The 144,179-nt window shown below is 32.1% G+C and overlaps 4 protein-coding genes across 5 annotated transcripts; 3 read left to right on the top strand and 1 right to left on the bottom strand.

The window, feature by feature from the left end:
* Nucleotides 1-6,836: 6,836 nt before the first annotated feature.
* Nucleotides 6,837-8,177, top strand: LOC134692310 (serine/threonine-protein phosphatase 6 regulatory ankyrin repeat subunit B-like). The gene has a single exon (XM_063552761.1). It carries the CDS (start codon nt 6,837-6,839, stop codon nt 8,175-8,177), a length of 1,341 nt encoding a protein of 446 aa, XP_063408831.1.
* A 21,325-nt stretch (nt 8,178-29,502) lies between these two features.
* Nucleotides 29,503-41,063, top strand: LOC134693246 (alkaline phosphatase-like). Its single transcript, XM_063553990.1, has 10 exons — nt 29,503-29,638; nt 31,408-31,643; nt 33,602-33,779; nt 34,577-34,752; nt 35,519-35,620; nt 36,730-36,832; nt 37,653-37,793; nt 38,543-38,734; nt 39,192-39,320; nt 40,657-41,063. The coding sequence occupies exons 1-10, from the start codon at nt 29,578-29,580 to the stop codon at nt 40,953-40,955; spliced, it is 1,617 nt and encodes a 538-aa protein (XP_063410060.1). The 5' UTR covers nt 29,503-29,577; the 3' UTR covers nt 40,956-41,063.
* A 12,309-nt stretch (nt 41,064-53,372) lies between these two features.
* On the bottom strand, nt 53,373-105,305 carry LOC134693245 (dynamin-like 120 kDa protein, mitochondrial). Of its 2 annotated transcripts, XM_063553988.1 has the most exons (30): nt 105,192-105,305; nt 101,845-102,226; nt 101,178-101,309; nt 99,675-99,750; nt 96,903-96,944; nt 94,844-94,914; nt 88,994-89,047; nt 85,098-85,202; nt 83,319-83,405; nt 81,895-81,971; nt 79,238-79,355; nt 78,030-78,104; nt 76,466-76,537; nt 75,782-75,881; nt 74,886-75,016; nt 74,092-74,164; nt 69,215-69,287; nt 66,855-66,970; nt 66,470-66,534; nt 65,739-65,815; nt 64,759-64,851; nt 64,003-64,075; nt 63,340-63,495; nt 62,566-62,674; nt 61,374-61,507; nt 59,752-59,838; nt 57,573-57,689; nt 56,641-56,734; nt 54,927-55,037; nt 53,373-53,610 (listed from the first exon to the last, which is right to left on the bottom strand). In XM_063553988.1, exons 1-30 carry the CDS (start codon nt 105,221-105,223, stop codon nt 53,546-53,548), a joined length of 2,997 nt encoding a protein of 998 aa, XP_063410058.1. In that variant the 5' UTR covers nt 105,224-105,305; the 3' UTR covers nt 53,373-53,545. The 2 variants fall into 2 exon arrangements, with proteins under 2 accessions (XP_063410058.1, XP_063410059.1); XM_063553989.1 differs by lacking the exon at nt 96,903-96,944.
* A 186-nt stretch (nt 105,306-105,491) lies between these two features.
* On the top strand, nt 105,492-132,380 carry LOC134693241 (general transcription factor IIH subunit 2-like). Its single transcript, XM_063553985.1, has 14 exons — nt 105,492-105,664; nt 112,877-112,991; nt 114,124-114,210; nt 114,916-115,021; nt 116,068-116,173; nt 118,702-118,792; nt 121,399-121,486; nt 122,865-122,941; nt 123,531-123,561; nt 127,250-127,313; nt 128,833-128,936; nt 129,831-129,939; nt 130,746-130,785; nt 131,718-132,380. Exons 1-14 carry the CDS (start codon nt 105,609-105,611, stop codon nt 131,844-131,846), a joined length of 1,203 nt encoding a protein of 400 aa, XP_063410055.1. The 5' UTR covers nt 105,492-105,608; the 3' UTR covers nt 131,847-132,380.
* Nucleotides 132,381-144,179: the final 11,799 nt, after the last annotated feature.

The following is a 144,179-nucleotide window of genomic DNA, read 5'->3' as shown; positions in this document are numbered from 1 at the left end:
AGTTAAACGTGGTTTTTACCGAAAATGTACCTGCTGTATTCGCACTTTGTATTATACACTGTGATTGGAAACACCCGATTAATCGAAGTCTTCTTGTTTTTTAACATAAGATAAATATATGACAAATAGATCTTTAAGATGGTTGGTGAGATGTATGTCATTACAGGGGTGACGGGGAAATCTCGTTGAATTTTTTTTATAAAGACGTCGATGTTTGCGGATTATCTCCATACTAAGGAAACTGGCAAACCCATGTTTCTCTGAACAAAGAGTTGTCTTCCATAAAAACACTGCTCAATGAATATATCTGGCAGTCAAACTATCCTTATAATATGCTATTGAATATTTAGAACTTACAACCAGAATTCATAATATAAAATTTTCTCAAATTAACAAATGCTTATGATGCAAGAGAGCAGATTTTAAGTACTATGTATTATTAACAAATAAAAACTCAATAGAATATGATTTCTGATGAAACGAAAGTAATAGCTACCAAAATGTATGTGTTTATTACCTTCAGTTTTACTATATTATATTCTGTAAATTACGTTTTTTTGGTGAAAGATGTCGGTCTTTGTAGTTTTGATTCGCCTGAAGTCCAATAAACTTGAAACTAAGTTCACATGTCCCCGATGATATGATCTCTTTAATCTTAATGCAAAATTTGAGTTTTTACCCTTATTTCGGGGTCCACTTTGTCTTTACTACAACTTTTAATAAGTTTATAAGGTGTTCAAAAAAATAGTTTTCAAAGTATAATTTGGGAATGCTTTGAATATGAGAAAGAAGAATCGGCAAAACATTAATATTAATGGATGTCTTCCTTTGTGAGTTTGTTTAACTGAGAGACACCATGACTGATTTTTTTTTCAAAATCTTACACACGAATATGTTAAATCTGGATTTTTTATACGAAAGTCTACATTAAAATTCATCTGACATGTGCTATAATGTTTCTTTATTGTAGCGATAATATCAGATTATTACATGGCAAAGTTTAATATCAGCCAAACAGCCGCATGGCTCGAGGGCTGACCTCGACTGAGTGCTGATAATACATGCGACATGAAAAATGACATGTTATGATCTTTTTATCATTTTCAACAATTGAGAAAAAAAAGATTCATATATTGATCCTTTTACGTGGTTCCAAGATAGAAGTTCCAAGATTGAAAAGTTCACTGACGTCGGACCTCAAATTTAGTACATTCGATATGAAATCTTTCTATCATATGCCTCAGCAGAGAAGAAATATATTTTGATATAGACGAATCGACAAAAGTATACATAATGGACACTGTTTGGAAAAGTCAACTTTTTTAAAGTAACTTTCTAAATTATGTTAAACTTTTAAAACTGCATTTTTTTAATAATTCGTGTGTTATTTTTTTTGTTTTGTTTTGTTTTCTATTTTTTTACACAATATATTTTCAATTATCAAAATAATTGTTTTGTGCACTACTTTGTAATGTTTTTCATAGAAAACGTAGCATTGAGGTGTATTTTACGAAATTTGCCGAGTATCACCGGAATGCCACGTGCGATAACGTTACGGAAAGGCATGTGATAACAATCGAAGCATGTGATAAACTTTTCATACCAGCCCGCTAAGCACAAATTCGAAAAAAAAAAATGGAATTTACGTTAATCTAACGCTTTTGTCATACGGTAAAAATCATATGTTATTAAGTCTAAGTATATGATAAATTAACAAAACTTCACGTTATTTGTTTCTAAAATTTAAATGCGGGATTACCATGGCGGTTTCTTTTACACCTGTCATCGATTGAACTTTAAAAAATAAATTTCCAAATCGGAAACAAAAAAACTATTAGACGAATAAAGTTTTGAAGAAAATCATAGAATGCATGTTTTTCAGGGAAAATAATGAACTCATACAGGTCATTATTTTATGCCTTTGCGCATATATCATTGAAACATGGTATCGTCTAGGTTGATTCTGAAAAAGAATAACCTGTCTTTCTGAAAGAAAATAACTCCATATAGGTATATAATTAATGCAAATCGAATTTGAATTACGTGTGAACTCAACATAAATATATCAATTCAGAGTACGTGATGGAACAAAGACTTGATTCCAAGATTGATATGAATAATGAAATCATACAAGCTGTGCCTAGCTTAAAGCGTAAAAAAGCTGTTGGCCCAAATGCAATATCGACAGAAATCCTAAAAGTCCCAAGTTTACTTAACTTTTGACACAAACTGTTCAACAAGTGTTTTTTCAACTGGTCTTATTACGACAACGCAGTCAAACGGAATTATAAACCCGATCCCGAAATCTTCAACATCAAACCCAAAATATCCCATGAGTGTCAAGGTATAGAGTTGGTGAACCAGTGTGCTTTAAACTGTACTGTCACATTCTTAATAATAGTGTAGTTAAATTAGAAAACAACAAGAATGTGTCCATAGTACACGGATGCCCCACTCGCACTATCATTTTACATGTTCACTAGACCGTGAAATCGGGGCCAATACTTTAATTTGGCATTAAAATTTGAAAAGATCATATCATAGTTAACATGTGTACTAAGTTTCAAGTTGATTGGACTTCAACTTTATCAAAAATTACCTTGACCAAAAACTTTAACCTGAGCTTCACACTATCTTTTTCGTTGTTCAGTGGACCATGAAATTAGGGTCAATACTTTAATTTGACATTAAAATTAGAAAAATCATATCATAGGGAACATGTGTACTAAGTTTCAAATTGATTAGACTTCAACTTCATCAAAAACTACCTCGACCAAAAACTTTAACCTGAAGCGGAACGAACGAACGGAAACACAGACCAGAAAACATAATGCCCCTCTACTATCGTAGGTGGGGCATAAAAATGACATTTTTCATGACAGTCAAAATAGTTTATTGAAAGGGTACAATAGTACATTATATCATGTTAATTTGTTAACGTCGATAATCGAGACAAGAAAATTGAAACGTTTATCGACTTTCGTGGCCTTTATTGAATTTCGTAAGGTGTATGACGGGATTAATCGACCGATGTTATTCTAGAAGCTGTTGGACAATAGCGGGAATAGTTATAACGCTATAATGTCTCTGTATAAATCCGTGGCGAGTTTGAATTAATGGATATAAGACAGACTGGTTTAGCGTTCAATGTGGTCTTAATCAATAGATATAGGAAGATGTGGTGTGAGTGCCAATGAGACAACTCTCCATTCTTATAACAATTTAAAAAGTAAACCATTATAGGTTTAAGTACGGCCTTCAACATGGAGCCTTGGCTCACACCGAACAACAAGCTGTAAAGGGACCCAAAATTACTAGTGTAAAACCATTCAAACGGGAAACCCAACGGTCTAATCTATATAAACAAAACGAGAAACGAGAAACACGTATATATTGCATAAACAAACGACGACTACTGTACATCAGATTCCTGACTTAGGACAGGTGCAAACATTTGCATTTAATCATGTTTATTTTCGCATTTTCCTTTTAACTTATATTTAAACGGATAAGTTTCATATATTGGTTCACTAGATATTGGCATTGACATCGACGTGGAGAAAGTCTCAATGATAATTTATTCACAGAAACAGAACTAAAAACATTAATTGATGCATATGATAAATGGTATAGCAAGATTACAATAATCGACAATAAATAAAATATAGTCCATTTTTTAACTTATTCGTACCCTAGAAGCCCTAGAAGAAAGAAAATACGCTGCAGCAGCAGCAGCTAGTCCAGCACTTGGACTTGTGATATAGAAATACATGGGACTAGGAGGTTTAACTATCAGAACTTTTACAAAGCTGTATGACTCTATAGTATGGAGTACTTCCACCTGCTGGTGGAGATTAATTTCCCCGAGGGTATCACAACTCAAGTAGTCAGCACTTTTTGTGCTGACATGAATTGTCATTGATATTGTTATATTTATAAATTTACTGTTTACAATTTTTTTAATTTTTGTAAATACTAAGGCGTTTCTACCTCAGGCATACATTACCTTAGCTGTATTTGGCAAAACTTTTAGGATTTTTAGTCCTTTATGCTCTTCAACTTCGTACTAATTTGGGCTTTTTAACTTTTTTGGATTCCAGCATCACTGATGAGTCTTTTGTAGACGAAACGCGCCTGTCGTATACTAAATTCAGTCCTTGTATCTATCAGGAGTTTATTTACAACCACTGGGTCGATGCCATTGCTGGTGGAGATTAATTTCCCCGAGGGTATCACAACCCCAGTAGTCAGCATTTTTTGTTCTGACATGAATTGTCATTGATATTGTTATATTTATAAATTTACTGTTTACAAATTTTTAATTTTTATAAATACTAAGGTTTTTCTACCTCATGCATAAATTACCTTAGCTGTATGTGGCAAAACTTTTAGGAATTTTGGTCCTCAATGCTCTTCAACTTCGTACTTTATTTAGGCTTTTTAACTTTGTTGGATTCGAGCGTCACTGATGAGTCTTTTGTAGACGAAACGCGCGTCTGGCGTATACTAAATTTAGTCCTGGTATCTATGATGAGTTTATTTACTTACGGTTCGACAGTATTTGGAGATAAATCATTATTGTGGATGACAGTAGACTTAATAAAGAAATTAACAACTAGGCAGAGAAAAAATTTAGACGACATAGAGATGGTAAAAATTCAAATTATAGAATCTATAGTCAATTCAAATCAAACGAAATTGATAAGGAGGTAACTAACTATGTACATATAAAACATTTAAACAAGATGTATACAGTACTGTACTTTGATGAATTATTTATTCCATTACACCGCAGAGCTTACTCTCAGTTTCGCTGCGGTGTTGAAACAATATGATGGAGACAGGACGCTACGAGAGTCATACAATAGATCAAAGAACTTGTTTTGTTAATGATAAAATTAAAACGGAGGAGAGCATGTATTGACTGAATGTCCGTTGTTCGGCGATCTTAGAGACAACAACATAGAATTTAATATTTTGAAAACAAAAATGTTTGTCTTTGGTCGAATTTCTTGAAACTCTTATATATTATAGTAAAATGGCAATTGTTTTATAATAGCTTTTTGAAAATGTGTAAACTAGTTCCTTTTTAGTCCGTCTCTCATAATTCTTTTAAGAAAGGCATTTATATTTTAAAGAGTTTAATTTTACAATGCTAAATGTCTATAATGTATTATTGAAGGTGAGCTGTTAATGGATTATTATTGTATTGTATAATAGTGTTGTGTTGAATGTTTTTAATTTACGTGTAAGAGAAGAAGGATATTACGATAAAAATATCTAATATATATTTTTACCCGTGTCTGTAATTTTATTTTATGAAGGCAATTCGCAGTTTCTCAGAAGAGTTATACGAAGAATGTATTCGCCTAGATAACACCGTTCTGAATCTTCGCAACACAGATATAATTTTCAACCTCAACAGAGCGTTTAAAGACATAGCAGACTGTAAACAGACATTAAAAAAATTAAAAAAACAATTGAAGCAGCAAAAAAAAAGGAAAAGTAATCCAATTCCTCCGACGATAAGGGGTAAGTGTACTAGTGATCTAAATACAATTTGTTTATACAACATAATGAAAATGTAAGATTCGTCTTTATTTTTATAGTTAAATTAAAATAAATATATGTGGTTTTCTCATAATGCGAAAGGACTTTTCCCCTTTACCATCGAAATATTAATCATCAACTATTTACATAGAGTAGGTCACGTATAATTTATTTGTAGTACATTAAAGTGCATAGGCAGCGCACAGCTTTTTAATGCAACACGTGCATAATAAATCATTATTCCTTTTTCTTAAGTTAAACATGTTAAATTTTAAAATAAAGTTGTTTATATATAGTTCTGTTATAATGACAAAATCATGTGAGCAACCAAAACAGATATAATAAGTGAATATGGATATAATAGGGACCCATCAGCCAAACAAAACTATGTTAGCATATAAAGTTTAAGACCCATTGATGGCTTTCGGCTTTTATCTGCTATGTTGGTCATGTACTTCTCCCTTTGACATAGTACTCCCAATTTCATTCTCTATTAAATGACAGACATACAACATAACGGACTAAAATAGCAGCAGAGGTAAAATAAGTGTACCAAGTTTTTGGAACTTGTAAGAAAATACAATAATAATAAGTACAATAATCATAATAAATACAATATTAAAAATGAAACAAGTGTGCAAAATTCTTCGAATGTATCTCCTACCGCCATGATTGATTATTTTACTACTAGATAACCAGTAAAATCGTATATGTGAACGGAACAAGCAGTCACCAAAAATGGCAACCTTCAATTTTAATCTATCTAATGCAAAAGGTTTTTGGTTTTTTTTTAAATATGTTACAAAGTGAACTAGTTAAAAAAAATAAGATTATTTGTTTCAGTTAAAACTGCAAAGCAGTTACAAAAATGGAGGGGAGACGATAACCATTTCGTACGTACTAAAGGGTCAGAGGCAGTTCTTGATGCTATAACAAAACGGTCATGTGTAGCTGTCATCGGAAGTTTCGGAATAGGAAAGACAGCAGTCCTCCATAACGTAGCCTTACGGATGAGTTTTGACGGTTTTATTGTCGTTCCTATAAGTTATCCGTGGGAAATAGAAATGTATAACCAATCAGTGGAGAAGTATTTATTTGTTGTAGATAACTTTTGCGGCGACACCGTTTTAAACGAGGAAAAATTTGAAGCTTGGAAAACCTGCTATGTTGCGTTTAATGAAAGATGTAAATTACTTGTATCGTGCAAATTGCATGTTTACAAAGCACTTCAACATGAAAAATTGAATAACATAGTTTTTCATGAATGCAATTTACTTTCAAACAATATGTGCCTGTTACTTTATGAAAGGCAACTTATCGCAGAAGAATATGACATTACGATTTCTGAAATTAGAGATTGTATTGAATGTTATAACTGTTTCCCTCTTTTGTGTAAATCTTTTGAAAATGAAGATACTACGGATACAAAAGCTTTCTTTAACCACCCATTCAAAGTGTTTGAGAAGCAGTTAAAAATGTTGGACACTGGTCAATTATGTGCATTATTGACCTTATTAATGTTTAATGGTGAAGTACAGGAAGTAATGATCACAGGAGATATACAACCGGCTGTAAAAGATGTAATAGAAAACACATGCAATGCCTGTAATTTGAATGCGCAAAATTCATTCATGACTATACACAAAGAACTTGAAAACTTTATTGATACATATGTCGTGAAAACGGGAGGTGTTTACCATGTCCTAAATGAGAGCATATTCAATGTCTTACTGCATTACTTTGGTCAGTTAATGACAGAACTATTAATAATGTACGCGTGTACCTCGTTTGTAAAAGAAAGGTTTCAGTTGTCAGTTCCGTCAACAAATAAGGACGATTATCAGGTGGGCTTATATGTAAATAGTGAACAAAAAACAAATACGCTACTTTCACATGTGTTATGGGATAAAATTGGTTTCAATGCAGTTATCTTGCGTAGTGACGAGTATCGCAAAAAATATATCAAGCGAATGGTAGATGACTGGTCGAAAGGATATGTGAAGGATGTTTTTGAAAATCCAAATATATATCACTTTTGTTTCTTTAAATACATTGATTCTATTGTTGGAAATGACCTCGGACATCTAATGAAAAAAACAGACATTGTTAATGGCTCGACACCTATGATTGTACACTGTAATTTTTTTTATTTTGTGAATTCTCCAAACTGTTACGACGCTGTTTTGCTTTGGCTAATTAACAATGGATGTCCAATAAATGGAGCCAATAATAATGGTGAGACGGCTGTTTTTTGTGCTGCACGCAATGGGAACTTTCATATGATACAAGTTTTGGTCGATAATAAAGCGGATTGTAATATTTGCGAAATTAAAAATGGACATTCGCCATTATTCGTAGCCTGTGTGAAAGGTTACAAAGGAATAGCAAAACTTTTGCTTCAATCTGGAGCTAACTGTAATGTGATTTCAATGGAAGGAAATACTCCATTGCATGCTGCATGCTGTAATGGACATACTTCTATTGTGACCGAACTACTTACACGCGATGCAGATTTAGGTAAAACAAATAACAACGGAGAGACACCACTCGATATGGCTCGTCTTTATGGACGTCGTCATACTCTATCAACAATAATAGGCAGCCATATCGAAATTGAATTGGATTAAAGAATAGTTTCAAATTTTGACACCACCAAGTAAAATCACGATGATTTACGTTATAATGATGTGGTCACTCAAAAGGTACTGAAAATATTTCGTGAAATGTGCATTCTTTAACTTAAAATTCATTCTTGACTTTAAATCACCTGTACACGAGATGTGTTCATACGTGAAAAATACATGTAAAAAAATGTCGGTTAGTATATAAAACTATATGTACCATGAAGTTTAGAGCGAGGAGCTTTTCAGAGCCATTTATTTAATAGCATATACCTCTTCGTCTAGTAATCTTTGAATTAGTCTTATGATAGTTTATGTTGGCTAACTTCTTTTATCACATGTGTTTGTAAAATAGAGTTGTTTAACTAAGTTTTATATTTTGTATATTTACTCACTATCATAGCAATAATATTTGTATGAACATACGACAGTTTTTTATCAATGAAAAGTGCAAATCAAGTAAAAACGCTTCTTATGGTGAGACGCGATATTTTCTAATAAGAAATTGTAATTATGCAGTACTTCATGAGGCAAAAGGTATTTTCATTCAACAAGAAAACTATCGCGTAACTACGAGATAATTATCGCGTTATTACGAGAAAACTAACGCGTAATTACGATATAAGATTTATTTCTCGTAATAAAACTATCGCGTAATTAGGAGATAAGAAGTTTTTATCTCGTAATTACTAGACAAGTATTGCATAATTACGCGATAATCATTGTTTCATCGCGTAATTACGAGATAAAAAAAAAACACTTCATATCTCGTAAAATGTTACGCGATAGGCTTTCGTACGAAGCTATTACCCTTTTAACCTATTATTAAGAAATAAGCAAAAATTAAGTTTTTTAAACTTGGTCAACTTCAAAGTAAAAGCAAAAGTTTATTTCAGTGTTATAATTGTACAGCTATGTTTTTCTTTTGTAAATATATAATTATTTGTTATATTGTAGATGCAATGTGTTTTCGTGCAGTTGCGTTTTATTTTGGCCTTTTTAACTTTTTGTATTCGAGTGCATTGATGAGTCCTTTGTAGACGAAATGTGCTTCTGGTCCAAAAAAAATATTTCAATCCTGGTTTCTCGTTTTAGTTTATTTGTTTTTATGTTACAAGTTTGATCGTTTATATCAATATACAATGTTATTTCCATTGTTTTATGCAATGAAGGTCTACATATAATAGTAATGCTGCAGTTGTTTTTATAAGTTTATGTAAATAAATTGAAAAAAAAACTTCGGTTTCTTTATAGTACAATCTGAATAAAATTTGGATCTATCATAATTTTCATTCGTATAGTTCTGGACAAAATATTCAATTTCATGATGTTTGATGTATAGGGAAAACGGTAGTATTACATTTTCCCAGCATTAGGTTGGCCTTTTGTGTACCCAAGACAGGGCGTAGGAAGTCAACTTAAGAACGCTGTGATTGGATGTATTAAAGGGTACAAGTTATTTTTTTATTTATCTATTAATAACTGCAGTATGTATATTTACAATATAAATTTTAGAACCTATTGAAATATTTTCTAGAGAATTATTCGAAAATGTTGCATAATTAGTAAAGGTTGAATCAAGTGCATTTGGTTACTATGCAATTATTCTAAAAATAGTAAAATCACGTGAAGGCCGCGTGGAGTCTGCATGCACAAAGCGTGATAGATATTGTTCGGAACCAAATTGCGTTCTGAAATTCTCTTGACTTTTTATTACTTTAGCGTATTCTCAATCATTTATTTATTTAGTATATTGATATATAATTATACGTTTCATGTTATACGAATAAGTAAATTTAAGCTAATTGCTTAACGTAAAAAATAAATTGAAATTCTTAATTGTTCTTCTAACATATTCGTATCAGATAAAAATCAGATGACATATTTTGTTTTTCATCTGTTCCGTTCATTGATAGCGGTTGATTTTGTCAGTTTGTATCGACTTTTCCTTTTTTCATTTGCTTAAGAGTTCGATATTTTTATAATATTTTTCATAAGAATAAAATCAGTTCAAATTGTATGGACCGACCCGTACGTTTCGTTCAAATTGGTGCGACGACATAACATCTATTAAATTCCTTTATATACACCTTAAAAAAAAAAGTTCTTGAATCCTGACTAAATGTTAAGTGTACATGTATAAATGCTGTTTAAATCCAAAAAATAATTCCTTAATATATTATAAAATAGGGAGATGATATATGCTTTCCAATGAGTCAACAACCCTACAAATTAAAATAAAGTGGATGTAAGCAATTATAGACAACCGTTTGTCCTTTCATAATAAGAAAAACACATACTAGTACTTTTTAATCAGGTATAAAAGGCTCAGGCACAAAAAAGAGAATAAATTCAATTGAGAAAAATTAAGGGCCTAATTCATAACAAAACAATTTACGAACACTAAACATGACAACCATGAATCAACGACAACAACTGGAAAACAGGTTCTTGACTAAGGATAAATACATAAAGAATGTGGCGGAATTAGATATAGTTCTAATTAACTTATAAAATATCAAAACAAAACATATCCAAATATCAAATTAGAGTGGTGAATTGAAACCTTCCTAGGATATTAAAATATGTGTTCTTAAAGGATTGATAAGTGTTTCCTTATCGTATATAAATTTCCGGGCTCTGTAAAAATCATCACCGTAAATATTTGGATTTGCTATTTCGTCTGAAAATTTTTTTACAGCCAAACTTGCAAACTAAATATTTTTATCTATGAACAATATCAGTCAAGATACATAGGCAATTGTCTCTTTTCTATATACCGTAATATTACATTAAGGTATAAAGATGGAAATCAGAGACAAGTGCCTGTGTCAAGGTAGCGACATCCATGACATAATAGATTACCTTAGCTGTATTTGGCAAAACTTTTAGGAATTTTGGTTCTCAATACACTTCAACTTCGTACTTTATTTGGCCTTTTTAAACTTTTTTGGATTCGAGCGTCACTGATGAGTCTTTTGTAGACGAAACGCGCGTCTGGCGTATGTACTAAATTTAGTCCTGGTATCTATGATGTCTTTGAGTTTATTTACCAGTAATACATATATTATAAAAAAAAAAAAAAATCAAATGTCAAATTATAAACAATATTTCGTTTTTTGAAAGAAAACAATGTACTTAAATGAAAATTATTTTAAAAGCGTATTTAAGGATGCTTCAAGCTTATTGTATTGGTTTTCTATACAAGTGTTCACATATTTAAAAAAAATATTTTCGGTGTTCAGTTATACATGTTATAGTTCATTGGTCAAAAGAAACAAAATTTTACAAAAATCTGTGACATAGCCCCTATGTTGTTCCATGACGTTAATAAACTGGGTATTTTAAAAAAAATCTCGTGAAAGTTTTATTGTATATTCTACGAAGTTTATCATGTTTTATTAACTTTTAAAGAACATTAGTTTATCTATCATAAACGGTCAAATTTAACCATGTAGGCAATGTCAAAAACATCTGATATACTTTGACATACATTGCACGATTGTATGGAGAAAAATACCACATTATTTTGGAACTCGTCAAATTCATTTAAATGTAACGTTCTTTTGTGTAATTCTAAAAGATGATATATTTGTTACATTTTAGAGCAAAATGTTGCTAAAATCTTTAATCGGGAAATTAAAAATAACCGTTCTCATGCGGTTCGATAATGAAAATATCAAGAAAGTCACCCTTAGTTTTTTGGTGGGGTTCCTGTTGTTTAGTCGTTAGTTCTCAATGTTTTTTGTCTTGTGTACTTTTATTTTTCTGCTTTTATTTAAGAATTGAATGCTTCTTTTTGTAAATTTATTGGGGTGTAAAAGCGTTGACTGAAGTACATTTTGTATGAAGCGCGGAAGCGCTTCATTCTGAAAATGTGCGCACGGTGATCATAAAAACACGAATTTTATGTATTTTTTTATTTAACTCACCTGTGCACTTTATTGTAACAAGCATTGTATTGAGCAATGCAATTGCTTACGGAATAACGCGTGATGTGCAGTTAGCAAATCAGAATAAAGTATTATAATGAAACATACATCTAATGTAATTATATATATATATACAACTCGTCTAAACATCAACCAAACAATGTTAAATCTGTAAATTTATATAATTATTATATATATATAGGAAGATGTGGTATGAGTGCCAATGAGACACTCTCGTGTTGTCTTTTTTTCTTTTTTAGCCATGGCGTTGTCAGCTTATTTTCAATCTATGAGTTTGACTGTCCCTCTGGTATCTTTCGCCCGTCCTCTTTTACACTTTAACATACATGTATGTTGTTTATATATATCTTCACTACGGGAAAACTGTACGGAAGGTCTTAATAATAGTATTATGTTTATTCTATCCCTTGCTGTCAACGATGAGGTAAATCGTCTATTCAGCTACCACAATAAGTCTAAATAAGTCACTGCAATATATTCATTTGAATTATTTCTAGTACAGTAGAGATCACTTCTGACATCTCATTCGTACTGTTAGAATAATATGTCATAGAACTGTTCTATACTGTTCTAGAACACTTCTACCTAGAACGGTTCTACCCTAGAACTGTAGAATCAATTCTAGGTCAAACTGACCAAATCAGTTCTAGTTAGAACTCTTCTAGTCGTAGAACTGTTCTAGTCGTGGAGCTGATCAAATATTTGGTCAATTCTAGGTAGAACTTTTAAAACTGTTCTCGGTGAGACCTGTCAGGATCATTTCTAGGTGAAACTGTCTATTCAGTTCTAGGTAGAAACGACCAAATCAGTTCTAGGTTAGAAAAGTCTAAAAGGTGTAAAGATGACAGTTCTACATACTATCCTAGAACCAGTTCAGACAGATTCTGACAGATTTGAATAGAGGTTAAAAGTGATCTCCTATGTATGTGATCATGTACACATCTATAATACTAAAAGTACGAGGTCCAATTTGTCAGTCGTCATCACGCAAAAACGACGAATCAAAGAATTCAACTTTATAAATAACTAATATAGTAGAAAGGTGTAGCTTAAAAATTACACCACTCCAGGCCCTTTTGTTTTTCACGTAATTAATATTGCCAATAATTAGGAAGTTCCGAGTCGAGTCCGATACCGATACCAATTATAGTATATTCACCTGTTACCTATTACCTTATCTGTACGTTCTGCATCTGACAGGCGCACTACCAAACGGTGTATTCAGGAGTAATACACGGGTCAAGTTCCGAGTCGAGTCCGATACCGATACCAATTATAGTATATTCACCTGTTCCCTATTACCTTATCTGTACGTTCCGCATCTGACAGACGCACCACCAAACGGTGTATTCAGGATTAATACACGGGTCATAAGCACAGGGTTGACACTACTAAATTGTCAAATTATTACCTATTGTAGTATTTTAATCAGTAAGACTTTATAAGATAACAATACGAATACTAAAAATCTGGACTAAAAATAAGGCGAATAGGCACAGTTTTCAATTTGTTAACGGGCATTACGTAAAACAGCGTATCAAAGGATTCAACTGTATTTATAACTCATAAAGGACAATGCTGTTGATTAAAAAGTACTCAATCCCAGGACCTTTTGTTTTCCAAATAATTAATATTACCAATGATTGTTAAGTTCCAGTTCGACGGGTTCAAAGAGGAAGATTTGAAAGCAGAGAAAACTAGGTATCTTATAATCAGCATGACTTTATCAGATGACAATACTTATACTAAAATAAGGCTTGCGCATAGTTACGTACTTTAATTCAGTCACGGACCCGCGATATCACGGGTGTGTTCTAGTAACAGTAAATATAGATGTGTGATAGTCATAAATATATTAGGAAAAACAAATCCGGGTCACAAATCAAAACCGAGGGAACACACATCAACTATGAGAGGACCACAATGGAACAACTGAAGCACATAACTACTACAAATCAAAATGTCAACGTACAAAGAAACGGACCATTTGATAACCACTGTCTGACTTGGTATAAGACATTTTAAGAAATGGTTGGTTTAACCTGGCTTTATGGTTCAAACTGTTGTACAGATGAAAAAAATTTAATGTGAAACGAGGTTTACAGTATGTTGATGTGAACTATCGACTGCATGCAATCAAACAAACAAAAAAGTCATATTTTAACACTTTGGTTTACGTGGAATTATACTGAGCTTGGCTGATAGCGAAAACGGCCATAGTGTTTGATTGATTATATACATGTACCAACTTAATTGATTATTTGTGTTTTATTGCAAAGACAGACGACTATTTGAAATCATTGAAGAAGGTAATGATACAAATGATAAAATATGTTACATTTGCTGACGTCAGACAGGTGAAGCAATGCATATTTTTTTTTAATTTGATAGATGCCTTTGTGCTTTTTTGTAAATGATTGTTTGCTTTTAGATGCATGTAACTCAGTGATGACTGCTGTAATTCTATAGTTTGACTACTTTGCCTATTATATCTGTTTTGATTACGCATCGATGTAAATATAACGGAATGTGATGCGACTGTCATACAAGTGAGAGGTTTAGTGCTATAAAACCAAGATCAATCCACCAGTTTCTACATTTGAAAATGTCTGTACCAAGTTAGGTATATGACAGTTGTTGTCCAGTCGTTTGATGTGTTTTGTCATTTGATTTTGCCATTTGATAAGGGACTTTTTGATTGAATTTTCCTCGGAGTTCATTAATTTTGTGATTTTACTTTTTGAATATATTTCTGTAGCATTTATTTATATAGCTAAGAAAGTAACTCCGACTTTTTGAATAAGTATTTGATCATGGAACTGAGTACTACGACTTCAGATTGTAATAGTAGATAGCTTATAATTGAAAAAACGTAGAAATCATACTTTTTCTTTATAATACAAATTCTAACATGACGTCCTTCAAACGCTTTGAGAACACACCCGTGGTAAAATATGAATATATTGTCAGGCTGTTCCAATCCTTCTCCCACGTCATATGCTTTTTTATGAATGAGATATTAAACTTCATAGAACGATGACGTAGGAATTAAGAATATGAGCATTTTACGGGAAAATACACGCTTGCCAAAACAAAAATCATCACAAGGAAACGTAAATAAACGAGGCTAAATGTGGTATAAGCCGATTTGTTTTATACATATAAGACATTATAAGTAAACTTTAATTTAAATTCACCCAAAACTATCTAAATATGTTTTTGTAAAAACTTTAAGCATGTCACTCCTTCACTTTGTCCCGTCCTTTTACGCCAATTTAAAAGTGCGTTTATTTATTACCTAGAGCGCTTCGATCCAAAACAATAGCCTTATGTGTCCTATTAGAATCGAAATAATTCATGGGGGCTTGAATATATCGTGATTTGACCACGGGTTGTCCCTTTATGCCGATATTTTACCCCTCGCTATCGCTCAGGGTAAAATATTTGTCATAAAGGGCCAACCCGTGGTAAAATCACGATATATTCCATCCCCCTAGAATTATTTCTTAAATATAGATCCACGATGATTTAAAAAAGATATTTTAATACCAAAAAATGGCATTTTCACCCCAGAGTGAGATAATTTTGAGCTTTTTCAATGATAATACATTTTAAAAGTCATATGGGGCCAACACGAATTGATTTATTTGTCTTTTTTGAATGATTTTTGTACTATTTGATAATGTAACAACAGTAAAGGTAATAAATAAAATGTGTAATGATAAATAAATGTTCAATTTTTTTCTGAAATTTTTATACCATCGAGCCTCCTTGCGTGTAACTAGGCTATCATGTGTAAAATTTTACCAGTGTTTGGTAAGCGCATCACACGGTAAATCTGACGTATAAAAACCCTGAAACAAAATTTCAGAAATCCTTGTATTGTTATTCCTAAGAAAAATGTGACGAACATTTTCAACTCGGTTATCATTATGGGCTGGCACTAAACCGATAAGTGATTTTCAAACCTCTCAAATATCCTGTTGGTGTTGTTAACATAATTTTACTGCATCAAAAATGAAACTGTGACCTTTTGTTAAGGATTTCTGCGATGAGAATAATTTGCTATACTGTATGAAGCTTTCTGATTTTAGTTGTACATGTAGTATGTAAGCAGTGTCTACTTGTATTTTTGTCCATCTGATGAGTTAAGCCTTTTTCAACTGAATTGTATAGTTCATTCTTATGTTGTACTGTTATACCACTGTCCAGGGTTAGAGGAGGGTTGGGATCCCGTTAATATGTTTAAACCCGTCACATTATTTACGTATGTGCCAGTCCTAAGTCAGGAGCCTATATTTCAGTGGTTGTCGTTTGTTTATGTATTACATATTTGTTGTTTGTTCATTTATTTTATCTAAATAAGGCCGTTAGTTTTCTCGTTTGAATTGTTTTATATTGTCATATCAGGGCCTTTTATGGTTGACTATGCGGTATGGGCTTTGCTCATTGTTGAATGCCGTACGGTGACCTATAGTTGTTAATTTCTGTATCATTTTGGTTTCTTGTGGACAATTGTCTCATTGACAATCATACCACATATTCCTTTTTATATCTTAGTCTTTCGTATAACTAGTATCAAATGTCCTACCTTGTCTCAAAATCAAAAAATGGTTATTGCTAAAAGCTTTCTCAGAAACTATTTATGACTATTGCATAAAGAGGGGCCCAAAACTATTTCATCTTATCATAAAATTCATGGATGTGAAAATAAGGAAAAAGGCTGCGTTAAAGTATTTATCGGATATCAGGAGTACGAATATTTTGTCAGTACTTTTATAGTCACGAGTTTAAATGATATAAATGATATTACGTTTCATGAACTGCACAATAATTTAAAATTAAATGTTATAGCACTTAACAGTTCAGGCAATTAAGGATTTTTAAAAGTCAACTTAATATACGATCATATACAGATTGTTTATATATATTATTTGCACTTGTTTACACAAAAAAAAATATATTTCCGGCCCAAAAATTTGGTGCATGCACCAATTAACTCATGGTACAAGACTTATTTACTTGTTGTATGGGTCTAGCCAGATGTCTATGAAATTTACATCAAAAACCCCTTGCAAATAGTTTGAAATTTGTATGAAAACATGCATGCAAGGCATGCAAGGCATTGTTAACACTTTTTCGCTCACGTGCACAATTGATTTAAGATTTTAATCAAATTTATATCAAAGGATTATATATAAGCAATTGTTTGAACAAGTGCAGATTAATTATTTCAAAAGAGAAATGCCACTAGGAAATATTGAATATATGGAAAATTGCATTATTATCGCTCTCGTTTTGGATGTTCCTCGAAGTTCGGTATTTTTTGTTATTTTACCCTCTTGTGTTCAATTCTCGAGAGATTTTATCAAAAAAAATATCAAAGTTTTATATTAGCAGCTTATTGAAAAAATTTGGAAATCCATGCTATTTTTCTTTTTTCAAAACAGTAATGTCCTTTGCCAATGATATTAATTTATAGTGAAATTGCATTGCAAGTACTCTAAAGCCTACATTTTTTGAGTGAATTCTAAAGAGTTTTAAAGAACCACAAAAATAATTGTTTAGTTTTAACCCTTGTATAAACAAAATGTGTTCAATGCGAGGACATTTAAAATATAAATATAACAATATTTCAAGTATTTGTTTTCATTTGATTTTGCTTTCATTCTTACCTTAAATTTAGCATTATAACTAATCGAATGTTGACAGCTGATATAGGATATAGGATTGAAATTGTCCTGTTTGTCAGTTAGCTTTCATGTCTTAGTAACCTCAAGAAAATTATAAGGTGCATGTATGGGAACTTCTGTATTGAATCCAAGTAAAGTGTGATGCAAACGGGAGTATAAGAAAATTACTTAATTTCACATGATGTTTTGTTATCGAATATGAAACTGTCATCTCTTGTATATTGTAAAATATATCTTATGTCGAAATGTTATCTGCTTTATTTGTTTATTTCATATATCAAAATAGTGTATAGACGGTAGACCGGTTCATGTGGACCCTTTGGCTAAAATTGTCGTATTTTCACCCCAAAATTTACTGTGAGTACAGGCAAACCTGCGCACCTGTAAAATTTTTCAGGCAATTTGAAATTAGTATGACGTTCATTATCACTGAACTAGTATATATTTGTTTAGGGGCCAGCTGAAGGACGCCTCCAGGTGAAGGAATTTCTCGCTACGTTGAAGACCTGTTAGTGACCTTCTGCTGGGTTTTTTTCTATAGTCGGGTTATTGTCTCTTTGACACATTCCCCATTTCCATTCTCAATTTTATAATAGGTAATAATGACCAAAACAATGAATACAGCAATTAGCATTGTGTTATGATCTTAATCACAAAAACTGTTTCAACAAAAAATTATGCAAGTATGTGATGGCCACAAGTACCGTAATTCTTTACTAAATTCTTACTTGGTTACAAAGATTTGATTTGATCTGGATTCTGGAACTTTGACTGGTTCTGTAGAAAATGATTTAGTAAAAGATATATCACTTCCTTATGTTAAGGTATATTGTGTATCGTGTGCGTACATTTAGATACAATCTTGATAAACGTGTATATCCTATATTTTACTTAATTTTACATCATACGTTGATCTTTCAATATTATTTTATCGTTATGAATTTTGAATTGGTTATCAGTAAACTAAAACTTAAATAATTATAATGGTTCTAACCTATGAACATTCATGAACACACTTTCTGCTTTTTCATATTTTTAACACTGCAAAAGATCGTAGTTTACTTTTTTTCTGTGACTGTTAATGACGTCTCTACAATCAATCCATCGGATGCTTGGTGTGTACTCATTGATATTTTAGTCTTTGACACAAGTTGGTTTTTTTTTGGCATAAGTTTCTATTAGCTTATAACCAATTTTCATTAACTGCCAGTACTCTTGTGATCTTTACTCAGTGTCTATAGCAATTCTAAAGTTGCTTTTGTGTTTGCTGTCAATCTGATGAGTAGTGTCCCTACTCTCTTCAATAGATTTTAAAAGTTTATTCTGCTTTTTTAAGGAATTTCATTATCTTTATTCTAATTCACCATTCTCAAAAATGTGATATATAAATAGACTGAGATAAATGGGTTTTGTAAGACTTTAGTTTAAGTTTGGTCAGTTTTTCGTCTGATTGCTGTCTCGTCTAAATGTACGCTACACATTTTTGAAGACAAATAAACAAATGAAATTGACAAACCGACAAATAACAATCCACAAAACACTACACAGAAAATAAAAGTTCCTTGTTAAACTCGGCAAGTAATTTTCCCGTTTCCTATAGTGGCAACCATCGTGTTACCATCAAAGACACTTTACCGAATGAAATTTCAGCTATTAAGCTTCTAATGAATAGTAATTCAATGCAAAAGTCGCTTGTTTAAAGCATATCATGGCGCAGAGAAGAAACAGATGATTAAAAGAATCAGCAGTCCACAGAACACTAACGATGATGGTGACTACTCATACTTGAACTACACTTCATATTTTTAAAATAATACGAATTGAATCTTAAAGGGAAATCACACTATTTAAACTACTAAATAGACATTTGCGGAAACTGTCATACACCTACGATTAGGATGGCAATTATACTTACAGGTAGCATTTAAATCTTGGGCGTTCTCAAAGTAAAAAAATAAACCGTCAATCCAAAACAGTGTAACGACAGAGCATTTGCATTATTCACGTATCTATATACGTGCACGGATCGACGTATACGCATCGGGCAAATTTGTATAAAATAATATTTTAGTCCCGACCACAATTACAACTAAACAGATGTAAAATATGAATCAAATATTGATGATTTATAGTTAAAACACTAAATAGTCATTACTTTTATAAGATCAAGAACATACACACATCGTATTTAAGAACTGTGTGTGATAAGTGTATCTTTTTCATATACAAATATTTTATAATATCAAATCGAACACACCTTGTCTACGAAAATTAACGGGAAAATTATGTACTAATACAAGTGTGTTTATTGCCCGGGTAATTGTACTTTAGGCGTGTCAAGAGGGAGAATAAGGGAAACTAATCTAGAATTTATTTTAAAATTATCATTGAATTTTGGCAGAATATGGTCCCAGTCCCATTATCAAACTGCTTATAAACCCGTTAAATTAAGAGGGACTATCCCCATCTCCATCTCACTTTAAAAAAAATCTGGATCCACCACTGATTGCTACACAAGTTATGTTTGTTGATTTACTACCATAGGGGCGGATCCAACCATTTAAAAAAGGGGGGCCTAACCCAGGACAAAAAAGTAACACCCCTAGATTTGCCAATGTACCACAGTTTATATCTAAATTTGTTCCTGTATGTATTTCCCCTATATCCCAGCTTTTTAAGATTATTACGACACAACGGTATTGATTTGGGTATGTGGGGCTGCATTTTTGTATGCTTTGTCTTTAAAAAAAAGGCTATTGTATAACATCATTTGTGTATTCTACACATTTTTTTCGGAATAAAGTATACTTTTATCAAATTCTTAATATTTTGCAGCCATTGGGTATAAAAAGGAAAAATATTTAATAATATTATTTAATTGAGGTCTGGAACAGGAATCTCAGTAACTGCTACATGTAGTAGTCCTTTGTGAATATATGTATCATTGTCATTTTGTTTAGATTCTTTTGTTGCCTGTTCTGACATCGGATTCGGAAATCTTTAACACTGAGTTTTATTGTGCTTATTTTTGTGTGTTTCTTTATACCACACAGGCTTTACGTATAAGGGGGCGTTGATGACAATTTCGCCGTGTCCAAATAATGAGATCGTCCGTTTTATTGCTGTAACTGCATGGCACATGTTGCTTAGATAGTTCAATTTTCCTGTCACTACATCCCTTTCAATCACAAAATTAAATCTTCAAGAAATATTTATTTTCATCTATTTTATGTAATTTCAATCGTAACAGTGTGAAAAAATTAAACTACTTTTGTGGATACCAAGAAGAGAGCATTGAGGGCGTATGCCATCCGCTTAGAACGCATTTGATTATTATTTTTTGGTTGTTTTTTTTTATTTGGTTTTATTAATTTCCTAATTTGTTTAATCCTATATTTTTTCATAAACGCGCACCTCTAGATAGCAAATCATACATCCGCCCTTTGTATGCTGTTTCGAGGATCAGGGTTTTCTGAAAAATGCAACCAACCCCCGTTAGAATGATATGACTAATAACAAATGATTTATTTGTGGAATCGTTTTTAGTTCCTCGATAATGAGAGACGCTAGAGACAGTAGATGTTTTTTTATTGTGTTTTAGAAAATAAAAATAAAACATGAAATACATGTTGCCGATAAAAAGGGTTAGGATTAGACAAATGCTTCGGACTGATAGTATCAATCAAATCCAGCACACCTTTTCTTCACTGGAAACTGTATTTAGCATCAATTATGGTATATGCTATTTATATTTATATTGTCAAGTATAATACATCTAAAATTCGCAAATAAATAACGGTAAACACATAAAATACATACTCATAGCTTTATTCGACATGTTTTCAAGTTGTCTACATCTGTAGTAAGGTGCACTCGTGCTAACGATTTGTGATACGTACGCGGATACGTGTAAAATGGGCGCACGAGGATTGTTTGTTTCTTTAGTCAAACATTATTTTAACTCAAGGATCTTTTAGTTAGAGTTTATATCTCAATTGAAATAATATTTTTGATATAAAGTCGGATATTATAACTTCTTTGATATAAATTGATAAACTCAAACAATTAGACACAATAAACATTCAGAGCCTCATATATCTGATTTAAGAATGAGGGGTGTACTCGATTCAAAAAACGTATCCAAAACGTTTAATTAAAATGACCCATTTTTTTTTTACAACAATCACCTTTGTGAGTTTAAATATATATTTTTATATATTTTATTTAGTAAACTACCCCTTTACATCGGGACACCAGTCATCAGGGTAGAAGTGATGGTGCGTCTATACTATATATTATTTACAATTATATACATTATAGTTAATGGTTTCATTAGAAAATGTCTTTGAAACAATAACATACATGGCACATTACTAAGACAAAAATAGAGATTTCTAAAATACATTATCATAATAAAAAAAAGACAATTTATAGAATGTTAAAATATACATGTAATTTAAAACACTCATAGACAAATATGACCATGCAGCATGTATAAAGCATAAAAAACTAAGATCAATCAATATATAATAGTACATACGAGTAAGTAACTCAAAAGGTTATTTTGGTTCAACCATAGTTTGACGTAATCTAAATAATTCTGAGAAATACATTCTTCCATAAACATCATAAAATGAACCAATTTCACCGTTAAAAGCATAACCAATATCGCCAATTAAAAATAATACTTGTGCACGTGGCGACAGTTCCAGAAAACTTACATTTCTATTATTAAAAGAGGCAAATAAGTTGAAAAATTTAGACCTGGTTTGTTCAAGAGGTGTACACCCGAGCAGAAAATGTTCTAAATCTTCTGACTCCCTTGAATCACAAATAGATCATATGTTGACTTCGGACATATGCACTCTAAAAAGAAACTGCTTTAATGGCAAATAATTTTTCTTGCGAGCAGTTTTAGACGAGATGGATTAAAATCGCTTATGTCCTCTAAGTATAACTGGCTACCTGTCTTAATATAAATTAAGTAGGCGAAGTTTAATACATTTTACCGTGTTGTGAGAAGGTATCGTGTCTATGTAGAGCATGTTAAATGGATACTCAAACTTTTTAGAGTTGTTGGAACTCTATACATACATCATAGTGCTTGTTGCCCGAAGAACCTATTTGTCTATTTAATTTTATATTGGGTTTATAAGTATTATCGGTATATGAGTTTTTATATATGATTAACTATTCTTATTGTAATGTTTTGCATTAAAAATATCTTTATCGGGACCAACCTGGCTTAATTTATCCTTTCCTCATATACGTGTTATAGGATACGTCGATACGGATACGCCAGCAAATACTTGATTAATGCAAATGCTCTAGAGGTCGGTCATTTAAGATTGAAATAAACAATTAATTTCCCCATAGGCGACAATGGTAGCCTTTTTCGAGATACAGACTTTAGAAAGTTGATTTTCTTAACGAAACCTTGCTAGAATCAAAGAAAAGTTATTAGGACAGAAATATAGGGTCGCGTTGCTTTTCTTGGCGTATTTTGTACTTATCTCCCATGCCTATCAATTTTGCCCTTAAAATACGGGTCTTGTCCTAGCGTTGAAAAGTCATCTCAGTGCCTTTAGGGCTACGGAATAATTTTTATTTTGCCTTTTGTATAAAGCAGAGTGCACGAAGTCTCTAAAAATAAAAAATAACGGGAGCACATATCGACTAATCAGGATTCGCCATACTCTTAATTCTGAATACCATGTTATGCTCATAAAATGGCTGCGCCCATAAAATCTAATGGTGTATTGTAACCTTATCATATACGTTGACGTATCCGCATCTGCAGATATACCAAAAAACAGTACATGATCCCGAGCTTTAATTTTATGTACTTTCAATAATGCAAATGGGCGACTGATTAATTTCTAATACAGAAATTTACAAAAAAATAAGGAAATATCGAGTTTTAGTGGAATATGTAACCCTACTTTTAAAGATATTCCGGATAGTTGGAACAGTTTACAGGCATGATAGGAGTGAATACGGTAAACTCGTTTGTTTGTGTATGAATTTGTGCTCACGTAGAACCAAACTGTTAATTGACAAATAGAGTGAGTACTTTCTATTACCTTTTATGATAAAATCGCAAATGAACAATATTCAAAGTTGCTTACATGTATATATGTAGTACATTTGATATTTTTTGTGTTTATTCATATAAGATCTTGAAACATTTTTAAACTAGATTATTTAAGGATTGTGTACGATATTCGTGTACCTGCCCTGGCTCCTTTTTAAGGGCATGTTAAAGTAGTTGATGAACCCCCCCCCCCCCCTTTTTTTTTAAAAAACACCTCTATCACAAATATTGAAAGTGTATGTTTGATTGTTTCGAAGAGATTCCTATTGGTTTTTTTTTTAATGAAGTATGGTCTTATTAATAAGCTCGGGATCACATAATAGTTTTTGATATATCTGCAGATGCGGATACGTCAACGTATACGATACGGTTGATACGTTTGTAAATGACCGACCTCTATTCGTAGGTGTATGACAGTTTCCGAAAATGTCTATTACTCTATTGTTTATCCTATCATCATTACTTGACACCCACATATTGTCGCCGACATTCATTTGATGTATAAGTGTTAAACTCCCTCGTCCATAACCATTCGCATTATGAATATCGGCTATGAGAGTAACCACACCTTTTCCATTGTAGATAAGGTTAACATGTGTATTAAACATATGACTGGTAATTGTTAAAGAAAACAGATAATATCCTAAAATAGGAGCTGTGAATATTCCACTTCTGGTGTTGTAAACGTTGTTGGTGTTAGTCCATGTTTTGTCAAATGTAATAGTTTGATAAAAATGTAGATTATTAATAGTTGTAGAAAGATAGGCCGAAAACATAACAGTTCCTGAAATATTCAAAACATTGATATCCACTTTTACAGAATATATTTAAGGTATCTAACATATTAATGCAGTATGTCGTACACAGACATACATTGATATTTGTCAGTGTTATCTATTTTATGTTGTGATGTTACACTATTGTGTCGGGTAAGATTGGAAGTTGGTACACATTATGAAATTACTTTAAACCCGCATGTGTTTTTTTTTGCAACTGTCATAAGTAAGGAAACTGGTGTTCAGCGGTTGCCTGGGTTTATTTTCCCTATTGTAAGCTCAAATCGGAAATTTCACAGGTGAAGGGAGTTTAGTTATCACAAGAGAAACTGCATAGAAATACAGTCCCATTGAACAGCACTGAAGATTTGAACTGGTATGTTACAAACTTTTCAAATTTGCTGAAGGTTCAGTAATTACAACAGAGGCTGCGAATAACACATTCCAAAATGAATAGCACTGTTAGAATTAAATAAGTTTTTCTCATTTTAAATTTTGACTAAGATTAAGTAATTAACATCGTGGCTGCGTACTTTTATTTCCCAGATGAATAGCACCTTGCGATTTATACTGGTACATAAAACACTTATAGTTAGTAATTTCATCAGAGATTGAATGGCATTACAACCCAAAATAAAAGCTCTGGGCTGCACTTTCGCATCGTTCTCATGAGGTGCCAACGTTTTGATTGTGGTCTATGATTGTAATGATAAGTCGACTGAGATCTGCCTTAGTGTGACCATGGTATCTCGAATGTCGAATGAAAGGAAGGTCTGGCTTGCATTCATACTTTTTTTTTATTCCTCACGGTGACTTTGAGATAAAAAAAAAACAGCAATATGAATGGATTTTTTTATCTCTTTAATGTCTAAACTGTAGTCTAAGACATGTAGCTATAAGATAAAACGAGAGAAAATTATAAGCGAAAAAAATTAAACAATTATACAAATTCAAACCTGTAAAATGGTTCATCGTGGACATATTCCGTAATAAGGCACTATTTTCAAGTTTTAATCTTGACACATCATGTTGAACACTGGAAAGATTTTCTTTTATGATATTGTTTTCAGTTTTCATTGCCAGAAATTCTTGCTGGAAACTGTATACGCTAGACTGCAGACTGGTTATTTGTTTTTCAAGTTCCATTTTAAATGCAGATTCCTGGTTTATAATCTGATGTAAATAGGCTGCTTCATCAGCTGGCAACTTAGGTGTCGAGGGAATCCCTTGATCTAGTAAAGCTCGAGAATGCCCATGCCATATGGACAGTATTGTAAGTACTATAAGAACGGACATGTTCATTATAGGAAAAGTTTACTCTTATGAATTTGTAGATATATATATATATATATATAGGTGATAAGAAAGGGATCCAGGTGTACTATGATACGTAGCTTAATTTTCGAATTATAGCGGAGTTTTGTTTTTATTTAAGAGGAGAAGGATAACTTTTGTTCTCGTTGATCACATTTTTTATAGAAAAGATTTTTTAATGGATATTTGTTCCATCTCATTGTTTTCTTTAGGGTCAATGCATCATCTCTTATCAGTTTATACATTTTATTTTCTTATCACAGGCATAGATTACCTTAGCCGTATTTGGCACAACTTTTTGGAATTTTGGATCCTCAATGCTCTTAAACTTTGTACTTGCTTGCCTTTATAAATATTTTGATTTGAGCATCACTGATGAGTCTAATGTAGACGAAACGCACGTCTGGCGTACTAAATTATAATCCTGTAAACTATTTAACCAAAACGCTGACATGAGAGAATTGACGAACTTATAAGCATGACATGGTCTAACGAGTAACTCAATTCAGTGTATTTGTCTTCAAGGTACTTTCGTTGATATATAAAAAGAAAAATATTCAAAATGGAAATTATAAATTATAAGTCACTTATTCTATTTGAGAGTTATTTGACCCTAGTGTCTCTCTTTTTTATCTGAGTTCTTCAACAGAATAATATTCTGTTATGTTATGAAAATACTGCAATATTAATCCATAAAATACAAGAAAGCAGTGGTATATTGATGCACTATAATTTACAACACAAAGACAAATAGACACGAAATAAAGACAGATCACTACGTACGGTTATGTTTCAGTTATAGTAATAGATATTGAAAACGGTTTCAACTGAAATACTGGATATTGAAGATAGCAGTGTATGGGAAGCATGTATGTAATTTTTCTGTCGTACATTGCATTTTTTTGTACATTTTTGCTAACTGGTATTTAAAATGGATGTTAATCTTTTGAGAATCACGAAAAGCCTTGAAAATGACGAATTCCGCTGTCAAATTATATTTTGGGTTTTAGCATAATTATCAACAAATTGGCTTCTGGAAAAAAGTGGCTTGTATCTTGATTGACAACTAAAAGTGGCTGCCAGCTTAAGTATGGTAATTTGAAATAAGTATTTTTACGGACATGGATTCTTTATAATCTTTCTAATTGTATATGGACACTAATACAAATGACGAAACTTTATTATCCCAACAAAATGTTTTTCAAGGTGACAAAAACATTAAACCATCAAAATGATATTTTTAGATTATAAAATGATGTGATAGATTTCATACATAGATAAATGATGTCACTGAATACTGTTATTTATCATACATTAACCGATTTGATAAATGTACTTTTCCAGAAATCTTTGTACAACAAAACTATGCTTAAGTTTAATAAGAAAATATATTAGAAAATTTGTTTACGTATATTATATGTTTTCCTTTTATTGTATGATGACAGTACAATATTATAATCTAAATCTGGTCACGATGTTCGAATGTAAACAATAAAAAAATTAATATTGTTCTTTCAAAAGGGAAAAGTAACCCAAAACTTTATATTTACTTTAGCTTGACGTGGATTGAAACTTTCAAAAGCTACAATCCGAAATTCAACTATTTTTTATTCATTACTTGAGAGATCGCTGGAAATCGGGAAATATAGTTATAAATGATTGTGACCGCTATATGACGGTGTCTTACTGAAGAAAATAGGCGATAGAACCAAAGGGATATTAGAACTCATTTTTTCAAACTGACAATGCTATTGCAAAAAAGACAAATAGACAACAGTACATAATAAACATAAAGCTAAAGACTATGCAACACGAACCCTCCAGAAACCGAGGATGAACTCGTTTGCTTCGGAAGCGTTAGTATAGTCAGATCCAACTGATTGGTATTCTAATATACAAGACCGGAAAAAAGCATGTTGTTTTCCTTCATACGATAATACTTCGGAAATAAACTCGTATGATTTTAAAAAGTTTTTTAGTGTCATGTTGGATCGCAAAATAGCAAACCAAAGTTGCCAAATTGGTCTAGTTGTTAAATCGAGTCAGCAAAGTTCTATTCAACAAAATTTACCAGATTTACATTTAAACTCATAAATTGGAATAAACTGACAACGCTGTGGTTAAAAAAGAAAAAAGAAAAAACAATCGACAAACAATCGTACACAAATCACAACATAGAAAACTAAAGAATGAGCAACACGAACCCCACCAAAAGCTTGGGGTGTTCTCGTGTGCTGTGTTTTACAAGCAGGAAAAGGCGTTCGTACTGTGACCCATATTTCAGTTGAAACAAATAAAAACTTACTGCTCAATCTATCACTGTACTTACTTAGGGGATGGTTAGACGCTCACAAACATGTTTAACGCAATCACATTTTCCATGTTCCTGTGCAAAAATAGTAATTTATTGGTTGTTGTTGGTTGCCTCTTGAGTTAATTTTGCGTTGATCTATTTTTGCCGTTGGTCGTTAGTTTTCATCTTTAACTGTTTCACATTTCGTGATGTCTTGGTCTTTGTTAACTTACTGTACATGTACAGCATTAGATTGTGATCATGGTTAAAACGACGGGTGACAAATGTAGACGCGGCAGGATCTGGTATCCCTTCCAAAGCATCTGAGATCACCCCCATTTTTATTGGGATTCGAGGTGCTTAGTTTTGAGTTTTCTATGTTGTGTTTTGTGAACTCTTGTTTGTCTTTTTGTCCTCTTCTTTTAGCCAAGGCATTGACAGTTTATTTTCGATCCACGATTTTGAATGTGTCTGGTATCTTTCGACCCTCTTTAAAATGTCGAACTTTGACTTATAGTTGCTATGACGGTGGTGACACACTTTTGAATGTTGGAAAAAGGGGATAAAAAGTGCATTGGATGTGGGATGTGAGGTTTGAAAAAAGAGGAGATATTGGACCTTGTCGTACAAATGGGATGCGAGGGGGAATACCAACAAAAGCGGGATTTGAGAAATGCGCACCCGCTGTCATCCCTCTCTTTTTGGTTTTGCCTGATAGCTGTCTAAGTTGCTATCAATTCATATTGTTATGCGTATTTTTATGCGTTTACTTTTCTATATTGGCAAGAGGTATAGAGGGAGGGTTGAGATCTCATAAATATGTTTAACCCCGCCGCATTTTTTTTTGCGCCTGTCCTAAGTCAGAAGCCTCTGGTCTTTGTAAGTCTTGTATTATTTTAATTTTAGTTTATTGTGTACAATTTGGAAATTAGTATGGCGTTCATTATCACTGAACTATCATATATTTGTTTAGGGGCCAGCTGAAGGACGCCTCCGGGTGCGGGAATTTCTTGCTGCATTGAAGACCTGTTGGTGACCTTCTGCTGTTGTTTTTTCTATGGTCGGGTTGTTGTTTCTTTGACACATTCCCTATTTCCATACTCAATTTTATAGTTTCCTTATTTTTCATTTTTTTCATATAAGTGCAGGTGGTCTATAACCGTTGAACCATGACTATTTTAAAGTAAAACGTAAACTGTTTACAATAACACATTTTTTTCTTTATACAATCTGTGTTGTCCATCCCGAGTTATCTCTGATAATTTACATGCACCTGGAGAGCAATGGCGTATAGAACTTTGACATCGTTTCTACTTGTCTGTGTTTCCTATTCATTATGCCAAGGTGAGTGATCTTTCATATATATGGATGTAAATATGTGTCATTTTTACAAATAATTCACAATTTTACATCTTACTAAATTCTAATGACTTGTTGCATTGAGAAAACTATAAAGTTTTTATCATAAGTCTATTCTATGATGTTATAGTTCAAATTATCTGTGCATTGAGGGTTATATTAAAAAAGAATAAGCCATTGACTATGCTATAATTTTTTTTGATTCTTTTCAAAACACTGTTTTTCCCCCTTATATATATATAGATGAATCATGTTATGAATTCAACACGTTCGTGAGGGAAAAAAACTCTGTCAATATCAAACAGGAGCATTTCTGTTTAAAACTTTAATAAATCGTTGAAGACCTAGATAATTTATGAACAATGTATGTGTTAATACTCTTCTGGAGGTATTTTAGTTATTTGCGTCGTTTGGTTACCGGTTTATTCCCAAAACTATGTATAGGAAATGTTATATTTTTTGTCATGGGTAATACCTATATGTGCATTTTAAGTATGGTAAGTATACCTGATTGCCATACAACATAATGTTCGAGAACTGTAGTTAATATAACAATTAAATAATATTAAAATTGATGCCCCCCCCCCCCCCCCCTTTTCCACCTTTTCCGCCTTTTTAGTTTTTGAAAGCTATCATTTTGTATTAATCATAATATCAAGGTGTAAATAAAATTCACCCAATACTGCTAACGCGCTTTGTTTGTGTATACATCTTTTACATATTTTAAAACAAAATTTAGTACTATAAACGTTGATTTGTAGTGTTAACTTGGAAAGGACATATATAACATTACTTCATAATGTCTTAACGAATACATTCTTGATCGAAATCTTGTAAGAAAGGTAATACATGTACATAAAATTATCACGTTGTAGTAGGTTGAATAATCTGTCAGTAAATGTGTTCTGAATAAAACCTGGCCAGATTATGTTTATTCCTGATTATCAATTTATAAACAATATATAATAAATGTTATTCAGATACTTTGTAGGATGTGCGAAAAACGACACGGAAAGTAAATAAATAAATTCTATCGCATAGCTTGCCTCGTCAAAAAGCAATTAAGTGTTCAACTGTAAAAAATGTTTGAGATTGTAGACATCTTATATCGTTGACCACGTGATTAGAATGGCGAAGAACAAATTTAAAAGCAAATAAACATGCATGATTAGATAATAAAGTTTGATCATTAATTTATCAAAATATGTTTATAATCATCAAAGCAAAGCTACCCAAGTACCCTTCAATAATGGATGGTCCATTCAATCAAAGATGGGATCATACTGTTACACAATAACTTTGAAACAATACCGCTGTCCAAACCAGTGTCCGAACTATTTACACCAAATTTTAGTTTTCCTTCAAACAGACAGGAAGGTTACCATTATTTGTTTTTGATTTATATTTGGTCAAGGGGGGATGGAATAGGTGTCTCAAATATTTGAACAATATGTATAAACGTCCAAAATAAGCCTTCTTAAAAAAATATCGGACGGTGTAATCAGTTTATATGTAATAGTAGCAAACTGTGCTAAACATCAAATGTTGTATGTGGCAGCAATTGGGACTTTCAAAGAAATTTATTCATATTTAAATTGAACTTCCTATATGTTTCTAGTTCATTCCCATACCAAAATTCTCAAAAAAACATAGAATGTAAAAAAAAATGTTTGATAAGCAATCATATTAAATATTACTATAAAAGAAGTAGAATTAGCGTGTTTCAATCAGCAAATGTCTTTCGTTATGTATAGGACGGATAGAGCCTCCCGAGACAGACTGGGACAAACTAGCAACGGACAGTTTGCAAAAGGCACTCAAACAAACATACAATACAAATTTGGCAAAAAACATTATCTTATTCATCGGAGATGGAATGGGCGTGTCCACTGTAACTGCAGGCAGAATATATAAAGGTCAAAAACAAGGCCATCCTGGCGAAGAGACGATTCTGAAATTTGAAGAATTTCCTCATGTAGCCTTGTCAAAGGTAAGAACCAATAATGTAGTCTTGGTCATACAGATCAACATTCTTTCCCTTTAAAAGAAAGATGAAAATAGTTTTGTTAAGGAGGTACCCAACACTTTCACTAAAATTAATTTGGCTCATTGAATTAAAAATTTTGACAAAGTAATTACTAAAAAGATGAGATCTATGTAGCGGGAGCCTTTTTGGCTGGTGTCTTTATGTAAAAGAAGTAATTATTCTTTACATTCTCAAAATATTCTTTAACAAATGAATTCACCATGACCTTGAATGTTAACATTTTTTTTGCACTTTTATACGCAATACCAAACGTAACGAAAACAATTTGCTCACCCAATTCTATTCAATATATGTGACCCGCCATGACATTTACAGGCTTATGGAGGTAGAACGTCATTGTTGATTTTTTTTTAACTACATAATAATTTTATTCATCAAATATTGCTTGTCATTGTTAGAAAATTATAAACATGATAAATATCGAGATTCAATGAAAACGTATTTGTGAAGAAAAGATAAACACATTCCTTGGCTTCTTTTTTGCGGACGCCGAACTATACATCATATATACGTTTTGAAGTTTGACTTTATCGTTTTAAGTGAAAAATATTTGAATCTACATTTTAAATTAATATACAAAAAATCAAATTTCTGCTCTATATATTTCCTTTCATTCCATAAATGAAGTCTGAAATTTATCCATGATAAATGTACCGCATCGAATGCTTATAAGAGAACACCTACTTATAAACTGTTACGCGTCGCATACTATGTTTAGAGACATGCATAATAAATCTAAATTAAAAAAGGAATTCTTAAAGCTTAGTTGGACAACTTTTAAACTAACTTCATCTCAACAAGTTTAAATAACATGTTTTAAATTGAGCTACAAACAAAACAAAAATGCTCTAAAGATTTTCTTTCATAAATGAAGTCTGAAAAATATCCATAATAAATGCACCGTATCATTACCATTGAAGATATTCACCTTGTATTATATCGGGTTTTAGTTCATATTGCCGACGCTTTTATTTATTAAAGCATTTAACTCTTTTTCTTCGTGTACGATTTTTTTTTATTGAAATATGAATTACTGATAGAAACAAATTGTGATGATTATCAAGATATTTATTTAAACATCAGTAAAAATATTTTTGATTATACATACGTTAAAATTTTGTAAATCCACACAATGTTTTTTTTTTTTTTTTGCATATCATTGACATAGAAAAAATATTTATCAATTATGGACTTTTACGAGGTCAATACGTTATATACTAGTATTGACCACTTCAGTTTATTAGACGCAGTCGAGTGCTAATATAATCTTACAGGTCCATATATAACGTATTGACTGATGTAGTTTAAAATATATGTATGAAAATAATACAACGGTGCCTAGCTAATAAGCTGTTTAAATAATGAAAAAATGCTTTAAAAGACGGGCGAAAGTTACCAAAAGGAGATCAGAAGGACATTTAAACTCAAAGATAGAAAACAAACTGAGAACGCCATGGTTAATAAAAGAGAAAGACAAACAGCCTTTGTTAGTCTTGTATTATTTTAATTTTAGTTTCTTGTGTACAATTTGGAAATTAGTATGGCGTTCATTATCACTGAACTAGTATATATTTGTTAAGTGGCCAGCTGAAGGACGCCTCCGGGTGCAGGAATTTCTCACTGTATTGAAGACCTATTGGTGACCTTCTGCTGTTGTTTTTTCTATGGTCGGGTTGTTGTTTCTGTGAAACATTCCTCATTTCCATTCTCAATTTTAAACACATAAAAGTACACAAAACACACACACCATACATGTAGAAAACTAAAGACTAACACGAAACACACCAAAAACTGGGGATGAACGCTCTGGAGGGTAATTAAATCCTGCTCAACATGAGGCACCCGTCGCGTATTTTTACTATTGTTTTTATTTCTTTCTCAACAATCTTTTATGTTTAAAGACATACGGAAATGATAGGCAGGTTCCAGACTCTGCGCAAACAGCCACGGCGCTGATGAGCGGTTATAAAACAAATTTCTACATAGTTGGCTTCAATGACAAGGTTACAGAGGGGGATTGTTCTGCTGAAACTGAAGAGAACAAACTTAAATCTATTCTTCATCACTTTAATGATGCCGGTAAGTTATAAATCTATTCTTCATCACTTTAATGATGCCGGTAAGTTATAAATCTATTCTTCATCACTTTAACGATGCCGGTAAGTTATAAATCTATTCTTCATCACTTTAACGATGCCGATAAGTTATAAATCTATTCTTCGTCACTTTAATGATGCCGGCAAGTTATTTGTTCATGTAAATGTTCAATCTCTAAACGGTTCATCTCTAATTATAATAGATTTATAGATAACATTACTTACTTCTTAAAAATAATATATCTGAATTTTCGTGAACCAAAATTCTTCGTACAGAAATATCATAAACATAAACAAAAAGCCTGTAACGGTATTTCAATGTGTCGTTTATTGCTGTTTATCATATTTATTTTTCGTTCATTGCTTTGTATATTATGTAGGCCTTTTTTTTTTACTTGTTTGAATTGTTAAACTTTAAAAAAAAATTGTTTGTCATTTCTGACTATGCGATATCAATTTTAAATGACTATGCGATATTAATTTTCCTCATTGATGAAGACCGTCCAATCACATGTAGTAAGACTTTGCTTTTTGCGGGCCTTGTAAACGAGTACGTTAAGAATTCGGCTTGAAAGTGTCAATCAGGTACAAAGTATATTTATATTAATTTTCAAACGAGTATTAGTTATACGATGTCAATACTGCATCATTTTAATAGTACATTGGAATAATTATAATGTTAACTATGGATGTCTTATACTTTTTTTCCCTTCATTTCCTTATAATCCAGACTAAATTATAAGCTTGACAGTTTTCACAATTTATTGTATTTCGTTTCAGGTAGATCTACAGGTGTGGTAACGACTGCACGACTGACCCACGCGACACCTGCCTCGTCCTATGCCAACAGTGCTAACAGAGACTGGGAGTACGATGCTATACTCAAAAAAACAAACGTTACAGGAAACTGTAAAGATATTGCTTACCAACTTGTTTATGACAATTCGTATATACAGGTACACTACCATCGTCCATAGATAATATATAATATTATAATCTTGGAATTGATAAAAAATATCAAATACCAGTTGTTTTAGTATATTTTTGTTCATATCATACAGTATACCTGGCGAAATAACTGAAGCTAGTAATATAAAAGGAAAAAAATGCGGAAAAAAGGGAAAGGGCTTAAAAAAAACTATCCTGTCTCCAGTATACATGCCTTCATCATGGAGTTCCTCTATTACATTAAGTGTGAATTTGTTCTCGTCTTGAAAATGCATGAAACATTTGCCAATGAAAGTTATGCTGTCTAGTGAGTTCACACGTAATTCGATTTCGTAACGTTTTACGTCCTAACGTCAATTCTAATTCGAATTCAAATATGTGTGAACGCGATCAGCGAATTCGATTCGCATTCGATTCGAATTCAATTCGAATTAAAAGTCCGTGTGAACGAGGCATTAAAAGTAAACAGCATTCAATATATGTCATAGTGGTCGGAATTGATAGTTGACTGCATGAATATTCATAATACCATTTTATTTTTATTTTAAAAGAATTCAAAACACATTGATGTTATAAAACAAAAGCAAAAAAAAATAATTATAAAAGCTTTATCTAGTACTTCATAATTTTCAAACTGAATCTTTGGTTGTGCATGTGTGTATTTTTATTCATTGCAAATAGTTAAGATCTTGACACCAAATAACTGCAGTGATAATATTATACTTTTTGAAAGTGATATCTACTCCATTATTAAATTGCGATGCATTGTTTAAGGTTGCCATGGGCGGCGGAAGAACGAGGTTTTTACCTAATACCACTACTGATACAGAGGATGGCAGCAAGGGTAAAAGAACTGATGGCTTGAATTTAGTATCTGTAAGTAATGCTCTTTTTCATAATATTATTTTTATGCCCTATTTATGGGCATGATAATTTCTGGTCTGTGCGTCCGTTCGTTCTTTCGTTCGTTCGTTATTCCGTCTGTTCGTTATTCCGTCTGTCCCGCTCCAGGTTACAGTTTTTGGACTAGGTTGTTTTTTATGAAGTTGTAGTCCAATCAACTTGAAACTTAGTAAACATGTTCCCTATGCTATGATCTATCTAATTTTAATGCCAAATTAGAGATTTTACCCCCATTTTCGCGGTCCACTGAACATAGAAATTGATAGTGCGGATGGGGCATCCGTGTATTTAAGACACATTCTTGTTAGATATATTGTTTCCTCGACTGCTTGATTATTTTGCCGATTGCGGTCGATTTCATTTTCAGGGAAATAAATTTGGAATCATAAGATTGCCAATAAACAGCACATATAAAAGAGGGACGAAAGATACCAAAGGGACAGTCAAACTCATAAATCTAAAACAAACTGACAACGACATATAAATTATAATATGTAACATTTATACAAGGTTTTTTCTAAACAGGTCCTTTTTGTGTGTGTACATTTTGTTGTTTGTGTTATTGGCTTGGTTCCTGGTCGCACATGTGTTGTTTGTGTTATTGGCTTGGTCCCAGGTCGCACATGTGTTGTTTGTGTTATTGGCTTGGTCCCTGGTCGCACATGTGTTGTTTGTGTTATTGGCTTGGTCCCTGGTCGCACATGTGTTGTTTGTGTTATTGGCTTGGTCCCTGGTCGCACATGTGTTGTTTGCATATATTTGCACATGAAGTGTCTCTATCTGAAACCACAATATAATAATCAGACTTTATACTGCTGATGTAAATCAGTAGATAGATGAAGTCGTAAAGGCTACGGTAACCTATAGTTGTCAATGTATGTGTCATTTTGGTCTTTTGTGGATAGTTGTCTCATTGGCAATTATACGATATCTTCCTTTTTTATATATCAATGATGTGTTTTGGAGGCGTGTACACACAACTTCGACAAATACTATAGGGACAAAATATATATTGATAGACTTGGACAAGAAAATTTGCTTATATAGGGCAATTAAGCTTGAAAGCCTTTTTGATTTTTTAGGAATGGCAAAAGAAGCAAAATGAAAAGGGAAGGCGTAATCAATATGTAACTAATAAACTGGAATTTGATAGGATAGATCCAGCTACCACAGACTCTGTACTAGGTATGTTTTCATGGAAACCAAGTAATTATAGTTATCAAAGGTACCAGGATTATAATTGAGTACGCCAGACGCGCGTTTCGTCTACATAAGACTCATCAGTGACGCTCATATCAAAACATTTATCAAGCCAAACAAGTACAAAGTTGAAGAGCATTAATGATCCAAAATTCCAAAAAGTTGTGCCAAATACGGCTAAGATAATCTATGCCTGGGATAAGAAAATCCTTAGTTTTTTTTATAAATTCAAAGTTTTGTAAACAGGAAATTACATTTTTTGGATACAAAACTCCATTATTGATGTAAAACAAAAAATTTAAATATGATACGCCATTATTCCAAAATAGACATATGTCTTTCAGAAATCAAAGTAAGATGGTGTAAACAACAATAAGTGCATTCAACAATGAGCAAAACTTATATACCGTATAGTATTAGTAAATAACTAATCATCAAAAGATACTGTCATGTCAACATACAAAACAACTCAAAAAGGGAAAAATAAAAGCGTGGTATATGTACAAGAAAGGAGAAATAAATATGGCAGATATAGTTCATTGTTTTGAATAATAAATAGAAAAGTTCAAAGCTCAGTATTATAAATTGCAATAGAAAAAAAAAGTCTATGCAAATGAGATGCAATAAATTTTATAGACAACAAATATAAAGAATACATTTGAATTCAGAAACCTATTATAGCCATATGTTGTTGGGTTAATTTTTTATGTTTAGTGTGTTTTTTGTGTGTGTTTTTTCCAATATACGTTAACTTTATGTATGTGTGTTAAATAAAAAGATTAATATTACGTTTTCATATAACAAGGCCTTTTTGAGTCATCACATATGCAGTATGAAGTTGATAGAAATAAAGCAAACGACGGAGAACCAAGCTTAGAAGAAATGACAGAAAAAGCAATAAAAATTCTTAAAAAGAACACTAAAGGATTTTTCTTATTGGTTGAAGGTATGAATGGTTTTTAAATTCGTTACTTTATTTGAAATATACATCTTAGAAAAACACTGATTGAATGGAATGTAAGCGGATTTTTAATTATTCCAACAACGGAAAACAGATAAGACGAAGCCGTTTATTTGAATATCAAACGCAGTTAAAAAAAAAAAAACAGGTTTCCTATTATTTGAAAATATGACTCTTTCGTACTTTTGGTAGCATTTATTCTTATTGAATATATATGTATCGTACAGTGTATCATTTCCATGTTTTGATATGTTAAATTAGTATTTGAGGGATTGCAGTGACTTGTTGTTGATTGTTTGAAGGACCATCAGTCAATTCAAGGGAGCAATGACGAAAATTTATTGTTGTTTTTTAATGTCCTTTTTCTTTTTTTAGCTAAACACGTTTTTAATTTTTTAAATTAGTGTACTAGTATTAGTATGTAAAGTATGTTATTATGAATCAAGTATGGAAATATTGATTACGCCTCTCCTATGCTGCACTAATGTATCAAAGGACGAGAGGAAGTGTTAATTATTACAATTAGATTCACATTTGTAAAGTAAGAAGAGTTTTTCAGATCTCCGAAAAGAGACCAACGTGATCCAAGTCTGGATTTGTGTCAAATGCGATTTCTCCCAGTTTGCGATTTTTTTCTTCTTTTTTTTTGTGTTGATGTTAGATTTTCCTCAAAAGAATGTTTAAAGGGAAACTGTAAAATTTAAAGATGATTATACGTATTATATACATTTTAGGTGGTCGTATAGACCATGCTCATCATGACAATACTGCAAAGAGAGCATTAGAAGAAGTATTAACATTGGAGAACGCAGTGAGAAAAGCCATCGAACTTACCAATCAGGAAGAGACGTTGATAATAGTAACGGGTGACCATTCACACGTATTCAGTATAGGTGGTTATCCGTACAGAGGAAATGATATTTTAGGTAATGTTCCTTGAAAAAAAACAATGGTCTTTTTCCCTTGTGATTGTTTTGCTCAAAATAACAAAACCAGAAGAGTTGTTGCAACCGACTAAATTTTAATATTAAAGTGATTTAATAATTACAATAAAATTGTACACCCTTGGTGCGATTCGATGCTGATACATAGCTATATTTCCAATGCATTTTGGGTTTAGGTTAATAAGTACTAATTATTCCAATTTATTGTCTGAGCAAATCGTATACAGTTTGTCAATATCTCTTTGATTTAAGATTTTATTTATTTTCTGAAATAACTGATTGTATTAAAAGCTTAACTTTTTAGCTTAGAAATATACCTAAATGATATACTAACACACATTCGTTAATTTTATTTCAAGTCAAAGTACACATATGAAGTAATACTGGATTCCAAATTTTATAAAAAAAAATCACTAGTCTGTAATTTTACGTATTGTAGGTCTTGCCAATCCATTATGGTATGAACCCTCGTTAGATAAGTTACCGTATACAACATTATCTTATGGAAATGGACCGGGTATGAATTATACTATTGTGGGCAGAGAGAATATCACAGGAGTTGATACAAGTAAGGAGAATATGATTGTGTTAATTTCGTTTACGTTTGTTTTCTTTTTATGTCCCATTTATGGGCATTATGTTTTCTGGTCTGTGCGTCCGTTCGTCAGTTCGTTCGTTCATCCGTTCGTCCGTCTGTTCCGTTTCCGGTTAAATTTTTTGGTCGAGGTAGATTTTGATGAATTTGAAGTTCAATCAACTTGAAACGTATTACACATGTTCCCAATGATATGATCTTTCTAATTGTAATGCCTAATTAGAAATGTTACTCCATTTTCACGGCCCACCAACATAGAAAATGATAGTGCAGATTGGGCATCCAAGTACTTGGGACACATTTTGGTTGTTTATCATTTAATTTTGTAATGAAATTTAAGCGGTGTTGAAGTGTTTCAAAGACACTTTGGTTCTCCCAATTATGGATTTACTTCTGATAAGAACACACCAAAAATACCTTAAAAAAGCTTGAAATCAAACCCAAATGTTAGTTTAGTAAAAATGCACTGGGAGAATACATTTTTCGTCCATTAATGAGACAATATGGTATTAGCAAACTGAAACAATCGAACAAAACACACACAAAAGTAAGATAAAATTACCAATAGCAATCAACATCAAAACAGATAATACCATGAAAAACACATTAAAGACAAACCTCAGTCGACAAAATATTAAGCAGAAAATGGAAGAATCGGTGCTTTAAAAGGGTCATTGCATTTCCTGATCCACTTGTGGCGCACACTGTATAACTTCTGTTGACATAAGAAATATTACCGGTTATAATGCATCATACGATGGTCTCCCACGTCTGACCATAGACAATGCCATATTTATAACCATCTTTGCATTTCAATTCTCTGTTCCTTAATAAACTTGACGACAAAATGAGAAAGTTCAAAAAAATTATCCTAATGAAAGGATACACATTACCGTTACCGATAGCAGTAGAACATTCTTTGATAAATATAAATGCATAAAATAACAAAAATACCGAACTCAAAGGAAAATAAAAAACGGAAAGTGATTTGTCAAATGGCAAAATCAAAAGCTCGATCACACCAAACCAAATGGAAGACAACAGGAGGATTTTTTTTCTTCTGTTTGCACTCCAGCCAAGCGTTTTCTAGAATTTCATGCTACGCAAAAAGAGTGGTTAAAAAATTCAAGATGTCGTTCAGCTACTCATTTATTGATCTGCTGAAAGTGTTTTTTTTTATGTTGAAAAGGTTTTCTGGAATGCTTTTCGAGTACATTGATATTCAATTTTAGATGAATAAAATGATTAGCCTAGGATTAAATGATGATATTTCGTAGTATACAACATCAAAGTGTTTTTATGTTTTCAGCTTCTGATAACTACGTACAACAGAGTGCTGTTCCCGTTGCATCAGAGTCACATGGCGGAGAGGATGTACCCATATTTGCCATTGGACCGATGTCACATCTTATTCACGGTGTTCAAGAACAACATTATGTTGGTCACGTGATGCAATTTGCTGCATGCGTGGGAAAGTATTCCAAAAATTGTGATCGCATAGTAACAAATCCACATTCGGCTTCTAGTGCAAATGAGATACAGTTTTCCTTTTTAAGAGTGATAATGTATGGAATTTTAGGAGTATTACATGTAATGCTTATATTTTAATATCGTACTGTTGTTTTATTTTGTTTCTATTTTGATGCGTCATTATCCAGATCATATTTTTTATCATGTATAAGTGTATAGTTAACAAAAATAAACATATTGTATATATTGCTTTCATTTTTAAACGGGTATTAATGCTTTAAAGTAATATAAAAAATACTAAACTCCGAGGAAAATTCAAAACGGAAAGTCCCTAATCTAATGGCAAAATCAAAGGATAAACACATCAAAGATGCCATAAAGAGACTTATTGGAAACTGTCAAAATGTTTGAGTACATCATTTTTTTTACACGTTTCAGTTTTACATTCTGATCATACAATTTTTAGCAATATAAGAAATACAAACACCCGATGGCTTGATTGTCTGTTGAAATTCGTTTAAATCGAAATTGTAACTCGCCTTGATTTTTCCCCCCATATTTAACAGTACAAAACCAATTTTGAAGCCCTATAGATTGAAGTGATTAAAGCCTCATGTTTGTGCTCAAAACAAGAAGGATTAATACAGATAGAATCCAAGTTTGGTAAACATGACTCTTACTTAAGGGAATTTATCATTAACTTTCCGAATTTTAAAATACTTAATAAACCTTTTTTCAGAGGAATCCATAGACAGTCTACAGACTACATTTTGTATCACCCCCTTTCCTGTCTTATCCCTTAATCAATAATTCACTGCTGTTTAATCTGAAGTCTTTCTCACGATCTAACCCCTCTTAAGATTCTGCATACGAATGCATTATTACAAACTTCTTTACTGTAATTGACACAAATATAGTTTGTTTGAAAACGGGGATATAAGGTATGATTATCTTTTAAGCCTAAAGGAAACAGAAGTGCTCATATTTGAGAAACAAGCTTCATTGGGCGTACGGAATGCTCTCGCTGCTTACATCTTCGTAAATGGTCTCTGGTGGATAGTAGTCTTATTGGAAATCATACACATTCTTATTTTTCTTTTTTCACACTTGTTTTATTTACACTTCCATAAAAAAAATAGCATATGGCTGTTTTGATTTGACCAAATATTTTACATGATTTAAACCATTTCTTTTGTCGATTGCAGATAATTGACGACGGGAAATGGGTTTGACATCTTTATTTTTATTTTATCATATGAAGTTGACCAGACTATATCGCTCCTTTTATTTGATATGTTTGCAGTAGGCTTTGATTATTTCGTTTGCAACATAGTTTTACCTTGTGGGCGCATCTCAACCGACACATTAATTTGCATATATCTAAAGCTTTCAATCACACCTTGTTTGTCTATATGTTCATAATGTACACGCAATAAAAATGTTTTGATACAAACACTGCTTTCACTTTTATATGGGAAGTTGAAGAAACAAGGCAATAGAAGTATAAAGTAAAATCACAAAAAAATGAACTCCGAGGAAAATTCAGAACGGAAAGTCCCTAATCAAATGGCAAAATCAAATGATAAAACACATCAAACGAATGGACACTAACGCTGTAAGGACTCATACGATTTGATGAGTATAACTAGGAGATAAGCTATACACATTAGTAGGCACAAAAGGACACATATTTTATTCCGTTTACTGATCTCTTTAGTTGTCAACAATAAGATGCCCAGTAAAAATAGATATTAGTATACTTCACGTTAAAATGCCATATTTTGATTGGCTAAGACGAGGGTGTCAATTTACTCTATCACATGGCTGAGCTGGTGACAATTTTTTTTTAATGTTACCCTCTCGTCTAGACCAATCAGAAATCGATAATTCAAGGAACAATGAATTGAATTTACATCAAGGAATTAAATACAATGCTTAAGTTCTACGTTTTGACTCAGATTTTATTATCGACTGTTAAAATAAATAAAATAAAACATCTTGATGACTTTTGTTGTTTTTTTCTAATGCCCGTAACGTTGTTATGAACGTGACGTCATAGAAAATACTTTAAAAATAAAAGTAATCTGTAAAAGCCAATAATGATAGGACATTCAGTATAATAAATTAAATAACACATAGCTGAGAGGGTGATAGAGCAGATTGGCCTGGCCATCATGAAAATGATCGGCGTAGAGACGACCAATTATGTTCCCATTGTGAAAAATGTTGGCGTGTGTATTGACAACCTTCCCGCCTATTGTCATTGTAAACTGGTAAACCCCTGCCACTGGTGCTCGGAATATGCCTGTTTGAGTACTGTATCCATTTCCTATATTGACGGACGGTTTGTCAAAGATGATAACTTGACCCTTTGGAACGTTAACCAAGTTGTGTGATAGCAATGCAGAAAACACTACTGCTTTTCCTGAAATGATAGATAGTGGTTTGGGTATTTGCAACACTACAGCTGTTTAAATATTCACCTGTTTTATCAAATTAAAGACTTATCATGGGAAGCTTCTCTGATTAACCTACACGATATGTGTGATTTAGACCTAATTAAGACTAATATAAGTTTATATGTTATGTATTTGTTTTCAGTATATTTGTTGTTTTTATATACAATGATGTAGAATGTAAATCAATGACAATACAACATAAGCTAGCTTTTATATACAATGATGTAGAATGAAAATACAACATAAGCTAGTTTTTAAATTCTAACTTATTCTGTATGCTTGATTGATTAGTGTTTAATGCCAATCAGCACTACTGCCTATTTCAAGGAGATCAGTTTTTAATTGATGGTGTGCCCGAAGAGAACCATGAACTTCTGCAAGAAAGTTAAAAAGACATTCAGTAGATCGAGCCCATCTGCTAAGTTCGGATTTAGAACTCCCTACATCAGTGCTGACAGGCTACTGGTACACTAAATGAACTACTCGGACCACTCTGCCACCGACCCCACTTGTGCTGTAGCACCTCTGCAATATGCTTTAAAGGAAGGAGTGTTCCCAATACGTGTTTTGAGCCAGTCCGAATTGACTACCCTGTAATTCAGTGGTTGTCGTTGCAGTTGTTACTTCATACTGTTTTTCGTTTATCGCTTTGTAAGGAATTAGGTTTTGTTAAGTTTTTCGTTTTAATATGTTTGTTTGTTTGAAAACTAGTAGTTTCAAATTATGTCATGTTTGAGCCTTTTGTTGCTGACTGTATGGTATAGGTTTTTCATATAGATGACTGACGTACATCTTCGTGACCTATAATTACTTTCACCTTGTCAGTAGGACTCTTGTTAATAGTTGGTTGTATCATCAACAATCTGGCACATTTCAATGTTTTATGTATTGTAATTTCTTTTGTGTATTTTTATGCCCCACCTACGATAGTAGAGGGGCATTATGTTTTCTGGTCTGTGCGTCCGTTCGTCCGTTCGTTCGTCCCTCTGTTACACTTCAGGTTGAAGTTTTTGGTCAAGGTAGTTTTTGATGAAGTTGAAGTCCAAACAACTTGAAACTTAGTATACATGTTCCCTTTGATAAGATCATTCTAATTTTAATGCCAAATTAGAGAATTTATTCCAATGTCACGGTCCAGTAAACATAGAAAATGATAGTGCGAGTGGGGCATCCATCTACTGTGGACACATTCTTGTTTTATGTAATTTAACATCTATATTGAACCACACATTTAGTATGAAGACGAAGAGAAATTATTTTCCTCTAAATACTATGATTTTAATTTTAGTTTATTAATATGTTTTGGAGTTAAGTTTGGTGTCCATTTTAACTGAAATATTACACTTTTTTGTTTAGGGGTCAGCTAAAGCCCGTCTTTGGTTGCAGGATTTTCTCGCTGTGCTAAAGATCCAAATAGTGCCATTAAAGTGCGAGGTTTGGCATGCCACACAACCAGGTTCAACCCACCATTTTTATTCCCCTTTAAAAATGTCCTGTACATCAGGAAGATGGCCATTGTTATATTATTGTTCGTTTCTGTGTGTGTTGCATTTTAATGTTGTGTCGTTTGTTTTCTCTTATTTTTGAGATATTAAGATAAGACGTGGCACGGTACTTGTTTATCCAAAATTCATGTATTTGGTTTAGATGTTATATGTGTTATTCTCGTGGGATTTTGTCTGATGCTTGGTCCGTTTCTGTGTGTGTTGCGTTTCGGTGTTGTGTCGTTGTTCTCCTCTTATATTTAATGCGTTTCCCTCGGTTTTAGTTTGTTACCCCGATTTTGTTTTTTGTCCATGGATTTATGAGTTTTGAACAGCGGTATAAAACTGTTGCCTTTATTTAGGACTGGGTTCTGCTTTTAGGTGGGGTTGTTGTCTCTTTGACACATTCTGCATTTCCATTCTCAATTCTGTTGCGTCTCAAAATTATTTTGCTCTCTCTTCAATTTTTGTGTTTAAAGGTTATAAATCAAATATTGAATTAAAATACTTCTACTTGATAATAACCGTTCTTACCTACATTGGATCCCGTATTAGATATATTAAACTGCATGACATTATCTTTTGCCTTCAGGTACGATATCTCCTTGTCCTTTTGAAGATGGTCTTTCTGAATAGTATAATTTTTTTTAAACACTGTTTTGTAGAGCTGTAATTTGTTTTTCTAATTCCATTCCCAAATGCGATTCCTATCATAAAAGAAAAGTAACATATGTATTTTCCGATATATTAAGTTTTTATGGCATATTGAATGAGAAATGTGGTATAAACGTTTGTTCTTTGGATTTCTAAAAGACATATGTTTTTAATGTTTGCCATATTTTAACATGCATAATATATTCTAATGTGTATTCTGCATTTATTTTAATCATTCATCATCCATGTCTTCGTCTGTTATCTGGGCGAAGTGATCAAAATATCCACTCACGATCGTGTTGTTTATATAATTTAACAGCACTTCTTATTAACCATGTACTTAAATAAACCACGCCTACTAACCCCATATCCAATATACTTGGTCCCTACGCAGTCGCTGTTAACCAATGATATTCCTAGAAATGTATAGGTTGTAAGATGGGTAGTTAGTTAGATGACTATTGTGTTTGATCGTACACAATAATATATTAAAATGTAGATACACGGCAGTTTTACAGGTAACATTTATGATAGTATATATAGTGTTTGTCTCTTTAATGGCCCAACAGCTAAGATAATGTGTAATGGAGATTTTCCCCTGAAACTGGTTGGCCCTTCATTCAGAAATTAAGTTCATCCTTGTAGATTACTGTATGGCTCTCTCTGTGTCATGTGCGGTTAAATCTTTATTTCACCCATTTAAAGTATGCAAAAGAGAGAGTAAACAAATAATTGTTACCTGCATGAGTAATTGATGCAGTAGTGCCGTCTCGCTGGAGCTGGCAATTGTTGGAACAGCCGGTTTATTGGTTTCCGGAAGACCTTGATCAAGCAATCCATGGCAGGGGTTTGTTAACCATGTTAACATCAGAAGACTAATTAATGTACTTAGAAATTTAAACATGATATAATTTGCAGAATGTTTCAAAATGAAATGTCCTAAATACTGACATTTCCTTATCTACAAGTATTGTAATTCAGTAAACTTTACAAGTATAATCTTTAATGAATATACATGTATATTTTCAAAGGGGTATAGAAAGTAATGTATCTAGAATCTAAAAGATGAATTATAATATATCTATAAAAAAGAGTGCATTTTATCAAGAATACACCTGTTAAAAGGTTGATACATTATTTACTATTAAAGAATCTATTTACTGCTGTTGTAGAGGTAATCACCCTTACGTGAATCCGTCTTATATTTATGTTATTAGATATAAATTGTTTTCAACATTTAGATTTTTTACCCATATCATTGTGTCCGTCTGTATTGTCAAATCAATGACTTAAGAATTGGAATTTGCTGCTTCTCTGCTAAGCACGCGACATTTTAAAGGAGTTATTAGGTCTTTCCACCTTTCTTGTGGAAAGACCTATTGAATTTGTTCTGATTATTTTTTTTTTCTTCCGCCTAATTTTTTTCTTGCGGTGTAAAAATGTTTCAAAAGATGTCGCTTAGTTTTTTTGTATTTATGATATCATTCAGTCTATACGCTTTTGAAACTGACCCTGTTTAACCGAACACTTTTCTTTGTAAGAGTTATCTCCCCAAACACTGTTTTTCTTGTTATCAGATCTCCTCCACAACCGTAAAAGAAAGCGACAAATTTATTTTTCCAAATTGCTCACTACATCCTCAGGATGTTACGTTTAATTTTCACCGAAGCTTTATGAAGACTCCATATGAGAGTTAATTCCCCTTTTGTACTGAAATAAATGAAATAAATTTGTTACTGGAAAACCATTAGTGATAGAGGCCTATGGTCTTTTGATTTGAGGTCCTTGGTCCAACAAAATGAAAATTAGGTCAAGGTCAAATTCTAAATGTTGATTTTGGCTTATTTTCACTCTTTTTCATTAACCTTATAAGATTTCGACAAAATTATTTTTACTATATTGTTAGTTGCGACATGTCGTAACTTATAAATTTTGATTGGAAGGGTGCGAAGAGAATAAATGGGATTTTTGCCCCTGTTATATTTAGAATTATGCGTAAAGTGATATTACTTATGAACCATACATAATACAGACCTAGGGTCTTTTAATTTGGGATCCTTGGTTTATGACCTTGAAATTGAGGTCAAGGTCATAGGTTAATTGGACGTTCTAGATTTTGATCTTTGCTTGAAATTCATATTCATATATCATTTAGCCATAGGAACTGACATTTTCAACTGAATTTTAATATTTTCATATCAAAATAGATCCTTATTGGTGGAAAGACCTTCAATTGTTCTTTGAACAATTGGTTTTTAATTATAGTTTATAATTGCTTAGTCTTTAGTATTCTATGTTGTGTCTTCTGTACTATTATTAGTCTGTTTGTCTTTTTATTCTAAGCCATGGCGTTGTCAATCTATGAGTTTGACTGTCGCTCTAGTATCTTTTATCCCTTTTTATAGTTGTAGGCTTAGTGTACTAATCATGTTAGTATGTATACAACATTAACATTATCGTCGTCAAAGTAATTTTGGTCCAGCTTAACCTTTTTTCTATCTTTAATATAAACTGCAGTAACTTGAAAAAAAAATATAGAGAGGGTCACAACAATCGTAATTAAGTCAATAAACTAGTATATTATTCAACGATACTGTTTTAACAATAATGAAAAAAAACTAAATGAGATAGTTCACAATGAACTGAATTTAAACCAGTTTGAAAAACAGAAAAATAAGAAACTAACAGCTTAATTATTTGTAATTACTAGTTCAGTTCATAAAAAGATAAGAAAATTTCTAAACTTTAAAGAAAATCACAGAAGAAAAATGCTATCGCCATTTGGCATTATTCTAAAATAAACTGTCAAGAAGCTGCTGCTTAATAAAATGAAAAGCTACAACTCTATCTAGCTAATGAGAAGTGATACAATGTTTATATATAAGCAGCACAAGAAAGGTTGTTAACTTGTGAACTTTTAGATGGCAGCAATTTCAATATTTAAACTTATCGGATTGATGAAGAAAACAGACACTAATTGAGACAAAACAGAAACGAAACTGTACTTCCATCAGACCTTTACATCCTACCCTTACTATGAAATCACATTCTCTCACAGATTCCCTCTCTCTCTAAATTCAACTCACAATCATATACCCTCATCCTCTCCATCATTTGATTTTTCTCCCTCCCTTTCTCGCACTTTAACCTTTTCGTAACACCCATAACCACCTACTACCTATACTCTGCTTTGTGTGACGTCCCTATGAGAAAATTGGGGTAGTAGATGAATACGATATTATGAGAATATTCCAGATATGGAAGAATTTACATTTTAGAAATAAGAAGGAAATATAGAAATAATTGATATCAAACATAAATATATGATACTGAGCCAATTTTAGAAATGTTGTCTTTTTTCTACAAAATGGTCATCATAGCATTTGTAAAAAAGATTAACAGCCAAAGTTACAAAAAGTCAAATTGTGTAATGTAAATTTGAAAATAGAATGCTATTTTGATTGATAAAATTATGAATGACAAAGGTGTATATTAAACTCTCATTTTTAAAGTGTTTTGGGTGTGTTGATGAAAAAGTATGTTGCAAAAAATGGAGAAAAAGAACATATTAAATGAAAAAGGTCAAATGGTATAAAAATCTCAATAGTAAAACAACTTGTAAAAGCAAAAAGACAAAATTAAAGAATTCCAAAGTTGAAAAATGTTAAATGGTATTTAAAATACCTGTCTACTAATGTACTAGCCAGCCGGCCTGTGGACTAGCTGGACTTTAAGGTGCTAGTTCACCAAGACAAATGCCCGCATTGGGTCACCTATCTTTTCCATTTGGAGAACCAGTTTTTAGTCTCCGATTTGACGTGGAGGGTTTTAAAATTAGCTGTGATAAAATTGGAATGATTAAATGTAGCTACAAGTTTTGATGGTAAACAGATTCATGCAGATTTCAGTTACACCTATTCAGAAATACTACTTGGAAGAACAGAAACTGCAAAATATTACACTGTCAGAAAGAAGCAGAACTTAACATGTATCCTTAAATATATCTGACGCGTAATTTAATTTAAATATTTGGTGGGAACAGGGGCAATTCCAGATATATTGAAAAGGGGGAATTCCACCTTTAATCATTAGGCAGCAACCATTTGATTTTCTGAGGGAGGGAGGCTATGGATTTTTTGGGGAAAAAAAGTTTGTTTCCAGTTTGTGATGTTTTTGACCCTGAGAAGAAAAATGTTTGTTTTACCCTCAGCTGCTAAACGTAAAAGAAAAAATGTTTTTCACCGAAGGCAAAAAAAAAAATTAGTCTGGAAAAATATCCATAACCACAATTCTTGCTGTAATAAATTGATATTATTATAATAAATTACTACATGTAATGTAACTAAGTGTATTGAATAATTATAAGGTGTACACATATGTCTTGTTTGTTTTAAAAGACCATAATAAAATTGAGAAAGGGAATGACCTCATTTTCTTGGATCATGTTAAGTTTATGTGATAGTTGTAGTAAAGCTTTCTATTTAGGACTATCAACAAATATCAATGATTATTAAAAAAAATAAGGCAAGACATTTCAGCGTGTGCACTCTTTTTACCTTTTTTAAAATATAAAATAACGAGCTCATGATATGCATTTAGGAGACTATTTTGTTTTAATTGTATATTATAGATACAGTATTTCCTGAAAAGTTTTTTTTAACATATCTCTCAATGTCAAGGCCATAACTACCATTGACTATGTGCCCCATGGTGGTCTGTATGTGTGTATTGTTTTTGCAGGTATGGTGGGTTTTCAGCTTATTCAGAAACTATTGCAAAGTTTTTATTTATACGACTAATGCAACTAGGTGAGTTTTGCCATTATAAGAACTCTCATTTTGATATCTGAAACATAAATCTGTATGGAGATTTTCCTCAAACCCCAATAATTAATCTTGCATTTTTGTCCATTCTTGAAAAATTGCAATAATAAATGCACCCAATAATTTCTGGATTAGCAGTATATGATAGTCATTTTTTTTTTATTTTACTCCATCACTTGGTTTACAGTTGTGGCATGATCCCCAGTTTTCAGAGAATGCAGCTCAAAACTGTGCTAGAGACTGATTTAAATTTATATTGGGGTGATATTTTTTGCTCACTGTTGAAGGACTCACTATGTCTTTGAGATGAAGCACAGACATAAAAGCACATTTCCTTTGCGTTTTGGTGTGCATAGTTTTTGCTCATATGATTACCAATGAGACACTCTCCACCAGAGACCAATTGATGTTAAAAGTAATAAATCAATTTGAAAAGAGCATTCCTATTTAAACTGTAGGATTCTAGACAAATACACACTAAGTTGACAGTAAGAAGATAAAGCAGGTTATAATTACTTGTTTATTATGTTTTTTATATATGTCTGCAAATGAAAGACAGAATGCACCACAATTACCAGTAAATAAACAGTTAACATTGATCATACATAAACAAAATACATTTGGCAATAATTATCTGAACAAATCAGTTACATTTCTGTTGCAATTACTGTTGATTCATTAATATTCATTGGATATCAATTTTCATGGATTTCATGGGTAAAGGAGAACCAGGAAATTAAATACTCGACGAATTATAAATTGTTTATGGTCTTCGCATGCAGAGATTTGCATAACCATGAAATCAATTTTCCACAAAAATATAAGCTTTCCTTAACCCTTTAACCCCCAATCCCGCCTGTAGGCGTGATGGCGACAACCATTCTTTGATGGTCCGTATGACCCTCCATACATTTTTTGAACGGCACCACTTGTACTGTCATGATAGCAGAGACTTCAACAAAGCAGTTTATGGTCCATAAACTCTTGTCAGAGGTCTGTTTATGAAAATATGGCACTTTTAAAGCCGTTTAAAAGTTAAAAATCGGAAAAACGTGAAAAGTAGCCAAAATCAGGTGGGGGTGGGCATCTTTTGATTGCCACTACGTAACTGGTAGTCACTGTAGGTATAAACCCTTATCGTAAATGCATGCATGCATAGGTGGTATAGGAACACAAAGAGGCATAATATGGCCAAAAGGGAACTAGTCTGTAAAATCTAGGTCACCGTTTTGTAAAAAATCCGTAAAAACACACATTTAGGCAGACCTGACTTGACAATAATAGTTCGCCAGCAAGACAATTAAGTCCCATATACTACCAGTCAGCATGAATGGACTGCAGCAACTGTAGGGTAAGACTTAAATGACAGAGAAACACAGTCTGGTCAATGTTCACCTCTCAAGGTCGTTTTCAAATCAGAAAATAGACGGAAAATGACAATTTTTCAGTGGGGGTGGGTGCAAACCCTTGAGAAAATCTTCCAGCTCCCACCCCACCCCCCACCATGCCGTCAGCCCCCAAATCTCAATATATAGTTTAATAGATGAGCATCAGTTACAGCATCAAGAGTCTGCTCATTTGCATATAATTTGCATATGTTTGCAAATTTTCGAAAATGCCTGATTTTCCAAAAATCTCTTGGGGTCGAATGAGTTAATCCATGAAAATTGGTACCCATGAAAATAAATGAACCCACACTTAGTTAAGTGTTTTTTTTAGCACTATTTTGCTAGAAACAAATTCTTTTAATACTCAGCATGAATAATTCAAAGTCAAAATAATATAATTTTCCAAAATCAACAGAATATGCAGCAAGCACACATCTCATTTCCCAAAATATGTTAATTAAATGATATTTGTTTGTGAACATATGGTTTAAAAATCAAAAATAAAAATGCATTTTTATTTAAATAAACCATGAACATGTATATCTTCTTCTATAAAAACACTTAGTACATATTATCAATGTTTCACAGAGATTAGCATTGTTAAAGCTAAATCTTGGGCCAAAATGCTAATGGAATTTGTGAAAATCCTTTATTAAACTGAAATATTGATATACATCCCTATCTCACAATACAAAAAATCTTGTGCAAAAATCCTCATGTAACAATTAAAAAAAAAAGACACAAAAAAAATTTCACAGGATGAATTTTAGTTTCAATTTATCACTGTTGACATGTCACTTCCTTTCATTTCATTATTTTAATTTACACTTCAGAGAAAAATCTGACAATTAATATTTCAAAAGCACTTAGCAGTACATGTATTCTATAATTTCCACAATTCTATTTTTAGAATAAATGTTGAATGTCTAAGCAAACACATGAACGTTTTGGAAACTGTTGAGAAATAGGTTCTTTTACATACAAAACAGTTGAAAATGTTCAGTAATGATTCAATTTATGAACTTTTGTTTTCTAACTTCAATGCAGGGATTGAAAAAGTTTCAAAGGACATCCTCATCATGTAAAGTAATGTCATACATATTATATTATTAAAATAAAACTTCTTTTGTTGGAATCTTAACAGTTGTGAGAATTTATTATTACCTTTGTTGAACAATTAACACAAATTCAAAATCTATCATTGTTATTACAGGAAATGTCAATAGTGCTACAGAAATTTAAAATGCAGTTTTTTTTTTTGCAACATTCATACTATCACAATTCATGCCGTAATATAAAACATATCGTAAATATTTTTTAATTGTATAGTAACCAACTGATGAAATTGGTATTTCCATTGTTGTTCCTCATCTAGATTAAGCCTTAAAAATTAATTTAATCTCAATAAAGATATACTCTGGACTTTTTATCCTACAGGAGTTGAATTCACAAAAAGACTTACAACTAAAATTGATTGTAAGTCATGAACAATTCAGTATGTTAACAATCAATCTGAGTTTTAAGTTTTTTTTGAGAAATTGATCAGATTAAGTTATCACATATGAATCATATGTCGGAAAATGGTTGAAAAACACCAAAATAACAAAAATGCACTTAGTTTTACCATATTATGTACAAGTGTTATAATTTACATCAAAAATTATGTATTGAATGGTAGAGGACCAAACAAACAACTGCAGATTTATTAGAGATGTTACATTTATGGCATGGACTAGTTATACCAGTTATAATATGATCACACATTAAAATTGATACCAAAATTTATCTGGTAAGTAAATATCATGCATCCATTGGTGGAAAATCAAACAAACTTCACATTTATTCCAGTTGTTATATCAACAGCATGGGCTAGTTATACCAGTTATATGATCACAGATATTTTAATGTTTTCTTATGGTTTTATTTTTCTTTATTTAGAGCTTGAATGAATTCTTCTAACTTGTCTTGAATCTGTCTGACTGTTTCTGAAAGCAAAAATACAAATACAGGAATGTCGTGCAAAATATTTACACCATTTTATCATATACTGTAATGAATCATTTCAACACTCAAATTCATTTCCGCGGAACCCAGTGTCTCACCTACTTTTGCTGTAAATCGCAGACAACAAAAATGAGGAAAAAACTCAAAAAAAATATTCGTCTTGATACATTCTTCTGATTGTAAGGAGCTTCTGTCCAAGTTTGGTTAAAATCGAGGATAGTTCATGAATCTAATAAATGTTTAAAAAACAACTGCAGAATGAACATGTATGTATGGTTAACTGGAAGAAAATCTAAGTTGATTTAAAAGTAAAATACGGAAAATATGGAATATTTTTTTTACAAACTTTACTTCTGGATACTATCTTATGATCATAAACAAGCTTCTGTCCAAGTTTGGTAGAAATCCAGTATAGTTTAAGAAAGTTATTAACATTTCAAAAACTTTTAACCACAGAGTGAATATTTGTGGACATGACCACAGACGACGACAACAACGGAATGTAGGATCGCTTAGTCTTGCTTTTTCAACTTTAGTCGAAGACTCGACAATGAAGAGTAAGTTTTTGTATCTGTGAAAAGTTGTCCAGTTACATTCCTTATTTTCTATTCTAACGCAACTGGCTTATACTAGTATTGCTGCTTATTAACATTTAAACTACAATACATTTCTGATCCTGCATATATAACAGAAATCAACACCAGTTTGACAAGTGACATTACAAAGGTGATAAACTAATGGGAGATAACTTACTGAATAAATAAATTAATTACTTTTCATGATTTCAAGTAGGTTTAAGAGCTGGTGTCATGTTTTTTTGGTTGTTCCACTCCAGACTTGCAAAAATTACTATTCTTGAAGTTAACCTTGATTAAATGATTAATTATTGCTTGCTTAAGGTGTTAGACTTTGGTTCAGGGAGATAACTCTTTAAATCAGTTATGTGTTTTTAAAAGTCAAGTTTCATCAACGTATTTTAAGCATTTACCTGAAACAGATTGAAAATAATCTATGTAACATAGAAGCTTGGAATATATTTATGAAAATGGTAAAACAAACTTACTGATGATTTTGAGAGTTATTTCCCTTAACCTAGGTCTACCTCCTTAATGTCCAGTGTAAAATAATTCAGGACAACAGCCTGAACAAAAGTGTAAGCTTTTGGATAGAATCAGACATTTACATTGCAAAAAGTCGCATACCAAATTTGATCTTGGATAATAAATCAAGTAGAACTGCCATGAATTTAAACAGTATATAAAAAATTATATAAAAATCCACAACATAAACAACTTACTTAATTCTTCAGCAAGTGTAACTCTCCTTCCAGTTAACAATGTCTTTAAAGTGTTTTTATTTTCACTATATTCTTCTAATACTTCTTTAATTATTCGTTCCAATCTTCTAGCTATAATATATACAATGTATAAAGATAAAGACATAAAAAAATAAATGAGGAATGTGTCCATGGGACAAAGATGATCACCCGAACTGCATATTACATTATAAAGGGACATTACTCAAGAACATTAAAAGTAACACTATCCAAATTTTTACTTGATCTGAGTTTTTGTGTTTATAAGCATAATGTTCAAATTTCATAACATTCCGTTTAGGTAATCTTAAATCAGAGAATGGAGACAAAAAATCAGCATTTTTTCCCATTTGTTAAGGGGCATAATTCTAAAACAGTTAAACTGAAGCCACCAATTTAAAATTTTCTCTTGTGTTTTATGTGTTTTGTGGTAATAAGCATTGTGTATAACTTTAATAACATTTGATTGAGGTAAACTAAAGAAAGAGAACAGAAACAAAAAATTCAGCATTTTTTCCATTTGTAAAGGGACATAGATGAAAGTGACACCATCAAAATTAAAACTTGATTTGAGTTTTGTGGTAATTAGCATTGTGTATAAGTTTCATAACATTTGGTCAATGTAAAGTAAAGTTATAGATAGAACAAGAATGTGTCCCAAGTACATGGATGCCCCACTCGCACTATCATTTTCTATGTTCAGTGGACCATGAAATTGGAGTCAGAACTCTAATTTGACATTAAAATTAGAAGATCATATCATAAGGAACATATATACTAAGTTTCAGGTTGATTGGACTTCAACTTCATCAATACTACCTTGACCAAAAACTTAAGCCTGAAACTGGACAGACAAATGAACAAACGGACGAACAGACGAACGAACACACAGACCAGAAAACATAATGCACCTTCTATTGTAGGTGGGGCATAAAAACCAATTTCAGGACATAAGGACAGATACAAGTATAAAGACGTAAAGGGTAAAACTTAATGTCCCCTTCCCTATGGCGGTGGCAAAAATTCCAAACGTAGAATGATGTAAGTAATTGATTGATTAAACTACAGCATGCATTCACAGAACACATTACATCTGTATATCATTTCCATTTTTTGTGAACTACGAAATCTGGCTCAAAACCATTATAGGAGATAGGGGATGAAAAACACCTGAGTTAGGGTATGTGCAGCTTTTTCTGTTCAAGAATAGTCAGGCTGAATTCAGACTTTACTATTGATAGCTCCTTAATAATCAGCACTTTAAACATGATTTCTATTTCAAGATTTTATAATGCTTATTCTGAAGAAAATGATTTCTAAGATATAGATTTCAACAGCAATGAACAAAAACAAATGACAGGTTTCTTATGTTTAAATGATCACATCATTCTAGTTTCAACTCTGAACTGCAGAACTGTATTGATTTTGAATCAATGACAACTTAAAAGAAATCAAATAGGAAACTAGTTGTCCTTTATGAACCCTTTTTCAGGATTGGCACACTGCCCTTTTGAAATCCTAGTTTGAACACTTCAGAAGTGTAATAAAATTAGCAAATATTCTATCATCTATATAGAATTACTGTCAATGTTCACAGCTGTCAGATTAAAACAACAAGTATCTTAAATTATAGTATGCTTGACAGTATAGTTAGAAATGTTTCTCATCTCCTACAGATCGTTGTATGTTTACCAACCTTCATTATTTACAACCTGTTGTCTTAAAGCATTGCTTGTTACTTGTAACATCCTATGTAATCTCCAAAATAATACAACATCACTACAATCCAACTGTAAGAAAAAAACAAACATGTAGAAATACACTTCATGGTACTCTCTCTAATGCCCTATATGTCTAAATTGAAAAAAGTTATTACGGCAAATTAAGAAATTATTTTGCCCATTTACTATTGCGATTGTTGAACAATGGACAAACATTGTGAAATAAACCATTTCAGAAAATCAGGAATACTTTAAAACTATTGTAATTCAAACATTTTAGCTTTTATTTTTGGAAATTTCATCTATACACCATTTTGTGCATTAATAAATTTTTATTTTTTTTTCTTCAAAATTGCAATAACCAAGAAAACTCAGCTGACTGTATAGAACTCCTATAACATCTTCTGATTTTTTATATTACATAAACTATGGTTGATTTCTTAAAGATCTGAATCTTGACGAATTATCTCCCCTTTACATTAAAGTCTATATGCAAAATTAGAAATGTAAACTTGCTAACTTTGAACATAGATTGATCTTTGTAATGCATCATAGGAAATAATGTTTGCATAATAAATACAAGGAGATTTTTTTGAGGCAGCAACTGAACAACACATAGAACCAAACTAGCCATCATTTGTCTCCACTTACTATAGGAACATTGCACATGTATGCACAATAATTTGTAATGTGTAGTGTTATAAAGTAACTGATGTTGATAGTAAACATAGTTCTGTTTCATTTCTATCCATGAAACTGTGTGTTTCCAATGATCAGAAGGAAACTGTCATTGAAAAAAAACATTTCCTTCTCAATTTCTAAATTAATGTTTTGGCTATTGTTTCACCTCTTTGAAATTTTCTTATTTCCACAATTCATACAGTATTTCTAATTATGTATTACTCACTCCAGAATCTGAGAATCCTTCTTTGTAATAATAAAAGCCTTTTCTACATTCTTGAGCCTGTGACAATGACTTCTTTACAAAATGTTGCCTGTATACATGGTGCCATGTTTCTTTAATCTATAAACATATATTTATCTCAATAATCTATAGAAAGTATAGACTTTATGCATACCTGCCAACTTTTGAAAATGCCTATGGGGGTTTTAGCGCGCTACAACAATTTCAAAGTTTAAAATTCTTTGTGACGACTATTTTGAGCGTGCTGTTTTGTAGTCTAGAAAAAGTGTCATATTTGTATGATTTGTAAGATGAGCTTACATCCCTTTTTTTTAAAGTTTATTTGCATGATTCTAGTCACATATCAGCCATGTCAGCAGAAAATATGAACATGAAGCTGTAAGACCAGGAATTATTTTCCTGTATGAGGATACTAAATAGTTGTTGACTTTTCCAATTTAAAATTATACACAAAGAAGGACCTTTATCAGGTTAGGAACAACACATAGGGACCCCCCTCAATGTTAGGACATTAAAAACCACTTTTTGTACAAATGAGCACACATTAATATTATTTGAAGAAACTTTTCCCAAAGAACTATACATCTTATGATCTATCTGGTATTATATGGTCAACACATGTCCAAGAATTTTGATATGTTCTTGGCCTTATATCTTCTTTATTATTCAAAATAATAGTACTCTTCATTCAGAAAAGCAGTTCCAAATATAATGTCAGAATTTGCCATTTTTAAGTTAATAAATCTACATTTTTTCTATTTTATTTTTTAAGAGATTCCTCATGTTGATGTGGGTGGGGGTGGGGTCCATGTGAAAAATAATAAATAGACTAGTACATTATACTTGAAATGATTGAATACATAAATGAAATTCTGTTACAGCAAGTGTACATGTAATGTCAATAAATTAGTGAATAAACTACTATTTATTATATTCATGGTAGTACTGCATCATTGAAATTTGTCAATCAGTTAGCTTTTATTCTTATTCTGTGTAAGAACCTCCTTGCAGTTGAAAAATCATTTGCCATGTTCACGTTTTTACAATTCTGACCAACAAACAGAAGAATAAAACACAAGTTCAATATCTAGCATGTTAAAATAATCTTGAGAGAAAACGTTTTTGATTGGCTGATTAATTTGATCATGAGAAACACACAATTTGATTGGCTGAACCGATTTTCCTCCATTGACATAGTTCAAAATCGGGAACAACAATATTTTTCGTGTAGATTTTCACCAAATCGTGTTTTAGAGGGTTTTTCAGGAACACGATCGTGCAATCGTGACCAAGGGTCAAAATCGTGTAGTACACGCCTAAATCGTGAAAGTTGGCAGGTATGTTTATGTGTTCTCTAACGGCATATGAAATGAGTTTCTTGTGATTATACTGTTATATGGTTATGCATATGGAAACAAGAATGTGTCCCCAGTACACGAATGCCCCACTCACACTATCATTTTCTATGTTCAGTGGACCATGAAATTGGGGTAAACCCTCTAATTTGGCATTACAATTTAAAAGATCATAGCATAGCTATATATATATATATATAGGGAACATATATACTAAGTTTGAAGTTGATTGGACTTTAACCTGAAGCGGGACAGACGGACGGACGAACGGACGAACGAACAGACGGACGAACAGACGAAAAAACATAATGCCCCTCTACTATCATAGGTGGGGCATAAAAAGTTTGGCATATTAAAGTACAAGTAGACAAAAATTCAAAAGCGGTAGATTTCTGAATATTTTAATAAGATAAAGGATTTATCTTTACAAGAAATTCAACTTACACTTGTTTTATTGTAAAACTTAGTTATTCAAAGGAATTTATTTAAAACAGAATTACATTTTATAATAAACTTTTATATTTATACTTGATTAGACCATCCAAAGCATAGATTATCATCTTGGCATAATTCAAAAGTGCAAATTTCAATAAAAAAAATAAAATAAAAATAAAGCCTACTGCTTTACCTATCTTCCATAAAGTAGAGACTTGTGACTGACTGGTGTTAATTGATATTCGATGATAATTGATATTCAATGAATACAAATGTTCATAGGTAAATCTATGCAGTTTGACTCTTCACAAGAATATAATGAAAACTTGAATGAAACAACAAAGCTATAGTACAAATCTAAGTGTACTTACGAATTCCTGGTCAACTTCTACACCTTGTGAGTGCAAATTTTTTTTGACTGTTGTGAGTTCATCTGCTGCAAGTTGTGACTTGTGACTCTGTAATAAAGGCATATATGTTTATAAATAATAGAAAAAATACAAAAGCTCATACATCACTAGACGTTTCATGTCAGAATATTTTTTTCTCATTTTTATAAAACTGGCAGTTTATTTATCAGGGGTTCCAGGCTTCTAGGAAAAAGACATTATTGTCAAATAAAATGTGTAAGGGTTCCGCGGAACCCAGTGTCTCGCCAACTTTTGCTGTAACTCCCAGGCTCAACAAAAATTAGGAAAACAATCGATACAAATATTCCTTTTGATTGTAAGAAGCTTCTGCCCAAGTTTGGTAAAAATTTCAGGATAGTTTATGAATTGAATAAATGTTTTAAAAACTTTAACTGCAGACTGTATGTAATGTTAACTGGAAGAAAAACTAAGTCCATTTATAAGTAAACTACAGATACAAAGGTACCAAATATTAACAAATTTCCTTTCTAAATACTAGCTTTTGATCATAAACAAGCTTCTGTCCAAGTTTGTTACAAATTTAAAATAGTATAAGAAAGTTATTTCTTTTTTTTCCAATTTAGCCACAGAGTGAATGTGTTGTTTCCTGGCAGAAAAACTAAGTCCATTTAAAAGTAAAATACAGAAAAAACAGATTTATTTTTTTACAAAATTTACTTCTGGATACTATCTTAAGATCATAAACTAGCTTCTGTCCAAGTTTGGTACAAACCCAGGATAGTTAAAGAAAGTTATTCAAATTTTAAAAACTTAAACCACAGAGTGAATGTGTTGTTTCCTGGCAAAAAAACTAAGTCCATTCAAAAGTAAAAAACAGAAAAAATGGAATTTTATTTTTGCAAACTTCACTTCTGGATACTATCTTATGATCATAAACAAGCTTCTGTCCAAGTTTGGTAGAAATCCAGTATAGTTTATAAGAAAGTTATTCAAATTTTAAAAACTTTAACCACAGAGTGAATGTAATGTTTCCCCGCAGAAAAACTAAGTCCATTTATAAATAAAATACAGAAAAAATGGAATTTTATTTTTACAAAATTTACTTCTGGATACTATCTTATGATCATAAACAAGCTTCCGCCTAAGTTTGGTAGAAATCCAGTTTAATTTAAGAAAGTTATTAAATTTTCAAAAACTTTAACCACAGAGTGAATATTTGTTGACGCCGCCGACGACACCGACGACGACGGAATGTAGGATAGCTTAGTCTCGCTTTTTCGACTAAAGTCGAAGGCTCGACAAAAATGGAAAAGCTTTGTTGAACGTATGCTTGTTTTCTCCTTAATAAATCATATGTTCTAAACTAAGAATCATCTCTAATCATGTGTGTCTGCGTAGTGTGTAATTCAATTTGTTTGTTTTCTACCCTCCCCCTTGCTCATTAATGAACAAGTTAAGTTGCATAGTAGCAACTCTTTTGAGATCATAATTCATTGTTTGTTTTAAATTTTCTGCATGCTGCTTGTGTCATAATAAATCATAAGTGGTTTTGATTCTAAATATAACTTTTATGTTTTGTTATAAGGATTTCTTGAGTGATATGAATGCCTATATCAACTTACAGGTTCTCTACTAAGAATTTTATCCAGTTCAGACTTAGCTTGATCTCTCTGTTTATGTTGTTCTGTTTTATACTGCCAACTTAACCATTGTTCACTCGTGCTTGGTCCTGTCAACTCTTTCAATTTACTTTCAGCTGAAAAATATCAGAAAATAAAATAAAACATTTGTTTGAAAAATTCATCAAAAAACTTATTCAGACAGAGACATACTCTTAATTGTTTTAAGAAACATGTTTTATATCATTGTATAGTATACAGAATAGTTTTGAAGGTATATACTAAAAGGGTCTGAAGCAAACAAATGTGTTATTAGAGTCAATTAAATCTTCACAAATTGACCTTTACATATAAAAATCCATTTGTGCAATAGTAAACCTACTTTTCATCTTGTGATTGATCATTCTATATTGCTATTCGAGATGAATGTCTAGTGATGAAGATTGTCGATTTTTTGTACCAGTGGTGTTTAGTTTTCTGTTGCTTCTAAGCCAAATATTATCAATGTCAGATTTTAAAACAATTTTGCTACAGAAAAGCTATGGCATCACAGGTAGCAGACAGGGGAGATAAGCTATGACATCACAGGTAGCAGAGAAGGGAGATAAGCTATGACATCACAGGTAGCAGAGAAGGGAGATAAGCTATGACATCACAGGTAGCAGACAAGGGAGATAAGCTATGACATCACAGGTAGCAGACAGGGGAGATAAGCTATGACATCACAGGTAGCAGACAGGGGAGATAAGCTATGACATCACAGGTAGCAGACAGGGAAGATAAGCTATGATATCACAGGTAACAGACAGGGGAGATAAGCTATGATATCACAGGTAACAGACGGGGAGATAAGCTATGATATCACAGGTAGCAGACAGGGGAGATAAGCTATGATATCACAGGTAACAGACAGGGGCGATAAGCTATGCTATGATATCACAGGTAACAGACAGGGGAGATAAGCTATGATATCACAGGTAACAGACAGGGGAGATAAGCTATGATATCACAGGTAACAGACAGGGGAGATAAGCTATGATATCACAGGTAGCAGACAGGGTAGATAAGCCATGATATCACAGGTAACAGACAGGGGAGATAAGCTATGGTATCACAGGTAGCAGACAGGGGAGATAAGCTATATCACAGGTAACAGACAGGGGAGATAAGCAGACTATAATTGTTTGATCCTTACTCTGTTGTAATTTTTCTCTGAGAGTTTCCTCCATAAATTTGACAGCCATATCCCAATGTTGTTTGTCTGGTATTGTTTTATCATCTAATGTATTCTTCTGCATAACTCTCTGAAATAAAATTTCAGAAGTGAATTTGCAGTCGTATGACAATGTATGAAAAAAGAGTTTGAATTACCTATAGGAATTATGAAATTAAAAAAATAGATTATTTTTTTCAAATGACAAATGATTTCATGTCTTTTTTCCCCAGTTATGATACATGTTCACTATTTTGAAACTAAAAATAGATATCACTTAATATATATATATAGCTAAAATTGAGAATGGAAATGGGGAATGTGTCAAAGAGACAATAACCCGACCAAATAAAAAAAACAACAGCAGAAGGTCACCAACAGGTCTTCAATGTAGCGAGAAATTCCCGCACCTGGAGGCGTCCTTCAGCTGGCCCCTTAACAAATATTTACTAGTTCAGTGATAATGAACGCCATACTAATTTCCAAATTGTACACAAGAAACTAAAATTAAAATAATACAAGACTAACAAAGCCCAGACCTAGTTATTGAGCTAGCTTAAAACGTGTTTTTCCTCTGTGTTTAGAAGTACTGCTATTAACAGTAGTAGAAACTTCCAGCAGTGTGACAGGTGTAATACCACCAAATCATGGTACGTCACATCCAGTTGTATACGAAAGTAGGTATATAAGAATATTCCCTTGAATGAGCGCCCTGGACACCTTAAATCTGCCTCTGATCATTTCCCATAAACTTACCAAACTATCCTCAGCTTTGCTCTCCCATTGATGTTTTGCTTTACTGGTAGCTACCACTGCCACCTTCAACTGGTCAAATATTTCATCATGATCTTTACGCTTCTTGTCTTCTTCAACAATCCTCTGGAACTCGTCATGGAGGGTATCCCATCCAACCTTAAAACAAAAAACATATACATATAAAATTAACTTTTTTTTTTATTTACATATTTCATTAATTTGCTGGAGACAAAAAACAATAGCTTATAATTCATTCACCTATTGAATTATTTTTCGTATTTATGTTGTATCCTTTTAAATAACACCTTGATGGTCGAGTTATATTATTAGTGATTGTGAATTTGAATTCCACGGTAGCCTGGCTACAATTGACTGGAATTGTCAGTTTCTCTACTAAAGGTTTGTGGTTCATTTCAACATCCGGCATACTCCACCTATAAAAACTGACGACCAAAAAAATTTACAATAATGCTGAAAGTAGCTTTAAAATACCAATATATCCTTAAATGTTGTACATGTAAGGAAAACTGAACAATTTGTCAATATGTAAATTGGTATACTAGTATTCTAAAATTTGTTTTGAAATGGTAAGCAGGCGTATTCTGAAATGATAACATTAATTAAATAACATCAACTACATCATAGATGAAATGAAATATTTACCTCAACACATTTCTTGGGTAGTACATTAGATGCCCATTTTGCTAATTTTACATCAATATTGGTATTTAATTCTCTGAAATAAAAAATAAATCTTTATACTGTGTTGGTAAAATAATATGGATTATATTGATAAATAAACTTTCAAACAAAGAGTGCACACACTAAAATGTCTCCCCAGCTTTTAATTATTATAATTGTTGATTTTATGTTTAAACAGAAAGGTTTAACTAAAAGTACCACATAAACTTAAAATCATCAATGATCAATGCAAACAGACAATGACAAATGAACTCTGTCAGACATCTTTACCATACTATCATTCCATTATTCAAATTAACATGTAGTGCAATTCTTGTTACTATTACCTCTGTCTAGAGTTTATACATTTCAAATGCTATTACTATCTGTTATTTAGCTGCAGTGGACTACTGTAAATTCAGAAATTATAGCGAGGTTTTTTATTAATTGCAAAAAATACAACAGGGTTATAATTGCAATAATTTAAAAGTAAAATCACAAAAATACTGAACTCAGAGGAAAATCAATACGGAAAGTCCATAATCACATGGCAAAATCAAATAACAAAACGCATTAAACATTTTGACTTTTTTTTATATAAATTAAACAGGTTTTTCTCAATATTGCAAAAATTAAATTCACATAATGACAAAATTGCAAAAATTAATGCTCGCAATAATTTCTGAATTAACAGTAATTCTTTTTATTTAATTAGCCTTAAGCTAAATCCAGTATTACCCTAAGTTTTGTGCCTGTGCAGCAGGTAGATAAATATTCTCAAATATGTAGGGTGCATTCTTATCCCAAATCTTCTTAGAAAATGCATCCTCCCTGCAAAAACAAAACAATATTAATTTATATGATAAATTAAAAAGGACTTATTTTGCAAATTATTTAGTTTGTATGATAGCAACTATACCCAATGTACTCAAGCAATAGATCTTAACAATCAATCAATATACTCATATTACTATTACACTAGTCATTTTTGGGGCTCTTTATAGCTTGCTGTTCAGTGTAAGTCAAGGCTCTGTGTTGTACTAAAACCTGTTTGGGTTTACTTTTATAAATTGCGACTTGGATAGAGAGTTGTCTCATTGGCACTTATACCACATCTTCTTATATCTATTTGATCAAATATTCGGGAAAATTACCACATGTGTACCTTTCTATAATATAATTGTAAAGATTTCAATACTTTGTACATTTAATAGTGAAAATTCTTATAAGTGTGGTGACTAAGGTAGACAGTTTTTGAAAATTTCTTATAATGATGATTAAGGCAGTACATAACACTTCAGGGAGATAACTCTGTAAAATCGCACTCTATTGTACAGAGTGGGTGTCATTGGGTTCTAAGCATGACGCATGATTGTCGATTTTTTGTAAGTGTGACACGTGAAAGTCATGATATTGTGTCGTGAAAACGGGAAATGAGGTCTTGCAGGACCTGAGAAATGACCAAAAAATGAGAATTGCTTATGTATATAGTGTAAGCAGGATACAGGAATCTGACAAAACAGTAAGGGGGATCCTGGATCGGAACCCCCCAATGGGACAACCTTCAGAAATATGAAGCCTCTCAATGATCAAAATTAGTACTGGCCAAACTGCTATATATCTTGATATAAAATCAATAATTATTTTTGGCTTCATAATTTAAAGATTTCTCCTTCGAACTTAAGAATGAAAGAATTAGACGTGAATATAGTATTTACCATTCTTTAGCTGTAACTTGACTTAAGTTGATTATTTCATCTAAAATCTCCCCTTTAGCTTTTTCAAATAGCTCCATCTGTAATGAAAAATAGTTAGTGATGACCAAGAAAGATGTTATAGTACAAAAATATATAAATACATCTAGTGTCACTTGTGAAATAGTTACTACAAATCATTGGCATGTGTTGGTTGGTTGGTGTTTAATGCCACTTCTAGCACAATTATACTTTCTTCATGGCAATAATTAGTTATTAGAGGAGAAAGCCAAAGTGCAAGGAGAGTGCCACACCCCTTGGTTAGGGTAACTAAAAATCCTACTCGATTAAGATTATAGTTGAAGGCACTACCTCAGTGTTGACAAGGCTAGAAACACAGTATTTCAACTCCTTAGACTGAACAGCTACAAATATGTGCTTAAAGATATATATATAATTCAAAGGATTTGATTTGTCTAATACTGTAAACAAGAAAAATTTCATCACATAGGTTTTCAACAATGTATTTATTTAGTCAACATTAAGTAAATTTACACAAGTACATTTACAGAATTGTTTTTATAGCTACTTAAGTGCAATTGATAACCATAATATCTGATTCAAGTTTTTTATTTCATTTTGTGTGGTTGTGTAATTTTTTTGTCTTGATTTACTTTTTTTCTTAGTAATAACATGAGACATCTTTATCTGTAATCTAAGTCAATTTCAGTTTTTCCTTAAGTGATTATACTAACCCTATCTAATTCCCGTAACCTAGGGAATGTATTCTTCCATTCTGTTTCTAAATTAAATCTTTGAGCTGCAATTCAAAGTACACTCATGAAATTTTTATAAATGACATTTATTAATCAATCAGCATTTCACCCTTGATGTATTAGTATTAGTTCAGAGAATGGAATCACACTATTTTTTTTGTTATAAATATCTTTGTGACTTTTGTTTTTATTCATCTTTGTCTTTAAGTTTGTTTTTTTATATGTATCAAGTCTAAAAGAAAATCAGAGAAAGAAGAAATAAAATAAAAGAAATTTTTTAGTGAAAGTTTTTTTCAACTTATTTCATAATTGAGATAAAATAGCAGAAATGTTTCATTCCTATCGTTTAACAGTAAAATCTTACCTTTAAAAGCATCAGCTTGCTGTTCAACAGTCTCCTTGACCATTTTCCAGAATAACTCTGACACAGACATACTAAGGTTTTGTGTATTTGTCGTACTTGGTTTAAGCACACCATCTCTGAAAAAAATCAAGGTGCTGATTATTATCTTTTTCAGGTTGAAAAATTGTATGTGCAAATTCTGAAAAAAATCATATTTATGTACGTTTACAGACAAGACATTTAACATGCACATTCAGAATAACAAATAGAAAAAAATTATATGACATAATCATCTTATTATGTCACCCGATCGACAATGTCGGGTGACATATTGCTTTTCCTCTGTTTCTTTTTCTGTATTATTATTATTCTTCCACCTATTTTGTCCGGCAGTTTTCTCGGAGCCAATGGAACCAATCGTAATGATAGTTCACTATAATGAGGAACACCAAATTTCGGGTTGCAGTAGGGTCTAAGACCATAAAAAATGGCTGCCGTTACCATGGAAACGGAACAATTGTGAAAAATTCCAGTTTTTGGTTATAATGTATTATTTGGAGTTGCTTTAACTTAGAATCATAATATTTTGATACAATGTAGGTGGCGGGCATATACTGGTTTTGGATGATTTTGGCAATCATTGGAACTATCATGTTGCCATGGAAACTACACCAAAATTTTCCAAAATATCAAAATGCTCCAAATTTAATAAAACTCCACAGTAACGATGAGCAACATTGGTAGATGTGGAATTTGGCGTTGGAATTTCGAAATGTCTGCCGTTACCATGGAAACAAGTCAAAAATGGTCAAAATGCTTCATAAACCTTAAAGTGGCATTTAGTTTCATAAAATGGTAGGTCAAATCCATTGAAACTTTGATGGTATGTTCCTTCCCATATACCAATGTGGTATCTGCCATTAGATATTTGGAATGGTATCTGTTACCATAGTAACCAGCCAAAATGTCAAAAATTTCAAAATGCTCCAAAATTGATGAAACTTAATATATTTGTTAACTGTCAAGTCTGCATCAGACTTTTGAAGTTGGAATTTTCAAAATGGCTGCTGTTGCCATGGAAACAGCAAAAATGTGAAATCTTCTAAAATGCTCTGAATATCCTGAAAATTTACAGAAAGATATATCGCAATGCGTTGATCTGCATTCACTGTTAAATTGTTTTCAAATGGCTGCCGCTTAGTGGCAATAGGGGAAGGGTGACATCCGCTATTGCTTGCAATGGCAATTCTAGTTTACATTGATTTGTGACTTGGACATTATCACATGAAATGTCCATCTTTTTCAAGTTGGATATACCATACCCGTAGTCAGGGGGGTTCTTCCGAATCCCCCCTTGAAACCAAATAAGCACTCTTAAAGTCAACGGTCTGTTCAAATTGTGACTGTTAAAGTCTAGTTTATGAGTCCAAATACCCCCCCCCCCCCTTGGAAATTCCTGGCTACAGGCCTGATATACAGTTCTAAAACAAAGTGACATAAAAGCCAAGAGAAAATTGACATTATAATAGAGGTGACAAATCAATGTAAATAAAGATGATTATGTCTCAATCTGGATGTGTGTTTACTAAACCCCTAACGGGAAGGATTGTGCCTGATATTCATATGATGAAATCATAATCTTTCAATCAGTTTAATTGAAGTTTGGAGCTGGCATGTCAGTTAACTGATAGTAGTCTTTTGTTATTTATGTTTTATTGTCATTTTGTTTATTTTCTTTGGTTACATCTTCTGTCAGACATCAGACTCGGACTTCTCTTGAATTGAATTTTAAATGTGCGTATTGTTATGCATTTACTTTTCTACATTGGCTAGAGGTATAGGCGGAGGATTGAGATCTCATAAACATGTTTAACCCTGCCGCATTTTTGCGCCTGTCCCAAGTCAGGAGCCTCTGGTGTTTGTTAGTCTTGTATTTTTTTAATTTTAGTTTCTTGTGTACAATTTGGAAATTAGTATGGCATTCATTATCACTGAACTAGTATATATTATTTTAGGGGCCAGTTGAAGGACGCCTCTGGGTGAGGGAATTTCTCGCTACATTGAAGACCTGTTGGTGACCTTTTGCTGTTATTTTTTTCTATGGTCAGGTTGTTGTCTCTTTGACACATTCCCCATTTCTTTAAATAAAATTGAGAACGGAAATGGGAAATATGTCAGGGACGACAACCTGACCGAAGCACAGACAACAACCAAAGGCCACCAATGGTCTTCAACGCACCAAGAAAATCCTGCACCCTGAAATGTCTGTATACTCAAAATGAATATTTTCTATCCTACTTTATGACCCTTATCCTAACTGATGCAAATCATAAAGTATCTTTTAAAAATAAATATTTTGGAAAGCCCTTTCTTGTACTTACTTGAATAATTTAGATTTTTGGAAGAACTGTTTCTCGTATTCCTTTATAGTCTGTATACTGTCATTACTGTTTCCTATAAGACAAAGAACCAAACATTAACATAAATACTGTGAAATCAGAAACTATAAAAGAGGTGTTTATTCATGCAACTCAGTGAGTTTCTCAATAATAAGAACTTGCACTTTGATATACAATACACTATAAGTTATATGGTTCGCTACTGAACCCATACGGATCCATAGAGGGTTAGTAAAATCCATAGGGGGTGAGGCAGGAGGCAGAGTCCCCTATGAATTTTATTCACCTTCTATGGACCCGTAGGGGGTCAGTAGTTAACTGTATAACGAATTTATCGGACGCTGGACTTTTTCTGCGGCGTTTTGTTGAAAAATAAACAATGAAACACAACAACATTAATAGATGACGTCACCATTAACGTGTTATGAACCCCATATGAAACTTACTAACCCCATATGGTCTCATAGGGGGTCACCATGTGACGGCGTTTAACCAATCACAACGTGATGATTCATCTGTGGTCCGATAACAGGATATATTGATCAAAAGAAGTAAATTGACCTCAGGCTTTTGTCTTCAGTCAATATACTTTCTTCAGGTACAAGTGCCCTTGTATCAACCTCATACAAAGCTATAATTATTTATCGGACCACAGATGAATTATCACGTTGTGATTGGTTAAACGCCGTCACGTGGTGACCCCCTATGAGACCGTATGGGGTTAGTAAGTTTCATATGGGGTTCATGACGCGTTAATGGCGACGTCATCCATTAATGTTCAGTGTTCTCCCCAGGATTTTTTGAAGGCGCAAAATTCAAGGGCGCGTAACTCTTTTTTTTTAGATTGAACTTGTGTGATCTGAAGCAATCAGTTATAAATCATGACATGCTATACGAGTAATAATGTTTTGTGTTATGTCTTTAATAATGCAGAGTATAAAGTACAAGAATGTATATGAAATAAAATGATTTTAAACACAAAAGTTATTCATGTTCAGTCAATTATAAAAGAAGTCAAAATATAAATATTCATCTCTATACTCTCTGCTCCTTCTAGGGATTATATTGTTTCAAGATAGTGTTATTTTGTTGTACAGTCTGTTCCTCAATTTTGCCTTTATCCTCTTTTAATAGGGTTGAAAACCCCCTCTTACAACAAATGTACAATAACTTTTGCTTATACCCCCTTTAACATATATAAGCTATGAGAGACGGGTGCTTGCTGTTATCACTTGCTAAAACTTTAGCTCGGTTGGTAGGAGAAGCAATAACATCTGCTTAACGTAAGGGTACCCAAATTGCACCGAGTACCCAAATTGCACCTATTTAGAAAAAAATAGCAATAAAAATCTTACAAGATTTCCTAGAGACTAAACAAGTTGTATTTTTATGATTTGATACTATGCCCGTCTTTCAACATAGGTAAACATATTTAGTTATACACAAAACGTTCACAGTATTTATCAACAGATGGACTGTTTACTGAAAAAAACAAAATGTACGAAAACGTCACCATGCGACGTCATCAAAACGTCATCTTTTTAAAATTGGCAAATACAATATATTATAAGTATCCATTTCGTAAACAATGAATATCAAGCATGGACAAATATCCAATTGTTCAAAATATTTGAAGAAATTAAACAAAAGCTCGGTTATTAGACTTTTGATGATGTAAATTTAAGCATGGATGCAATCTGGGTACTCCTCATTACAGAATCATGGATAGTTTGGAGGTTGATTCAAACCCATTTTTTAATGACTCAATATGGACTAAAAATTAAATTGGTGTACGTATATGACAAAGAAGGATAGGGCTACAAAATAAACACAGTATGGACATTTTTTTCCTGATCATAAAAAAACGTAGGTGAAAAAACTGTCAAAATAGGTGCAATTTGGGTACCGTCACGTTATACTGTCAGTGTAGAGGAAGGTGTATTCTCCCTTTTATTAGAAGTCATTTGGTTGAGAAAAAAAACCTACTTCCATCATCTGCCTTTAGCTTAGAAGTCAACCCTTTGTTATAAGCAGAGAACATGTTCATTCAGAATTAATAAAATTGTTTACGGTTAAGATACTTGGTATACAACTTTTTAAAACAAAAATGTTTTAATGAACAGCCGACTAGTTTCCGTAGTTTGACATTACTCCTTCCGTGTGTTTTATTCTTAAAACCTATCTTTGGCAGGTAAATATAAACGAAACTTTACAAATTCGTTTAAGTTAAAAGCATTGAAATTATTTACTAGTGACATTATACAGAAGCTGCAGCAAATCCGTACTCGGTCGTGTTGATTCACATATTTCCCGACGCACGAATTTACAATCGATGTTCAATGATCATTTTATTTTTAAAAACACGAGTTGAAGACGAATTTACCTTGGAAGCAACTTTTTCTCACTTTCTATTTAAATAAAAAACTCCTAGTTATCTTAAATCGAAGTTTATTTATTTTTTTTCATCTACAAATACTCTCATTCATAATTTTCATCGTAAATATCTTTATCCATGTGTATTCAAATTTATCACGTGTAATCAGCGCGTTCATTGGTCGTGTTAAAATAGATTCTTCTTCTCGACCAATGAAAAGATCCGTTATTTAAATAGTCAAGTGATCACATTCACGATGCGAAAATACAATGTATTTGCGATCTATTTTTTTAATTTCTGCACTGCAGTTTTTATTTGTTTTAATTTTATTCTACACATGTCTATCTTTTTAATAATCATTTACGCTATTACATGATAACATAGTCCGATAAGGCTAATTTAGCGTGGCTCAGGTAAAACTTGTTCAGACTTCAGTATCAGTTATTGCGTAACACTGACTGACCTCTCAAGGGTGATCAGCAACTTGTCAATTTTAACCAATTATTATAATGAAAATGTGAAAATTAACACGCTGCGGGATCAAGTATTAAGGGACAACGGCCAGTTAAGACGCTGCGGGATCTACGAATATATTATGAAGGCGCTGCGGCACCGCAGCGTCATATCGGCCTGGGGAGAACACTGATGTTGTTGTGTTTCATTGTTTATTTTTCAACAAAACGCCGCAGAAAACCTACAGCGTCCGATAAATTTGTTATACGGTTAACTACTGACCCCCTATGGATCCATAGAGGGTGAATAAAATTCAAAGGGGACTCGGCCTCCGGCCTCACCCCCTATGGATTTTACTAACCCTCTATGGATCCGTATGGGGTCAGTAGCGAACCATATAACTTATAATATTGTTGCATATTTATTAAAATTTGGTATTCAAAAGACCATATCCGCGGAACCCAGTGTCTCGCCTACTTTTGCTGTGAATTGCAGGCTCAACAAAAATGAGGGGAAAAATCAATAAAAATATTCCTCTTGATACTATCTTTTAATTGTAGAAGCTTCTGTCCAAGTTTAAACATCCAGGATAGTTTATGAATCTAATAAATGTTTTAAAAACTTTAACTGCAGACTGTATGTAATGTTAACTGGAAGAAAAACTAAGTCCATCTATAAGTAAAAAACAGATAAACAGGTACAAAATTTGAATAAAAATTTGATCTAGTTACTAGCTTTTGATCATAAACAAGCTTCTGTCAAAGTTTGGTACAAACCCAGGATAGTTTAAAAGTTATTAAAATTTCAAAAACTTTGACCACAGAGTGAATGTAATGTTTCCCCGCAGAAAAACAAAGTCCATTTATAAGTAAACTACCGAAAAAATGGAATTTTATTTTTGCAAAATTTACTTCTGGATACTATCTTATGATCATAAACAAGCTTCTGTCCAAGTTTGGTAAAAATCCAGTATGGTTTAAGAAAGTTATTAAAATTTCAAAAACTTTAACCACAGAGTGAATGTAATGTTTCCACGCAGAAAAACTAAGTCCATTTATAAGTAAAATATGGAGAAAATGGAATTTAATATTTACAAAATTTACTTCTAGATACTATTTTATGATCATAAACAAGCTTCTGTCCAAGTTTGGTAAAAATCCAGTATGGTTTAAGAAAGTTATTAAAATTTCAAAAACTTTAACCACAGAGTGAATGTAATGTTTCCACACAGAAAAACTAAGTCCATTTATAAGTAAAATATGGAGAAAATGGAATTTCATTTTTACAAAATTAACTTCTGGATACTATCTTGTGATCATAAACAAGCTTCTGTCCACGTTTGGAAGTAATCCAGTATATTTTAAGAAAGTTATTAAAATTTCAAAAACTTTAACCACAGAGTGAATATTTGTGGCCGCCGCTGCCGCCGCCACCCACGGAATGTAGGATCGCTTAGTCTCGCTTTTTCGACAAAAGTCGAAGGCTCAACAATAAAAAATTGTTAGTTATTGTTTATCATATTTTTTTTTTCGTTTTTCTTTTGTACATTAATCAGGAAGTTGAGTTTTTCAATTGAATCTCCTTTCATTTTGTCCTGTCAGGTCTTTTTTTTAGCTTGCATCAATGAATTTAAGGTTTTGCTTTTTGTATAAGGGAATACACATGAACCGTGTTCTATAGCTGCTAACATCTGCATACCTGCCAACTTTCCAAAATGCCCATGGGGATTTTGCGTGCAAGATGGCCGTCATGGTCCTAAAAAACCTTCAAGGGGGCCTTCAAATACATTCTAATGTTGTATTTTGGCTTCTTCATACTTGTATAAGCCTCATGTCATTGTAAAATTAATTGTTATGTTTAAAATAGAGCCTCCATGGTGGAAACCCCCCGCAAATAGTGACAGTTGGCAGGCTAACACCTGCATCAGTTGGTCACTGATAATTCTGATGAATGATTGCTTTTCTATTTTTATATGGCTTTATTAGATACATCAAAGCTTTGATATAAATTCAATATCACCAAATGAACATACCTTTTCCAGTAACTACTGCAAAATAAGCCAATGCATTCATAGGGAACAATTGTCCTGCCAGTATTTGTTTAATCTGCAAAAAAAAACCAACACTGAATTAATAATCAATCTAATATTTCACTGTTATTATTCATTGAATACTAATTTTTATTGAGTTGACAGGCAAAATCAAAAATCAATCCATGATTTCAAATCCATGTTTAACAAATGCAAATTTTCAATATAAAAGCTAATACGCACTATTTTTAAATTTTTTTACATAAATAAGGCCGTTAGTTTTCTCGTTTGAATTGTTTTACATGGTCTTATCTGGGCCTTTTATAGCTGACTATGCGGTATGGGCTTTGCTCATTGTTGAAGGCCGTACAATGACCTGTAGATGTTAATGTCTGTGTCATTTTGGTCTTTTGTGGATAGTTGTCTCATTGGCAATCCTACCACATCTTCTTTTTTACATAATAAAGAATTCAAGAAAATGATATTTCTTCTCAATCCACAAAAATTGGTAATCATGAAGAAAAGATTTGCATTTTATATTGTGGCTCCTCAAATAATATTCAATGGTTCAAAACAGTTTTTGAACAAAATATGTACAACTGATGGAAATAAACTCATCATAGATACCAGGACTAAATTTAGTATATACGCCAGACGCGTGTTTCGTCTACAAAAGACTCATCAGTGACGCTCGAATCCAAAAAAGAAAGTACCTTTATATAAATACAAAGAATAGAATTTTTGTATTATGTTTGATACTTGAACAAAGCTGTCGTTCAGCTAGTCTTATGTCTTACCCTTTCTGGCTTTACTAAGTTATTTTCAACCATGTCAGCCTTGGTAAGAACAAATATTGTACGTTTTCCTTGTGGATCTGTCTCTCTAACAATGTCCGTAACATTACTTCTCTCTGCATCTAAAGACCCATCTTGAAATGAAACAAAAATCCTGCAATATCTTGTTACTTTTGATTACTGTAAATTCAGAAATTATTGTGAGGTTTTTATTATTGCAAAAAATGCAACAGAGTAGTAAACACAATAATTTTAACTCACATTTTGAAATGTTTTATAGGAATTTAACAGGGTTTTACTCAAAATCGTGAAAATTAAAATCAGATTTTAAGTCTAAAATGACAAAATCGCAATAATGAATTAAATGCACACAATAATGTCTGAATTTACAGTAATCACCTGCAGTGGCAAATAAGTTTGAAAATCAAATACTTAACTGTCTCAGTTGTGGTTTTAGTGGAGAAGTACAGTGCATTCAGCAAAATAGATATTTGTTGTCATCAAATCCTTAACTGATGCTGGTAATTTTTTGAAATGTGTTTTGTGTACAGTTCTTTGTGTTTTGGTCCCTTTTTTTTTTGCAATGGCATGGCTAGTTTATTGTTGAGTTTTGAGCTTCAATGTCCCTTTGATATCTTTCACATTTCTTTTTAAGAAGATCTAATAACTTTTAAACATTGAAATGATTTTTTATTTTTAACAAATAGCAGTTCAAACATTTTATAACTATTCCTGAAAAATTGCATTATATATGATTTAATAACTAGAATTTTACCAAATGAAAAAATAAAATAAAAATGAAATAATATTTTCAGTGACTATGAAAAACTTGTATTGATTGTTGAGATTTTTATAAAATCACTAAAACTGCTAGTTTTTAATATATTTTACGACTATACCTTGTATACATAGAATGATGGCATTAGGATTTTCCATATATGTCCTGACCATGTCTTTTATATCTTCTCTTGTGTCTTTTGCCATAACAGAAGTCTCAGTCTGAAGTAAAACAACCAAACAAATTAAAAAATAATTCAATATGCAAATGATTTTCTAACACACACAAGAGGTTTCAAATAGGCACCAACAAAATAATATTTACATCATTATCATGGCTGCCAGTTTTTATTGGTATGAGGAATGAGCAAACAATCCTTGTCTGGAATATTCTATGTTATTAATCATGTTGCTTCCCTCTCTGAATCTCAAAATCTTTCATTCTATCTTATACTGTCATAATTTTACAATGGACTTAATGAATCGACCAAACCTAACAAGTTTAACAAATAACTTTATTTTATCTTTTGAACAACCAATCACACTGATGTTTCGTTATTGTATGTTGGAAACCAATTTTGCGGAATGTTTGGATACACTAAAACACAAAATTAACAGTTCAACGAAAAAACAAATTTTATCTAAATTTGTATATCATGTATATAGACTTTGGAAAAAACACAAAAATTAATTATCCAAGAGCATTCAAGTTTCTTCATCCATGAAAACTGGTAGCCACAAAAAATAAATGAATCTACAGTAATTAAAATAGCTTACTACGGTAAACGACATTAATATCTACTTACAGAGATAATTCCAGGTAAGTCTACCAGTACCATTCTCTGTATACCTGGACCTTTCACTGTCATTGATATACACTGAAAGATAATGATAAGGTTATTTAAATCAAGAATGTGTCCAAAGTACACAGATGCCCCCCTTGCACTATCATTTTCCATGTTCAATGGACCATGAAATTGGATAAAAAATATAATTAGGCATTAGAATTAGAAAGATGATATCCAAAGGAACATGTGTATGAAGTTACAAGTTGATTGGACTTCAACTTCATCAAAAACTTCCTTGACCAAAAACTTAAACCTGAAACATGCAAATCCATTTTCTATGTTCAGTGCACGTGGACCTTGAAATTGGGGTCAAAAGTTTAATTTGGTTTAAAAATTAGAAAGATCATATCATAAGAAACATGTGTATTAAGTTTGAAGTTGATTGGACTTCAACTTCATCAAAAACTACATTGACCAAAAACTTTAACCTGAAGTGGGACAGACGGACGAACGAATGAACGAACGGACAGACAGATGGACGAACGAACGGACAGACGGACAAACGGACGCACAGACCAGAAAACATAATGCCCCTCTACTATCGTAGGTGGGGCATAAAAATTAAAGTGGATTCTCATTCAACGGTTATTGGGATTCGCACATATTGTATTTTTATGTTTTGTCCCCTTTTAAGAAAACTTTTAGTAAGAAAAAAATCCAAATTATTTTTTTCTTTGTGCTCATAAAAAAATCAGGGTGGGATATTAACTTCAAAAAATTTCTAGACTTTAATAACACCAATACTCTAATGTGATGTACATTGTGACTTTGAGGTTTATTTAATGTTGAAATACTTAACAAACCCCAAAAATGTTTTGTGATAAAAAAAAAAAAATATCAAAAAATCATTTATCAGCATGTTGTAACACAATACAATTTCAAGTGTAAATGATTTAGTTGCACATTTTTCTATAGGAATTACAAGGACAGCAATAACTGTCTATGCTTTATCTAACCTATCATTTATTTCCCTCATTTTTACACTTAAAACATTAAAACGGCACAATATTTTTTTGATATAAAAAATACCATATGCTGCTAATTTCACCGTGTGCCACTTAAGGAAAAATTTAAGTTTGTATTATCAAATGTTGGATTGAATTCTTAAGCTTATTGTTTGAGGAATTTCCAATGGCAGTAAAAACAAAGAACAGCAGTACAAAGTCTGTTTATCAAGGTATATTACAAAATATTATCAATCTAGTCCCTCATAGACGATGAATTTACTACATTTTTTTTAAATACAAAACTAATCAAATAAACAACTACAGTATCCTGTCTAAAGAGGAATCAGTGTCAGATCCAGGGGTAGGGGGTTCGGGGGGTTGGAACCCCCTCCCTTTTGGGACGATCAAGGCAATTGTATTGGGACATATAGAAGGAACCCCCCATTTTTTGGGAGGATCAAGGCAATTGAATGGGGACATATAGCTGGAACCCAACCCCCTTTAAAATGGCTGGATCAGCCCCTGGGAATGATCACTAACTGAAGGGCCGGACATAAGAAAAACATTTAACCTACTTCCTTGCTGACAGTCTGTCCTTCCCGAACACTTTTTTTCATTCTCATTTCTACTTCACTGCGTAAATCTGCTAACTGTCAAAGAAAAAATAAACTATTCAATGATTGCGTAAAACGTTTTTTACATGTCTTGTCATGCTCGGCATATATATAGCCAACTTGAAATTCAAGGTATAGGCAAACAGAGAGTTAGCTTCTTATAGATCCCCAATATAAAGTACTAATTACTGTCAAGAAGCTGACCAAATAAAATGTCATTCTGATGTGTAGGTCCTGAGAAAAGTGTGAACAAAATCAACATATTTTTTTGTGGATAGTTGTCTCATTGGCAATCATACCACATCTTCTTTTTTATATTAAAAATTTTAAAGTAAACACTAAGTAGGTGGTTACTTATCCTTCTCCTGTATCTGTCATCATGGTTCAAACAAATTAAAAAATTTACACATTAAAATTTATCACCGTCAACCCTACATAATAAGAACCAACTTTTTTCATGCATGCTTCATTACACATTAAATTCTTATTAGCCAACTTTCAGACATGTTATTTCTTCTACTCTCCCATTTTCTTGACATATGTATATACCGGTAAGAAAAGATCCATACACAAAGATTTAAGTTCACATTATTTTTTTAATCATGAAAATGCTGGAAAACAAATTGCTTACAAAATTAGTTAGTTTACATTATTCCAGAGGTAAATGTATGTTAGAGGGTGGTGGTTGGACAGGATCTTTATTTTAATAACCAACCATATGTAAATTTTAATTTTTCAGACTATTTCTATAAAATAATTACCAAATAATTGCCCTTTAATCAATCTCCCCACCCCATCAAACAATCAATTCTGGAACATCTCCTAATTAAATTGTTCAATATACAATACATTATCTGCAAATACTTTAAAGGTGGTACCTAACACTACAGGGAGATAACTCTGTAAAATCAGCAGAACGTTTTAATGATGTAGTGTTCATAAGGGAATATTAAGCTTCTCAATGATCAACATAAGTGTTTGTCAAACTGTTATGTAACCAGTTTAATTTTTTTGATAAAACGGTTGGTTCAAATGTTTTGAAATTTTTATGTTTTTGTCAAAGGGTCAAAAAAATACTTTGTCAAAATTTTAAGAAAATTAAACGAGCCAAATTAATTTTAGTTAAAGTGTTAGGTACCACCTTAAACTCTCTGTTACTGTCTACTTACATCTGTCTCTTTAGTAAGATCAAATTCTCTGCTCATGTCTTTAAAACCTGCCACATGATATGGTCCTTCACTTAATGTAACTTTAACTGGAGATCGTGTCATCATTTCTCCTGATCCTCTGTGAAAAATAAATACAATTAAAAGGTACACAATATCTAGTACCCCCCTTATTTTGAAGGATTTGAAGTGGATTTGTGAAGCACAATAAACTTTCAGTTTTAATGTTATACAAATCAGTGTTTTAGAAAATTTTAAGAAAACAATACGGACATTGAGTGTGAATTCTGATAAGAAAAAACTAGCTTTTTTCCATACGAAACCAGTTGATAGAAGTTTTTGTCTATCTACTATAGCTTTATAATAAGATAATAGCTTTTGGCAAAAAGCAACAATTGGTAAAACTCCATGTTTAATGATGATTGCTATGTTAATACTCTATTTCAAAATTACAAGCTTTTTAAAAGACTGTTATAAATTAGCATATGAATAAAAAATAGTATATGAATAAAAAAACTATAAACAAAAAAAAGAAAGGGTCTGTGTGCTTGTTATCGAGATATAAGCCATTGAAAATTTGGCAGGAAATAATTTCTCTAGACTTTTTATACACTTAACATTTGTGCCTTTTTACTTTAAAAAATTATGAAAAACTAACATGGATTTTATAAGATGTTCAAATATGACATTTTAAACTATATGTTATAAACATATAGAAAAAAAGTAGGGGTTAAGGGGGCTTGCGGGTCTAAATGATTTTTTTAATTTAATATAGGATTTCTCTTTATTTTTCTATAAATGAACTTTATCTTATACTTAATAGAAACATGAAATAAAAAAATAGGGTCACCGTTCATTTACGCTCACAATCTGCCTTCGAAAGAAGCATACATTTTTGTTGATGTCCTTTTTTTCTGTTGAACTAATAGGAGAAAAAACGGTAATATCAAAATAAAAAAAGAACTAAATTACAGAAATCGCTCAAATTTTACAATTATTTAGTTTATGTACAGCTTATTTGAAAACAACAATAAAAAATATAGGTCACCGATAAGTTAAAACAGATATTTCAATTTTAATGCCAAAAAATGGCATTTTTGCACCAAAGGGAGATAATTTGGAGCTTTTTACATGATATCTACATTTTAAAAGTCACCTGGGGTCAACACAAATTGATTTTTTGGAACGATTTTTGTACCAAATGATAAAGTTACAACTATTAAAGGTTGTAAATAAAATTTGTATTGAAAAATTAATGTTTATTTTTTTTCTGAAAATTTTATACCCGCGAGCCTCCTTAATGTACAATTTTTTTAAATGGCACTACATGGATAAAACCAGAGGATTCTGAATATCTGGCAAAAATTCAAAAACAAGAGGAGCAAACATTTTTAAAGCAATAACTCCTGTAAGAAGTGGTCTGGTGATTTCCCTGGTGACTCATTTGTATATCTTATAGGGTTGATTATTTTTGTTATGAAAAGTTTTTCTCCATCTACTTCAGTTTTCAAGTTAATATTTGTAAATACCTGGTCTGGACCTTGGTAGCTGCATGCAATTGATTGAGGTGACATGTATCCTGATTATTTCCTTTTATAAAATACCCCCAAAAATGTGACAAGAATTTTTTTTTGTACAATGAGTGAGGTAAAATTGATAATATTGGCCAACAGGAAGAGACTGCATGGCAGATGTGAAAATTCATTACTTATAACAACTCAGAATATTCAAGCTGCATCCAAAAAATAAAACAATTCCTCTCAGGACGAGCAAAGAAAAGATTGGTGAAAATTTTCATTGTTCAATTAAAGCTGTAAAATTTCAAACAACGGTCAATCAGGAAGTGGCTGGACTGAGGATGTAAATATTGCTTATTTGCTCCAACATAATTGAACTTGATCTGTGAACATTGGTAATACATATTGTGAAAGTTTTATAACATTGGTTAGAGGCAAAGAAAAGCTTTAGTGTGGAAATGGCTAATTCATCAATTTCTCCATTTCTGAAGAGTCAAAACTTTAAAGGGTGAAAGTGATGCCACCCAATTTTGAACTGGGTTTTAACTATGACGACAGATACAGGAGGATGACAAGTGAAGAGTTTAAAAATAGCTCATTTGACCATTTGGACTAGATGAGCTAATAACAAAGAGCTATTGTAAATTAACAACACTGATGCGATGATAATAGATACAACAAGAATGTGTCCACAGTACACGGATGCCCCACTCGGGCTATCATTTTCTATGTTTAGTTGACGGTGAAATTGGAATAAATTATCTAATTTGGCATTAAAATTAGAATGAGCTTATCAAAGGGAACATATATACTAAGTTTCAAGTTGATTGGACTTCTACTTTATCAAAAACTACCTTGAACAAAAACTTTAACCTGAAATTTGCTTTATCATTTTCTATGTTCAGTGAACTGTAAAATTGGGGTCGAAACTCTAATTTGGCATTTAAATCAGAAAGATCATATCATAGGGCACATGTATACTAAGTTTCAAGTTGATTGGACTTCAACTTCATCAAAAACTACCTTGACCAAAAACTTTAACCTGAAGTGGGCCAGACGGACGAACAGAAGAATGGAGGCACAGACAAGACAACATAATGCCCCTCTACTATCCTAGGTGGGGCATAAAAACTGTTTATTTACCTGGGAAATATCCTAGCACCAGCTATCATTTCTAAAGTACTTGTTTTCCCAGAACTCTGATCTCCTACAACTACAACCTATAACAAAATTTTACATTACATACATTATTCAAATAATAACAATACTGAATAAAAAAAAACTTTGTCAGTATTAAACAACAATAACTACGTGATAAGAAAAAAGGAAAAGTTCACTTTTGGCAAAATATGCCTTAGATTTCAATTTTTACATAAAATATAAAAAAGATTTAATTTTGTTCTTAAATTGATCTTTTTCAGGTAAACATCCAGGTGAAACAAATCTGTACATGAGAAAACATTCTTGGCTGAAGTCAGCATATTTTCCAGATTTTGTGTCAAATAGAAGTAATGTTTGTTAAAAATAGAATATCACTTCTATTTCTACATGTAATTACTCCTTTAATTACCAAGACAGTATACCATATACCAACTCATAATGTCTCTCTGAATTTGATATGTGTTCAATTCAATTCTTTATTAACAAAATGTTTTACAACATATACAATGATATAGGTACATGTATAATCAATATATATGAAATATAAATTACTTAAATATAGGATCATGACAAAACAGACAGTATTAAAAACACAAAAAATAAATACATATATTAAATATAATTCGAAATAGCAAATATTTGTAACAAATGATTTACTTAACTGAATGAAAACAGTCATTTCTGAGCTTCAGTGCTCTAAATATATATTTTCCTTAGTTAAACAAGTCATTCACATCAGTAGCACTTGAACATTGTAAAAGTTTATAAGCAGATGGCTTACGCCCATAATATGGTTTTATCAAACATTCACGCAAATTTGAATATGTATTGACAATAGACCATACATGATTGTCAATAAGAACAGTTAACACAGTCATTCATGAAAAATGAAGAGGTTTCTTTTCTTTATGACACAAGAAAAGCACTTGTAGTGATAATTAAATTCATACAATTATTTAAAACACTTTTACTTATTTGTGCTTTTTATTCTGAATTTGGATTTGAAGTTAAATTAATACATGTGATCGATTAATATTACCAGAGAAAAACTTGTTTGAGTTATGTCCCCTTTACAATCAACAAATGAAATGGACATCATTCTGCACATTATTCATACCTACCCTAGCATACCATGTAAGTAAATAATCCGGTTTATTCCATATTCATAGAACTTTTAATTAATAGGTTTTTGTACATGAATTGAATTTTGAACAAATTAGCATATTCACCTTCGGAAAATATATATTTAGTGTGCAATATGTTGCATGCTTGTAATTACATGCATAATTTTGGTAAACGATATATATACAATTGGTTTTGGTACATAGTCACCATTACATACTTTTCTTTTGAAATATGGAATAAAACAATTACTGTCTTTTATTTTGCAAATTATTGATACCTACCCTAGGTAAGTAATCCTGTGTATTGTATGTTGAGTCATATCCTGATAGTTCATCTAATACATCAGAGTACATATCTATCAAGGATTTCTGCAAAAATAAAGAAAATCTCAATATCAATTTTATTTTGACTAAAAAGGTATTTCTGAATAACAAATATATGAGCACCAAATATTCTGGAATTTCCATAACACAAAGTATGAGCACTATATTTTTTTCCAAGACTAGGATTTGAGACACTTAAAGAGTTTTGTTTTATTTTTTTTCAAGTTTCAGTTAAAAAATGTCTTATAAGTTATAAGGGAGATAACAAAACTTTTAATACCAGGCATATTCATATCAAAAGCTATGAACACTGCTGAAATCTATCCAAAAATATCAAAGTTTTTATCTAATTTGCAGACACAAAGTATTGATTAGAAGCATGATTAGTAGCTATAATTTCAGCCTCAATCTAAAAAAGATGTGAAATATAATTCAAATATTTTTTTTCTCTTTCTTATTTATACTCCTCTAACATTAAACAAATATTATTTTTAAATATAAGAATGTTTGAAAAAGTCTAATATAGAGATAATATAACAAAAGTGTCTACCTACACCAAAATATAATATATTCACTGTAAAGTATCTGGCTCAGAACTTTTGCAAGAATAATTTTTTGTGGATATGCAGTCTAAATTCTTATAAAAATCAGGACTGTTTTTAGTTTCTGTACATCATAAATTCAAAATCTAATAGATGTCAAAACAAAAATTTTGTTTTTCATTAATAAAGTCAATTGTTTAGATTATCTTCAAATTTCATATCATTTCATAACTCAAAAAACAAAATTTTATAGTATATTTAAACATATTTTGTGTATGATATTTAAAAGACAAAGAGCAGTCTAATGCATAACTGGTTCCCTTCTTTTTACAAGATCAGGAAGGAAATAGGTGCAAACTAGCCAACTTGTGAATAGGTATCAGTTCTGTGTTTACATTCAGAAGAGAGATGCTTTATTTTTACACACATATAAGGTCTGATGTATCATACAGTATAATAGGAAAATTGACAAAACTTCTTAACTTACAAATTTAAATGGAATCTGGAAGAAAATGTTGTTTTATCAACTTAAAGAAAATGTTGTTTTATCAACTTAAGTACTAAAACACATGGAACTGTTGGTGTCAGGAATTGTCCAGGAAATAACAATTGATTATTCAGAATAATCAAATGATGTTCTGATTTGATAACTGACAAGCAGACTACACCTTTTCTCTTTGTTTATATTTCAATGAATATTTGTGTATGTCTGGTTTCTTTTACTAAGTATTTTTTAATTTTATGTTTTGTTGATGTTTAACGGTTAAATTTCCTTAAAAGCATAATTTCTGTTTATTTGCCTCTCATTTGATTTAAATATTACTGTGAATTCATCATTATTTGTTGGATACCAATTTTCGTTGATTCCATTGGAACAAATAAATTACAAATCCAATCAAAGGTTCAACCAATTACAAATTTTCTATAGCATTATATATAGAGATTAGCAAAATCACAAAATTAAATATCCACGATAAATCCAAGTTTTCCTTAATCATGTTAATCCACAAAAACTGATAGTCTGGAAAATACATAAATCCACAGTATGCACTTTGCTTTGTCCTTCAACCTCAACATCTGCAAATTGTAAACATGTGTTCACCTTTCAGTAAATAGAAACATTAGACTTTTCTTTTGATGATCTTTCTTGTTTATCAATTCAATATAAACATCTGTCATTTTTTCTTAAACTTACCCTCCAATTGACTTTCTTTCCTGTTTTTTCTTCCCTCATTAACAATTGTTTCCTTAGGTCTTTATTCTCAGATTCTAGTCTTTCAACCTCTTTTTGATATCTCATCTACATGAAAATAACCATTGAGACATAACGTACATGTATATGTAACCATATTATTTGTACAGTAAAAAAAGTAAATTAACTGACAGTATTTTCAAACAGGTAATTCAGTAAAAATTGAAATTAGTTTTCTCATTGGCAATCATATATATATCATGTCTCCTTATTTTTACAATAATAATAATAATTCATCTGAAAATCATTTTGACCTTTTTGAAACAGTTCTAGGACAAAACTCTAGTATATATATAGAAATTGCGGAAACTGTAAAAGTCAACCTTGATCTGCATTACTGTAAACCAACTTATTTTCGCAAGCAATTTATTTTCTCGACTTTTGCGAGTAGAAAAATAAGGTGAATATAAATCGTCGTGAATATGTACAACTTGGTTCTTTCCTTATTAAACTTCATCAAGTAAATCAGAAAGAGCGAAATCTAATAGCTGCAAAGTGGTCAATGAAGGGTGTAACGCGAAATAAAGTATCCGTGAAAATACCGTATAGCGGGGTTTTTTCGCAGGTGTAAATTTTCGCGATTGAGGGGCAACAAGGTATACGAAAAATTTTGGCGGTTTTTATTTTGGCGGATTTATAATTCCCAATAAAATATTTTGGCTGTACCTAAAATCATTGCAGTTAAAAAAAAGTTGTACAGATTGACAGGAAGAAAACATTTGAAACATCTGTGTTGTAGTTCTGTATAAATACAAGAAAATAAAAGAAAATGTAATTATAAGTGAGTTTCTTTATTGTTATTAAATCAAATAAGTGTCTATTGTTATAGTTAATTATTTTTGTTACCTGAATGACCTCTGATGTTTTAATTACTGATGCAGTTAATCCTTAGAATACCGGTAACAAAGATCGATATTTGTCCCAGGTGTTAAAACTTCTTGTAAATGTTACGGTTGATAAATTATGAAATTGATCGGACCTTTGATGTACTAATTAGGTTATAAAATTTACTTCTCTTATGCAATTTGACACTTATTAATAAGGATAAAATACCTGACAAAGTACTCACGACGTCATTTTATAAAATACTTGTATGTACAATGCCCTTTGGCATTTATAAATTTAAACTAAAATATTCCTTTATTGACCTGCCGACCGGAAAAAAATTATCGTTCTCACTTTAGCTTTGAGAATGTACCGAACGTATGCATAAAATTTTGCGGAATTTATTTTCGCGATTTTCATTAATCCGCCAAAATAAGCGAAAATAAACACCCCGCGAAAATAACCCGCTATACGGTAAGTTGGTTTACAGTATATAGTAAAGTTTACAGGTGTGAGCCACAACTACATGCCCTGCCTACTATATATTTATATTATTTTTTGATTGCATGATAAACAAGTTAATGTAGCTATGCGGCATATAAAACCAGATGCTCCGCAGGGCGTAGCTTTATACGACCGCAGAGGTTGAACCCTGAACAGTTGGGGCAATTATGGACACAACATTCAAGCTGGATTCCGCTCTAAATTTGGATTGTGATTAAATAGTTGACACAGCATAGGTTTCTGACACAGAATGAATGTATTCAAATGAACTTAAAATTTTTGTTTTCTCTTAGAGCAATTCACTATGCTGTTGAATATTAATCCTCTCAAAAAAATGTTTGAAGAAATTTTCTTTTTATTTATGAAATTTCAAATGAGAAAAATTTAACCCAATTTTTTATTCACATCCCCCTTTCCCTTATTCCAAAACTAATTTCAATTAAAATATTCTAATGGAGTTTGCAACAATTACTACTCATTTAAATACATGATGTAAAAAAACTGCTTGTTATCACTGAATGGTAAAGATTATTTAAATTTATCAGTTGGTAGTAAAAAGTGAATATACATTGTATATTGTATATAACAAAGATTTAAGTTGATTTTGGACAAAGAAAGATAACTCCAATTAAAAAAAATTCTTGCAGATATTTCTTGCTTACTATACTGGACAAAGAAAGATAACTCTTAATTAAAAAAAATTTGTTATTTCACAATATTGTGAAATTAGATATTTCTTGCCATTGCACAATACTGTGCAATTGAAAAGACTTGCTATTGCACAATACTTAATATAATAATTTTAGATCCTGATTTGGACCAACTTGAAAACTGGGCCCATAATCAAAAATCTAAGTACATGTTTAGATTCAGCATATCAAAGAGGCCCAAGAATTTAATTTTTGTTAAAATCAAACTAAGTTTAATTTTGGACCCTTTGCACTTTAATTTAGACCAATTTTAAAACTGGACCAAAAATTAAGAATCTACATACACAGTTAGATTTGGCATATTAAAGAACCCCAATTATTCAATTTTTGATGAAATCAAACAATGTTTAATTTTGGACCCCGATTTGGGCCAACTTGAAAACTGGGCCAATAATCAAAAATCTAAGTACATTTTTAGATTCAGCATATCAAAGAACCCCAAGGTTTCAATTTTTGTTAAAATCAAACTAAGTTTCATTTTGGACCCTTTGGACCTTAATGTAGACCAATTTGAAAACGGGACCAAAAATTAAGAATCTACATACACAGTTAGATTCGGCATATTAAAGAACCCCAATTATTCAATTTTGATGAAATCAAACAAAGTTTAATTTTGGACCCTTTGGGCCCCTTTTTCCTTAACTGTTGGGACCAAAACTTCCAAAATCAATACCAACCTTCCTTTTATAGTCATAAACCTTGTGTTTAAATTTCATAGATTTCTATTTACTTATACTAACGCTATGGTGCGAAAACCAAGAAAAATGCTTATTTGGGTCCCTTTTTGGCCCCTAATTCCTAAACTGTTGGGACCGAAACTCCCAAAATCAATACCAACCTTCCTTTTGTGGTCATAAACATTGTGTTTAAATTTCATTGATTTCTATTTACTTTAACTAAAGTTATTGTGCGAAAACCAAGAATAATGCTTATTTGGGCTCTTTTTTGGCCCCTTATTCCTAAACTGTTGAAAATAAAACTCCCAAAATCAATCCCAACCTTTATTTTGTGGTTATAAACCTTGTGTCAAAATTTCATAGATTTCTATTAACTTAAACTAAAGTTATAGTGTGAAAACCAAGAAAATGCTTATTTGGGCCCTTTTTGGCCCCTAATTCCTAAAATGTTGGGACCAAAACTCCCAAAATCAATACCAGCCTTCCTTTTATGGTCATAAACCTTGTGTTAAAATTTCATAGATTTCTATTCACTTTTACTAAAGTTAGAGTGCGAAAACTAAAAGTATTCGGACGACGACGACGACGACGACGACGCCAACGTGATAGCAATATACGACGAAAATTTTTTCAAAATTTGCGGTCGTATAAAAACCATCACCAGCATTTACTGTGGTTTTATTATTATTTGTAGGGTATCCATTTACTAGAATTTCAAGAGTATGAATGAACTAGGATTTTTTTTAAATATTCAACAAATTGTCTACAGGTTTATAAGCAAAATATGACAAAACCACAAAATCAATACTGTAAATTCAGAAATTATTGCGTGCATTTATTATTGCAATTTTGTCATTTGAGACTGAAATGCCATTCTATTTTTACGATTTTAAGAAAAATCCTGTTTAATTCATATAAAATGTTTCAAAACGCGAGTTTAAATTATTGCATTTACAACTCTGTCGAATTATTCACAATAATAAAAACCTCACAATAATTTCTGAATTTACAGTGTTCACAAAAATTCTATTGTTCCTCTGTCAACAAAAATAGGTACCCATAAATAATAAATTTATTTACGATAGATAGATTGCACAAATGAAGTATATATAGTAGGTTATACCTGTATATTCATCATCTCTTCTTGTATTTCTTCAATTTTTTCTTTTTCTGGATTCTGTAAGAAAAATAAAAGTATGATAAAAGATATTATCCCCGGCTTAGTATATATCTAGGATTTTGATTGGTTAACGCACATCGTTACAAAACCCATAGCCCCTGGGTGTTGCTAACCCATATCCCTGGACGTTGTTAACCATTATCCCACGGAACTTCACGCAAGTTTTCCTTAGATCCATGAATACTCCTTGTGAAATATTGAATTCTGTAGATTATCCATGATGTTTGTAATTAAATATTTGATTCATTAACAATTTTGTCCTATTATGCCGATCATTTACACTCTTTTCATTAAATGCATCACTTGACTACCACATTTTCAAGGAATGGGACTACTGACCTAGCTATGCAAATTACCCACGTTGACGTCACACCATCTATGGCATAACGCTCACAACATTTAGCACAAATTTAACTCAATCCAGTTTCTCTGTCTCCGTACTAAAAAGGTCTAAAATTTGACTACCTGTAGGGTTCTACCAAAGGTAGTACCCTACACCCCGTAAAAAATATGTAAAATTTCCAAGTTTCAATAAAACTTTTTTAGATAATGAAAAAAACGTTGTTTTCGAGTTACACTTTGTACCCGAATTTCCATAAAAACTCGCCAGATTCAGACTAAGACCGGGGATAAATTCGTTATCTACGTTCATATCTGTAGATATGGATATTTTAACACCCTTCAGTACCCTGTACACCTTTCGGCTACGCCTCATGGTGTACAGGGGTACTTCAGTGTGTTAAAATAGCCATATCTACGGATATGAACGTAGATAACTTATATGGTCTTCTGAAATATCAATTGCAACAAATTCATTTGAAAATTGGTGGTTTCATTATTATTCGTTGCAATTGGATACCATTTTTTGAAGAATTTGTGGTTGCCTGGGAACAATGAATTCCAATATGCCAATGTCAAATGAATTACATTTTTTTTTATTGATAATAAGGCAGACTTTAGCATAACATGCATAACCCAACTCAATTATTCTGGAAAATTCAAGTTTAACTCAATCTATGAAAATTAGAACAAACAAAAATAAATGAATTCCCAGTAGATGTCTCATTAGCAATCATACTACACTTCCTTATTTTCATAGTAAAAACATCATCATACAAAAAATATGTTCATGGAACAACATACCTTGCTTGCATTATCACATCTCCATGTTTAGTGAAATATAATATCCTTACTTTTGTAGGTGCTGCATAAATATTGATATATGACTAATGTCCCCAACTGATTGAAAGCAAGATATTTGCCAAAAACCAGACTAATCTTTCAAGCTTATGTGTGTGGTCTCTTTGAAATATTCCCCTTTTCCATTCTCAATTTTATTACACTTATTTTATGTTTTTAGCTCCAAAAAGGTCCCTAAAAGTTTTTGCCTTGCTCCGCTCGCCATCTTTGGAAACTAGGTCCCCCTTTCCAAAATTCTGAATCTGCCCCTGAATACTATATATAGCGTGTGACAGTGCTTTAAATTGTAAATAAAATATTGACAGTACTATAAAGTGTAATAATGTTATGTTTAACATGTTTAAAAAGGGTTTAAGGATGTCTGCTGGTCATGTTTTTGAATTCTTGTCATATTTTCGATTTTCTCAGGTTTTATCCATCTAAATGTATTAATTTTTTTACACGACACCCCACTTTTGTCTTCATAAATCTGTTCAATAGATCATTTAAGATTTAGTATTCCGGCGGCATGACATCCTTGTTATTTTTTCTTGGTTTAAAGGGTAAAAAACAATTCCAATGTTAACAAATAGTAAAGTCTGAAGAAAGCCCTTTTCCCGCCATTTTCTAAATGTCTCGTATTTTGAAAACTACCCACGAGACTAATGATTTTATTACTTTATTTTGTTTAAATATCAATGTTGTTTTCATTTTAAGCAACCACATGAAATCCTTGTTATTTTAAATTAGAGCAGTAGACATCCTTAATGTTTTTGTTTTTCAGTCCTTTGTGTGATGAGTGTGTAAAGATAGCTACAAGAAGAATTGCACTAAAACAGTCAAAGTCTGTTGCAGTTTTCAGTCGTTTAAACTCGACATTTCCTTACAATTTTTTTTGTATACTATAAGTTTGGTAGTAGTCAGTACCATATTTTGTCTTTGTTGAATCTATGAATACTTTGTCTAGACTTGTGTTATTTAAGAGTTTGCCTAATAATTGGTGTGGTCACTTGCACATAGACATTAGTCTTGAATAATCTGTATTTTGATATATATTGATACTATGATCCATACATTTGTACATCTCACAATCATTTTATACACCACACATAGTTGACCTACTGCTCACAATATCTGAGATACAGACCTATCACACAACTTAAACCCTGATTACTGATCCATGAAATGACCTACATGTCAGCTTTTCATCAACCCATATACTAACTATAGTTATTCTATTACTCATAATAAGTCTGTTAATTACATGACAGAAATAGAATAATTTTTTAAAACTAGTTGCTGAACAATGAAAAATGAGGTCATGGCCAATAGACATATGACAGACAGACACTTTGTACCATAAGGTATCTATATACAGTGATATACACATCATGAAGACACCATTTTTTTTTATTTCAGAAATATAAAGCTTTATACAAATAGATAGTTAACCCTGTCTTATGGAACGCCACGACTGCCTTATGTTAATAATCAGCATTATACGCAGTGTTCACAGCATTATATGAAGTGATCACAGCATTATATGTAGTGCTCACAACATTATATGAAGTGATCACAGCATTATATGCAGTGCTCACAGCATTATATGCAGTGTTCACAGCATTATATGCAGTGTTCACAACATTATATGAAGTGCTCACAACATTATATTAAGTGCTCACAACATTATATTAAGTGCTCACAACATTATATTAAGTGCTCACAACATTATATTAAGTGTTCACAACATTATACGTTTTTTGTTGTATGATGAGATTGATGTATGATGAGATTTATGAATGATGAGATCATTCGGTAAACTTCGTTTTTTAGTGGAAATTACCGAAAACATAATTGGTAAATTACGGTAAATTAATGCCCAGCAATCAAATTTAAACAGTTATTATTATATATGTGATCATTAAGGCAGTATACAATATTTAAAACGGATTGAAATAAGTAAATTAAGAAGTATGATCAATTTAACCCAAGTTTATTCCACACCAGGGCATTTTAAACTTATTTTGAGGATTAGTTTCACCATATTCACAACTTAATATGTATATATATTTACTAGAACACATCCGTGATATCGCGGGTCTGTGACTGAATTAAAGAATATAACTATGCGTAAGCCTTATTTTAGTATTGGTATTGTCATCTGATAAAGTCATGCCTATTATAAGATGAAGTTTTCTCTGCTTTTAACATCTTTCTGTTTGAACCCGTCGACCTGGAACTTGTCAATTTAATATTGGTATTATTGATTTTGTTTGGAAAACAAAAGTCTCTGGAAAGGAGTATTTTTTAATCAACAGTTTTGTCCTTTATGAGTTATGAATAAAATTGAATCTTTGATTCGCTGTTTTACGTCTAACAAATTGAAAACTGTACATGCTGTACCTATACGCCTTATTTTAAGTCCAGATTTTTATTATTCGTATTGCCATCTTAGAAAGTCATACTGATTAAAGTACTACAATCGGGAACAATGTGACAATGATTGAATTAAGTAGTTTCAACCCTGTGATTACGACCCGTGTATATAGCAAAATCTTAAATACAGCGTTTCGTGGTACTCCTGTCAGATGCGGAACGTACAGATAATGTAATAGTTAACAGGTGAATATATTATTGGTATCGATTCGACCCGGAACTTCTTAATTATTGGCAATATTAATTATGTGGAAAACAAAAGGGTCTGGAGTGATGTTATTTTTAATCAACAGCATGGTACTATATTAGTTATATATACTCTCAGATCAGTACTTATAGTGTCTTTTAATTGTTGGGATATACAAGTACCCGCCCACATGCACGTTCACTCTATTTTCTTGTTAGATCATATGTATTTATATTTGTACCCATCTAATGAGTTAATATAAAAAAGAAGATGTGGTATGATTGCCAATGAGACAACTATCCACAAAATACCAAAATGACACAAACATTAACAACTATATAGGTCACCGTACGGCCTTCAACAATGAACAAAGCCCATACCGCATAGTCAGCTATAAAAGGCCCCGATACGACCATGTAAAACAATTCAAACGAGAAAACTAACAAGCCTTTTACAACTGATTTTCATAGTTCGTTCTTATGTTGTTCTGTTACGCCACTGTCCCAGTTTAGAGGGAGGATACCAACACCCCGCTAACATGTTAAAACCCGCCACATTTTGCATATATGTGGCCGTCCCAAGTCAGGAGGTGCCTTTATTTCAGTGGTTGTCGTTTGTTAATTAATGTGTTATATACATGTTAGTTTTTCGATCGTTTGTTTGTACATAAATTAGGAATATTTTTCGTTTATCATTTCGAGGCCTTCTATAGCTGACTATCCGGTATGGGCTTTCCTCATTGTTGAAGGTCGTACTGTGGCCGTTTAGCTGTTTAAAATTTCTGTGATGTCATTTTGTCTCTTGTGGAAAGTTGTTTCATTGGCAAGCATACCACTTTTATATATATATATGTACCGTGCAAACTGACGAACAAACGTAGTAAACGTTTTATTCATCCCCACAAACTCAATTTTCATAAGAGATGATAACTTTAAATGAAAATGTTAAACAGGGTCTTGAAAGGGTAAATTTTTCTATGAAAGTTTAAATTTCTATAAAAGACTGCTGATCATATTTAGAAGACAATCTTAGTACTTGCCGTGCTAAAAAGCTTGTAAAAAAATGGAATAATTGATGTAAAGTTACGTTTAACACCTACAGTGAAATGCTTTAAACTGCATTTTCCATATCTGTTAGATACTTATTCATGTAAAAATGCCAAATTCTGAAAATCGATGCCAAAAATGACTCTATCATGACATATATAAGCTAGTTAAAAGGTAATAAAGCTTTTTAAAACTGAGTACGGACTATAAAGTGGCACCTTGCTAAATTTCTTCAGTAGGAAATGAACTCGAGAATATATCATACAAATTTTCCTACGATATTTCATTAAATAAACTTTTTATTATTTAACTTACATTTTGCCATTCGGATTTCTTACGACGAACAGAACTACTTCAATCATTCACCTCTCAGTTTCATCTTTTCCTTACTTATTTCAATCAGTTTTAAATATTGTATGCTACCTTATGATAACATGATTTTAATAACTTTTTAAATTTGTTTGCTGGGCATTACCGTAATTCACCAATTATGGATTCGGTAATTTCCGCTAAAAAACGAAGTTTACCGAATGATCTCATCATTCATAAATCTCATCATACATCAATCTCATCATACAACAAAAAACGTATAATGTTGTGAACACTTAATATAATGTTGTGAGCACTTAATATAATGTTGTGAGCACTTAATATAATGTTGTGAGCACTCAATATAATGTTGTGAACACTTCATATAATGTTGTGAACACTGCATATAATGGTGTGAACACTGCATATAATGCTGTGAGCACTGCATATAATGCTGTGATCACTTCATATAATGTTGTGAGCACTACATATAATGCTGTGATCACTTCATATAATGCTGTGAACACTGCGTATAATGCTGATTATTAACATAAGGCAGTCGTGGCGTTCCATACTGTCTGGTATACTGAGACTATATAAGTTGCAGGTGAGACACAAACTAAAAATTTTATTTACCTTTTTAGCACTTTCATCATCAGAAGATCTTCCAAATCCTATTATGGGTACAGATCGCCTAATATCTAAATCTGTAATAAAGATAATGTTTTAAAAGGCATGCTCACTTAAAATACCTCTGATACCGTTTCATTAGAGATGCCAATTTTACCATCTACTAAAGACATACATGAGTTTTTAAATCCTTAGAAATCCAATATCAGGGTGATTAAGATTGAGAACTCATACCACATCTTCTTATATCTATGGCTATGTTTTTGAAACAAGTGATATTATTAAAGCATGATGGGATTTGCAGTGGTAATGTGATTTAAGAATCATTATTAATGAAAATACTCCTTATTTCATTTCATTAATATTTCAAGAAATTTAAAAATATGTAAAAGAAGCAATTATATTTCTTAACTGATACATCATTTTTTTATGTGTTAATCAAGCAACTGGCCAAGCACAATATCATGAAATAAAATGCACAGATCCGATACTTCTGCTATACTTTTTGAAAGCTAGCGTGCTACTACATATTTTTTTAATTGAAGAATGTCAGCTATTTAAAATTTCCACTACTTTTTTCTTAATTATTGTTTTTTATTTGTAGACAATTAATGACCTGTTGTTTGTCCTACAAAGAATCTTGAATGACAATGATCCAAATACTGGAAAAGGAAGAGTTTTGCTTTTTTTGTATAAGGGCTATTCCAGAAAAAAATGTATGGGAGGGTTGGAAGGCAGTTTTTGTCAGCACCCATCACCCAGACAATTGTAATTGAGAATTATAGTGCATTATAGCGTGAAAAGTTGCTCTGATACCCATCACCCATGAATTATTTTACAAAGTGCCTTCCAACCCCCCCCCCCCCCCCCCCCATACATTTTTTTCTGGAATAGCCCTTATTATAACTGGCATGACTGGACAATTTCTGAAAAAAATAAACTTTTTTTTCAAATCTTAATAGGATTATTTTGTATGCAACATTTTGTGAAATTGAAATAATAAAGTTGTTTACCATTGTTTCAAAATCACAATAATAAATGATTCCAGAAGTTTCTTGTTTTACAGACAATCTTTATATTTTTTTCATACTTTTCTCTTTTGTCTTATCTTATTTCCTTAAGAGTACAATGTATATGAACATGCAGTAAACATGCAGAGTCAAGATATCACTTGTGTGCAGAATTAACTTCAGGGACACTTTGGATGTTTGGTATTCCTAATTATATTGAAACCTGATTTTTTTTTCTCATTTTGCATTTAAGGAGGCTCTCGGGTACAAAAATTTCAGCAAAAAATAAAACATTTGTTTTTTTTCATTTCAAATTTTATTTATTACACTATTAAAAATCGATTCAGTTTGGGCCAGGTGACTTTTAAAATGTATATATCATTGAAAAAGCTCCAAATTATCTCCCTTTTGTGCAAATTTTTAAAATGCTTTTTTTGGCATTAAAATCAAAATATCTTTCTTACTCATTAATGACCTATATTTTTAAATATTGTTTTGAAATAAGCTAGACATAAACTTAATAATTCTAAAATATAAGCGATTTCTGCAATTAATTTCTTTTTGCATTTCGATATTACCTCTATTTCTCCTATTCTATCTATCAAATATAAGATAAAGTTCATTTAAAGAAAAATTTAGCAAAATCTTATGTTAAATAAAAAAAATATTTAGACCCGCGAGCCCCCATTAATGGAATTTTGAGGCAGAGAGGGAAAAAATCTAAACTTAAGCATGTAAAGGTAGTTTTGATCATGTTGATAAAAATAAAATACACTTTATTCACAATTTTTTATAGAACATGTATTATAAAAAATTGCAATACTATGCACTGAATAGAATTAACTAAAAGTAAGAAAAAGGTTATATATATAGAGACCACTTCAGATAATATCAAAACCTTTCTTTGAATTTATGAACAATTGAAGCAGAAATTAAAATTTAACTTATTTCACTGTTTTCAAGTATCTCATCTATAAAGATTTGATCAGTCAAACAACAATATGTGTATACCCTTACACGTTTTTACAATACATTGGACTGTTTATTCTACACACCTGTGAGATCTTGAGATGGATGAAGCAAAGCACCACTTGAACCTGACAAAATACAACAGTTACTATTAAGAATGAGTATATTGGGAACCAGTTTACAGGGAACCAGCATAATCATGTTCAGTTTTTGCAATCCACAAATGAGCATAAAAGTATAAGGATTTCAGATTTCTAAATGAATATGGGTTCAGAAAAATTTGCTCCCATACAGTAATCAAAGTAAAGACTTTTCTCACAACAAAACTAGTCTGATGGTAATACAAACTACTGTGCTGCCTGCTAAATTTTTTTTAATATTTTGAATTTTAAATTAATTGACCCAAAAGGAAAAATAGAAAGGAATATTTTATTTCACATCAAATGTTTGTGACATGATGTATCAGGATAAAATTCATAGTAAATATGAATATTGAAATAACTTAGTAAGAACATGAAGAATAATGCAACTACTTCTATATTGTATTTCAATTGTTCCCCTTTTTTTTACTTTACTTGACTTAAAACTGAAGAAAACCAAACAAAAATATCAAATTCTACGAAAAATTTCATAACAGCAACTTGGATGATAACATGTTAGTATTTATGACCTTATCCAGGATGCTTTGGTGAACAAATGTGTACATGAATGAATCTGGCCAGTCAGTGGTTAGGTATTTTTTTGATAATATACATATATATGAAACCATATTTCAAATCAATGTTAGATATTCTAGTAAGTAAAAGCAAACAAATGAACATATATGTATTACATTATATGTGTAAGTGTATAATGCTCATTATGCAAATAATATCTAAATAATTTTATCACAATAATGGCAAAAAAAGAACAACTTATAACCTATTCAAAACAAACTGAAAAATTAAGTACATTGTACAACACTTATATATTACCAAATTCTTCAAAAGGTTCTGTTTGTTCAGGAAACAGATCTTCAGATTAGCATGATTAGCAAATAATAATTTTGACAATAAACAGATCATAAAAAATCAAAAAAATACAGAATTTTGTGAGCATGGTTTTGTCTTAAATCTTAACAGAACTCTGATGGTCTCTAAATGTACATTTCATTTCAGCTTCTATATATTTACTTTATTTTTTGTTGAGTATATCATGGATGAAATAATATAAATTATTAAGGTGGTACCTAACACTACAGGGAGATAACTCTGTAAAGTCAGCTCAACTGTAAAGTGAATATTAAGCTTCTCAGTGATCAAAATTGGGTGTTTGTCAAACTGCTATATAACCGGTGTAATTTTTCTGATAAAATGGTTGGTTCAAAATTTTTGAAATTTTTATATTTTTGTTAAAGGGTCAAAGTTAAATATACTTTGTCAAAATTTTATGAAAATTAAACGAGCCAAATTAATTTTAGTGAAAGTGTTGGGTACCACCTTAAATTCAAACTTGGCTTTAGTTTGAATTTTGTTAAGGCTGTCCATAATAACTGATAAATAACTTTTTTTAGCGTTAAGTGAGATACTTGCCATAAAAGGAAATTTTAGATCTCGATATGAATATTTTGCCATTCCTTATTGTATTTTGTATCCTTCTGAGAGATCCAATAAACAACATATTCCTCCTTTTTTGTGCAGTTGTCTTAATAAATTTTACCTTTAAACGATTATGATTTTGAATTGAAAAAAATAAAAAAACAAGGACCATCCCCTATTTGAATCCCAATAAATCACAACTATTGCAATACAACTCTTACTGTATGTAATATACTTAAACTATTGAAGACCATCTCTGGATCATTTAATGATATGCCCAAAAAGTAAATATGTAATGGTATGAAACACTCATGGATGGATAATTGTCTTTCCTCACTTTTGGCAGAAAAAAATCAAATAACAGTGATCTTAATTTTTCCATTTAGTTTATTTTTGATAACAAATAACTAGATATCATTGAGATGGAAGCCATCTCTGTGGGCCCCGCTGTCAATAACGTTGGGTAAATAAATATAGTGTGAATCAAAATTGTAAGCGATGGACAGACCAACAGACAGACAGACCTTTGACCTAGGAAGTTGTACATACATCATGACACGCCCTCTGTTGGTGGTTAAAATGGATGTCAAGTATAAACTTTGAAATCATAAAGGTTATCCAGATATGGAGCGGACACGATCTTTACCACAGGACACAGGGTTGTCAACTGAAACCAAAGTTTTTGACCTTGACCTTTGACCTAGGCAGTTGTACATACATCATGACACACCCTCTGGTGTTGGTTCATAAACATGTTAAGTACTAAGTATAAAATCAGAACGGTTATCTAGATATGTAGCGGACACGATCTTCATCACAGGACACAGGGTTGTCAACTGAAACCAAAGTTTTTGACCTTGACCTTTGACCTAGGAAGTTGTACATACATCATGACACACCCTCTGGTGTTGGTTCATAAACATGTTAAGTACTAAGTATAAAACTTTGAAATCATAAGGGTTCTCAAGATATAGAGCGGACACGATCATCACCACAGGACACAGGGTTGTCAACTGAAACCAAAGTTTTTTTACCTTGACCTTTGACCTAGAAAGTTGTGCATACATCATGACACGCCCTCTGGTGGTGGTTAATAAACATGTAAAGTATAAAGTATGAAATCATAATGGTTTTCTAGATATGGAGCGGACACAAAGTTAAAGTGTTACGGACAGTACGACGGACGGACGGACAGACGGACGGACGGACAGACTGATCACTATAGGGCGACCCGACTTTTAGTCGGGGCCCTAATAACAAAAACCTATAGCTATAACTTACTTGTGACTGCTAGGGAACTTTTACTGAGTAAATCCTTATAACCTTTTAGATCTGGTAGGTGACTTGTAAACCACCCCTGAAAAATAAGAAAGCTGGCACATTAAATACATGTGTTAATAGAAAAATAAACTAAAATATTAAAGGATTAAGTATTGCAAATACAATGTCAACCCTGTCACATGATAATGGTTTTCCAACTCATGACCTATGTTGTAAATTATCTATATACATGATATAGGTATCAGAGTTTTTTGAGATTTTAAGAGTTTTGTTTTTTAGGCAAATCTTTTTTTAGTTTTTGTTTATTTATTCTACATTAGACTTGAGATGCCATGCATGATGGCGAAACCTATCGACCAGAATAAACTCTTACAATGCGTCTGTCGACCAGAATAAACTCTTACAATGCATTAATTGAAGGGTGTTCACTGTTGAACTGTCTTTAAAATTGTTTTATTTTACTATCTAGTGAAAGACAACTTTGAATAACTTCGGTAACCACCCACAATTGCCTTTAGCTTTAACTTTAGGCGTTGGTTCACCTTGGTCCAAGGACACAGTTATCGTGATTTGGTTTTCGTCGTCTACAAATATAGTCCCTAGTGTAAACAGTGTATAACTTGCATGTTTTATTTGATACACTTTCCCAATTTATTTCTTGATATTAAATGCATGAAATATTAAGAAGGGGGATGTAATTACATGTTTAAAAAAATTGGGTGCTGAATCATTATGTTAAGTAGTAATTTGGTTCAGTTCAAAAAGGTCAAATATATAATAAACATATTTATGAAAACATATTTAATCACATCTGAAGCTGTCAAACTGAATTTTACACCCCCTTAACACAGAATTGTCAATATTTTGAGTTAGAGCTGGTAGACGTTTCTTTAATTTTGATATTATTTGTCTCACTGGTAGTACACTACACTAAAAATCTTTTTGAGAAAGAGCAGGTGCGATTTTTTTAATTTGAATTTATGGTCTAAAAAAATGCACTACGAAATAACTGTGTTTTCGGGCCACCTTGTTCACATTCAATCATACACATGATACAGAAAAGTAAGAGCTTGACAGTTGGGAAGAATTGTTTACCATGTTTACACTGAACTGAACTAAATTTTTTTTTTAATATCATTTGAAAACATTATACCCTCAATTTTATACACTTATAAACCAAATATCAGTTCAATATACATTGTGTAAACAAAAGAGTACAGGAGCTTAAAAAAGTATGAAATTAAGAATTCTTCAGCATTAAAAGCAGTTAAAAACCCAAAATAGATTTCACATCTCAATGCAAGTCATGTATACTTTTTATAAATTGTTACTTGGTTGGAGAGTCGTCTCATTGGAACTCATACCACATCTTCCTATATTCATAGCACCTTATGGAAACATTCATTGTTTGGAGACATTTGCATGGATAGATCACAGATAAAAACAGATGGCAAACATGGCAAGTTTTGACTTCCATTATTGTGGAGTTTAAATGTTAGTAACCTTTTCTGGAAGATGAATACTCCTTAATGTTCGTAGGACATTATTTTTGACATGATCCAATGTTTCTGACTCTGGCAGATAATCTTTCATCCATTCTATATCTGGAATATACTGCTTCAATTCTTCGTATTTCTAAAAAAAAAAAAAATACACATCTCAATTCAATTGATGCAATGATAAGAGACAAATTAAAAACAAATTCATCAATTTTAAAACAACATTACAAAACATTTTGAAAATTAAAACAGATTTGTTTACACATATCTTTTGAACTGTGTTTTCACAAAGTTTTTTTTTTAGTATCTATATAAAATTAAAAACAGCATTTCAAAAAGAAGACAGCACATTGAATAAACATGATAAGGGAAGAAAACAATTTAATCATCATTTGAGACATTACTTTTTTTATAAATAGTTATAAAAATTTTGTCTTCAATAATTTGGTGTTTACAGTAAATACTGTTGACATGTGTTACAGTTCATTTGCAGTTCTAGTTTTCATAAAGGTTTTTTACACTGGTAAAAATGCCACACATGCATTTCACATGTGTGTCACATGCATGTGCAAGACGTTTCATGCCACGCATTTTAGGTATGGTAAATTCGTGACACATGTGTGGCATTTTTGCCCTTGTATAAATAATTTACTGTATACATATATATATACCTGGTTCAATACCACTCCACCGCCAGCTACAGTACCGAGTATAAAATATCTGATCTTCAGAACTCTACCCACAGTCCTAGCTAATATTCCAATTTGTCTATGATTTAACACAATAACAGGTGCTCCAGTTATATTTAATGTTTTTAATGGTCTAGGTATCACATTATGAACAAAACGAATTTGTGGTAAGAATGTTTTAGAAATTTGACTACCACCACCATATCTGAATTGTCCTAGATTGTCATTCTTATATGCTTTACTCCTAATGTGTGTTGGATTGTAAGGAAATGTCGAATTTAAACGACTGAAAACTGCTACAGACTTTGACTGTTTTAGTGCAATTCTTCTGGTAGCTATCTTTACACACTCGTCACACAATGGTCTGAAAAACAAAAGCAAAACACTGCCAATCTTTTATTAATAATTCAAAACAGTCAAGCTTTATACATTATTTATAGAACATAATGCAATTAAATAAGACTGAATATTCAACTTAAAGAAACTGCTTGGTCCTGGTGATAAGACAGAACATCTTGTAACCATCTTTGACACACAACTAGCAAGAAAATAGAAAGTTGATAACCTTATATTTTATCAGAAGGTGGAAAAAGAGCTAAGAATGGGTGTAAAAATAGAGTCAGGTGGGAAACTGGAACCAAACATATATTTATTTGGACTTATTTTTCATGAATTATTACAGCCTTTACTTTGGTTATATCATTTAACAGGTTTAAAGCTGTCTATAATTATATATATAATAATTATTTCCATTTTATGTGGTGAAGTTTGTCATGAATTTGATTAAAACATGTATTATACTTCTACAACAGGTGTTCTTTTGTTTATTATCTTTAAAAGAGAGGATTGGCGGAGTATTTAGACTTAACACATTTGTTACAGGTATTCTGTTATGATGGTATGATAATAAACCCCTAAGGGGAAGGATTGTGCCTGATTTTCATATGATGAAGTCATTATCTTTCAGTTAGTTTAATTGAAGTCTGGAGCTGGCATGTCAGTTAACTGCTAGTAGTATGTTGTTATTTATGTATTATTGTCATTTTGTTTATTTTCTTTGGTAACATCTTCTGACATCAGACTCGGACTTCTCTTGAACTGAATTTTAATGTGCATATTGTTATGCGTTTACTTTTCTACATTGGCTAGAGGTATAGGGTGAGGGTTGAGATCTCACATACATGTTTAACCCCGCCGCATTTTTGCACCTGTCCCAATTCAGGAGCCTCTGGCCTTTGTTAGTCTTGTATTATTTTAATTTTAGTTTCTTGTGTACAATTTGGAAATTAGTATGGCGTTGATGATCACTGAACTATAGCTAGTATATATTTGTTTAGGGGACAGCTGAAGGACGCCTCCGGGTGCGGGAATTTCTCGCTACACCTGTTGGTGACCTTCTGCTGTTGTTTTTTTTTATGGTCGGGTTGTTGTCTCTTTGACACATTCCCCATTTCCATTCTCAATTTTATTTGAATGAATAAAATTTCTATTTTAGTTTGCAATTTTCTGGTAACATGGGTAATGGAGTCTGTTTTTTTAATAAATTTTTGGTTTGTGTATTTTTCCCCTATTGTGCAGAACAATGAAAAAAATCAAGATAATAACCCAACACAGCAAAATTTCCTTAAAATTACCAATTTAGGGCAGCAACCTAACAACGAGTTGTCAGACTCATCTAAAAAGTTCAGAGCAGATAGATCTTGACAGATTTGCTCTAAATACTTTGGTTTTGAGTAATAAGCCAAAAACTGCATTTTACCCCTATGTTCTATTTTTAGCCCTTGTGGTCATCTAGGGTGGTTTGCCCGGTCACAAAACCCAATTTTAAAACTAAATAGCCTAATAATGATTCTGGCTATGTTTGGTAAAATTTGGCCCCGTAGTTTCAGAGGAGAAGATTTTTGTAAAAGTTAACTAAGATTTACGAAAAATGGTAGTTAATGGTCGGTTTGTTGTCTCTTTGACACATTCCCCATTTCCATTCTCAATTTTATTTGAATGAATAAAATTTCTATTTTAGTTTGCAATTTTCTGGTAATGGAGTCTGTTTTTTTAATAATTGACTATAAAGGGCAATAACTCCTAAAGGGTCAACTGACCATTTTGGTCATGTAGACTTATTTGTAAATCTTACTTTGCTGAACATTATTGCTGTTCACAGTTTATCTCCATCTATAATAATATTCAAGATAATAACCAAAAACAGTAAAATTTCCTTAAAATTACCAATTTAGGGGCAGCAACCCAACAATGGGTTGTCAGATTCATCTGAAAATTTCAAGGCAGATAGATCTTGACCTGATAAACAATTTTACCCCCCATGTCAGATTTGCTCTAAATGCTTTGGTTTTTGAGTTATAAGCCAAAAACTGCATTTTACTCCTATGTTCTATTTTTAGCCATGGCGGCTATGTTTTTTGATGAAATGGGAATTAAAACACAAACTTTATTCTAGATACCCTAGGAATCAATCAGATGAAGTTTGGTTGGAATTGGTTCAGTAGTTTCAGAGGAGAAGATATTTGTAAAAGTTAACGACGCCGGACGATGACGCCGGACGATGACGCCGGACGCCAAGTGATGGGAAAAGCTATAAATACCAAATGATTATTTTAGATGCATGATCATGATGATCATCATCATCAAAGATAAATATAAATTTCTTTACGACAATAAAAGACATAACACTGATCACTGAAAAGGACATTTCTATCTCCTGATATTACACATACATCATACTGCATAATGAATAATGTTTGTTGTTTTTATTTTGTATACATTATATATATATATCGTATATATCAATTAGAATAATCTTCAATAATTAATCATGATAATAGAAGAATTTACAGAAACTGAAAGAAGAATTATAATTGTTGTCTGTATCTGTGTGGGTACATCATTTGTACATGTCATTGCATGTACCAATAGTTAATACTGTGTGTTCTTCTATCCTCTTTATTATTCAGAACTCAATCAACATACTGATGTCAGTGTGCCTGTCACTGATTTCATAAAACACCTTAGTCCAAATAATTATGACTGGACTAAAACACCTCAACAGGGTGCTTGAAATGCTTGTGGTTATGTTTGCCTGTGGGACCTTGAGTGGACTTATACTTAATTAATTTGAATTTATATCGAAGTAAATTTTGTGGTATGCATAAAGCTATTATGGTCAAATACGTATGATGAACCTTGAATAGTGATTGTCGACATTAGTGAGCCCTCCAGCATTCTCACTATTAAAAAGTTAATCTCAGACTATTTGTCTGACAAGTTCATCTTTTAAGATTTAATTATGGTTTTGCTGTACAACATAAAATTACCCAAAGCGGCCTCTGATGATTATGTGAGACATTTTATATCTGAGGCAACACTTCAATATTTTTAGTCATTTTTAGTTTCAGTTCGATTGTCCTTGACCTCGATATCTAGGACTTTTTCTCATCGTTAGTTTCGCATATCTAAAAGTTTAACATAATGATCTGTAAAATAGTTTCATGAGGTTAAACAATCTCTTTTATTATCTTTTTATAATTTATATCAATTATTTATTAATAAAGCGATACAAAATGTAATCTTTCAAAATTTGCAACTTTTACGAAACTATTTCTGCAAGGGAGATAATTTCGCGCACACGAAGTGCTAAAAAATAATAACTAAAGACTAAAAATAATAATATAGGACACTTCTCTGTAAACTGAGACTACTGTTATAGTATTCTCAGCTGTAAATAAATAAAAATGGGAGACGAAGACGAAAAAGGATATAGATGGGAAACAGAATATGAAAAGACTTGGTAAATTTCTACTTATTATTCCTGAAATGTGTCAGACAGAGAATGACATCATTTTTTAATGTTATTATGACACTGACAGTGGGTCTCATTGCCATTGGCATTGGGGGTTCCTATCCCGGATCCCGCTTACTGTTTTGTCAAATTCCTGTATCCCGCTTACACTATATATACGTAAGCAATTCTCATTTCTTTGTCATTTCCTGTTTTAACGACAATTATTTGACTTTCACGGGTTAAGCTTATAAATAATCGGCAATCCCGCGTCACGCTCAGACACCAGTGAGACCCACCAACGTCCAAAAAAAATATGACAGACGTCCTAACTATTTTGACAAGGGCCTAAGCGTGAAGCAGGATAGGGCGATTTTTTTGTAGTGTTACAATCTTATGGCTTTTTGGAAATCTGCCATGGTTGAATCAAGAATATGTCCCGCTTGAACTATTGACGTCAGACAACAATCACTTTTCTATTGTGGGGTAAAAAAATTACGGTAACCTTTGAGATATGCAGCCATCCAGTAATGCATGTAATGGCGGACAAATAGCAGTTAGGTGTATTCAAGTATGGGAGATTGAATTTCAGCTGTCTTTAAAGTGAACTTTAGTCTTAAGTCTTTCTGACAACTCATGCATCAGACCATCATTTAAAGTCTGGGACTATTATAATAACGGGTCAGGAAACTGATCATCTGTTGAGATTTCATTGTCCTTATATTAGCAGCTTATTGATTTTAAGTTTTGATTGACAGCTTGTTAGTACAATGCATATATGTATAATAGTCCCAGTTGAAGTCTACTGTCTATAATGCCATTCATCAAAGTATAAACATAGAGTTTAGGCTACAGTGGTCTCGCTAGCCCAAAATAGAAGGGCGCCGCGCCCTGGGTGCCCTCAGCCGCGCCCTGAGTGCCTTCATCCGCGCCCTTCTGCATGACGTCTTTTTTTTAAATAATCTTGTGCCGTTTTGGTAAAATTTTGTTTCATCGATTTCTGATCTCCAAGTTAATTACATATATGACACCTGTGTGATTGCCCCCAGGTTAATCATGTCATTACAATCAATTATAATGATAAAGACTTCAAAGGTGTTAATAACTGGGTAATTTAATTAGGACAATGTATCTTCTTGTCATACTTTTGATGAATGTGTCAGCGAGTGTGTTTAGCTTGGGTCGGCATTTTCGATCTCCAAGTCACAATGGAAGAGTGTATAAATGAAGACTTTCATGACTTTAGAATTGAATTTAAGTCATCAGAATAAAACTATGCCTTTACAGAAATGCCTTCCATCTCAACTTGTTAGCAAAGCACAGTTTTTAATTAACCCAAACGTGGTGCAAATTGATTTTGGAGTTACTTCCCTTGTTTAAGCTTATTACAAATTTGTGCTCTAAAAATATTATCTAGTATCAAAAAAAGGAATAAATTACCAATTGAATATGGACCATAATTTGCTATTGGGCTCCGTTTCCTATAACCATGATAACTATAGAAAAGTGATAAAATGTGAATTACTGTAAGAAAAGTTGTAACTATACATCTAAAGATGCCATTATTTTTATCAACATACAAGTGGATGCTACTCTTCCCTAGAAAAAAAATTGAAATATACTAATTTCAAAGATTCTACAACCGTATTTTTGTGCCGTTTCTCGCGTTACTTTTTGCTTCCGAAGAGCATAACGCTGACTGATTTATAGATTATCGTTACCGGCAAATTCGTAACTTTTGCTTTCAAATAACAAAGAACATCGACCAATAAGAATAGTGAGAAGAAAATGCAGAGAACTATAAGTATTTATGTAGCAGATGTAAGAACAGTGGCGTGACTTTTGTGTCCGATTTCGTAACGCAAATTTTAGATGATGTAATCTGCTTTGTTGTAATAGAATTCTTAAAAACAATATGCAAATATGAACTCTCGCGAGATGTTCAAACAGGTAAATCAGAGATGATTTACATTCTTGTTTTGATCTTCGTAATAATTAAGTAAGAAAATGACGTTATTGTTATGCGTTACATTTCACACGAAACAGAAGTCCAGTTATTTATTAAAATTGTTTTTGTCCTTAAGTTCTAATCATTTCCGGTCATACATGAAACATGTGACTAACATGTGATCACGCCATTACGGCCGGATGTACGAAATACTAGCTATAGGTCTAAACATTGTTTTTGTTTCCAACAGGATGTTAGCAAACATAATCTGTAGACGTGTTTCGTCTTGTTTAAAAGAGGAAAATACAATTTTCAAGAGATTGCGCTGGGGGTCTATTATTTTTCCTATGTGCATAATGTTACATACGAATTGTGTGAAAATAAATGCCCAATGACTTGACAAAATCGATTTCAGATTTGACCGATGTTTAAACACACTAAGTTTCCCAATAACGATGTAAAGGGTCCTTGGAAAATTCAATCAAATTACGTCTCTTATCATGGTGCCAATGTTCGTTGGATTGATTTTGCTTCAGCAGTAAATATTACTGGTTATTTTAGGTGAATAAAGATAATTAAATGAAAAATGCATGTTAATATACCGTTACACTTGGAATGTACAAAGATTGTAACTTTGTCACAATTTATTATTATTTTTTTCTATTCATGTTCTGCAAACACTTTTCAGAAACGCAATAAACTTGTCAAAGGAAAAGTAAACTTTTACCAGGCATGACTTGAAAGGAAGTACTTTATTGATTTTAGCCCACTAAAGTAGGTTAAAATGTGGAAACCATGTAGATTGTGTACAGGTCACAAATATCACATGGTGCCTATTTTAAAGATTTTAATTCAAAGTTAAAAGTTTTTTTCTTTACTGGATTTAAAGAATTTTACATTGCCAATGATTTGGAATAAATTTTATATAACTGGAATATCAAAACCAAATATAAATATATTTTTTTGGCCAAAACATCAAGATACAACGATTATGGTATCCTGTATCAATGAAGAAAATATGGAAAATTCTGAATAAATTGTACTAATTGTTTTCAAAACAAGCACATATTTAGGAGTTTTATAATACTGTTACATTTAACATTTAAGATGGATTTGAAGAAAAAGAATACTGTTCAGATTATTTTAAGCAGATTTTGCAATAAAATAAAACTAAAAAAATGCTTTCGGTTTCTTATGGTTTCCTGTCACTTTTAAAAAAATTTTAATATAATATAGATTTTGAATATTAACATGAAGCAAGTAACACTAGTAATGGTGTTTATTTATGCCTTTTGAATTATATTGTGCAAAATAAAGAAAATAAAGATTGGTTTCCTGTTTGGTTTCCTGTCGTGAAACGGTGAATCAAAATGTATTAATTTTTTCTTGAAAAACTCAATTGTTCCATTCATACTATTCTAACACCAACACAATTTCCCACAAAATAAAAGTTAAAATTTTAGAACTTATAAAAAAGGATACAAAAAGAAACCAAAGGCCGAATACCAAATTATGGTCCATATATACATGATATAATAACATAATAATGTTGCTTAAAGATATTAACTGTCTTTGAACATATTAAAAAATATATATTGCAATTTCTACTTGATAATTATACTTTTATCAATCCATGTTCTAAACATTGTTAAATTAGTAATGCTCTTAGTTTCAGATCATTTGATGTATTAAAAGCTATAATTTCTATATATACACTAGAACACACCTGTGATATCGATTTTCCGTGACTGAATTAAAGTATATAACTATGCGCAAGCCTTATTTTATTTTTGTTATCTGATAAAGTTATGCCATTATAAGATACACAATTTTCTCTGCTTTCAAATCTTTCTGTTTGAACCCGCCGAACTGGAACTTATCAATTATTGGTAATATTAATTATTTGGAAAACAAAAGATCCTGGAATGGAGTATTTTTTAATCAACAGCATTGTCCTATATTAGTTATAAATAAAGTTGAATTCTTTAATTCACTGTTTTATGTCATGCCCACTAACAAATTGAAAACTGTACCTTATAATACGCCTTATTTTTAGTCCAGATTTTTAGTATTCGTATTGTTATCTTAGAAAGTATTACTGATTAAAATACTACAATAGGTAACAATTTGACAATTTAATAGTGTCAACCCTGTGATTATGACCCGTGTATAATAGCATATTAATCCTGAATACACCGTTTGGTGTAGCGCCTGTCAGCTGCGGAACGTACAGATAAGGCAATAGGTAACAGGTGAATATATCATGATCGGTACTATTGGTATCGGTATCGGACTTGACCCGGAACTTCTTAATTATTGTCAATACTAATTACGTGGAAAACAAAAGGGCCTGGAGTGGTGTAATTTGTAATCTACACCTTTTTACCATATTAGTTATATATAAAGTTGAATTCTTTGATTCATCGATTTTATGTGATGACGGCTGACAAATTGGACCTCGTAATTTTAGTATTATAGATATAGATAAAAAAAAAAAAACACATATTCTAATAATGGGTAGAGTGAAGTTAAACTGTAAAAACATAATATGTGGATGAAGATGTACTATATCATTCATAACTACACAAACAATGAAATAAATACTAGGGTTGAAAAGCATCTTTATTTAAAAAAAAAACCATACATGACATATACAGTAAAAAAAAAGAGATTCATTAACTCATGATACACACAGAAACGTAGACAAAAAAATCAGCAGTGCCTTTTCTCATCATAAAAAGTGCCCTGCCCTCCACTGGCACCCTGCCCCTTTTGATTTCTAGCTAGAGCACTGGGCTATGACTAGTCTTTGCAAAGTCTAATGAAACCTTAGAAGAAAAAAAACAAATATGATATCTAGCAACACACAACAGGTTCCTTGAATAGAATTTGGCATGGTTTAACCATTTTTTTGTGTGCCCAACCCTCCCTTTCACATACCCATGTCCATGATGTTACCTAAGACAGTGGAATTACATGTACACAAACTAAAAAATAGTTGAAAAGGGCTTAAATAATCAGATCTTTTCAAAGCGGAAAAACAAGTACAAATGTAACCTAAACACATACTGGAAACAACAGGGTTTCTTTAAATCCCCACAACAAAAGAGACACTTGTTAACAAATCTGAGAGTATTTGCAGTTACTGACATCTAGTTCAAGTTCAATAAAAACTGATTAAACCAGATGCTCCGCAGGGCGTAGCTTTATACGACCGCAGAGGTTGAACCCTGAACGGTTGGGGCAAGTATGGACACAACATTCAAGCTGGATTCAGCTCTAAATTTGGATTGTGATTTAATAGTTGACACAGCATAGGTTTCTGACACAGAATGAATGTGTTCTAATGAACTTAAAATTTTTGTTTTCTCTTAGAGCAATTCACTATGCTGTTGAATATTAATCCTCTCGAAAAAATGTTTGAAGAAAATATCTTTTTATTTATGAAATTTCAAATGAGAAAAATTGAACCCAATTTTTTAATCACATCCCCCTTTCCCTTATTCCAAAACTAATCTCAATTAAAATATTCTAATGGAGATTGCAACAATAACTACTCACTTAAATACATCATGAAATATTAAGATGTAAAAAAAACTGCTTGTTATCACTGAATGGTAAAGATTATTTAAATTTATCAGTTGGTAGTAAAAAGTGAATATACATTGTATATTGTATATAACGAAGATATAAGTTGATTCTGGACAAAGAAAGATAACTCCAATTAAAAAAAATTCTTGCAATAAGATATTTCTTGCTTACTATTCTGGACAAAGAAAGATAACTCTAATTAAAAAAAATTTGGCTATTTCACAATATTGTGAAATTAGATATTTCTTGCCATTGCACAATACTGTGCAATTGAAAAGACTTGCTATTGCACAATACTTAATATAATAATTTTAGATCCTGATTTGGACCAACTTGAAAACTGGGCCCATAATCAAAAATCTAAGTATATGTTTAGATTCAGCATATCAATGAGGCCCAAGAATTTAATTTTTGTTAAAATCAAACTTAGTTTAATTTTGGACCGTTTGGACCTTAATGTAGGCCAATTTGAAAACGGGACCAAAAATGAAGAATCTACATACACAGTTAGATTTGGCATATCAAAGAACCCCATTTATTCAATTTTTGATGAAATCAAATAAAGTTTAATTTTGGACCCAGATTTGGACCAACTTGAAAACTGGGCCAATAATCAAGAATCTAAGTACATTTTTAGATTCAACATATCAAAGAACCCAACCGATTCATTTTTTGTCAAAATCAAACTAAGTTTAATTTTGGACCCTTTTGACCTTAATGTAGACCAATTTGAAAACATGACCAAAAGTTAAGAATCTACATACACAGTTAGATTCGGCATATCAAAGAACCCCAATTATTCAATTTTGATGAAATCAAACAAAGTTTAATTTTGGACCCTTTGGGCCCCTTTTTCCTAAACTGTTGGGACCAAAACTCCCAAAATCAATACCAACCTTCCTTTTATGGTCATAAACCTTGTGTTTAAATTTCATAGATTTCTATTTACTTGGTGTGAAAACCAAGAAAAATGCTTATTTGGGTCCCTTTTTGGCCCCTTATTCCTAAACTGTTGGGACTGACACTCCCAAAATCAATACCAATCTTCCTTTTGTGGTCATAAACATTGTGTTTAAATTTCATTGATTTCTATTTACTTAAACTAAAGTTATTGTGCAAAAACCAAGAATAATGCTTATTTCGGCCCTTTTTTGGCCCCTAATTCCTAAACTGTTGAAACCAAAACTCCCTAAATCAATCCCAACCTTTCTTTTGTGGTCATAAACCTTGTGTCAAAATTTCATAGATTTCTATTTACTTAAACTAAAGTTATAGTGCGAAAACCAAGAAAATGCTTATTTGGGCCCTTTTTGGCCCCTAATTCCTAAAATGTTGGGACCAAAACTCCAAAAATCAATACCAACCTTCATTTTGTGGTCATAAACCTTGTGTTTAAATTTCAAAGATTTCTATTCACTTTTACTAAAGTTAGAGTGCGAAAACTAAAAGTATTCGGACGACGACAACGACGACGACGCCGACGACGCAGACGACGACGCCAACGTGATAGCAATATACGACGAATTTTTTTTCAAAATTTGCGGTCGTATAAAAATCATGTGTCTAGGGCTAAAATAGCAACCAGTACACATTCAACATCCATACCATTTAGTGTAATTGTTCATTTGTCTTTTAAATCCCTTCCTTTATGGGCTCATTATAACAGATTACATACATTATAGGGAAGCAATCCGTGAAGATGATGAGGGATCCCTACAAACAAGTATTGATGACATTGTACACAAAGCAAAGCGTAGAAGGTTACTCGAGAAAATTGGCAGTGTTAGGTTAGGGATGGTAAGTATATATACCGGTGGATAGGAGATACATTTTTGTGACTCACAGAAAAATGAAGTAGTGGTATAGAATGGTATATATGTGTTTGAAATTTGAAGTAAAATCAAAAGAAAATAGACATTTTTCTCTTGAAAATTTCATTTTTTTTTTTTTTTTACTAAATTAACTCCTTAAACATGTTAAATAAATAAATTATGAAAGGAGGAAAAATTGATAAAAAAAAATTCTGCAAACTGGAGATTTGGCCTTCTTGTCAATAGACTAAGTTTTTAACAGAATTTTTCCTAATTACAGTAAGAACCTCAAATCTATAAAATTCAAAGTTGACACTATGATACCAAGATGCAATTTATTAGTCCCCTACTGATGAAGTCGAAGGGGACTTTAGATTTGTACTACGTACTGTCCATCTGTCTGAATGTCTGTATGTCTGAATATCAGATAGTCTAGCAAATCAGTTTTCCACAATTTTTTTGGTCAAATTTGAAAATAGTGATTTTATGATTGGTGTAATGTTTCATGAAAAGTTACGGATCAAGTTAAAATTTTGTTGCGGTATGATCATTTTGTGCAGAGTTATGTTCCTTAGACGACTTAATAAATACACTAAGATAATCAGTTTTCTGAGCTTTTTGTCATTCATGAAGACATTTTTTTCATTATTGCAATTTTGATATGCAGTTTTTTCATGACGAGTTACAGTTTAAATTTGAATTTTGTTCTGTTGAGATGATTTTGTGCAGAGTTATGGTCCTTGGACTAAAAAAATCACTTAAATAATTTGTTTTCAGGACTTTTTTTCATCATGCTTTAAGATTTTGTCTAAATATTTATTTTATAGTTTACCACATAACAAGTTATAGATCCAGTTAGAATTTTGTTTCAATATATGAACTTTTAAAACAGGGGATTTGTATTGACAAATACTATGTTAAATTCTGCAGGCTATAACAATATTTAAATGCATAAGTTTGAATACAATATTAAAGGATATTAATGATAAGAGATGCTTGAGTATTTTGTTATGTTTGACCATACATGTATGAGTAAAAGATAAGAAAGAACAAATGAAAACCTGTTCCAACTTAAGTAAAATTCATTGAAATAAATTTATTCTATTTATTAATTTCAGATGAGACATTTATTTTTGATATTAGATATGTCAGAATCTATGCAAGATCAAGATCTGAAACCAACAAGATTGATTTCAACTCTAAAGGTATGTCTTGTAAGAACTCTTTAACAGGTTTTATAATTACAGTCCTCATATTCTCATTTATCTATTTATTCTCATCACCAAATACATAGGTGCAGAGGTGACATGTAATATAATGCAGTAAATACAGTAACATAAATATGCAATATACAACAACAACAATAAAAACAAAAATAGTTTATTCAGGAGGACACACTGTCTCATTTATGATACATACATGTATAAACTTTCATAAATTTGTGAGATCTGTCCTATTTGTAGAAGACATAATTTCAGTAAATAGTATAATATTTGACCTTCTACTAAAATTTCGATTTATAAATTTATTTCTCTCTGTATGTCAAGCTCTAAATTGTCATAAAACCAGGTTTAAAACATCATTTTCCTCAGAAAATGCTTGTACCAAGTCAGGAATATGACAGGCGTTTTTCACTCTTTCATAAATTAGTTGATAAAGTTTGATTGTATCAGATTTTATGAACTTCCCTTGTTTGAATTTAACATGGAGTTTGGTATTGTTGTTATACATTTTTTGTCCTGATAGATAAAAAAAATACCTGTTTTAAGTTGAAGTAAAATTAAACAGAAATAGAAAAAGAAAATTATACACATACAATAAATGATACCTTTGATAATAAAATAAACATTTTCGAATGTGTATGTGTAATTCATTTGAAATACAGATTTAATTCAAATAATTATTTTTAGCTTCTTGAACACTTTGTTGAGGAATACTTTGACCAGAATCCTATCAGTCAGCTTGGAATGATTGGGACAAGAAACAAACGAGCAGAGAAAATAGCTGAACTTGGAGGTAGTTAATATCTCTTGTCATTATTCTCAAATGATAAAATTGAAAATAGCCAGATTGTATGGAAAACAGATATGATTGAGAACTATTGAGACTAGAAAATAGAAAGCAACACGATTAATAATTCTATGCGTTCAAAGCACTTTTCTAAATATACCTTCATCAGGAACGCTCAAAACCAAACATTTAATCTGAAATGTATAAGTACCGAAACTGTTGAAGAGCTAAATGACAAAAATACCTAAAATAAATAGCCAATAAGATAACAATGAGAACATGTAAGATAGCATGCATATTTGATTATAATTTTAATATAGATCTTTTTTATGCCAAGGCTACAGTAAGTAAGAGGGTAGTAATGCCCTTTACTGTCAGGCTTTATACGGTCGTTTTTGGCTACCATTAGCGTCAAATTGGTTGAAGTTTTATCTGTGATTCCTCAAAATTTCATTATTGTGATCTTCAGAGGTTTGAAATTATTATCGTAAGAGTCAATTTTGGAGAAAAAAAATAACTGATGCATTTTATTGCCATGGACCAAAAATTAGCATTAACATCATTCAGCACAAATTTTTACGGTTATTCTAAATAAAGTTACCCCAATTACTACCATCAAGTAAAGGATTTTTATGTTTTTGAGTTTTTTTATATGTCCATCTCTTTATTGGTCAGTTTATGTAATAATTCAGTCTGTATTCAGTTAAGTTTTGTAATCAAGTTATATATATCGAGAATTTGTGTTCAAATCAGCATGAAATAGTACACATGTTAATTTCAATGTGAAGATTATAAAACATATGTTAGATAAGGATTTTGACTAAATTTGGTAGTTCACTCAACATGGAAATGTGTTATTGCGAGCAGGTAAGGGAGGTCCTACGGAAGTTATTCTTGTTAAGTACATATGGATTTTGAACCAGATTTGGTAGTTTACTCAACATCGAAATGTGATAGTGCGAGCAAGTTAGGAATTTTCTGTCGGCATATATTCTTATAAGGTACTGATGGTAATTTTCCTGACTTATCAATATATATTTCTATAATTCCAGGTAATCCCAGAAGACATGTATCTACATTACAGTCTTTAGTAAAATCTACCTGTCAGGGAGAACCATCTTTACAAAACTCTCTTGAACTTGCCAGGAATACTTTGAGGTTTGTATGTTTTACCTACATAATAAGCAACTCTATTTGTGTACTGGCATTTTGTCATATATATTCAAAATAACAGTAGATAAAATTATGATAAAGTTTTTATTATTCTCTTAAATATGCATGAAATATTTGTCACTGGATGATAATCTATAAAAATTCAATTAATATAATACTTACTTACAACAACACGAAAATTAGTAAATGCAGTATAAGCTTCTTTTTCAGCCCCAGCCTTAGCGGAGAGGGCATTAAGTTTTACCCTTGTTTGTGCCCCTTTACAAATTGAAAAATTGCTGATTTTGTTTCATTTCAGTCTATTTTCTTACTTGAGTTTGCCTCAACCAAATGTTATGAAACTAACCATACATAATGCTTATTACCACAAAACACAGATTAAATTAGAATTTTGGTGGTGTCACTTTAACGGTTTCAGAGTAATTTAACATGTTTAATGCTTATTTACAAATGAAAAAAATGCTGATTTTTTGTTTCCTTTTTCCAACTGAGGGTTATCTTGACCAAATGTCAAGAAAAGTTTTCCAAAATAAAATTAACTGCTTTTTATACGACCGCAAATTTTGAAAAAATTTCATCGTATATTGCTATCACGTTGGCGTCGTCGTCGTCGTCGTCGTCGTCCGAATACTTTTAGTTTTCGCACTCTAACTTTAGTAAAAGTGAATAGAAATCTATGAAATTTTAACACAAGGTTTATGACCATAAAAGGAAGGCTGGTATTGATTTTGGGAGTTTTGGTCCCAACATTTTAGGAATAAGGGGCCAAAAAGGGCCCAAATAAGCATTTTCTTGGTTTTCGCACTATAACTTTAGTTTAAGTTAATAGAAATCTATGAAATTTTGACACAAGGTTTATAACCACAAAATAAAGGTTGGGAATGATTTTGGGAGTTTTATTTTCAACAGTTTAGGAATTAGGGGCCAAAAAAGGGCCCAAATAAGCATTATTCTTGGTTTTCGCACAATAACTTTAGTTAAAGTAAATAGAAATCAATGAAATTTAAACACAATGTTTATGACCACAAAAGGAAGGTTGGTATTGATTTTGGGAGTTTCGGTCCCAACAGTTTAGGAATAAGGGGCCAAAAAGGAACCCAAATAAGCATTTTTCTTGGTTTTCGCACCATAGCGTTAGTATAAGTAAATAGAAATCTATGAAATTTAAACACAAGGTTTATGACTATAAAAGGAAGGTTGGTATTGATTTTGGAAGTTTTGGTCCCAACAGTTAAGGAAAAAGGGGCCCAAAGGGTCCAAAATTAAACTTTGTTTGATTTCATCAAAATTGAATAATTGGGGTTCTTTAATATGCTGAATCTAACTGTGTATGTAGATTCTTAATTTTTGGTCCCGTTTTCAAATTGGTCTACATTAAGGTCCAAAGGGTCCAAAATTAAACTTAGTTTGATTTTAACAAAAATTGAAACCTTGGGGTTCTTTGATATGCTGAATCTAAAAATGTACTTAGATTTTTGATTATTGGCCCAGTTTTCAAGTTGGCCCAAATCGGGGTCCAAAATTAAACATTGTTTGATTTCATCAAAAATTGAATAATTGGGGTTCTTTGATATGCCAAATCTAACTGTGTATGTAGATTCTTAATTTTTGGTCCAGTTTTAAAATTGGTCTAAATTAAAGTGCAAAGGGTCCAAAATTAAACTAAGTTTGATTTTAACAAAAATTAAATTCTTGGGCCTCTTTGATATGCTGAATTTAAACATGTACTTAGATGTTTGATTATGGGCCCAGTTTTCAAGTTGGTCCAAATCAGGATCTAAAATTATTATATTAAGTATTGTGCAATAGCAAGTCTTTTCAATTGCACAGTATTGTGCAATGGCAAGAAATATCTAATTTCACAATATCGTGAAATAGCAAATTTCTTTTTAATTAAGAGTTATCTTTCTTTGTCCAGTATAGTAAGCAAGAAATATCTGCAAGAATTTTTTTTAATTGGAGTTATCTTTCTTTGTCCAGAATCAACTTAAATCTTTGTTATATACAATATACAATGTATATTCACTTTTTACTACCAACTTATAAATTTAAATAATCTTTACCATTCAGTGATAACAAGCAGTTTTTTTACATCATGTATTTAAATGAGTAGTAATTGTTGCAAACTCCATTAGAATATTTTAATTGAAATAAGTTTTGGAATAAGGGAAAGGGGGATGTGAATAAAAAATTGGGTTAAATTTTTCTCATTTGAAATTTCATAAATAAAAAGAAAATTTCTTCAAACATTTTTTTGAGAGGATTATTATTCAACAGCATAGTGAATTGCTCTAAGAGAAAACAAAAATTTTAAGTTCATTTGAATACATTTATTCTGTGTCAGAAACCTATGCTGTGTCAACTATTTAATCACAATCCAAATTTAGAGCGGAATCCAGCTTGAATGTTGTGTCCATACTTTCCCCAACCGTTCAGGGTTCAACCTCTGCGGTCGTATAAAGCTACGCCCTGCGGAGCATCTGGTTTATTTGTGTTTATGATCTCAATTTCAGAAATATGCCAGGCCATGCGAGTCGTGAAGTTTTGATCATTTTTGGAAGTTTGACAACATGTGATCCTGGTAATGTCATGGAAACAATTCAGGTAAATAAACTCATCATAGATTCCAGGACTAAATTTTGTATATACGCCAGATACGTGTTTCGTCTACAAAAGACTAATCAGTGACGCTGGAATCCAAAAAAGTTAAAAAGGCCAAATACAGTACGAAGTTGAAGAGCATTGAGGACCAAAATTCCTAAAAGTTTTGCCAAATAAAGCTATGGTAATCTATGCCTGAGGTAGAAAAGCCTTAGTAATTCAAAAATTCAAAACTTTGTAAACAGTTTATTTATAGATATACAGTACATTCCGGTTATTTGCATAGCCTATTTGTCAGACGAAATTATGCAATAAAGCGGAGTATGCTTATATCCGAAATGCCAAAATACGAAGTCAAATAACATCGATAGTGCAGATCAGTAAAGAAAATCCTGAAGAAAGATGAACGTCCATAATCCACTTACAACATATTGAATGATTATTTATTCTAATAAAAGTTATTTGTCTAGTGTCATGCATTTTATTTCATTGTTTATTCTTTCAATAAAGTTAATAAACACATTTAGTTTTAGTTTATTTATGTACTGACTTTTCCTTTACCTGAGATACGAAAATAAAATTGTTCTAAAAATATATTTGTTTCTATGACCCGGATGTACAAATTATATTGTTACGCTTTGATTAAAACAAACTGTTGAACAATGCTACATAGTTTATAATCATTTGATACAATAAATGTGTAATGAACTGCCTTTAATATGCAGTATTTACCGATTGCACAGTGATGTCACACTGTTACTTTAACCTCGTTAGTTTCGGATATATGCAAAGCAGTTAACAGGTAATGGGGCCCTGCACGGGTTATTTGCTTGACACGAGTGTTGAAAGTGAGAAAATATAATAATTTTAAGTTAATGTTCTTTTAAAAAATATTAAAAATGAAAGATTGATGTATGAAATTCTTCAACCATATATAAATGCCCTGTAATATTTAACATAAATGTAGATCACCCCTAGCCAAATTACGAGATTGGTTATTGGGATAATGATCGATCATTAGCAGGCGTTATTGTTTTAAAAATACACCCAAAATGTAATCTATGAACAATGTTTGAAAAGCAATCAATAATTAACACCTTTTGAGATAGAAGATCATAGAATGGTTGTGTTTTTACAACAATCAGCTGATTGACATTTTTATGACCTCGAGGCTTAAAATAGAATATGGGAAACTTTACCTGTGTACACAACGAGTTCTTTTTTATAATCATATAAACACGAAAGAAACTGTTTTAAAACTTTATTTAAATAACACAGAAGTAAATGTGAAATAATATCAAAAATTATGATGCATTCAAGAAAAATATACTTACCAAATTGCGGTTTCCGGTCAAAAATATCGTCAGTTTTAACTAAGCATATCTAGCTGGCGATTATTTTCTATGCAATTAACCGAAATGCCACTTGTGGGGCTATGCATATAACAGTACAATTTAACATTAGATGAATGGGAAATGGTTTTGTGCAGGAGAAAAGTATGCAATTAACCGAATTATGCTATTAAGTGGTATGCAATTAAGTGGAATCTACTGTATAACCAGATCAATGATAATTCATGTCAGCACAAAAATGCTGACTACTGGGCTGGTGATACCCTTGATAAATCTGTCTTTATATTTTTTACTTTTTCTCGAAATGTATTTTGTACATATTCTTTGGATTCATTATCATTAGTTGGATACCAATTTCGGTTGGTTTGGTGGGTACAGACAGATGAACCACGAATTCAAATGTTCCAAAAGTTTTCTATGGCTTTTTATGCAGTGATTGGCAACATCACGAATCAAATATGCAAGAGAATTGATACCCCTGAATATAAATGAGTTCACAGTAGCTTTTATATGTAGATACTTGCCATCACAACATTCTACACACAATTTATTATAGTACTATTGTCTGTATGACAGTCATTATGAAGGTAAAAAAAAATTGGGGTCCCAGAAAAAACAATAGCAAATATCATATAGAAAGATGTGGTATGAGTGCCACTGAGTCAACTCTCTATCCAAATGTTAATCTTATTTAGTTTAAAGTCTAGAGTGATTACAAAATTAAGCCATGTTCTGTCAACTTTATGTCAAAGAAAAATTACGATTAGGAGTGTGGTGTAAGTGATACTATCTTTTGGTGTGACTCAAATATTTGGAGCTTTGGACTACTACTTCCAGCTGTAGGTTCCAGTATAATCCTTAGTTTTAAAAATCATAGATTTCTAACCCTAACCTGTTTTTAGCCTATAATTGTTTTTTTTACTGTTGATTGTCCTGAGTAGACGGATCTGCTGAGTTTCCTTGAATGAATTTCCAATTAAGGCCAAACAAAAATAAAATATAAATTTGTGTTTCCTAATTCTCTTCCTACCCTACATTTTTAGCTAACAAATAGCCTACCTTAAAGTTTTTTTTTCATTTTTCATTTAGCACTGTTAAAGTCAGAAATTCTCTCCCATAGACTCAATGTAAAAAAATCCCTACCTACCTACCCAAATTCGTTTAAAGGAAACACACATGCACATGATGTATATCAATTTATTTGGCCTAATATTAGTTTAATTTATCTCCATCCATTAAATTGATTTCTCTTTACAGACAATGAAAGATACAAATATAAGATGTTCTGTAATTGGTCTTGCTGCAGAAATCAGGGTCTGTAAAAAGCTTTGTATGGATACTAATGGTAGGTGCAATTATTTGAGAATTGTTACTGTTTAACATTGCTAAAAAAAGAATCAATTTTTCTCGGTTAGTTAAAGCAAAAACATAAATTGGTCAAAACATGTATATACACATGCAAATGATATTTCTATAAACAAATTTGAAATTAGTTCTTTTCAAATATATTTCTTTTTAATAACATATATAAAATATAAAAAAGAAGATGTGGTATGATTGCCAATGAGACAACTATCCACAAAAGACCAAAATGACACAGACATTAACAACTATAGGTCACCGTACTGCCTTCAACAATGAGCAAAGTCAGCTATAAAAGGCCCAGATAAGACAATGTAAAACAATTCATACGAGAAAACAAACGGCCTTATTTATGCAAAAAAAATGAACAAAAAACAAATATATGACACATAAAAAGCCCATTAAATAAAAAATCAGAAATTGCATCTTAACCCTTACCATGCTGTGACCATCATATGATGGGCACACCCAAATCACCGTTATTTGACTACAATGGCTTTCCATACTTTTAGAAGCCAAAATGTATGATACTTATTTTGAAATTTATGGATGTTCCCTCCACCTGAGGCTATCTAGTGTTGTGTTTCTAATTTACATGTATAAATTGAATTTTGAGCTCATTCCAATTTGGATAAAACTGGATTTTCTGGAGGAGTGGGTTTCCCTTTGGTGCCTCACACAGGAAGTTCAGAGCCCTAAAACTTGCAAAAATCATGAAAATAGTGCAAACCCCTAGGCATATAACTACTGATCATAATTGTTATTGAAACAAGCATAGGAAATGACCACTCCTGTTTTCAGGTCCAGTTGAAGGAAAAAATCGAGAACTTTCGTTATTTTGGTCCAAATGACCTTATTAAGTCTGATGAACCAAGATAACATTGTTGCAGTCAATTTGTTAACTGGGTCCACTCTACATGCAGACTACAGCTGGAAACCTATATCAGCATTCCTGGATCTTCTGGGTCAAGAAAAAAGCTTAAATGTCGTCAATTCACAACAGCATAGTGTTGCACAAAAACGAAAAAATTGAAATCAAATTCAAATCCTTTAACCAATTCTAAGTTCTTTGACTACAGTTATTGTGTGTCAGTAACTAATTATGTGTCAAGTACGATCAAAATTCAGAACTGTATCGAGCCCGAATATTGTGTCCTTATTTGCCTCAACTGTTCAGGGTTGGACCTCTGTACAGCGGTCTAATCCAGCTGCACTCAGTGAATCAATTTATTTAATTTGTAGATTTCCAATACCCATGAAATTTAAAAAAATTGGCATTCCACTTATAATAAAGAATCTACAGTACGGTACTTTAAATATAGTTTAAGTATATCATTCTTCATTTTACACATGTTTTGCAGGTCTTTATAATGTTATCCTAGATGAAAACCATTTCAAGGATTTACTGCTGCAACATATAGATCCTCCACCTGCTACAGTAAGCATTATTACTATATGTTATAAAGGGCTTTGGTGGCTGAGTGGTCTCAAAGTAGTTTCTGCTGTAAATACTAGCTATTCAGCACTGAGGTTGTGAGTGTGAACCCTGATTATGCAGGTGGACTCGACTCCAATCTTAATTGACTAGGATTGTCAGTTTTTCTATCAGAGGTAGGCGGTTGGCTCAAGGGACTCTGCCTTTCTCCACCAATAAAAACTGGCCAACATGAAACAGCCCAAAAGCAGTGCTTAACCAAATATGCCTGGACTTTTTAAAACAGTGCTTAAACATGTTAAAGTAAATATATCTGTATAAACAGTCTTTATTCTTAAAACTTTAACAGTGCTTATATGCTTGTTTTAGCTATGCTTAATTCTGTATACCCTTGAAACAAATAGAAATTGGTACTTTTATTTGACTGTGAATGTCATAGGATTTCAGTAAAAGCTTGACAAGCCTACTTTAGTGCTTTAGTACTTTAAAAAAATTAAAAATTTATAATGAAATAATTTGGTATAATTATATGTATTAACTATTACCTTCAAACATCAAATAAAGATATATATATGTATTGTAATTTTTACAGGCTAATACAGAGGCATCTTTAATAAGAATGGGTAAGTTTGCTCAGACATAAACTAAGTTAAAAAAAAGTTCAGCAAAACATAACCGCCAACATTTTTTGGGGATTTTATAATGGTATGATGTTGTCTTACAAAGACACATTTTGTTACCTGATAATAACTTTAGTTAACCAGTAAGCAAATGGATCTCTATGAAATTTGATAAGATGGTTCAATATCACTAAGGGAAGCTTGGGATTGATTTTGGGGATGATAGTTCCAACCTTTTAGGAATAAGGGGCCGAAAAGGGGCAGAAACAAGAATGTTTCTACTTTCAGGATAATACTGAATACCTTGTGTATAAGTATTTCAATTGCTCTGAAAATATCCCACAATGTTAAAGACTACAAGTAGACGTTTTGGATTCATTTTGGGGGTCATGGTGCCAACAGTTTAGGAATTAAGGGCCAAAAGTGGCCCAAAACAAGCATGTTTGTTGTTTCTGACCAATAACTTGTGTGTGAGTGTATGGTTCTTTCTGAAATTGTACTACAAGGTGAACTACTACAAAGGAAAGGCTTGGATTGAGTGTGGGGATAATTGCTCAAAGGGGGGATTTAAAAAGTTTGGGGGGGTTCCAATTTTTCTAAGGGTCTCAATTTTTTTTTAAATTTCAAGAAGAATCTTTAATTGCATAGTATTGTTATTTGTAGGATCTTGCCTTTTATTTTGTGTCAGAAACCTATACTATGTCAAAATTTGATCACAATCCAAAATCAAGCTTGAATATTGTGTCCAAGTTTGCACCAGCTGTTCGAGGTTCAAACTCTGCAGTCATACCTCGCCGGGATATAGCCTTGTTGTGCTAATGCAGCATACAACCAATCTGCAGTCATATCAGGCTGTGCTAAGCGAAGCAATTTATTAAAATTAAATTTGATGCAAAATTACTTTCTCATTCAAAGTGATCCTTTTATGCCCCGCCATAAAGGAGTTGGCATTAAGCTTCACCCTTTTATGTCTAACTGTCCATACATATGTCCAAAAGTTAGTTTCTGTTTTCTAACTTAAGTTAGCCTCAACCAAATGTAAGGAACCTATACACAATGCTTATTACCACAAAATTCAGATCAAGTTTAAATTTTAGTGGCATCACTTTAACTGTTCTAGAGTTATGACTGAAGGGGCTTGGTCATTTAATTTCCATTGAGAAAATTATACAATATATTTTGTCTCAGAAAAAAATGGGAAGTCCTAATGCTAAAACAATTTATATGAAACATAATTGAGTACACCTTAACATGCTTAACCTGACTTGCTGCAATTTGCTTAATTTTTCGTATCCGTTCTCTAATTTAAATTTGCCTTGGCCAAATTTTATGAAACTTTATACACACAATACATTTTTAGCTCACCTGGCCCTTTGGGCCAGGTGAGCTTTTCTCATCACTTGGCGTCCGTCGTCATCGTCCGTCGTCGTTAACTTTTAGAAAAATCTTCTCCTCTGAAACTACTGGGCCAAATGAAACCAAACTTGGCCACAATCATCATTGGGGTATCTAGTTTAAAAAATGTGTGACGTGACCCGCCAAACCAAACAAGATGGCCGCCATGGCTAAAAATAGAACATAGGGGTAAAATGCAGTTTTTGGCTTATAACTCAAAAACCAAAGCATTTAGAGCAAATCTGTCAAAGGGTAAAATTGTTTATCAGGTCAAGATCTATTTGCCCTGACATTTTCAGATGAATCAGACACCCGGTTGTTGGGTTGCTGCCCCTGAATTGGTAATTTTAGGGAAATTTTGCTGTTTTTGGTTATTATCTTGAATATTATTATAGATAGAGATAAACTGTAAACAGCAATAATGTTCAACAAAGTAGGATTTACAAATAAGTCAACAGGACCAAAATGGTCAGTTGGCCCCTTTAGAAGTTATTGCCATTTAAAGTCAATTTTTAACCATTTTTCGTAAATTTTATATATCTTTTACAAAAATCTTCTCCTCTAAAACTGCTGGGCCAAATGAATCCAAACTTGGCCACAATCATCATTAGGGTATCTAGTTTTAAAAATGTGTGGCGTGACCCGCCAAACCAACCAAGATGGCCGCAATGGCTAAAAATAGAACATAGGGGTAAAACGCAGTTTTTGGCTTATAACTCAAAAACCAAAGCATTTAGAGCAAATCTGACACGGGGGTTGAATTGTTCATCAGGTCATGTTCTATCTGCCCTGAAATTTTCAGTTGAATCAGAGAACCCGTTGTTGGGTTGCTGTCCCTGAATTGGTAATTTTAAGAAAATTTTGCTGTTTTTGGTTATTATCTTGAATATTATTATAGATAGAGTTAAACTGTAAACAGCAAAAATGTTCAGCAAAGTAAGATTTACAAATTAGTCAACATGACCAAAATGGTCAATTGACCCCCTAAGGAGTTATTGTCCTTTATAGTCAATTTTTAACAATTTTCATAAAATTTGTAAAATTTTACTACCGGTTACATTTTCGACAGAAACTACTGGTTTAAGTTCATTATAGATAGTGATAATTGTAAGCAGCAAAAATGTTCAGTAAAGTAAGATGTACAAACATATCACCAAAACACAATTTTGTCATGAATCCATCTGCTTCCTTTGTTTAATATTCACATAGACCAAGGTGAGCGACACAGGCTCTTTAGAGCCTCTAGTTACTCATTACCACAGAACTCAGATCAATTATAAATTTCGGTAGCTTCCCTTTTACTGTTCTTCAATAATGCCCCTTTTTAACTTTATATGATATGCAAGCTGGGGCATCATCTGTATCCCATTGGCACATTCACCATTTCTTATTATACCCCCGCTTTAAAAAAGGGGGGGTATACTGTTTTACCTCTGTCTGTCAGTCCATCCGTCAGTCAGTCCGTCAGTCCATCCCATGAAACTTTCGTCACATTTTTCTCAGGAACTACAATACAAGGATTTCTGAAATTTTGTTTCAGGGTTAATCTAAGTTAGCTATACCGTGTGATGCGTTTTCAGATTGATCACTTGACAACTTCCTGTTTACCGAACACTTGTATGATTTTACACATGATAACCAAGTTGAAAATTTTCGTCACATTTTTCTCAGGAACTACAATACCAGGATTTCTGAAATTTGGTTTTAGGGTTTATCTAAGTCAGCTATACCGTGTGATGTGTTTTCAGATTGATCACTTGACAACTTCCTGTTTACCGAACACTTGTATGATTTTACACATGATACATGTAGCCAAGTTGAAAATTTTCGTCACATTTTTCTCAGGAACTACAATACAAGGATTTCTGAAAGTTGGTTTCAGGATTTATCTAAGTCAGCTATACTGTGTGATGCGTTTTCAGATTGATCACTTGACAACTTCCTGTTTACCGAACACTTGTATGATTTTACACATGATACATGTAGCCAAGTTGAAAATTTTCGTCACATTTTTCTCAGGAACTACAATACAAGGATTTCTGAAATTTGGTTTCAGGATTTATATTAGTCAGCTATACCGTGTGATGCGTTTTCAGATTCATCACTCGACAACTTCCTGTTTACTGAACACTTGCATATTTTTACACTATTAATATTATCCACTTGCCGCGGGGGTATCATCAGTGAGCAGAAGCTCGCAGTTTCACTTGTTTATTTATGATAGTTTTTTAAATAAATATCTATTGGTCACCAGATGTAGGATTTAAAATGACTGATTCAGACCTTTTTCTTATAGGTTTTCCTCACCATCTGTTAGGAGGATCTAAAGAGAAAGAAGAAATGCCTTCAATGTGCATGTGGTGAGTAAAAGGTTATTGAGGAATGAGTTGCTATAACTTCAATTTACTAGTATTTATTTCTCACGATAAGAGATGCATTTCTGAAAAGGCCAAATAAAAACCAATTTGTGAAGAGAATATACAAAATAGGACACCCTGTAAGATATGTCTACATCAATAGACTGGCCAGTTAAAAAAAAGTTCTAAATCCTGGATTTGTTAACTGTTTAACCCTTACCGTGCTGTGCCCCTCATTTGATGGGTGTACCCAATGCAAAGCATTGTTATTTGCCTCCAACAGTGTTCCATACTTTTAGAAGTCAGCTTTATGATACTTATTTCGAAAGTTATGCATGTTCCATCAACTTGGGACTATCTATTGTCATGTTTCTCATGTATAAATTCCATTTTTAGCACAAATACAGACTTGGAAAATTGCAATCAGATGAAACTCAGTTTTCTGGAGGGGGTGGCTTCCCTTCTGTGCCCTACACAGGAAGTTCAGAGGCCTTAAACTTGCTAAAATAGTGCAAACCTTCAGACATATAACTACTGATTGTAATTATTATTGAAATACCCATAGATAATGACTACTTCTGGTTATGGGTCCATTTAAAGTTAAAAACCGTGAAATTCTGTATTTTTTTGGGTCCAAATGACCTTCTTTAGAGTGCTGAACCAAGATCAAATTCACTCCCACCTAACAACTGTTGGGTTCAATTTATTAATTGGGGTCCATACTACATGCAGACTTCTGCTGGATATCTATACCAGCATCCCTGGGTCTATGAGGTCAAGTTAAAGGACAAAAATTCATCAAAATTGACGTTTTTTTCACCCGATGACAAACTTTTGCATGTTTTGGGCAAATTCCCAGCAACCAAACCCTGCCTCCTCACCCTGAAATATAATGCCTACCCATGTTGAAATGAGAATAGAGAATGGAATGATAAAATTATTTCGATACTTATAGGAAAATTTAGAATTATTGTACTTCAAAACAGGTGTATAATCTAGGTTCGAAAGTCATCCATTTTGTTTTTATTAAGTCAAAACAATGTAGAAAATCAACAGTTTCACAATAAAAAAAAATGAACAGATACATGTAGCTGCATCAACACAAATATCCATTTTTTTTTGGTTCAAATACAACCGAAGCTGTAATTTCAATTGTGACGTCAATCACACATGTCACATGCAGCCATTGTTCTATTGCAATAAGAACAAGGTTTTGTTTCCAAAGTGAAGGAAGAAGGTTATATTAAAACCTACTAATAAAATACCAATACAGAACAATGTTTTGTATTAGTTTATTTTTTACTGTAAACCTTGATTTGGTGGAGTTATAAATATTGTCATATAAATATGAATGTAATATTATTTTCTCTCAGTCATTTAGACAGTTTTAAAAAATTTTGAAGGATTCCTTATTTTTTGTTATATTTTTTTCTTCTTTCTTTTAGCCATTTAAACAGTTACACTGATGAAGAATTTGGATAGATTTGTTATTTTTACAAATACATTTTTTTCTGTCTTTCAGCCATTTAGACAGTAAAACTAATGAAGGATTTGGAGGAAGTGGTTACTTTTGTCCACAATGTAAAAGTAAATATTGTGAACTACCTGTAGAATGCAAAGCATGTGGTAAGTAAATATTGTGAACTACCTGTAGAATGTAAAGCATGTGGCAAGTAAATATTGTGAACTACCTGTAGAATGTAAAGCCTGTGGTAAGTAAATATTGTGAACTACCTGTAGAATGTAAAGCATGTGGCAAGTAAATATTGTGAACTACCTGTAGAATGCAAAGCATGTGGTAAGTAAATATTGTGAACTACCTGTAGAATGTAAAGCCTGTGGTAAGTAAATATTGTGAACTACCTGTAGAATGCAAAGCATGTGGTAAGTAAATATTGTGAAATACCTGTAGAATGTAAAGCCTGTGGTAAGTAAATATTGTGAACTACCTGTAGAATGTAAAGCCTGTGGTAAGTAAATATTGTGAACTACCTGTAGAATGCAAAGCATGTGGTAAGTAAATATTGTGAAATACCTGTAGAAAAAGCATGTGGTAAGTAAATACTGTGAACTACCTTATGCTCCATATTAAACATAAAAATTGCTGATTTTTTTGTTTCCATTCTATTACTTTAGTTTGCCTCAACAAAATGTTGTGATACTTATTCACAAGAATATAAAAAAGAAGATGTGGTATGATTGCCAATGAGACAACTCTCCACAAGAGACTAAAATGACACAGAAATTGACAACTATAGGTCACTGTACAGCCTTCAACAATAAGCATAGCCCATACCGCATAGTCAGCTATAGAAGGCCCTGATATGACAATGTAAAACAATTCAAACAAGAAAACTGATATACTTATTACCACAAAAATCAGATCAAATTTGGGTAGTGTCACTTATATGATTCTTCAGTTGTGTCCCTTAATGATTTTATATGATATGTAAGGGGACATCATCTGTGTCAAATGGACTAATTCCCAATTTTTGATTATATCAATTTCCACTATTTCAGGACTAACCTTGGTATCAGCACCACATTTAGCCAGATCATACCATCATTTGTTCCCATTAGAACCATTTAAAGAAATACCATCTGACATGAACTCAGAGTATGGAAATATGTAAGTATGGATTGTATCTGTATCATAATTTACAAATATCTTGTATCGTAAGACAGATAAAGAGAATAAGGCTTGATTTATACATTAGGAATGTGACATGATTGAGCTGTTATTTTAAAAGTCCATTCCTGTTTTTGGTCCATATCAGCTATTGTAGAGTAAGAACTTTAAAGGGGGTCTCATTGGGGGGTTCTGAAACCGGATCCCGCTTACTGTTTTGTCAGATTCCCGTATCCCGCTTACACTATGAATGTAAGCAATTCTCATTTTTTGTAATTTCCTGTGTCCCGCAATACTTCATTTCCCATTTTCAGGGCACAATAATTTGACTTTCACTTGTCACACTTACAAAAATCGGCAATCCCGCGTCACACTTTGACCCTTATGAGACCCACTTTTAAGACCAGCTGAACAAATCTGGTATGATGAAAAAAATAAATAGTTCAAGAACTTTTTATTGATTAAGTTTTGTAAAGACAAATAGGTCCCTTCATGGTTATTTCGACCATATTGGATAGGGAGCAGAATTTCATAATGGAGGTAAAAATGGTGTCCCATACTTTCATACTATTTCCACCTTTTTCAAAAACATTTGCTCCCTATCCAATATGGCCGAACTAATCGTGAAGGGGCCTATTGTTTTAATGCAAAGGGTCTTATAATGTTGTTTTGTTCTTTGATTAACAGTGTAATTTCTAAGCACATGTTAATTTATCCTTTGTATTATTTCAAATGAACAAAAAGCAAAGTCAATAAAATGAGTTTTACATAAATAACAATACTTACTCATTTTTTTTTATTTGTAGAATGTGTTACTCATGTAGAGTAGAATTCAAGAAGCAAACCGTAAGTAGATCATTTTTATTACCTGATTGATTCACTATGTTCATATTATAAGTTATATGGTTCGCTACTGACCCCATACGAATCCATAGAGGGTAAGTAAAATCCATAGGGGGTGAGGCCGGAAGCCGAGTCCCCTATGAATTTTATTCACCCTCTATGGATCCGTAGGGGGTCGGTAGTTAACCGTATAACAAATTTATCGAACGCTGGACTTTTTCTGCTGCGTTTTCTTGAAAAATAAACAATGAAACACAACAACATTGATAGATGACGTCGCCATTAACGCGTCATGAACCCCATATGAAACTCACTAACCCCATACGGTCTCATATGGAGTCCCCAAGTGACGGCGTTTAACCAATCACAACGTGATAATTCATCTGTGGTCCAATTATAATTAGTATTTTTAAATATGTGTTTTTACATTAATTACTGTGTTATGCTTAGAGAACAATCATTTAACATTAAGGGGGATGGGAGTATGGTTTTATTTTTTTTTCATACCATACATGCATCAAATTATTTATTTGTTGTGCAAAGTGTGGTAAAATTTTTAGAACTAAACATTAAATTCCATGCCAATATGTTTTCATTCTCCTTGATCAAAATTTATTTTCTTCAAAGTTTTAAATCAAAATTATTTAGTAGGAAACACCCTACTCTTCTGCCCTTAAAGTTAAATGATTGTATGTCTTTAAACTTTAAATATAATATGAATAGAATTTTCTTAAAATGACAGCACACTGTAGGACTGAAGAATTGTAAATTAAAATAGAATCTTATTAGGGCTGTTTAATAATTAAGATCATTATTTTAAACACAATATATCTTGAGCATAACCGAATTTAGCAAAAAAGATTGAAAACCTCTCACCAACACCAAAAATTCAATTTATTTTGTATGATTTAAAAAATTATCATAAATTCTTGTAGGTATACATGTGTGAAAAATGTCAACAAATTTATTGTGTGGACTGTGACTTATTTATTCACGAGACACTGCATTCATGTCCAGGATGTGCTAGTTCAAGGGCCACTCAACAAATGTCAAAAATCGTTTGATAATGAACAGAAAACACTTGACAGTAAGATACCAATGATATTGGACAGAAAACACTAGACGTTAAGAAAGCAACGACATGCTAACTCTATGATATCGGACAGAAAAAAACTTGGCAAAAAATTCAGAGCTGTATCAAGCTTAAATGTTGTGCCCATACTTGCCCGAACTGTTCAGGGTTCAACCTCTGCTGTCGTATAAAGCTGTGCCCTGCAGAGCATCTGGTTTGACCTTTTTGAGGCTTACAATAAATATGCAGGACTAGACATTTTTGCAACATGACTTGAAAAGAGAGTTCTGTTGTTATTGTAGAAGAACAGGTGTGCCTGGTATTTCATTATTCTGTTCCAGCTTAAAGATCAATGTAAAGCATGCCATCAGTCTTTTGAGTGTTGCTATAGAGAAGTTAAAGGTGCAATTGGTTTCTGCTTCAACAAAGTGCTTTATTGTATTTACAGCTGATTGCATTGAGTGTGTAGGCAAATATAAAAAAAGAAGATGTGGTATGATTGCCAACAAGACAACTATCCACAAAAGACCAAATTTGACACAGACATTAACAACTATAGGTCACTGTATGGCCATCAACAATGAGCAAAGCCCATACTGCATAGTCAGCTTTAAAAGGCCCCGATAAGACAATGTAAAACAATTCAAACGAGAAAACTAACATCCTTGTTAATGTAAAAAAAAATGAACGAAAACAACTATGAAACACATAAACAAACGACACCCACTGAACTACAGGTAATATCTTTGGTTAGCTTGTTTGCTAGATGAAGCCTAAACTCATAAAGAGCATAAAAGATAACTTACAACCACTCTAAGTTAGGCAAAGTACTCCTCTTTTGAGAGAAGACTAGTCCCATAGATAACCAATCTATCTGTCTGTAGTACTAGGCTACTTTGAAAGGAGTTAGTATACCTGAACTTATAATGACTTCAAACCCAATTCAATCAGCTGTAATTTTTAAGAAGACCATCTAGTTCCTTTTAGTTTGTAAATGAAAAGAATCTCATTAAATAGAAACATTTAAAGGAGTAGGGGCTTTAATGGCCTAAAATGGCCCCAGATTTACAAGATAATAAAAATTCTAACAGAGCAGATTTTTCTCCATAAATTATTAGAATATGAGTAAATGATTTAAAAAAAATGTTTTTATTTAACTAAAAAAGGTTCAATGACGTCACAATGGTAGGTGCAAATGACGTCATTATTGGGAAAATGAGCAAAAGTACCGAAAATTTGATGGTTTTTCTAAATTTTGACCACCGCACCATGCTTGCACCAATTAGAAATTTTAACATTTTGACAAGTTCATACATATCAAACTTCGGATAAAAAATCTTTTTGGTGCAAGGTTGGTGCGATAGTTTATTTTATATTTTTTATAGCCAAGCGGAGCAATAAATAGCTGAAATTTGCCGTCCAAATTGGACCTTTTCGTCTGACAAAGTTTAGTTTATACATTCTTATGCCTATAGAAACTTATTTTTTTTGTTTATGAATGTAAAGTGTATTCCTAATTATATATTTTCTTAAGTATATCTAGTTAAGTTTCTTTAAAAAAAATCCGACAGCAATGACCTTCATGTGTAAGGCAGTCAATAACAACTTTGAGGACATTTTTTTTATTATGAAATTTTAGATAGACCTTCAATATAACAAAATCTGTACATTTCTGTTGTTTTTGCTAATTATAAATTCAAAATTTGTTGTTTGAATGGGGCAATCTTCTCTCTCTGGTATAAGGGTCAGATCCATGATTTATGTAACGAAAAAGGGGGGGGGGTGTATTTTACTTAAATTTCCATAATTGGCGAGAAACACGAGATTTATTTCGAAAATGATCCTACCTATATTCCAATTGGATGTGTCTTTGTGGGGAATGTGCATAGAGAACAAGTTCTTAAAAATTTGATGGTAAAAAATGGAAACAGCATAAGGTAGACTATCCATATATCCGTATAAACATGTAGAAATATATAATTATATAAGTACGCCTGAGCCTGCGACAACTCTACAACAGATTTATCCATTGTATCACCAGCAGTGATGGTGATACATGGCTATGTACATTATGTATATACAACTCGTCTAAACATCAACCCAACAATGTAAGATCTGTAAATTTGCAAATGTATATATATATATATATATGGATTGATTGATTGATTGTTGGTTGCTAAACGTCCAGTGGCAAATATTTCATGCATATTCAGTACGAGAACAAGTTCACAATAAATACAATAGGTATGTTGATACAATAGAGGTCATCTGGGATGAAGGTCGGAGAAATTTGGACTGCCACCGGAAAAAGAGGGCATATTGGATATGGACAGAAATTTTGCCTTGCAACAGGCCACCTACGGACCCCTCAGAGAGTTGTTGCAAGGGTTCTAAACGTGCAAAGAGCGTGTTGCCCTCTCTTTACACGAGGCATCGGATTTAACGTCCCCCTTCTGACCGGACGTGACTGTGAACTTGATACATCCCGCACAGCCAAACGGACACCCCACTTCGGCAAATTTGTTACTGCCGGTCGGGAGAAGACCAAGTGACCATATTTCTATACCCCAGTCACCCTTGGGGATTATATATACTAGTTTGGATTATTGACCTTTCTATGCATAGAAACAAGAGCCTGAAGTCTGTAAGCATACTACATGTCTGTTGCCTTTTTAAAGGTTATGTTTTGAATAGTTTTATAATCATGCGTAAACATGAAGTGTACATTTTAAAATGTGACCCGGCTTTGTTGTTAACCCCTTTTTGTGGGCATTATGTTTTCTGGTCTATGCGTCTGTTCGTCCGTGCGTATTTCAGTCTGTTCGTCCGTGCGTATGTCAGTCTGTTCATCCGATTGTCCTTGTGTCTCGCTTCAGGTTTAAGTGTTTGGTCAAGGTAGTTGAATCTGACATCAGACTCAGACTTTTTTTGAAGTAAATTTTACTGTGTGTATTGTGTGTTTGATTTTTTTCTACTTTGCCTAGAGGTAAAGGGAGAGGGGGTTTGAGATAGCAAAAATTACATGTTTAAATCTGCCGATTTTTTGGGCCTGTCCTAACCTAGGATTTCCTGGCCATTGTTAGTCTTGCAATTTGGGCATCCATGTACTAAAGACACATTCTTGTTTTCAATAATTTTGACGAATATATAATTAATATTGTCATGATGATCTAAGACCAAGTCATATGACACTAAGATTAGTAAAGGCGAAAAGTAAACTAGTCACATTGACAAAAACTACAAAAAAACAAATGATATATATATATATATATATATATATATAATGAATATAGAAAAAATCTAAGAATACAGATTTATTTGATATAGTAGCATGTTCCAGTTTTGTAATTCTATAGAATGATACGGTTATACGTCTGGACGACTGAAACAGATAATAGAAATAAGATGAATTTCGAAAAGTCAACCCTAACGATCCTTTACATAAGTCTAGAAGGGGAGGGGGTGTACTTCAATACTTAATTCATAGGGGGTGCAGCTGTTTTGTCACCTTACCCAGTTTTACATTTTAAAAATCTATACCTTTTCATAAATTGCGTAGGAAAAAAGTAATATCATATATATCTGATAGTTTTCTTAACTTTTCACTTATTCAAGCTTAAAAAGGTGTAAATAGAAGTGCCCCCCTTCAACCCAAATCCCTTCCGGAAACATAACTACTGCCATGGAAATACACTGACTTTGGAATGTGTCTGTATCTATTTATTTAAGATAATCAATATTAAGATTTCTTAGCGCTAAATGTGTCTTGCCTTTATATCATTCTTCTTGTCGCTGATAAGTGAGACCCAACCCAGCATCAGATGCACAATCTGTATATATCAGCAATACCCGGTGTTTTGTTTTGTTTGTTCCTGTTTCAATATTGCTTTCCCCCTTAATATTTACCTTGGAGTTCGTTTCTTTTTACAATTTACATCTTAAATTGCCTTTCTGTTTCAATATATTTAAAATTAAATCTTGTAAATAGAAAACAAATCGCGGTTGCCATGGGCACAGATATGTTGCTAAGGAGAAACAATAGTGAATTTGGCAAAAATGTGCAATTAATTATGTTGTTTTTAAATAGTGTACAAGTGTAAAGTTTCACTACATGCTAAACAGGTTCAATTTCAAATAAAGATATATTAAAGCTGTATAATAATCATATTTGATGAATTTAACCCCGCCATTTTAGTGGTTGCTAGGCAACAGAATAAACGAGCTAGACCCAAAATTCAATTATTTTCAGAAGGTCTATGGTATAGACTCACAACATGACAAATTAAATGAAATTTGGGGGTGGGGCCAAAAATGGCCCTTATAGCCCCTAGTCCTTTGTCTTTCTTCGTAGTTCAAGATATAATTACTCGGGGTTCAGATGTTTTCCTAGCCTTTGTTTAGCAAACACCAGGATTGACTTCAGAAAACTCATTACAAGATATTATCAACAATTAACTCATTGGAAACTTCTACTAATTTAGCTATCAAGTCCAGATACTTTTGTATGATTTTTTTTCTCATATACATTTAATATTATTGAAAAGTTCAACACTCTTATATAGTACAACACAGTTTTGTAATGTTATTGTTTGATAATAAATTGTTATTTTTTAACCAAGCTTTAGTCTCAATTTATGTAATCCTTTGGTAGTTGTCAAAACTGTACATGCTGTACAAGTGATGTGTATAGTATCTTTTATTGTTGAGTCCATTTCATCATTTATAAAGCAGTCTTTCCCTCAGTCTTATTTTATACTGTTGATTTATTTAATCTCAAGGGTACCAATTTTTGTGGATTGTGGGAGATTTGAATTTTTGGTGGATATTTGATTTTGTAGTTTTGCCTATTAAGTCTGCACACAAGTCTATATTCTTTGTTAAATATTTAAATTCTGGTTACATGTTTACCCAGGAAGTCCACAAAATTGGTATAGTAATGAATCAAGGGTAACAGAAATCCAAACTACTGACACTAGTGCTATCATTGTGGTACATGTTAAAATAAAATATTGCTATTAACATACAATTTAATGCCTGAGTTCAAATTATTTAGATGTTTCTGTGGACAAATTTTTCTCTCTAGTTTCTGAATTTTTTGTATGTAATTTTATATGGATCAGATCACATTCTTTGAGTTCAGTGTATTTATTAAATTGAGAATGGAAATGGGGAATGTGTCACAGAGACAACAACCCGTCCATAGAATTCCCAAACCCAGAGGTGTTCTTCAGCTGGTCCCCAAACAAATATATACTAGTTCAGTGATCATGAAACGGCATACTAAACTCCATATTGTACACAAGAAACTAAAATTAAAAATAATTCAAGACTAACAAAGGCCAGAGGTTCCTGACTTGGGACAGGCGCAAAAATGCAGCGGGGTTAAACATGTTTATGAGATCTCAACCCTCCCCTATAACTCCAGCCAATTATGAAAAGTAAACGCATAACAATAGGCACATTAAAATTCAGTTCAAGAGAAGTCTGAGTCTGATATCAGGAGATGTAACCAAAGAAAATAAACAAAATGACAATAATACATAAATAACAACAGACTACTAGCAGTTAACCGACATGCCAGCTTCAGACTTCAATTAAACTGATTGAAAAATTATGATTTCATCATATGAATGTCAGGCACAATCCTTCCCGTTAGGGGTTTAGTACCCATGTAATTTTACATGTAATTAAGGAGTCGCAAGGATAAATTTACATAATAGAAATTTTCATTAAAATGAAAATACTGGACATAACTATATATATAGATTCAAAAGGCCAAACATGCACAATACAAACAAAATATGATAAAGCAACATTGCATTTGACTAAAACAATTGGTTGTCCATGAAATACTGTAAATTCAGAAATTATTGCGAGGCTTTTATATAGTGCAGTGACAGAATAGGAAAAATTAGATTATTAAAGGAGTTTAATTTCACTTCATGGTACACGGCTAAAAGTTGGCACAGTCCTAGAAAAATGATTTTACTTGAATTTAAGATTGGTCGTCAAAAAGTCGTATGGTGCAGTTTTTTTTATTTCAGCTTTTAGTCAGCAAATTTGACATCAAATGCAGATCAGAAGTGGCATGCAGTTTGGCTATTTATTCAAAAGCTGCCATCGCATATCTTTCTTTTTTGTTTTATTTAAACGTGAAACATAATGTTCTATGCATTAGGCAAAAAGGGTAATCCTCAAAGCCTTTTGACGACAAATTATGAAGGTAAAAACTACTATTAACGGGGAAATTTTGTGTTTTACACGATTCCAACATCATACAACAAAGCGCTGATGAATGGATTATATCGTATCTACTATAAAGTAATAAAACTACAATTTTTCTTTTCATGTACACATGTTTTTATGAGGTTATATTGTTTAAAATGATATTTTTTTTAACTTAAGAAATCTCTTCTCGTCAATCATTTACTTAAAAATATTCCGGATAGTTGTGTCCCGTCCATTATTGGGCTGGAACATAGTTTTCCTGTAATATTTAAACTTTATATTACTTGTGTTTGTTGATGTTTTATTGTTTAGTTGAATTATTTTGGTGTCCGTAATTCTTTTTTAAGGTTGTGTTATTTTGATTTTATTTATGTAAAAGGCGAAATAAGTTTTTTAATGGTTTATTTAAGAAATAGGGATCCGACAAAATCCCAAAAAAAATAACAAAACTAGAAAGTCCGTTGTAACTTTGCGTTATCATTTCAAAGAAGCAAACATTCATTTTAATACCTTAAATATTGTTATTTTATTAAATGGAGAAGAAGAATAATTGATTTATTTTTACAAACGTACAGTAAATTGAGGTATTTTGACACAGTTGATTGTTTTCATGATAAAATATACACAAGATTGCGCATATAATTGTGACTTTAAATCATAGATGTACAACTATCATTGGGTTCATTCTATTCGCTTGAAAATTGTTTATAATAAAAATGGATACGAAGGATGCATAAGTCCACATGACATATTGATATCTACAGTTCGCACTGCAATTTGAAATGCAGAACCTTTTAGCTTAATTCTATGATTTCAAAATTCAGATATATTGAAGATTACCTTTCTCTTTTTTATACCTACATTTTAGTCAGTCAGTACTTACATTTTCCAGTTAGCTAGTGATAAAGGATACTACATAAATTAGAATGTTTGCTTCATATCTTGGCCTTTTTCTTTGATATTGAGACGGATTGACGACTACAAACAAAAATCTATGACAAACTTTGGAGGGCGGTTTTAACTTTCCAGATGTCAATTCCCCAGCTCGGTCTCAATGTACTACACCTCTCTGCGCCATCGTATTATGTGCACATATCTCAAATGATACCCTATGCTGGTGCTTGTTGAGTCAATACAGTCTTCTTGGACAGGGGTGTACCCCTGACTACTTAAAACAGGCTGCAGAATTTTAAGGGATATTCAAACATATTAGTCGACGATAATATCAAAACGGCATGGTAAAATTAGGTGAACGACGTAAATGATAAACAAAATTCTGCAAAACTTTAAATAGACCACCAAAGATTAACACGAAACATTCTGAAAACAAGGTAATCTCGTGTGCCCCCGGAAAGCTTAGAAAATTCTGTTTCAATTGTAACACATGAGTGTCGAATGTGGAAATTTAATTTTGGTGTCATGTACTTAAATATGAAGATCTTGCGACTGAAAAAGATACAAAATAGGTTTTTATATTACAGTATCACGAATAATGATACATAAGCTCTGTCGTGGCCCAACTCACTAGCACGTCTTTTTGCGGTTTACAATTTTTAGATACTAAGTGTCAGATCATATCTGAAAATTTGCAATTAATTTGTGTTCCATTCCTGTTTGTAATATAATAATACTTTTGATTCGCATGACACGGGTAACATTGTTTGACACAACCAAACTGAACTATTTTTTTGTTTTTCCTGGAATTTCCCTTGCCTTATTTTAAACATAACCATGGGTAACTTACGTACTGTTGCCTGTGTTTCTTTGAGGCATACAGACAAAATGGCAGCCGGCTCAAGTCAAGAAACCGAAGTCACGGTTATCAAAGGTTCTGCTATGTGAACTATTGTTTTTTTTTCATTTTTTGGCCATGGCGTTGTTAGCTTATTTCGACTTATGAGGGGGGGCAAGGGGTTAAGCTGTTATGCTGTTATGAGGCTTTTTAATTCTTTGTTATCTGTTATTCTGAAAATATATTTGCTGTTAGCTGTTATTGTCTTATTCTTTGTTAGCTGTTATTGGACTTTTAGTTTTTTTGTTATCTGTTATTGGACTTTTAGTTTTTTTGTTATCTGTTATTGAAAATTGGAATGTTAGCATTTTTTGACAGCCAAATTTTCGGTAGAAATTGAAGATCATTCATTGGACATTGGGGTCTACGTTTTTCCACTACCTATATGTTGTTCCCGTATTTGAAGAAGGATTCCATTAACATAACACCCATCACAGAAGTGAGGTCCAGGACAATTCCAGTATATCTTATGATTATCTTTTGTAATACATTCCATTTTTTTTGAAACATTTATTTAGAAGTATCTTTTTTTTTTTGTATGAGGATAATGTTCCTTGTTTCCTGTACAAACATATTAAATAAGAAAATTTTTGAATATATGACAAAAAGGAAAACATATGGCTAGGAATATCTGACAAGAATCTCAATTAAGGACTAGGTCCTTACAACCAGTTAACCTTTATATTGTATGGTTCATAGACTCAGCTCTTTTCAAAGCAGAACCAAATACATTGTGCATGTACTATGACAGTTCCCACCATGTACTGGGTTCCGGATTTATTTCGTCTTCAAGCCATTGTCCCCTACTAAACTATGTATTCTACTTACTAGAAAACTGAAGAAAGAACACCATTTTTATTGAATAAGGCCCAAAATGTAGCAGTTTTACAAAATTGTGATAATGTAATCGCTAAGCTATTTATTGGAAAGTAAAATGCTTCTGCTACATAAAAATGAGCTGTTTTTGACAATGCAAAGCACAAATATCGCGCTCTAGCATCATTAAATCTCACGCTCTAGCATCATTAAATCATGCTAAATTACTGAAATCTTCACAATTTTAGCATTTTAGTAAAATTTTAGACGGTTTCTGTCCAAAATGAAAGTGGCCGCATTCGTGTTCATTCTTAGTATTGAAATATAAGTTGTGTTTGATGATAATACATAATATATTTAAAGGTTGAGGATGAACACGGATGCTGCCACTCTCATTTTTGACAAAAAACATCTGAAAAGTGACGATTTTTAAGGCTGTTTAATGATTATTTGTCATAGATACACTCTGAACCTTTACTGGAAGTCAAACTGTTGTATTCTAAATTACAAGATCATTCACAGAAGAAAGTTTTTTTTTACCATCAGCAGTGTGATACATCCCTAGTTCAGATATCAAATCACTTATACAGACCAGAATGTAAGGCATAACGACCACAAAAATTGGAAACATTGCATAGACTACATACAGTCATGTAATCATGGCTAGTGTATACTGTCGATGCGGATCACAGATGGGTTTTTTTCTTGGCTTTTGTTTCGAGATATTTTGAGTTTCAAGCAGCAGGACAAGACGTTTTTTTTCAATACAGGGTTCTTTTGACATTTGTCCTACAGATGCACTGATGTTTCAGTTGTTTTATGTCCCCCATAAAATAGATTGACATGGCCAAAGTGTATTTAGCAATGACGATAATGTCCAATGGTGATTGATAAAAGCTCGCTTTATGTGGTACACAAACATTTGACCACCACTGTATTGCAAGGCACAACACGTTAAATGTCTTAAAAGTTTAACATTGATATTCGAAATATCATGATAGGATTTGTGACTGAAGCATTTTGTCGTGTTCTCTATTAAACACTACGGACCAATACTGACATTCGAGATTTGCTAAAACTTCCACTTGCGAACATACGTATTCCAGCCAATGATAAACACGTCGTAATAACGTCCCCACATTACGAAAGTCTTTCAAGGTCTGAATTACTGATTAAAGTTATAGGTATATTTAGTGCTATGTCAATATATCCCGCATAAAAAATGATCTTGCGTCACTTAGTTTGGGATTGAATAACCGAAACGTTCTTCATTTTCAAACGAATAAAAGGCTATTCTTTCATAAAATATACCTTTTAAAAGTTGTAAGTTTATCTTAAAATGATTTATTTTCCTATTGATACAAATTTATTTCATAGAAATTGTCATGACATTGTCAAAACTCAGCTATAAGTATGTTTTGAAATAATTTGTGTTGTCTGTTTTGCATGAACCGAGTTCAACGTATATGGCAAAAAATTAAGTTTTCACTTTCATTGATGTATACTAGATAGTTATATCAATAAATACATACTTTTTAATAATTGTCTATAAATTTTGTTTAGTTTTGACTGAGATTGTTCTAATTTTTTGAAAAAAAATACATCATGTAAAACTGAAAACTACCCCCCTTTTTGTACAGTCGCATACGTGTGTTCGGAAATCTCATATAATGATGGATTTCCACTTTTTGGATGAAAAATTGAATAAGGAAGACAATAGATTTAAGTTTTCAATCATTCTACTGTAAAAAGGGTATTTAAATTGGAGTTAGATATTCAATTTTAATTTTCCTTGAAAACGACATATGACCTTTGATCAAGATTTCTGAAAAACTGCACCATATTTTCATTTGACGACCAGAAGAATCTCAAAGTACACATATTTCCAAATCCAATGATATATGATATAGCCGTGTACCATTTTTGACGATTAAAATTTTATAAATCCGACTTTGGTCACCGGCCTTATATGCCTGTTTAGGGGACGTATTATGGTATAACTCTGTCCGTCCGTCTATCTGTTGTCAACATGTCGGACAATAACTCAAGTATATCATGGGCTCATGCACAGCTGTTTCTTATTAATGCGAATATTGGAAATGGGTGTATATAAATAATAATAACTCCCATTCTGGTAACTGAAACAAAGAACTGTTTTTGGAAACGCAGTAATTAAACGCAAAGTTTTGTCCATTTTAAAAAAAATAGCAATAATAAATGCACACAATAATTAGCAATAATAAACGTACACAATAATTTCTGAATTAACAGTACTTGCATTGTCACTAGATAATGATTAAAATGACATTGGATCTAATTATTCTAATCCATAAGGCTTTCCATATTTGCCAACCTTCATTGACTTTTTGTCTCCCTTGACAGAGTCAAAAAGCGAGACATAGGAATGCTGTTTCCTGCAGCGGTGGCTGCGGCATCATTAATGTATAAGTTTGTGATTAGGTTTAGTTTATGGTGAACCACAAGCCGGTAGGTCAATCATATATGCCTTGGTATGCAATTTTATAAGCATTGGTATATCTCATTTCCATGGAGATTATGTGGCTCTGTCCCCTTAGTCATGGTCTATTGACTTTGAATTTTTTTCTTAGTATGTATTAATTGTGATTAGGTCAGTTGAGGAGAACCATTAGTGGTCAATTATATTTGGTATGCATACATATTAGAATTGTCCGACTCATTTCCCCCTGTACCTTCAGTCATGGTTCATTGACTTTGAGACTTTTGCATATCTTAATATAGATATAAAATGTGGTATGAGTGCCAATGGGACATATATGAGGTAGTAGTTGGGAGACTTTTGAAAAGGTACCCATGCTTAAAAGTTAACTTTAAGCAAAAAATCCCAAAACACTGTTAAATTTCTGAATTATAGACAATAATGTTTTATTTTTATCCATCTTATGAGTTAAGCCCTTTTCAACTGATTTTTAGCTCACCTGGCCCATCTTCATTAACTTTTACAAAAATCTTCTCCTCTGAAACTACTGGGCCAAGTTAAACCAAACTTGGCCACAATCATCACTATGGTATCTAGTTTAAAAAATGTGTCCGGTGTTAGGAATAAGGGGCCAAAAAGGCCCCAAATAAGCATTTTTCTTGGTTTTCGCACAATAACTTTAGTATAAGAAAATAGAAATCAATAAAATTTAAACACAAGGTTTTTGAATACTTAATGAAGGTTTGGATTGATTGTGGGAGTTGAGGTCACAACAGTTTAGGAATTAGGGTAAAAAAGGTTCCCAAATAAGCATTTTTCTTGGTTTTTGCACCATAACTTTAGTATAAGTAAATAGAAATCTATGAAATTTTAACAAAAGGTTTATGACCATAAAAGGAAGGTTAGGATTGATTTTGGGAATTTTGGTCTCAACAGTTTAGGAATAAGGGACTCAAAGGGTCCAAAATTAAACTTTTTTGATTTCATCAAAAATTGAATAATTGGGGTTCTTTGATATGCTGTATCTAACT

Source organism: Mytilus trossulus, chromosome 12 (assembly GCF_036588685.1).
Source record: "Mytilus trossulus isolate FHL-02 chromosome 12, PNRI_Mtr1.1.1.hap1, whole genome shotgun sequence".
Lineage (NCBI taxonomy): Eukaryota > Metazoa > Mollusca > Bivalvia > Mytilida > Mytilidae > Mytilus > Mytilus trossulus.
The sequence above is the reverse complement of the archived record's forward strand: the minus strand, read 5'-3'. Positions and strand labels throughout refer to the sequence as shown.

Excerpts from the sequence above, each read along its gene's own strand:
- LOC134693245 (XM_063553988.1), bottom strand. The coding sequence starts at position 105,223 with ATGTCTCACATAATCATCAGAGGCCGCTTTGG. Across the intron at positions 66,535-66,854 it reads GCAAGCTGATGCTTTTAAAG|CTCAAAGATTTAATTTAGAA; the intron begins GTAAGATTTTAC and ends TTTGAATTGCAG. Across the intron at positions 63,496-64,002 it reads TACCCAAGAAATGTGTTGAG|GTTGGATGGGATACCCTCCA; the intron begins GTAAATATTTCA and ends TTTTGTTTTAAG.
- LOC134693241 (XM_063553985.1), top strand. The coding sequence starts at position 105,609 with ATGGGAGACGAAGACGAAAAAGGATATAGATGGGAAACAGAATATGAA. Across the intron at positions 127,314-128,832 it reads ATGCCTTCAATGTGCATGTG|CCATTTAGACAGTAAAACTA; the intron begins GTGAGTAAAAGG and ends TCTGTCTTTCAG. Across the intron at positions 130,786-131,717 it reads TAGAATTCAAGAAGCAAACC|GTATACATGTGTGAAAAATG; the intron begins GTAAGTAGATCA and ends AAATTCTTGTAG.
- LOC134693246 (XM_063553990.1), top strand. The coding sequence starts at position 29,578 with ATGGCGTATAGAACTTTGACATCGTTTCTACTTGTCTGTGTTTCCTAT. Across the intron at positions 31,644-33,601 it reads CTCATGTAGCCTTGTCAAAG|ACATACGGAAATGATAGGCA; the intron begins GTAAGAACCAAT and ends TTATGTTTAAAG. Across the intron at positions 39,321-40,656 it reads TATCACAGGAGTTGATACAA|CTTCTGATAACTACGTACAA; the intron begins GTAAGGAGAATA and ends TTATGTTTTCAG.
- LOC134692310 (XM_063552761.1), top strand. The coding sequence starts at position 6,837 with ATGTGCCTGTTACTTTATGAAAGGCAACTTATCGCAGAAGAATATGAC.